The sequence below is a fragment of the Suricata suricatta genome, chromosome 5 (assembly GCF_006229205.1).
Source record: "Suricata suricatta isolate VVHF042 chromosome 5, meerkat_22Aug2017_6uvM2_HiC, whole genome shotgun sequence".
Taxonomy (NCBI): Eukaryota; Metazoa; Chordata; class Mammalia; order Carnivora; family Herpestidae; genus Suricata; species Suricata suricatta.
This window is the reverse complement of record NC_043704.1, coordinates 19,294,366-19,423,770: the sequence shown is the minus strand read 5'-3', so window position 1 is coordinate 19,423,770 and position 129,405 is coordinate 19,294,366. Positions and strand designations below refer to the sequence as shown.

At 38.6% G+C, this 129,405-nt stretch overlaps 1 protein-coding gene, 1 long non-coding RNA gene and 1 pseudogene across 2 annotated transcripts; 1 reads left to right on the top strand and 2 right to left on the bottom strand.

The window, feature by feature from the left end:
• Positions 1 to 13,028: 13,028 nt before the first annotated feature.
• On the bottom strand, positions 13,029 to 113,607 carry CYYR1 (cysteine and tyrosine rich 1). The gene is made up of 4 exons (XM_029939097.1): positions 113,304 to 113,607; positions 107,761 to 107,863; positions 25,719 to 25,876; positions 13,029 to 13,603 (listed from the first exon to the last, which is right to left on the bottom strand). The coding sequence occupies exons 1-4, from the start codon at positions 113,374 to 113,376 to the stop codon at positions 13,419 to 13,421; spliced, it is 519 nt and encodes a 172-aa protein (XP_029794957.1). The 5' UTR covers positions 113,377 to 113,607; the 3' UTR covers positions 13,029 to 13,418.
• On the top strand, positions 50,016 to 53,287 carry LOC115291583. Its single transcript, XR_003908542.1, has 2 exons — positions 50,016 to 50,148; positions 53,165 to 53,287. It is a non-coding gene; the product is annotated as an uncharacterized LOC115291583 (long non-coding RNA).
• On the bottom strand, positions 92,314 to 92,414 carry LOC115293033 (annotated as a pseudogene).
• Positions 113,608 to 129,405: the final 15,798 nt, after the last annotated feature.

The following is a 129,405-nucleotide window of genomic DNA, read 5'->3' as shown; positions in this document are numbered from 1 at the left end:
TAGGAACACCAAACCGTCTTAACAGTGGTCCTTAGCAGCATGGCAGGGCCAAGTGAACTTCTTGCAATCCTGTGGCTGGCATGTCTAGCCAATAACATCAGTAGAAGAGGAGGTGCGGAGAAAGAAACTGGAAGATGCAGCCTGATAACTGAGAGGTCTTAGAAATACTCTGTGGTGACCCCCAAATATAATCACAGGTTATGCTTTTCAGGAGTCTGGAAGTCCTACAGTAGCAAATGAGGCCAAGGATGGGGAAATACCATTTATTAGATTGCTGTGGCCTGGAGAAACGAGGTCTCATAAATATTTTAATTTGACATTCATTCATATATCGCTCTGTGCTGGGCAAAACTACTTTATTTCGGGATTACTGTAGAACTCTGCTGTTTATGCAGAATTATCTAGAAGACTATTATCGCCTTTTTCTTATTTAAACATTTTCCCTAACTATTCTAACAATATTACTATTGTCTAATTTAATATTTTATTACTTAAAGGTATTTTCCCTTTTAAAATTCTGCAGGGATCTTGAGCTTTTTGTTTTTCTTTTTGAATGTATAACAGAATGCCAATAACCAGTTCCATAGGAATATTGAGATACAGACAAAGTAGATGCCAATGTTTACAATTTTCATTCACGCTCTCAACATTCATGATTGTCCCTTCAAAGCAATGTCCCTTACATCACATTTAAGATAGCCTCTTCCTTTATCTCTCTCTCTTTATCTCTCTTTTAAAATAAATATTGACTCATTCATTTGTACTGGTCAAAGGGAATATAGAACAATCACAGAAAATTCAGAGTGTTTCTGTATTGGAGAAAGTCATGCCCTGAGAGATAATTGGGTGCAGGTGTGTGCTGGGACCAGGTGTTTTGTCAGAGATCAAAGGGTCCTTCCCCTCTCCATCACATCCACAGTGTACATAAAAGTGGGAACTGAAGAAGAGAAAGTGATGAATTGCAGCAGAAGGACGGAGGGAAGGATATGCGTCAGTTAAGATTGTTCAAACACGCATAATTGTCTGCTTAGAACTCAAGCCATGGAAAGGCAGCTTCTGTGATCAGTGATGGGCTCAGCACAGGTAGGTCTTACAAGTGAAGAGTAAATATGGATATATTTCTTTGCATCATGAGAAATTTATGCTCACCAAAAAGATTTTTTTTAGGAGTATGAAGTGATAGATTTACAGTTCCTAGATCTGCAAAATGAGGATGATAATAATACCTATACTGTGGGATTGGAAGAGTCAATGTAATTAAATTTAAATGTTTAGAACAGTGCCTGGCATCAAAAAATTATTATGATATAAGGTAATACATTTCTAAGGATCACTTCATTGAGAATCTTTTTACAATGGTATTACTGCTTTTTCGGAACTTGGATAAATGCACAAATGCTCTCTATACCTATCAAATAATAACAGCACAAAGGTTGGTAGCCATTTTATTACCTATTTCCAGCAGCTTTCTTTTATTTTCTTTCTTTCTTTTTTTTTTTTTGCTTCATTTCTGATTATTCAGTGCTTTTTTCCTTTTCTTTTTTTTTTTTAACATACCCTGAAGAAATGGTAATGGGAAAACGATGAAATCTCATTTTAGTAAAGATGCCTTTAGCAAATCCTTTGCACCCTGCTTGTGAAGTCTAAATTACATTGTAATCTGTTCTATGGAAAATGTGATTTATAAGACAATTCTTTTCTGATATTTGGTTGGCATTCTTTTTATCTAAAAAATGAGCCCAGATTTAATCTGAAGAGTTATAAGAGCACAGCTCCCAAACTGGTATGTTGTCTTGTTCCCACTAAATGAGTCATTCAGATGAGCATGTTCATCTACTTGAGTGGACGTGTATTAATACTGTACTTAATGACACGATCCAGCTATGTCTGGATTGACATGTAGCATCAATTAGAAACTCTGAGTCTGTAGCCTTTGATCCAGTTCTCTGACCCCTATCTTGGATTATGGACCCCCCCTGAGAATATGCTACTCAGTGTAAACTCTCTTCCCCTAATTTTTCAAAACCGACATTTAACAAATCTGTGACAAGTTTTACAAGGGGAGTACAAAATAGGTAGCAATAGGGGCAGAAGTGGGAATTTGTGAATGTTGACTGGAGAAATCATCACACCTCTCAGAGTATAAGCTATTTAGCTACATGTGGAAAGATGAGCAGGGGGTCCACAGAAGTGAGAAGGCTTTTGAAGAAGCAAGTTTGGGGGCGCCTGGGTGGCTCAGTGGGTTGGATGTCTGACTTTGGCTCAGGTCATGGTCTCATGGTCCATGAGTTCAAGCCACACATTGGGCTCCGTGCTGACAGCTCAGAGCCAGGGACTGCTTTGGATTCTGTGTCTTCCACCCTCTCTGTACCTCCCCTGCTCCTGCTCTGTCTCTGTCAGCCCAAAATAAATAAACATTAAAAATGTTTTAAAGAAGAAGCAAGTTTGTCTTGTGTGTTCAGGGGGTGGTAAGAGACCTGGGGAGAGGGTCTCCAAATGCATTTTCATGGACAGAGCAGAAGGAACTGGACTTAAACTACTTAATTCTTCTGAACTGCTTTCATATTCTTCCCAACCAAGAAAACAATACACAGGAACTGTGATAATGGAGACTTTAACTCACAATAAGATACAGAAATGGGAAAATCAGATCACTTGGTACTATCCATCCTCAGGTCATGGAGAGAATATGAAATCTCTTCTTCACTTATTGCCCATGATCGAATGTGATTCCAGAAGGGATTCCTCTGTCCTCTCTTCACACTAAGATGTGGCAGGCTGCCCACACCCGAAAGCTGCTCAAAGCCAGGTAGGAAAAGTGAAAGGGGAGCGGAAACAGGTTGAAATCAAAGGGTCTAACTGACCAATTTTAAACCATTTATTTCCTAATGCATCCAGAGAAGGCACAAGTACCAGCACGTGTTTCTGCAGTTGCAAACATTTCCTTAGATTTGTTTTCCATTTTTAGTGAAGGCATTCCAGATTAGCGTAGGTAGCAACTTGATCCACTGAACACTCCTTGGAAACTTGTCTTGGAATTCTTTTCTTAATGGAGAGTAAATATGTGGGAATGGAGTTGAAACAAAGGTGAGAACTGGGACCACGTTAAGACTTGTCCATAAGGTATGTGGTACGTGGTTTACTTCATTCCCTGCCAAAATGTCATGTGCTGTATTGCAGCTCATAAATGAAGTTCGGGAGAAACACAAACGTTGTGAGTCTCAGTTTAGTATTCCTTAGGAATGCAACATGCCTCCAGTTAGCATGGCTCTGTGATTGTTACAGCTTGGTTCTACCCTTGTAAGTTCACTGAAAGCAATTTGATCACAGCCAAGCTCGGCCCTGTGATTCTTTCAGCTGTTGAGCTGGTGCGATCCTGTTAGGAAAGATTGCCTAAACTCCACAGAATGGACTCACAGAGAATGAGACAAAATACGCCTGCTATGGTGGGCTGACTACTAAGGTAGCCAATGTCCTCGCCTCCTGATATTTGTGCCCTTGTGTAATCCCCTCTCTTTTGTGCGGACCTGACCTAGTGACCTGATTCTAAGGAACCAAATGTGGCAAAAGTGAGGGGATGTCAGTTCCAAGATTAGCTTTTAATTCTGTCACCACCCCCCCACCCCCACTCTTGCTGGCACTGTGTTTTGCTAGCGTGTTCTCTCACTTTATGGCTTTGTTGCTTGCTTGCATGGGGAAAGAAAGCTGACATATTTCAAGTTGCAAGTGGTCTCTGGCCAATAGCCAATGAGAAAATGAAGCCCTTAGTCGAAAAGCCTGCAAGGAATAGAAGCCTGTCAACAGAATCCTCCATGAAAGAGTTTGGAGCTCCTCAGCTGCACATGGAGGTGACCCGTGGGAGTCCCTGAGCCAGGGGACCCAGCTAAGCCACACCCAGGTTCCAGGCCTACAGAAACTGAGGTAATTGATGTTATTGTCTCAAGCCACTAAATTCTTAGGTAGTTTGTTACATAGCAGTGGATAACTATTATATCTGCTTATAGAAGTGGTAAGGCTCGGATGTAGAACAAAAATTGGAAAGAGAATTGGTAAATATATTTGTGTCTATCTGAGTCACCATCCCAGATAGAATCTTTATGACAGATATTTTCCCCATACTGTTTATAATTATGGCAACAACCTGGCAAAGGTGGTGTTATTCACTTATCTTGATAAAAACTGAGGTTGTGGAGACCAAGTTACTTGGCTCAGAACACATAGCTAGAAGGTGACAGAGATGAGAGAAAACACAATCACTCTTACTCTGAAGGCTTCCTCTGCCTTAACCATCATAAGTGGCAAGGGTGTGGCGGGGATTAGGGTGGAAATTGGAATCACCTGTAGATCTTTTTTTTAATGTTTATTTATTTTTGAGAGAGAGAGAGAGAGAGAAAGAGAGAACGAGCAGGGTTGGGGCAGAAGAGACAGAGGCACAGAAGCAGGCTTCAGGCTCCGAGATGTCAGCACAGAACCCAACGTGGGGCTCAAACCCATGAACCATGAGATCATGACCTGAACTAAAGTTGGATGCCCAATCGACTGAGCCACACAGGCACCCCTCACTAGGCGCCCTAGTTATGTTGCTTTCCTTTGGAGGTCCTGACACAGTTTGAAATGAGTCATACCACACAGTGGGGTTGTACTAGAAGAACACTGAACTTACAAGGTTAGCTATATCCCTTGCAACTTGGCCCTACAGTTAGAAAATTAAAAGTGCACATTTCAACCGCATTCGGATAGAGGATCTGGAAAGTGATTATGTGATCATGTGATTTTGGCATTGTAGTGTTAGGTTGTTTTAATTAAGTTAAAAATGAAGCAGTAGCACCCAGCTGTCCACTATTTGATGGGCTCAACATAGTCTGATGCATCCTGGCCTTTACCTCTTTTATAGTCAAAAGTTGGCAAAATGTGTTTGCCTAAACAAAGACAGACTGGAAATAGAATGGATGGTTGGTAAGCGCTGCTTTCAACTGGTGGTGGGAACAAGATTATGAGATAACAGAAGAGCACACCTCAGTGCCTCACCTTAGGAAGATACGCTTGGCCCTGGATTGTTCTATAATGGCTTCCATAGTGAAGCTGAGTAGAACTCAGTAGACTTTGAGAAGGACCTGTGACTCTGTCTCACCAGCTCCTGGGCCAGGTCCAGGGTCCCTGTTCTAGATTCTGCCCTTTAGCTCTTGCAAGAGCTCCCCCGCTTCTTTAAAAAAAATTTTTTTTAATGTTCATTCATTTTCGAGACATAGAACAGAGCGTGAGCTGGGGAGGGGCAGAGAGAGAGGGAGACAGAATCCAAAGCAGGCTCCAGGCTCTGAGCTGTGAGCACAGAGCCTGACATGGGGATGGAACCCACTGACCGTGAGATCATGACCTGAGCTGAAGTTGGACACTCAAGTGACTAGGCCATCCAGGTGCCCTGAGGCTATGCAGCATTTGAAATGTGTTAGTGAGACTGAAGCAGTGAATTTTTCACACACAAAAAAAGTGAATTCTTCATCTAACTTGAATTTGATTTATTTAAATTGAAAAAACCATATTTAACTGGGGTCTAATGTTGGACAGCATGATTCCAGAGGCTGTCATCCTAGTTATTTTTTGTTAACTTATTTTTGGTTAGTATTTATAGAACATTTTCTATGTGCCAGGCACTATACTTAGAATTTTGCGTGTATTTGTCCAGTTTTCACAAACCTGATGGGCCTCGTTATATTATTTACATTTTCCAGAGCAGAAAGTTAAATTCATAGAGATGAAGTGGCCTCTCACAAATAATACAGGGAGGGGACAGGATTCGAAATAAAGTCTATTTGGCTTCAGTCCTGTGTGTCTGTACAAAAGAATGAGGCTAAATCAGCAGAAACAGAGGGTGAAACAAAATGGACACAAGACAATTAAAATATAACCCTTGGTGTAATGAGTCATTTCACTTTATTGCTTTTTGTAAACACTAGCCACAGCACACACATTAGGTTTTGAACAACTGTAATTCAAAGCTTTCACATTATATCCTATATTCCTTCAAGATGTGTATCATCTATGAAAATATCAGTGAACTCCAAAAGTCTATACTGATAATGTTCACATTTATGCTTTTGTGACACTAACTACAAATAATAAAAATAGTCTTTGGTTGTAGGTCTTTGGGTCTGTGCTGAGCCTTAAGGGCAGCCATAAAACAACTCAAAGAAGAGATGGTGTGGACTGAAACGGCTCCTATGTGGGTAATGTTTGCTGAACATAGGAGGTATGCAATAAATGTTTATTGATGGCAAAGATGATGAGAATTCAATTTCCACCGGTCTTTTCCTCTCCATTTTTCTTAAGAAACTTACGGTTCATTTGCAACCAACATTGTGAACGTCACAGAGACCCCAGCACTGAGTTGCATAGCTGCAGCATAATTGGATGTGATGACACTTGCAGGAGAAATAAAGCATATGTATTGTTAAAACTGTGCTAAAATCTCAGTCACTAGAATAGGCTGGAGCTCTTGAATGCTTTGTGTCCTTATAAGGACACATGCTTTGTGTCCTTTGTGTGACTTATAAGCCAGAAAATCATCAGTGCCTAAAAATCAAGCAAGTTCATTCAAAACAAATCCAGCTTTTAGACCTCACTGACAGAGTGCATTTCAGTCAGATCAATGTATTTGAAAGAAAAATATGCTACATATATTAACTACTAAGTTTCCTAACTACAAGGACAGGAACTATAATTTTACACCTTAAGACACTTCTTTTGATTATTTTATTCAGCAAAATTCTTAGTCATTTTGGGATTTCACCGAATTATGATAATGACAGATTAAACTTTTAAATTTAATTGCCAAGTGATATAAAAATTTCATCATCTGCTCCCAAGTATTCTTTTAGATATGTTGTGCAGTGTTTAAGTAGACTTGTAATAAAGGTCTTTCTAACCAGCTACTAGCAAGTTATGATTATCACAGTGTTCTTTCAGTGAATAGAAGTGATACAGTTTTGTTGTTGTTCAGTTTTATTGAGAAATAACTCACATGCATCACTGTGTAAGTTTAAGGCACACAGCATGATGGTTTGATTTACATATATTATAAAATGATTACCACAGTAGGTTTAACTAACATCCATCTTCTCATATAGATACAATAAAATGAAAGTAATGAATAAAAGAAAAAATTGTTTTCTCATGATGACAACTCTTGGGATTTACTCTCTTAGCACCTTTCCTACATACCATACAGCAGTGTTAGCTCTAGTCATCATGTTGTACTTTACATCCCTAGTGCTTCTTTATCTTAAACTGGAAGTTTGAAGTTTGTAACTTTTGACCACCTTCCTCTTATCCCCCCTTCTCCCACCTCTGGAAACCACAAGTCTGAGCTCTCGATCTATAAGTTGTTACTATTTTCTTTAAGATTCCACATATATGTGAGATCATACAGGATTTGTCTATTTTTGTCGTATTTCACTTAGCATATTACTTTTAAGGTCCATCGTTGTTTTCCCAAATAGTAGGATTTCTTCGATTTTTAATGGCAGAATTACATTCCATTGTGTGCATACACACATGCACACACACACACACACCACACCTTTCTTATACATTCATCTTTTGATGGACACAAGTTGTTTACACATCACGACTATAGTAAATAATGCTGTTATGAACATGAGGGTACAAGATATCTTTTTGAGGTAGTGTTTTCATTATCTTTGGATATGTTCTTAGGAGTAGAATTGCTAGGTTATATGGTAGTTCTATTTTTAATTTTTAAAATATTCCTCCATATTATTTTCCATAGTGGCTGCACTAATTTACATTCTACCAGTCTCTTGTGTTCCTTTGAATTTCTATGGTAATAACTGTAATGTCTCTTTTTCTATTTCTAATTTTGTTGATTTGTGTTTTTTCTCTTATTTCCTTGGTTGTTCTGTCTAGGGTTTTGTTAATTCTGTCTTTTCAAAGGAGCACTTCTTAGTTTGATTTATTTTTTCTATTGTTTCTCTATTCTCTATTTCTGTGTTAATCTTATTTCCTTCCTTCTGCTAACTTTGGGCTCAGTTTGTTCTTTTTCTAGTTCCTTAAGGCATACAGTTAGGTTTATTTGGGAACTTTCTTACTTCTTAATGTAGGCATTTATTTATTGCTATGAACTTCTCTCTGAACTGGTTTTGCTACATCACGTAAGTTCTGGTATGTTGTGTTTCCATTTTCATTTATCTCAATAAACTTTTATTTCTCCTCCAATTTCTTCATTGGCCCACTGGTTGCTCAGGAAAGTGTTAATTTCTATGGGTTTGTGAATTTTCCAGTTTCCCTGTTACTGATTTCTAGTTTCACACTACTGGTATGAGTTCAGCCTTCCTGAATTTGCTGACCTGTTTTGTGTCCTAACATATGGTCTGTCCTAGGAAATGTTCTAGGTGATCTTGAGAAGAATGTGTATTCTGCTGTTGTTGGACAGGATGTTCTGTATACGTCTGCTAAGTCTATTTGTTCTATAGTGTTGTTCAAATCCATTGTTTCCTTATTGATTCCCTGCTTGGATGATCTATCTTGTTGAGAGTGGGGTATTAAAGTTCCCAACTATTATTGTATTACTGTTTATTTTACCTTTTAACTCTGTTAGTCTTTGCTTTTCTATCTTGGGCACCTAAATATTTACAATTGTTGTATTTTCTTAATGTATTGTTTCCTTTATTATCACATAATAACCTTCTTTGACTTTTTATTATTTTTAAATTTTATTTTGTCTGATACAAGTATAGCTATCCTGGCTTTTTAAAAAACTTCTATTTAAGACTAAATTGAGTCTTTTTTAGGCTGATGTTGAATTTTTTTTATCCAGACATTCTGTCTTTTGATTGAAGAATATAATCCATTTACATTTAATGTAATTATTTACAGGTAAGGGCTTACTATTGGGATTTTTCTAATTTTTTTCTCATTCTTTTGTAGATCCATTGTTTATTGTTTATTGCTGTCCTTTTTTGTGTGTGTATTTTGACTTTTTTTTGGTATCAATATGGTTTGACTTATTTATTGTATTCTTTTGTGTGATTACTACAAGATTTTCCCTTGTGGTTACCATGAGGCATGCATAATATATCTTAAACTTATAAAACCTTATTTTAAACCTATATTAAACCTATTAATAACTTAAATAGAATTTTTATACTTTACACTTTTATTTCTGCCCCTCATGTTTTAGATTATTGCTGTCACAATTTATGTTTTTTATATGGTGCAAGTAACAACAGATTATTGTATTTATGGTTATGTTTGCTACATTCTTTAAAAAATTTTTTAAACTAGAGTTGTGAATGATGTGTCACTATTACCATATTGCATAGTCCAATTATAACTATATATTTGCCATGGTCAGTGAGATTCATGTGACCTTTTTGTGATTTGATAATGTTAATTATAAATGGAGTTAAAAGAATTCCCTTTAGCATTTCTTGCAAGGCAAGTCTGGTTTAACGAACTCCCTCAGCTTTTGTTTGTTCAGGAAAATCTTTATCCTTCCTTCATTTTTGAAGGACAGCTTTTCTGGGTATAGAATTTTGGTTGACAGTTATTTTCTTTCAGTATTTTGTATGTCATCCCATTTTCTCCTGGACGGAAGAGTTTCTGTTCAGAAATTCATCAATAGCCTTATTGAGGAGAGGGGGTTTCCTTGCATGTAAGTTTCTTTTCCCTGGTGCTATTAAATATTTTTTTGTTTTTGTTTTTGTTTTTTTGTCTTTGACTCTGACAATATAATTATAATGTCTCTTAGAGTAGCTTATACCCTTAGGTTCAACCTATTTGGGATCCTTTGGGCCTGATAGATTTAGATATCCATTTATTACCCCAGGTTCAGTTAAATATTTACTATTATTCCTCTAAGTAAATTCTTTGCCACTTTTTCCTTTTTTTTTTCCTTTTGGCATTCTTATGATGCAAATATTACTGTGTTTCATTGTCCTTTAATTTCCATATGGTTTTCTTTGCTGTTTTAATTTTTTTTTCTCCTTTGGGTAATTTCCAATGTCCTATCCTTCGGGTTGTTGATTTGTTTTTCTGCATGTTTAACTCTACTTTTGAAACTCTCTATTGAATTCTTCAGTTCAGTTTTGTATCTTTTACCTGCAGGATTTCTGTTTTTGGTTTTTTTGATGGTTGCTATTTCCTTGTCAAACTACTTCTGTTCCTGAATTGTTTTCCTAATTTTGTTTAACTGTCTGTTTCTACTTTCTCATAGTTCACTAAACTTCCTTAAGGGAATTATTCTGATTTTTTGTCTGATAGTTTATAGATTTTCATTTTTTTAGGGTCAGTCATTGGGGCTTAATTAGTTTCCTTTGGTGGTGTCCTATTTACCTGATTTTTTCATGATCCTTGATTTCTTGCATAGGTATCTGAGCTTTGAGTATTTAAAAAAAATGAATATTAATTTTTGAGAGAGAGAGAGTGGGGGATGGGCAGAGAGAGAGGGAGACACAGAATCTGAAGCAGACTCAAGCACTGAGCTGTCAGCACAGAGCTTGGTGTGGGGCTTGAACCCATAAACTGCAAGATCATGACCTGAACTGAAGTTGGATGCTTAACTGCCTGAGCCACCCAGGCGCCCCTGAACAGTTGAGTAATTAACCTCCTCTTCCAGACTACAGGTTTGCTTTGGCACAGACAGTTCTTCAGTAGTCAGCTCATTTTGGGTCTCTGGGTGTGTCTGTTGGTATGCCTTTGGGCAGGTCAGCTTCTTTGGGCTATTATAGACTTCTTTGGGCAAAGCATCTATTCAAGCACTGAGGAGAGGGATGGTGTATGTTTTCCACTGGCTAAAATACTTGGATATAAATCCTGGCTTAGTTCCCTATCCAAATGAAGCTACAGGATGGGGTCAGTTGTCTTATTCTCTGCTTAGACTTAAGCAGAAACTCTGTTTGGGGCTGGGTCTATATTTGGTAGTAGATGGAGCTATGTTGCCTGTTCCTCTGCTCTGGCAGGATAGCAGCCAGGGCTCAGGGCACGTACAAATCGTTGTTTGGGGGCACAAATCATGCCTAAGGGTCCACTGGCTTCCCTGGTCAGGTGATGTTCTGCAGATGGAGGAAGCCAAGGGCTGTTGTGCTCTCCGTTCAAGTGCCATGGTATGTGGGGTTGTTAGATGGACTGTGCAGCTTCCTGTGTGCTCTGGTTAAGTTCCCTGCTCAGACAGGCCACAGGCTGTATTCAGCAATAAGCAAGCCTATGAATTAGATTCCCCACCTGGATGCAAGAAGAGGGGCAGCTCTAAAGCCGGGAAGGCTCTTTGTTGCCTTAACTCAAGCAGACCCACACCACAGGTTCCCTGGTCAAATGAGGCCACTGGCTCTGCAAACTATCACCTCTGTCTGCTCTTCTTTCAGCTCAAGTGCCACTGGGCCACACAGCTTCCAGGAGTTGTCTCTAGCCCTTCTGGTCAGATGGGGCTGAAGGCACTCTCCACAGTAGATGGAACTGTGACTCAGTACCCTTCCTGAGTTTAAGCAGACTGGGCTGTAGGGCGGGCAAACTTCTTGTTTGAGGATGTGAATAAGGCAGATCTACACCCCTATGAGTTCCCTGGTCAGAGTGTGCTCCCAACTTGGTTCTGCAGATGAGCAAAGCCACTGGTTGAGATTACGATTTGGGCACCGCCAGGATGAAGTTGGTCTGCCGACATCCATGTGCTGCTCATTATGCACTCCTCCCTCATTCTCTGTCACACTTATATTTCCAGTGGCTGAGCCCTGCAATTCCAGGAGTATGCGATCAGAGTAGGGGTTGCCACAAAGTGACCCACCATACTGGGGGTGGGTCCCCCATGGTTTCTCTTTTAGACTGGAGGAATTGGAGGCTCAAGAGACGCCTCTTCCCATGGTGCTGCAGTGTCCTGGGGGAGGGGCAATGCGGTCAACATGGAACCACTTGTCTTACCCCTCTAATACAGTCTGTCTTGGTCTCTGAAGTTCAGGGGCGTGCATCGGCCTCACTCCTGTGTTCTAGGACTCTCTCAGTGGTGTCTTGTTTTGGATAGTTGTTGGTTGTTCTTCTTGTGAGGGGGAGCAAATTCAGGAATGATGTATGTCACCATCTTGGGGACATCACTCACCCCCAGTATTTTGTCAATGTAAAATTTAAAAACATGAAAGGACCCACATAAAAATATATATTAAGGTCACTTGTAGCAAAAATATAGCACATTAGAATTATTTAGCACAAACTTTTATAATTGAAGGTAGGCACTTCATAACGTTTGGATTTTGGCAAAAGGCAACAATTTGATGTCACTATCTTAACCTTTCTATTAACTGTATAACTTTTTCAAGGGAATAGACTTTCAAAATATTACAAAAGAAAAGGGAAACCAATTTGTCTAAGTTATGTATTTCCACAGAACAGAATCCAAATTTTATTTTCCTCTCTTCGTTTTATAAACTGTTGTATATCTTTATGGTCAAGTTCTATAGTTTAACCCTTTGATGTAAAATCCCATGGGGATATTTGGCTTCTAATTTCTTACCCTGAAGTGAAGTATTTGTTGCTTGTGGAACTCAATATAGTTTCCCCTCCCCCCCAGTTAGAATAACCTTTGTCATAATAAAACACTACTTAAAGTCACATGATTTTTAGGTAACAGCAACTGGCACTTGGCTTCAAGCAGCTGTTGAGTCCCTTTGATCCTGTTTTAGCTGTCAAAGTAAATAGATAAGATTCAACGATTTCAGTTTGTTTCATTCTTGGAGGCGTAGAGACTTACTTCACACTTACCTAAAACATGAACAGAATGTTTGGGGCCCAGTGGATCCATCTATCATTTGATTTACTTGTCTTTTCTAGAGCATGTCTCTATTAGATAGACTCTGTCTGAAGTCTTGGTAACAGGGAACTTCAGAAAACAATCTAGTCAATAAGGAAGCTCCAACTCCTCTTTCTTAAACTGAAACCACAATTCCGTGTTCTTATCCAGAAACCAAAGTTCCTGTAGCTTCCATCCAGTGCTTCAAATAGTGGAAGGCACAGAGAGGACTCTCATGCACTTGAATAGTATTTATTGATGAATGAAAGAATGAATAATTCTAGTTCTGACTTTTAAGGCTATGCAGAATATAGTTGTTTCCTTATGTAGACCAGGCTGTTGTACTGTCTTTCCTAATTCTTCACTCTTCCAGGATCAGTATTGCAATTTCCTTAAGCAACATGAGTTTCAAATGCTTTGTCTAACTTGTTACTCTTCTCTGAATGTGCTTTCATTGACCAGTACATCTTTCAAATGTGATACCATCAAATATAACAGTACTCCAGAAGGGGTCAGCTCAGAGAAGGGTAAAAACTCAGTATTTCTTGGCCTGGACATTCCACTTGACATGATGTTTCACCCCAAAATTCCTTAGAGCAAGCCTTTCCTTTTCCTGAGTAGAGCCATTTTATTCTAAGCAGGATCTCTGATTGGCACGTATTCTGTTATGGGAAGAGGACTGTTTCCTTGAATTTCCAGGATAAGGAGGGGGTGGAGAACGCTGCGCTGAAGCCTGTGGGGTCGGAGAGTAGGGTGGTGGCAAGTCGGCACAGTATTCCATCTCATGGTCATAACTGTAGGGCGGTGGGGCCACTGAAAAAGAAAAGGTAAAGGGCATCAGACATTTGGCAAATATTTTGGCGTCTACTGTGTTTCAACCACTGGGCTGAGCACTTTGGGAGGAGACGTCATTTTTGTCTGAAACAAATCTTAGTTTTATCTGGTTGAAGACATGTATGTATGAAAGGGCAGGTCCTATAAAAAATGGTGCCATTGGCCAAAATGTTTAGAATTGGCTGCTTACGGAACTTTCTTGGGGTAGATAACAAAAAGACTAGGGGCTAATTCACAGATTGAGCAGAAACACAGAAGCAAGAAAGCACTTTTGGTGAAAGCAAAACGTACATGGAGTGTGGAAGTGAGAAAAAGTGTTGAGGAATCTTATTGTATCATCATCATGGAGGGCTTTGAATATCACATAAGGTGTGGGTGATGTGCATTTGCCAAATTTTTAAAAATATGCTAGTACATATGCCTTGGGAAGGTGATTGTCTCAGCCATATAGATTGAAGTGGGAGAGAAAGAAAGGAGAGATGATGTAGTAGCATATGTGAAGGATTATAAAGGACTCATGGCATTGAGCCGAAAAATCAGAAGAGACCTTGACAAGCTGAGTGCTTACGTGGTGACTGGGTAGGTGAAGAAAGAAGGGGAGAGTGAAGAAAGGTGTCCAGGTATTAGGCACCCTTTATTGGGCTCCGGCAACTCAAAGGGTCATGGAACCATTATAGGAATAAGAAAATAAGTAAGGGTAGGCAAGCACGTTTGTGAATGGAAATGAAGAATTTAGTTTTCTAAGAATTATTTGAAATTTTTTCTTAAATCATTTTTATTGTAATATACATCAGGGTGTTTTAAATCACATTTAATACACTTTATTATGATTCTGTATGGGTGTCTGTTTGGTAGCGCTGCCAATCCCATGTTGAGGGGCGGAGGAGAAGCACCCCCTGGGTGTTCCATGTCTTTGTGAAACAATCATTCTGCAACATCCGAGCAACCCCTATGATGATTTGGCAGTAGTCGAATTATCACCATGATCATGATTCTAATTGGAAATTGACACGCCTTAACTGCTTACCATGAATGTCCTCTAAATCACAGGACTGCTGTCATAGTAATGTAAAAAATGGCCAAACCTTTTAGACATTAGAATGGCAGAAGAGAACAAGCAACGTTTCAATAAACTAAAATATCTTGTAGGGACACCTGGCTGGCTCAGTTGGTGGAGCATGGGACTCTTGATCTTCAGATTGTGGGTTTGAGCCCCACGGTGGGTGCAGAGATTACTTAAAAATAAAATCTTAAAAAAATAAATGTCTTCTAAATTGTGCTCTTCCCAATAAGATTATGGTAGTGTTCTGATCAATATGCTTGCACGAAGAGAGGGCTCCACCCTGCATACAACACTAGCAGTGTTTAACTTGGCTCACTTTACCAAGAGCTTGACGACTTGAACCATTTACTGCTCTGCCTGTACTCAGGGATGTGAGGACACAGAATTGAGTCACCTGAGAAAAGAGGAAAATGGAGACACAGAACTGGGTGCAATGTCCTCTGAGGACTGCTCTATTGAGCAAAGGCTTGGCAAGTCTCCAGTGGGATCTACAGGCCAAGGGCTCATGGCAGAGGACACAGCTGTAGACAGCCTCTCTAAGCCTGCTTTAAAAACCATTTTTTAAATGTTTATTATGTATTTTGGAGACAGAGAGAAACAGACAGAGCATGAGCGGGGAAGGGCAGAGAGAGATGGAGACACAGAATCTGAAGCAGGCTCCAGACTCTGAGCTGTCAGCACAGAGCCCAACGAGGGACTCGAGCCCATGAACATGAGATCATGACCTGAGCTGAAAGACGGTTAGCAGACTGAGCCACCCAGGTGCCCCAAGGCTGGTTTAATTAAACACTTGGAGGCTGGGCTATCATAAGCTTTGTTTTCTATAACAAAATGGAACAGCTCCTATGGAGTCTAAATACACATTCCCTCTGTATTACACCTACTCCTTTGCTTCATTATATCTAGGAGGACTGAGTCAAAGAGATTTATATTATACTTCATCCAAGCCAATGCTCCATGTAAAAAAGGAAGTTACAGCGGACACCTATCTATGCTATTTTTATATTGAAGGTTTCCCTGTCTCCCACTGGAGGAGCCCATGTTGAATGAGTCTACGGATTGACTCTGCATCATTCCCTGTCATGAAGCCGTGGTGTCTATTTATGCTTCGGTAACAAAGTGTTTATGTTTCGGTATCTGCAGTAAAACTGCTAGAGGACATTTCAGTGAGATGCCCTGTGGTTTATACAGATGCATGTTGAACATGAAAATTTAGAATATGCTTAGATTCATATAGCCTTCTATTCATACAGCCTTTGAATTTTGATAAAGTGATAATAAAATGCATAAGAGCAATATTTTGAGGACCATCCATCATGAAAAAAACACGGCACATCTTTTATGGTAGCAGCTACTGGAAGACATTTTGAAATAAGACTTGTATAACTATGGACTGTGTTAAGCTTTTTTTCTTGCAATAATAAGGTTTCACTGGGAGGTAAACTTTTCAAGGTATCAATTCTAGAAATTTCCTGATTAACTCTAAGAGGTTTTGTTCCTTCTTAAAGGTCAAATCATCTTTCAAAGATGTATGGATGCAGTGGGACATATGGTGCCTTTGAAATGCTTTCATAATCAAGATTCCAATTCTCTGATTTAAGCAGGGAAAATATGCCATTTAGCCTTCCTTAAAATTTAAGTTAATTTATTTTATTTTGAGAGAGAGAGAGAGAGAGAGAGAGAGAGAGAGAGAGAGAAGCCACAGACAGAAGCAGGGGAGGGGCAGAGGCTTAGCACTGCCAGTATGGAGCCCTATGCAGGCCTGGACTCACTGAACGTGAGATCATGACTTCAATCAAAGTCAGATGTTTAATCAAATGAGCCACCCGGGTGCACCTATGCTCTTTATCCTTAATGTCATTTTAGTTTTCTACAATATTACAAAATTTACAGATGCTATGGAATTCATAGAAGAAATTTAATGCTTTTCACCCACTCAGGCCAACATCTCTAAAGCAAACATAAAGGGGAAGATGCATGGTGTTATCAAAATGTATACGACATTATTTTTAAAAATTTGGGAACAGGAAAATCATCCATAATGTTGTCATCATGATCTAACAAACATCTTTATATAAACTCTTCTAGTCATTTATGGTTTTTATATCCTTGTAGTCATGGAAAATGAGCATAGGCTTTTTGACTTTGTACTATAACATAGTCTTTATCATTCTGCTACATATTCTTCATAAACTTTATTGTTAGTGACTGGCTATTATTCCACTGACTGTTCACTTATTTTGAAATTAACAATTTTTTATTATTATAGATAATGGAGTGATGACTATCTTCACATAGATTTTTAAAATCATTTTGATTTAGTTTGTTAGAATAAAACTCCAAGAATCAATGAACTGGTTATCATTTAATACTTTGGTAATTTATTAGTAAAAACAATAGCTCCTTATTTTACATTTCTTTGATAGTAGCTAGATTTCACATTGTTCTACAACTTGTTTGCTGTCTGTTGTTTATATTGGGTGATTTTTAGTTTGTTTTAGGCTGCCAATTTAAAAAGTGGGATCTTAATTAGAATCAAGATCTAATTAATATAATACGATATGAACAAGCATACAAAAGTGTATCTTTTCTAGGTATTTTTCTAAAAATAACTGTCAAATTGATTATATTGTTTTTTACCTTATTGACATGCCACAATTGAAAACTTGTACTTAACAAAATAAATGCTTCTTCATCTTTTTGATCTCTTCTGTGTTGTTTCTAAACATAAACATTTATCTCCTCTTTCAGATATCTGATACATAACCAAATTATTTCTGAGTTTTTCCATTTAAATGTATGTATTTAAAGCTTCTATTATTTTATTTGGTGTATTTTTGCATCAAAGTTAATTTTTTCTAAATTTTAAATGTTTGATTAAGTCACATTATCTATGTGGCTTCTTAATCCTCATTTTCCACATTGCCTTGTTGTCTCTCCTTTAGTTTGTAAAATTTTAATGTACTTGTTCTGTTCCAATGAATAAGGTATATATTTTTGTACAAATACCCCATTTAATTATTACTGATTAAAATTTTTTTAACGTTTATTTATTTTTGAGAGAGAGAGAGAGAGAGAGAGAGAGAGAGAGAGAGAGAGAGGGAGATCATGAGCGGGGGAGGGGCAGAGAAAGACATAGACTCTGAAGCAGGATCCAGGCTCTGAGCTGTCAGCACAGAGCCTAACATGGGGCTCAAACCCATGACCGTGAGATCATAACCTGAGTTGAAGTCTGGTGCTTAACCGACTGAGCCACCCAGGTGCTCCTATTATTGATTTTAAATGGTTTTAATATCTGGTAGGCCAGGTGAATCTCATGACGTGTTTTAACATGTTTTAAAACATGTTAAAATTTTTTTTTTACTTGATATAATTGACCTATGGCAGCATCTAAGTTTAAGATGTACAACATGCTGAGTTGATAACTTTATACATTACAATATGATTACCACCTGTTAAGTTAATTAAACAAGGAGCCCCTTACACTGAGTGACTCTGTTGTGATGGTAAGCAAACCAAGATGTAAGCCTATAAATGCTTCAAAGTTACAAATCAAAACACTAAGGCAACCAATCACAAAAAGCCAACTAGGCTTTCAGCTGTAGCCCAGCATTACTTCGTTTCCACATTTTCTCTATATAAGACAGGGTACTCCTAACAACTTCCGGTTTGGTGCCGTCTGATTCAAGTCAATTTTTGCTGAGATAAACTCTGAAAAGTTTTAGTATGCCTCAACTTATCTTTTAATATACCTTAGTGTTAGCTCACAACTTACCATTAATTTTTTTAAATGCTTACTTATTGTTAGAGAGAGAGAGAGAGATTGAGAGAGAGAGAGAGAGAGAGAGAGAGAGAGAGAGAGAGAGAGAGAGAGAGAGAAGAGAGAATACGAAGCAGGCTCCAGGCTCTGAGCTGTTATCACAGAGCCCGACTCAGGGCTCAGACTCACCAATCATGAGATCCTGACCTGAGCTGAAGTTGGCTGCTTTGGGTGCCCCAGCTCACGACTTATTTTTAAAGACAGCTCTTAATATTACTGCTAGGAGGAAATCTTCTCCTCCACCCTCTCCCAAATCCCACTACTCACAATTTGCCTGACCTGTACTCAGAGCAGAAGCCCACAGAGCTCCCAGCAGGACCCCCACGGCTCCATGCCCACCACACAGAGCCAATCCTGCCCACTTTTTCTCTAAAGATGCACTTCCCAAAGACATATTATTAGAAGCTACCATTCCCCTTCCCTTCAGATAACACCAAGACCTAGTCCAGTCGTGTTACATTTCTCTGTTATCAGGACGACAAGTTCCTAGAACATCCTTCATTGTAGACGTCTAACCCTGGAAGGCTTCACATACAAATTTAATGAATTTTCTAAACTTTTGCCACCCCCTTTCGCGGTGCTCAGTAGACCACAGAGTCTGTTGTCAGAAAAGCCCTTTGTATCCTCCTCACCTTTTCATCCCTTTTCATGTTACTCTAGCTCAGAATATAAGGAAATCCTCTTCTAATTGTGCCTGTTTTCCAGAGAAATGTTTTAGAGAAAAAGGTAACTATCCAGGAGATCGTTACCTCAGGAAGTGAACTTTTTCATGAAAGTCAGATCTGTCCTGAGAGTGCAGCTTCGTCTGCAGCATCTGAGATCAGGGGTCTTCTTTTCCTCCCATATTCCACGCCCCAGAGGGCCAGCAGGAGCCCTGGGCATTCTCTGGGATCCTCACACCCAGTTTTCAAACCATGGCCTACATGCCTTCTTTAAAACCCTGAGTTATTTTGTAGCCCACACTATGAGCTCCTATTACTTTCTACTCCTCCTTGTTATCAATGGGGGGCTGCTCTGCTCTGGACTCTCGTCCATTGAAGATTTAACACCTGGCCCATTATCTTTCTTCACATCATGACTTCTGTTAGCATTGTTGATGATTTCAACTTTCACGTGTTGAAGTAAATTTCTAGCCCCAAGGTGGAGCTTACGTCTGCCCAGGGTGTCAGGGTGTCACAGCTGCAAACCAAACCTTAGGTAACCTTCATGTCCTTATAAAGCTCTACTTGACCTGAAACTTAGTACATCCAGTTAGCTAATCCCCAAACACCAAGCCAACTCTGTGCTCTATACTTACTTCCTGTTCCTTTTCACTCCAAACAAGGTTTATGTGGCCTCAGCCAATCAGATAGTTTCTATTTTTCTCTTCTTTGTTCTTTATTCTTTATCCTCTAAAAGCTCCCTTCCTTTCATCTATTTTGCAGTTTTCTGCATGAAGACTGTCCACTTCATGAAGTGTTAAACAGTTTGTATCACCTAAATTGTCTTCTTCAATCACTTTTTTAACACTTGGACTTTTTTTTTTCCCCACAAAAGTCTTTTTCCCACCCTTGCTGTAACCAGTAATGGAATAGTATGTATGTAAATCTGACCACTACTCTTTATCTTTCTAGAATACGTATGCCAACATATCTTGAACCTCACCTAGATTTCCAGTTTTATTGATGACTTTTAAAAAAGTTAATTTAAACTGAGGTCACTGCTTTTCTGTCTTTCTTTATTCAGCTTAGATTTATCATCCATCACTAAAATTCTTTCTGTGCATTTATCAACTTGCTTATCTCTTTTCCCCATTGCCTGATAAAACTCCAATCTTGATTAAATTCAACATTTTGGCTCTCCCAGGCTTGTGTCTAGGGGCTTAATGTGGTGAGAGAAAAATGACAATCATACCGAAAGATTTCACTTTCAAGGAGTGATTATATTCTTACGTGTGGAGACCCTTGGCATTGCTTGGAAATTATGCATTTCATTAGGTATTTCCCCACCCTCCATTCCTGAGATTCCTTAACCATAAACATCTCCTCATCCCACTTTCAGCAGGAGTCTTCTTTCTAATTTCTGTAAGATTATAGGCACAATCAGAAGAGACCATTCTCATGTCACCAAGTCCTCTGATGAGTATATGAAAGTCTTTGTATGCTCAGTACATATACTAATAAGGTTGCCCTCATTTGTGAATTCAGTGATGCAAATAGATTTTTAATTTCTTTTTTTTAATGTTTATTTATTTATTTTGAGAGAGAGGGAGAGAAAGTGCATGGGCATGGGAAGACAAAGAGAGAGGGAGAGAGAGCAGGTTCCATTCAGCATGGGACCTGACACAACGCTTCATCTCCTGAACTGTTAGATCACAACCTGAGCTGAAATCAAGAGTTGGCCACTTAGTGACCAGCTAAGTCACTCCAATGCCCATAGAGTTTTGACTTTTTAAAAATTCTTTAAAAGTTTTATTTGTTTATTTTGAGAGAGAGAGAACATGAGCAGGGGAGGGACAGAGAGAGGGAGAGAAAGGATCCCAAGTGATGCAGAGCTTAACTCACAAACTGTGAGATCATGACTGGAGCAGAAATCAAGAGTCAGATGCTTAACTGACTGAGCCCACCAGGCACCCCAGAGTTTTGATTTCTTAATGAAATATTTCCAAGAGATCCAAGAGATTTTAAAGACCACAAGTCAGTTATTTTATAGAATTCCTCTCAACTTGGGTTTGTCAGATTGTTTTTCTTGCTTATATTCAGGCTGTGAAATTTCAGCATAATTCCATATACATGAACTTGTGTCATCCCCAAAGTAACTATCACCCAAAGGTGCAAGATGTCCATCTGTCCTTCTTTGGTGATATTAATCTTTACTGCATGGTCAAGATGTTGTTTCATTTCTCTACTGTCTAGTTACTATTTTTCTCCTTTGTAAGTAGAAGCAAACCTAGGACAAGACACTTCCCAATGCAACCTCTCCCCCAGATTTAGCATCGTTAATGCCTCTTGTCCCAAACTTTTTTTAGATTTATTGTTTTTTTTTGTTTGTTTTTTTTTTTTTTTGAGAGAAAGAGGGAGAAGCATAGAGGGCCAGAGAGAGAGGGGAGAAGAGAGAGAATCCCAAGCAGGCTTCACACTGTCAGTCCAGAGCCAATATGGGGCTCAAACCCACAAACCATGAGACCATGACCTGAGCCAAAACCAAGAATTGGCTGCCTAACCTACAGAGCCACGCAAGCGCCCCCCTAAACTTTTCTTATGATGGTTTTTAAAATGATGATTTTTCCAATTCCACAATCCCTTTCTACATGTATCTTTTGTCATTTTTCTGTTTGCAAAGAACTTCCCCTCCTTTTCCACTGTTTACCTATCTGTCAATCACCAGCAGACTCAATAATGTACTTCAGGTCTCAAATTTCTTGATAGCATTGAAATCCCTTGTTTTCCTTTGGTTGTCATTTGATTTTTATATCTTCACAAAGCCTTCTGTTAGGGTCTTTCTGTATTGTTCTTTTTCAAGTGTGAATCACCCAAACCTATTTTTTAAAGAAAGGTTAGCATCATCCCTTCCTTTTGTTTACAGTGAAGTTCTGGAAAGTAGTGGACGTATAAGACTCGACAAATAATTGTAATTAAATGAGACACTGCTCATTCTACCCAGCATGGCAGGAATAAAAAACTATTTCAGAGGGTCACTCTCCAACAAAGTATCAGGGGTGGCAGATTACCTTTTCTTGGTAATCTCTTCCTGAGTGCACAGTAATCGTATTCACACCAGGTGGCCTCACGGAACACTTTCAGCAAGGAAAAAGGTGACCTTGACTAAATTATTTCTACTCATGCATGTGGCCCCCAGACTGGAGGACCATACAATAAATTAGTCGTTATCTCATTTATCACAAGGTTATTTAATTAATGTGGGTAAAAATATTTTATAAGACTACAGATGAAAGATTTTGAAAAGCATTCAATACTCCTCTGTGTTTTTTCCTATCTCTTAAGTAAAGGCTTAATTAGTGACTTTGCAAAGGCAATGAGAAGTAATCAAGCACATAATGTTTTTGAAGACCTAGCCTTTTTGCAGGAAAAATGCTTCCACCATAAGGTTTATTATGTTTCTCACAGTATTCAGTTCCCAGAACAATGCATTTACTGCAAACGCAACATGCCGCTGTGATCTGTGAGAATGCATGATGTCACTCAAAACATGTATCCAGGCATGAAATAGAAACTTCAAGCCTAAGAAAACTTAAGCCCTTACATTCAAATATTTTGTATCTTACATTCTATTTTTATAAAAAATATACTTTAATATTTAAAATGTTAATTGCTTAATTTTAACTAAGTTTTTTTTGATCAAGCAAGAAGAGTGTATCCGGGGGGCACCTGGGTGGCTCAGTCGGCTGAGCCTCCGACTTTGGCCCAGCCTATGATCTCGCAATTTGTGAGTTTGAGCCCCACACTGGGCTCTGTGCTGACACTCAGAGCCTGGAGCCTGCTTTGGATTCTGTGTCTCCCTCTCTCTCTGACCCTCCCCTTCTTGCATTCTCTCTCTCTCTCTCTCTCAAAACTAAATAAACATTTAAAAAGTTAAAAAAAAAAACCTTTTAAGTGTATCTCAAATGTAATCTACAGAAGCCCTCTCCTTGTCTTCCTTCCAGTTAACGTGTCTCTCTGACTCTCCTTTCTCCTCTTGAGTTATGAGTTGACCAGGTAAAAACAGGGAGATGTGAAGAATAAAAAACACCTCTCCCCTTTTCCCTTTTTCCCAGAGTTCTAACACCATTACACTAATCCCAATAATATGTTTAGTAAGTAGGAAAGAATCAAAATTGTGCATTGCTTTTGTAGTGAGTAAAAGCTACATTTTCCAGGGTGGAATTTAAAGTAATTTCTCTAGGTTTTTATTTTATTTTATTTTATTTTTTAATGTTTTATTTACTTTTGAGACAGAGAGAGACAGAGCATGAGCAGGGAGGGGCAGAGAGAGAGAGAGAGAGAGAGACACAGAATCAGAAGCACGCTCCAGGCTCTGAGCTGTCAGCACAGAGCCTGACGCAGGGCTCAAACTCATGAATGTGAGATCATGACCTGAGCCGAAGTTGGAGGCTTAACCGACTTAGCCACCCAGGTGCCCCTAGGTTTTTATATATAACTACACAAAATCTTGTTGTGAGCTACGTTCTTCACATGCCAACTATATCTGCTGAGTGGCACATAGTGGCCAGTCCTGGAATTATACTTGGGACTGAGCAGTGAATAGAACAGATAATGATTCCTGCTTTGTGGAGCTAATGTTCTAGAAGGAGGGGATGGACAATAATTAATAAATATAACAATGAGATATAAGACAGTATCTCAGGAGGACACAATGGGGAGGGACACAGTACATTCTTAGATAGAGTGGCCAGAGCGGGCTTCAGTCAGGAGGTGATCTTTGAGCAAAAAGTTGAATTGAGTGAGGGAGTCCATGTCCTAGGCAAAGCTCTAAGATGGGAGTGTGCCCTGTTGTGTGCACAGAGCACACAGACTTTGTTTCTGTGTTCAAGGAAGAATGTGATTGGAGCCAGAGTGGCAAGTGGGAGTAGAGAAGGGAATGAAGTCAGAGTAATAAAACAAGGAACCAGATCATTCATTGCCTTCTAGGCTCCAGTGAGGAATTTGCCTTTGACTTTGGCTAAAATGAGGAACTCCTGGCTTTGACTGTCCCTCTGGAGAAAATGGAAAGCCATTGGAAGATTCAGAAGAGAAGAGGGATATAATTTGACATCTACTCTAAGAGGTTTAATCTGGCTGTGTGTTTAGAGCAGACCCCTGGGGCCAACAGTGGATGCTGGAAGAACAGTTAGGACATTATCACAGCAATGGCGAGAGGGCGGAAGGTGGCTCTCAGCAGAGAGAGAGCAGTAGGGCCAGTGAGTAGTCAGATACTGAAGATGGAACTGGAAATTTTCCTCGTAGGTTGCATGTAGGTTTGAGGGAGGCAAGGAGTTAAGGATGCCACAGAGTTGTCTGGCCTGGCCACTGGAGGTCTAGAGATGCGATCAATTTAGATGATGAGTGGAGGAGGTTTGAGGGGATGCTCAGAAGCACAGTATTGGATGTGTTCAACTTGTGTAGCTATGAGACATGCAAGCCGAGATGTCCTGTGGACAGTGGGATCACATGGATCTGAAATTCGGGAAGGAGGTTTGGAACGGAGATTTATAGCTTTGGGAAGAGTTAGCATATAGTACCTAAAACCATGAGGCCAAATGATATGACCAAAGAAGTAAGTGTAGATACAGGAGAGAAAAAGACAGAAGACTGAGCCTCAAGGCACTCCAACATGCAGTTACCAGAGAGGAGGAAGAACTGACAAAAGAAGAACAGGAGAAACGATCATTCTCACATTCATCTGAAATTGGCTTCCTCAGGTTGAAGATGATAGGGGAAAAGTTAAGAGAGGAAGCTATTAGGGAATTTATACATAGGGCAGATTGCATATAGAAAGTACAGGGCACCCTCTATTCTAGAAGGGCCGAGAAAGGACATGACAGTGGGTAGGAAATTATCTTTTTAAGAATGTATTACATTTAAACTTGACTCCTTATTATATGTCAAGTTGTACATATACAGACTGACTTAGAAAACCCTACTGTGTAATCACCTAATGCAAAATGGAATATTTTGTTTATAGAGTCATATGTATTCAATATATTTATATGTAGAATTTCTAGCAGATTCTCAGCAAATACCTGACAAATTATTAATGCATTACCTTTGCTCTTTGTTGAGAATTTTCCTATTATGTTAAAAGGATTTTCTTTGCATAAAGATGACACATCAAAACTTTATTCAATACTTTTCCTTAAGACATACATACCTATTAAGTCGGATGCCAGTTTGTTAAGACATGTCACTTACACTTTCTCTAGAATTATTTGTCAGAACTCTGGCTGGTAGACACAGTGGGCATGAATTGTCTATTTCTCTTAACTCTGGCTGATTGCGAATTATAGTCAATGAGACAAGCATTAAAAATATGAATACCTTCAGATGCGAGGGAGATTTTATTCTTGGATCTAATTAATCTCCATTGAAAACTAGAGCTCCAATCTGCGTTAATTTAGAAATGCCCTACATTCTTGGAGATGATTGCAGTGAACACCTTCAGTGTTTTCTCTCTCCAAGGCATCGGGCATAACTAACAAATCTGACTCTTCAGAAGGAGTAAGCAGCTGTGCTTACCAGGGTAGGAGGAGATGGCATTGATGTGGGTGGTCCTGATGACACCCACCCGGGTCCCACGGTTGTTTTTCATGCACATGCAGATACATATGGCAATCCCAGCAATGACCCCCATGATGAATACAATTCCAAACACGATGCCAGCAATTGCTGTGCCCCTAAAAAAGAAAAACGAAAGTGCATTTAAGGAAAAGGCTCATAAGCCTTTCAAATACGGCTCCATGACTATATGACTAATGCTCCTTTACAAATCTTCTTAAGGATAATGTTAAAAAAAGATAATTCCCTGAATCAGTCAAGTAAGTAGTCTTGTGTATCAATAGATAAGAAAACATTATAAGCCTTCAGGGAATTCTCTTAGAGTACAGTAAACCTATCATTCAGATTCTGATGTTAGAAATCCATATTTTTATACAAAACCCAATTATCCAGATATGCTTTCTAAAATAATAATTAAAAAACCATTATCTGTGTACTTAAGCAGCAAAGAATTTACCTATTGTCTGAGTACACATTTACTGAAAACATTTGATAAATGCCAAAACATTAAAGAAAATTTAATGTTTATCTTTATTAAAACTCTTCACAAAGTAGAACTGGGATTTTTTTTTTCTCAACAAAATGGAGAAAACCAAACCAAACATATTTTTTTGAGTTTATTTATTTATTTTTGAGAGACAGCGAAAGGGAGCATGAGCTGGGGAAAGACAGAGAGAGAAAGAGAGAGGGAGACAAAGAATCAGAAGCAGGCTCCAGGCTCTGAGCTGTGAGCACAAGGCCAGATGTGGGGCTCAAACCTACAAACCGTGAGATCATGACCTGAGCTGAAGTTGGACACTCAACGGACTGAGCCCACCAGGTGCCCGAAAACCAAACATTAAAAAAATTTATTCAGAAAACAGTTATAACAAACAGTATTCTCATTAAATTCAGGAACAATGCAAGCAAAACCTCTATTCCATTAACAATATGTTTTTCTCCTGAAGGCTTTTATCTCTCACAACAAAATCATAGAAGGAAAAACTATTGCATGAGAATCACCATTACCATTATGTGTAGATAATATGATTTGTAAGAGTCTACATTTGTCCATATTTTGGAAAGTAATGGGGAGCTCTTTGTACAAAGGTTTATTTTCAACAGGCAGTATCATTTCTATCAGTGCTTTCTGAGGAAATGCAGTACATGTGGGCACAAATAGTGTAAAAAGGTTGTTTATCAATATGTTGTTGCTAATAACGAAATATCAGAAACACCCTAATATCCATAACAAGAAAATGACAGAAAGAAAAAAAATATGACACACCAGAGAACGAATCTTATATAGTGAATTTAAAAAGGTAAAATCTACATTGGCTCTGAGATGTCAGCGCAGAGCCCGATGAACCATGAGCTCATGACCTGAGCTGAAATTGAGTCAGACGCTTAACCAACTGAGTCACCCAGGCGCCCCTGTAGGGTGAGGGTATTAACACTCGTGGATTACATAGAGACCAAACAAAAAGCCCCAGGTTCCTTCACATCCAGTGTTCCAGTCTTGCCACCAACTCAGTTATATATAAAGCCTTTCACTTTCGAGAGTTTTTTGGGGTGTTTTTTTTTGGGTCGTTGTTTTGTTTTAAAGACTTCAGAATTGCACATCAGGAGTTGTGAACATGTATTTGCACTTTTCAGAAGAGATTTTCTTTTTATGACTTTTCCCACTCTTAAAAAAACAGAATGCCACTAATAATTCCAATTGACTCCAAAAGACTCCTTTAAAATATTCCTACATACCGAGGCATCTGTGTTGCTCAGTCAGTTAAGCTTCTGACTCTTGATTTCAGCTCAGGTCATGATCTCATGGTTTGTGGGATTGAGCCCAACATGGGGCTCCCTATTAGCAGTGTGGAGGCTGCTTGGGATTCTCTTCCCTACCTTGCTCACGCATGCACTCTCTCTCCCTCTCTCTCCAAATAAATAAATAAGCATTAAAAAAATAAAATAAAATATTCCTACGTGCATTTTAACTTTCTTAGTAAATTATGAAAGCAGAACGTGAGATGTATTTGGATGTGCTGTTATTACTACTTAAAGAATGGCAGTCTAGCAGTTTAATAAATAAGTCTTCAAAAAAGAAAAATTTATCAAAGGAAATTTGAAATAAGTAAACCAAAAGTCATCTGGAAACCTTTTTATTGTAATTTTGAAGTCCAAATAAGATTGATTTAATGGGCTTAATTTATGTTTCAGAAATAATCAATGGCCCAATTATTCAGGCATAGAGTTTCCATACTAAGTGTTATAGAAGCTGTTAAGATATCAAATTGGGACATATTTATATTCATTAATTCATTTTTTTAAACAGAGGGAAGTAGAAAATGAGTCACATTTTGTTTTGCTGTTAGGAGCTCCAGCGAAAGTGCCTGCCTGCGAGGTCAATAATGAGGTTGCCACTAACGTGTTAAATGAGGTTTCTGATTAAGTCATTATTTCAGCGTCCTTGATCTTTTGCTACCCATTAGCGATCGTAAGTTAGTTATTAAAGATATGGCAAGTAAAACATTTATAGCATTATTTACTCCATTATTAATGAAAAGAAACAATAAACAAACAGTAACCTTCTGCCACATAATTAATTTGGTTTCATCAACTATCGGAAAGAGAGAAGCTATTCATTTGAGAAATTTGGCATCAGAAAAATCTTGAAAAAAATGTAAGGAATGTACTTTTCTTTGATAGAATGGACCGCAAAGTGTACACATTTTGAAATATTTACAGGTTCCCAGAAAGTGGTAAAAATGGTACGGAGAGGTTCTTGCATACCCTCCGCCCAGTCTCCCCAATGGTGAGACCTTAGGCGGCTCTCGGATGTCAACATCAGGAAGTTGACATTCGTATAAAGTGCGTGCATCATTCTGTGTCATTTTAACACACACAGAATTCATGCAATCACTATGGCAAGCAAGATGAGATATTTTGCCCACAATTATTTCCCCCATGATGCTTCTTTACAGTTACACCCCTCTTCCTCCTCCCCGCTGTTAATAACTGCTGGAATCCTTAACCTGTTCTCCACTTTTATAATGTTGTCATTTCAAGAGTGTTACACAAATAGAACCCTGTAGTACGTCACCTTTTGAGCATAATGCCCTTGGAACCTATCTTCGCCTTTGTGTATACTAATGCATTTCTTATTATTATTAGGTACCATTTCATGTTATGGATAGAACACTGTTTGCTTGGTCATGACTTGTTGTAGGACATTTTGGTTATTTCCAGTTTTGGCTTTTGCAAATAAAACTGCTTTGGACAACGAAGTACAGGTTTTTGTGTGGACTTAAGTATTCATTTCTCTGGAAGAAATGCCCAAAAGTGGGATTTCTGGGTTATTTGAAAAGTATATGTTTAAGTTTTAAAGATATGGCCAAAGTATTTTCCTGAGTGGCTGTACTATTTAACATTCCTACCACCAGAGTATGAGACATCCAGTTTCTCTATATCCTTGCCAGCATTTAGTATTGTTATTGTTTTTTTATTTTAGCTTTTTTAAATAGGTGTGTAGTGATAGCTCATTGTGATCTTAACTTCCATTTCCCTAATGGCTGAGGGCAGGGGGGTGAACATCTTTTCATAGGCTTAGTTACCATTTTGTATTTTCCTTTTCTTTCTTTTTTAGTATTTATTTATTTTTGGAAGAATGCAAGCAGAGGAGGGGCAGAGAGAAGGAGACCATGGATCTGAAGCGAGCTGGGTTGACAGGCTGACAGCAGCGAGACTGACGTGGGGCTCGAACTCACAAATGGTGAGATTATGACCTGAGCTTAAGTCTGACACTCAACTGACTGAAACACCCAGGTGCCCCCGATTTGTGTGTTTTTCAGTGAAATATCTCTTCATGTCTTTTATTCATATTCTAATTGGATTGTTTTTACTATTGAACTTAAAATTTTTTTTTAATGTTTATTTATTTTTGAGAGAGAGAGAGAGAGAGACAAAGTGTGAGCAAGGGAGGGTCAGAGAGAGTGGGAGACACAGAATCTGAAGCAGGCTCCAGGCTCTGAGCTGTCAGCACAAAGCCTGACACGGGGCTCAAACCCACGATCCATGAGATCATGACCTGAGCTGAAGTTGGCTGCTTAACTGACTGAGCCACCCACCCAAGTGCCCCTACTATTGAACTTCTAAGAGGTCTTTACAAATTCCAGATAGAAGTGTTATGCCAAAGATTTCAATATTGTCCCCAAAAACCAGAGACCGCCAGGGAGCCCGAGTCACGCATGCAAAAGCAAAGGGCTTTATTATGGGCTTAGGCTGGCCGAGCCTCAACAGACTTCACCAGCGCAGTGGATCCATGCTGAGAGCCTCGAACAAAGGCGGGGCAGGGCCTTTATGGGCTTGGGAAGGGGGAGTTACAGGAAATTGCGACACAGGTACAGGGGTCCAATCATTATCGCATAACATCATTGGCAGTAACTTTAACCACACACATTGTCCAGAGTGTTTGTTACTTTTGGCGGGACCCAATCACAACATTTAGAGTGTTAACCAATTACAGGGTGGACCCAGGACTCAGGACCCAGGACCCTCATGTAGGGTGTAACTAGCCTTAAGCAATAAGTGATTACCTATAGCTTCTATCTCGAGGCCTGCCCTTAGAAATGTTAAGGGTGTTAGCTGGCCTTTCCTGATTGGGTGTTACAAGGGTGGTCCCTCCTGCCTTGCGCAATGTGTGTCCTTTTAATGTCTAATGATTCTGAGAAACTAACACTTAGGCCTCCAAGGTCAGAGGGAAACTTGAAGCCTGTCATGGAGTTGGTTTGATTCAGACCTGTGTTCTTACAGAAGCCCTTTATCAGATATATAGTTCGCAAATATTTTCTCAATCTGTAGTTTGCCTTTCCATCCTCTTGACAGTCTTTTGCAGAGAAAAAAATTTTAATTTTAATAGAGTTCAATTTTTCAATTTTTTTTTAATGGATTAAGCTTTTGGTGTCATGCCTATGAACTCTTCACCAAGCTCAAGGTTCTGAAGACTTCTCTTATGTTTCTTTCTAAAAGATGTATTAGTTTTACATTTGATATTTAAGCCTATGATCCATTTGGTTTAATTTTTGGATAAGGTGTCAGGTTGAAGTTGAGAGTGACTTTTTTGCCCAAGGGTATCCATCCAACTGCTCCAAAACCATTTATTAAAAACATGATCCTTCCCCCATTGCACTATTTTTGTGCCTTTGCAAAAAATTAGTTGGCCATGGGCATCTGGGTGGCTCAGCCAGTTAAGTGTCCAACTTCAGCTCAGGTCATGATATCAGGACTTGGGGATTGAAACCCCACGTCAAGCTCTGTGCTGACAGCTCAGAGCCTGGAGCCTGCTTCAGATTCTGTCTCCCTCTCTGCCTCTCCCTCACTCGGGCTCTGTCTCTCTCAAAAATAAACAACAAGCATTAAAAAAATTAGTTGGCCATGCTTATTTGGGGGCTATTTCTGGGTTTTGTTTATTTTTCTGTTGTTGAATAGGGTTTTTGATAAATGATTTGATTCGGCAGGTTGATGATTTTGTTCAGTCCTTCTGTATCCTTGTGGATTTTCTGTCTAGTTATTCTACTAATTAATGAGGGAGGGATGTTAAAGGCTCCAACTATAACAAAGGATTTGTCTGTTTCTCCCTTCATTCTTATCAGTTTTGCACCACGTATTTTGCAGCTCTTCTGTTCTGTTTGGGCTCTCCATTAGACCTTTACTGGTAGATGTTAGGGTAGGGCTGTATTTGTTTCCTTTGTTGTTTGTAGTCATATTGTTATTGTCTAAAAGATTTCTGTCTTGCTAGGCTGCCTCCTTTTTTTTTTTTTAATTTTTAAATGTTTTTATTTAGTTTTGAGAGGGAGAGACAGCATGACCAGGGGAGGGTCAGAGAGAGAGGGAGTCACGGAATCTAAAGCACAAAGCCTGACACGGGGCTCGAATCCACGAACTGTGAGATCATGACCTGAGCCGAAGTTGGACACTCAACCGACTGAGCCACCCAGGCGCCCCAGCTAGGCTACCTCTTTACTGGTGCTGCAGCTGGAAAAAATTAGGCTTTTGTTGGGACTTTTATTGTATGTATCCACTAGTGTTTCTGGGTTGCCAGTTACCTTCAAGTCTAGGATCAATGAGACAAAAAGAAAACACAGGGAATTCACTCGTGTGTTCTTCAAGCATGGGAATTTTAGCTGCTCTAACTTCTTCTCTCAACCTTTCAGACCTTTCTTGATGTTTTATATTTATCTAGGGTTTTCAAGTTGTACTTAGAGGGAAGAATGGGAAAAAGTAAGTCTACTGCAGGAATGTGGTTTTGAGAAATAAAATATTGCCAAAAAATTAATTATTTAAAATTATAAAGTGATTTTTAAAACAAAATATGAAACACCGTTTAGAAGAGATAAAAACTGTGATAAATATCTTTAAAGATACAACTGTTAATTTAGGTTTTCAGGACAAAAATAGTGTGTCATTGGCATACATATATGATTCCAAGCCTTTTCCTATGCATATTAAAGGTGCTCAAAAAATCTTTAATATCAGTGAATTAAGCTATCTCACATTTATTAAACTATTATGGAAATATCACCTATAAAACTCTTTCTCTGTAATGAAAGTATTTCTTTGTTTAGTTGAAACAAACAGTTAAGCGTTCGACTTCAGCTCAGGTCATATCTCACGGTTTGTGGGTTCGAGCCCTGTGTCAGGCTGTATGCTGACAGCTTAGAGCCTGGAGCCTGCTTCGGATTCTGTGTTTCTCTCTTTCTCTGATCTTCCCCTGCTCACGCTGTCTCTCTCTGTCTCTCAAAAGTAAATTAAAAAACATAAAAAATTTTAAAAAAAGAAACATAATTGACTTACAATGTGACAGTAGTTTCACGTGTACAACATAGTGATTAGATCACTCTGGTTTTGCTGTGCTCCCAAGAGTAGTGGTCACCGGTCCCCATACAATGCTATTGACTACATTCCCGATGCTGTACCTTCCACCCCCCTGACTACCCATTCCATAACTGGAAGCCTGTGTCTCTCCTCCTTCACTTATTTTGTCCATTCCCCCATTTTCTCAGGCAACCATCAGATAGTTCTCTGTATTTCTAGTTCCAATTCTGCTTTTTTTGTCTGCTGTTCATTTTTTTTTTAGAGTCTCCCTATGAGTAAGATCATATGGTATTTGTCTTTCTCTGACTTATTTCACTTAGCATAATATTCTCTAGGTCTATCCATGTTGTTGCAAATGACCAGATCTTATCTTTTCTTGTGGCTGAGTAATATTCCATTGTATGTATATGTATATTCATATATACATTAATACATAAAATACGTAATATTTATATATGTAATATCTAGCAATATAAAAAATTATATATTTTTTAAAGAATTTCATACTGTTTTCCACAATGGCCACACTAATAGTGCACACGGGTTCCTTTGCCTCTGCATTCTCACCAACACATTCATTTCTTGTCTTTTTGATACTGGTAGTTCTGACAGGTGTGGGGTGATAACTCACACGGCTCATTAGTGGATGGTTAGTGATGCTGAGCACCTCTGCACGTGTGTTGGCCATCTGTAAGATAATGCAACTACATATTGGCGCTTCTTTATTATTAAATTAAACCTGAAAGGACATTTTTCTTGGAAGTGAAAATTCTGTTAATTTTTTAAATTAAAAAAAATTTTGATGCAGTTAACTTTTTAAATTTTAACTGCCGATTTCTGGATTATAAAGCACAATTTGAGGGGCACCTGGGTGGCTCTGTTGGTTGAGCATCTGATCTCAGCTCGGGTCATGATCTTGTGGTTTGTGGGTTCGAGCCCCACATTGGACTGTGCTGACAGCTCAGAGCCCGTAGCCTGCTTTGGATTCTGTGTCTCCCTCTCTTTCTCTGCCCACTTTGCGACTTGTGGTCTGTCTCTCTCCCTCTCTCTCAAAAATAAAATAAACATTAAAAACATTAGAAACTAACTTTTATTAAACATTAATAATTAAATAATTATTCAAAAGTAAATAAATACTTAATCAAAAATAAAATTAAACATTTAAAAACTAGAAACTAATGTTTTCATTGTGCTGAAGTGAGCACAGTGTTTCCCTAAATGAATAAATCTACCTGATCTACTGACGCAATCCCCATGGTAGGTAGCCGCCCACTTCAGTATCTGTTCTCTATGTTTCCCTTAATAAAAGAGCTCTTGCTGGTTAACTCATCCCTACCTGGAATAAATGCTATTGCCTTCCTGATTCTTAAAGCTGGTCTTTTTTTTATCTTTAACTTTATCAAGTTCTAGAAAGTAAGTCCTGAGTAAAATATTTTGTGGCTTCTCTCAAGAAATCTCCTTTCTTAAAAGGTTGCTTGAATGGGCTTTTGGTCCCTCCATCCTACCCTCCATCTGTCCTGCTTTCTGAACTGAAGGCAGCCCTCCTCAGGATGGAGGAGGTTTGAAGGAGATGCTGTATCAGCCTCGAATTGTCTGTCTCTGGGTTTCATGAGAGAGAAACAAATACTTTTTTAATATAAATTTATTACAACCTTTGTTATTTCAGTGTGTGTGTGTGTGTGTGTGTGTGTGTGTGTGTGTGTGTACGTACATGTGACAGGATCCCTGAACCAAGCTTATATAATACAGATTAGCATACAGTATAAACAAAAAGAAAATTTGAACATAGAAAAGCAGTTTTTTTAATTAAAATTTTTTTAACGTTTATTTATTATTGACAGACAGAGACAGAGCATGAGCATGGGAAGGGCAGAGAAAAAGAGAGACACAGAATCTGAAGCAGGCTCCAGGCCCTAAGTTGTCAGCACAGAGCCCGATGCGGGCTCGAACTCCCAAACCACAAAATCACTACCTGAGCCAAAGTCGGACGCTTAACTGACTGAGCCACCCAGGTGCTCTTATAAGAGCATTTTTAAGGAGTATTCAGGTACTCTGAAATCTCCGTGAAAAAGTTCCAAAAAAGCATATCAAAACCAAGAAAACATGAGACCACATCCAACTTCTAATAAATTGGGATCGTTCAGTGAGAGACCTTCAAGAAATCTCTAAATTGCCTAGATGTCAGAGAGAATACAGAATGAGAATAACAAATGGCCTTAAATGTGTTATGACTGGTAGGGTGATCTACACAATAACATTTTATCACTGGAGTTCAGTGGTAAATCATTTGACTGATGAAAAAGGAAGAATAATTCAAACCAGAAGATACCCTTTGAGAATTGATTGTTTTTCAGTTATCTCTACTGACCGAATTTTCTGAACAAGTGCCCAATTCCTATATTAGGTTTATGAAATAAGTTCAATGAAGATCAAACACATATAATAAAATGATAGTAATATTAATAACAGTTATTTAAAAATATAGATGTATTTGATTTTCATTTAGGAAAACAGCAATCTGGTCAAAGATTCCCTGAACTATATCACGTGATATGTTCTATATACTGTGTGGATTCCAAATGTCATTATCTGATTAGGTGACACTACAGACTTGGGATAGTACAACATAACATACTGTCAGTCAAAGTCTAAATGCAGTACTTCATAGTGACAGAAGGTCCTAGAACCTTTTTCTTGCAAATATGTAAAATGTTTCATTTCATTGGTTATGAAGCAGAACAATTTCAAAAAGTAGTATTGATCTAGAATTAAATCAGCTTATTTTCCAGTCATGCCCTTGAGGTTCTAGCATTGTGCCTGCAATTCTAAATGGCTGCCACTAGAGAGCATCATTCATGATTTCACTCATGAAATATGTACTGAGCATCTGCCATGTGCTAGCCACTTTTCTGGGTGCTGAGATAAAATTTGAATAATACAAAAGCAATGTGAATGATATATGGTGCCTGCCTTCAAGAATTTTAGGCCCAATCTCTAGGCATATAAGACAAAAACAAGAAAATAATTAAGGAATTTGATCATACTCAGCAAAAGAGAACTGGTTTTTTTTTAGACCAAAGAGAGAAGTAATGATTTCTTAATACTTCTTAGCAGCATATAAAATTTTTTGATCCACAGGGTACTGTTGTGAAATAGAAACTGACCCGCTTGTTTTGTGGGTAAGAAAACCAAACCTGTGAGATATGAAAATAAAGATCTTCTAGCCAATTTCATAGTAAAGAATAGAGCTCAGTGGTTCTCATTCCCACCACAGAGCTGGTAATATTCCAGTGTGGATCGCCTGCTTTAATTCTGTCATCCATTCAGCAAAAGTTTATGGAGTCTCTTTACTAGTAAGCATGAGGCATATGAAGACGAACAGTCTTGAAGGAAAGCAGCGAAGGAGAGGAGAGAAAGGATTCCTGGAATGTGTGGGAAATGTAAGCTCTAAGTCCTGATGACTGATTGAATTGGAGAGGAAGCAAGAGGCCAGAGTGCAGAACGTCTTCCGTGTGGGTCATGACCCCTGCTGCATGATATGCAGGTCATAAAAATGTGTTGAAATTAAGACAATATGAGATATGCAATCATAAGCCAGATTTAAATAGATACACCACAGCACATAGGTTTTCTTATGTCCATATGAGTTTGTCTTTCAAAACGAAAAAATTTCCAATTGCTTCCAGATATAATACTCTCATTTATAATGCTTTGGCACAGTTCACCATTTTGAAGTAACCTTTGTTGAAAATTCATACTGAGGCAATTACCTTAACTTGCTTATGATAATTACTTTAGGCAGGACTATATTTTTCTTTCTGTACATTTTTAAAATCATATTTTGAGTGGGGGAAAATCACAAACCAGTTTTTTAACAGTGACTATAGGGATTTCTACTGAAAATTTATTTGTTGAGATTGAAGTCCTGAGAGGATGTAAGATGTAAAAGAGTGAATCTGAATACGAAAATTCAGAGCCCTCAGAGTAATCTGCCTTCCTTTTCATGGACTCCAGCATGGAGAGTTTCAAATAAATATGGAGACTCACACAGTTATGAACGTGGCAGAATAGCAGCTACCCTCCAGGTGTAGACTTTTTTTTAATGTTTATTTATTTTTGAGACAGAAAGAGACAGAGTGTGGGCAGGGGAGGGACAGAGAGAGAGGAACACACAGAAGCTGAAGGAGGCTCCAGGCTCTGAGCTGTCAGTACAGAGCCTGACGCAGGGCTCAAACCCACAAATTGCAAGATCATGACCTGAGCCGAAGTTGGACACTTAACCAACTGAGCCACCCAGGAGCCCCTGGCATAGACATTTAAAAATCTAATAAGCTTCCCACAGGACTTGTGTGGACTTTGGAGGTTGTAAACCTTTGCAAATTAACTGCTGAAGCTAGCAACAGACCTTGATAACATACTGGGTCCTTGGTAGCGAGCCCATGTGCTGCCTCACCTGGCTCGTGCTTTTTCCTTTCCTTTCCTCATGTGGTTTTACCAACACCTAGACTATACATTATACGTTGCCTTCCCACCCAAACAACTGTGATCTTCTTCCTGGACCTTAGCAAGTCCCCGTCTTCAGCTGAGCAAGCCTGCAATTGATCACTGTCTGCTGGGGCCATCTCCTACTTGAGGCCTGTCAATGATTTGCTCTGTTCTAACAGTATCTGCCAACAACTCTCAAGAGCCTGGAACTACCCAGACCCAAGAGCTGCTGTTGGATCGCACCTCTCTGAAGGTCTTACTCACAGCTTCAGCTGTGCCAGCCTGATGTGGTTGATTGGAAGTGTTACGCTGTGGCTTCTTTGTAGGATCTAGCCTCGTGCCCATTTTAATGACTGTTAAAGTCATTCACATGCAGTCATCCTTATCATAGCATCAATATCATTCTTTTTCACCATAGGTGGTTGTCTCTACATAACTTCAAATAATTTCTGAGTTTTATGGCTTATAATTACCCATTGAGAAAAAAACTGATTTCAATGATGTGTCATTCCAGTAGTTACACTTCGCGTGAAGGAATGAAATTAGCCTAGCTGGAATTGGGGACCCACCTCTAGATCCATCCACTTGCCCAAAGCCAGGAATATCACAGATGGCCCCGCTTGGGTCAGATGCTCATATATAACCAACGATGAAAGATATGGGGGAAATAGATTTGGCCAGAGAACAGAGGAAAGGGTTTTGGCATACAATGACACAGACTATCACACACACTATAACTTTGTGTAGTTGACATTATTAGGATTTCAGGTCCAAGTTTGAATTTATGAGTATGAGTTACAATTATAAAAAATGAAAGAGACAAATGTTCTCAAATCCTGGTTTTGTCTATTCTTCATAAAAATATATAAGAAGTGTTACCAAGTCAAAAAGATAACTTCAGGTAGGTGGGCAGGTGTAGAACTATGAGGATTTCTAGTGGCCATCTAGTCTAGCTGACCTTATTTTTAAAAAGTCATTAAATCTCAAGGTTGGATAGAACCACAAATTATGCAATGTCAAACACTTTTTGTATTTTTTCTAGCTTAGGTATGATGTTGAAGGTTCAAGAAACACAAAGACTGAAAAAGACACAAACACACATGCATGTAGTTATGCATGGCATTAAGTGCAAATGGGGAAGCCTAGTCCAGGTTCTAGGAGAGCAGTGCCTATTCCCAATCTGTTAGTGTATGTGCTGGCATGTGTGGGTAGAGACTGGGTAAATTTTAGAGTGTGAGTGAAAGAGAGTGCAGTGTATAAGTGTTTGGGGGTGCTTGAGGATGGATTACTGAAGGAAGTAAACCCCTTCTGAATATTAAAGGAAGGTTAGGACTTAATCAAAGGGAATTAGGAAATTAGAGCAGAAGCACATTCAAGATCAAAAGAATAACATATAAATGCCATAAGAATGTAATGCATTATGATATGTTTAAGGGATTATGAGGTCAAGGGCTGCTGAAATATAAAAGGGGCAAATCTCTTAAAGAGTAAGCCAGGGTTTAGGGAGCAGATTGGGAGGATCTTCAACAACACTGTCAAGGTCTTGGGGTTTTTTGTATTGGAATTTATGGAAAACAAGTGAAAAGCTGTAAACACAGCTCAGTCTACGAGTAATTTTGAGTGGAGTTGATGAGTACCAGGTTGTCTCCAAACAGTCCTGTTACAAGATCTTTGTAATTATCTGGGCCAAAGATGTCAAGAGACTGAACATGGATGTCAAGAGACTGAACCATGGTAGTGGGATAGGAAGGAAGGTAGAGAGGAGGAGTTCAAGAACAGCATAGAAGGTAAAATTAGCCGTGCCTTCAAGTCATCAAGTACAAACTCCAAAAGGATTATCATAATTCTGTCTTATCCACCAGTCACCCAAAGCTGTAGGACATTTCCAGGACTTAAAAGTCATTGAATCTGGAGGCACCTTATTTCACTGTGGAACAATACCCTGTAGGTGTGTGACACTTAGTGGGATTTAGTTCACCAGGAATCTTATCTCTCCCAAAGAAGACACCTGTCACAAGGAAGAAGGGAAGGGTCTGGCCCAGAAGGTGCCATGCCAAGGGCAGGAGATAAATTCTCCTTACCCTTGTTGACTACTGATCTGACTTTAACCAAGTGCATTTTCCAAAAATGAATATGTTTATAAAAGGCATATCTACTCCATAATATTGTATTACATAAATTTTTGGCATGATGAGAATGCATGGATAGAAAGTTTCTTTATTTGTATAATCAATGAGCTCTTCATCAGCCTTCTCTGAAACAACTGTCTTTAAACCTCTATAAAATGTATATTAAAAATAATAGGCTTTGCAGTTTTCTTAGATTGCTTCATGAAGTCCAATCTTCATGTGCAGTTAGAATCTAATTGGATCAGATGATGTCAGAGGTCCCCTCCAGCTCCCTACTACCACAACCAATTAGCAGAAATTCCACTTTAATCATACAGCTGCTGCAAATCAAGAAAAGGAAAGCAAACCACAGGTGGAAATCTCAGCCTAATGAACATTGAGAAAAGATTAGAAGAGGGTTAAATTTCAGTGTGATAGTTAATTACAGTCCAAGAAGAACAGAATTTTATGAATGTTGGCTAATTGTAATTTAAGCTACATTTATTCACACAAACCTCTTCCCCAGTTCTTAGGTGGCAAGAGAATACTCTTGTCAGTACTTCTTGTCTCATTTATTGTTACTGTAAGCAACAATCTCAAGTCTGTGGATGTGTTATTAATTATCAAGGTAGTATTACATATTTTACATAAGTAATTATAACTGCATGTACTCATTCATATTATCTAGTCAGCTCTTAATTAATTATTTTACTTTGGATAGAGTTTTGTCTTCAGGATCTTGACAAAAAATGGTGACTCCATGACACACTAGAATACAAGATATCTTACATGATATTTTTTTTATAAAGAGAATACAAGATTCAAAATTTTGGTGGATTCTATGATTTTTAGGAGTAGCCATTATAATGTGCTTGAACATTTCACTGTATTTTTTGAAATTCCAATAGGCCAAGGGGCTAGTCATTCTTAGAGCCTTGCGTCCTACAGGGAAGGAATTATGCCTGGTTTGAACCATCAGAGTGAACCATTTTTTGCATGTCTCAGAAGCCAGGCAAACTTCATCCTGTCCCATCTATTAGGAGAGACTAAAGGGAGGAGGAGTCGCCTGAGAAATAACAATTCTCCTACCAGGAAGAAGAAAATTAGCCAATACAAACTTTGTAGCCTGGCCAAAAAAAACTATACTTATTCAAGTAACTTATATTGCCTGTATGGACAGGCAGAATAGCAAATTACAGTGTAAATCATTACTATAGATTAACGATTCTTCTGACAAATTAATGCTGATTGGGCAGAAAGAAGCAGATTCAATAAGGAGCAACACAGCCACAGGGGATTAAGTAATAATCTTTCGTTCTGCAGAGGCACCTAAGGCTGGCAGTTGTGGGCGGCAGGGTCGCTGCAGAAATATTAACAGCCTTGTACTCCTCTACATTTCTCATCTTCTCCTGCATTTTGGAGGGGAGGGACTGTATAAATAATTCTTCCCCACAGAATGTTAAAGGAAATGATGCATCACTTCCTATCAAGGTTAGTAAAGATTTGGTGTTTCTTCCTCACCTTCTTCTACCCCAGCCTATGTGACTGGAAGCAAAGGATTCTGGGATGATAAGCCCACCATATGGAAGGAGGCTGAGTCACTGAGTCATGGCTTGAGACAGCCACACAGGTGAGCTGCCGATGTGATCAAGAAACAAAATGGCCAAGTCATTGAGATTTCAGTGTTTATCAGTTTCTGCATAATTATCCTGATTAATGCATTGGTGTGATTCAGAGTACAGGATATGAAATCGGTATACCAGTTTTTAAAACCATTTTCCATTACTAATGAGCTCTGTGACTTGACCTTTCTGAGATTCAGTTTTGGGGGACAAGAATCTTGATAATAGAAAGAGACATCATTAGGAGTTTCAACTCAGGAAACAAAATGAAGCCCATTGGTGGGCCCTGGAAAGACTGCATTCCAAGAGAGATGAAACGTCCAAGGACCCAGATGTGGTTATCAGGCTCCAGAATTATAGAGCTGAATTGGCCCCACAGGGCACCTGGTTTGGTAGAGAATATGAAAGCCAATCTCATTTTGTCTTGGAACGAAGGCTACAATCAACCCTGGACTCACATTAGATTTCAGTTAAATCACAAAAATACTGATGCCTAAGCCTGAACCCAAATCAATTAAATTGGAATCCCTGGGGATGAGATCCAGCTAAGTGTTATATTTTTAAAGTTACCCTTGCGGTGCTAATATGCGTCAAAGTTGGTAATCAATGACGAAATGTAACAAAGAAGGTTTGGAGCTGCTTAAGGACTTTCTGTCTCAGTTGAAATTGGTTCAGAAGGTGAAGGATGGAGCCCAAGGGAAAAGTCAGGTGGACTCAGTTATGCGGAACTGAGGACAAAAGGTGATTTTAGCAGCAATTTCTCAGCAAAAAGGAGATAGCAGTTTAAGTCAAAACATTTCCATTTCCAGAAATTAAATGGATAGAATCCTGTTAAGAGCACTTTTATTATTTTCTTTTCAGTCCTCCTATTTCAGATTCTCAAATCTAAATGCACTTAAAGTGTGGAAGGAAATTACAAAATTAATATTCAATATAAAAAAGTATTTCTGGTGGCTTATATAGAAAATTAGTAAAACATTAACAAAGTTGTTCACACAGAAAGTGAACAACTCTTGCAAACTTTTCTCTTCATGTATAGCCATAATAAGAGATGTTTGACTATGAAAATAGGAAGATCGGTGTTTCCCAGATGATAAAAAACTTAGCCCAGCAACCTAGAAATTGCCAAACTGATTCAATCCCATTGTTTACTCAATGTTCTGTTCTATGTATGATCTAACCCACATTTAGCAAGGAAGATCAATTCCCTACCAGATGTGAAGGAATCTTAATGGGAAGGTGACCCTTAATTTCCTATAGTCATTTATAACTGTTACTGTAATTTCTCCTGGTTTTGGACTGCTAAGGTTCAGTGAGATGACAAACTTGAAAATATCTGTGGGTAATGAGAGGTATTGCTTGGACAATAACACATTCATTATTTGCTTTTGATGGTTGCTAAAGAATACTCGTTTATGTAACTAAGTTGCATTGGCACTAAAGCTTTCTATTGTATTTTTTCTTTTTTACTTAACATCAAAATCAGCAGTCTTAATAATTTTGAATGGTCCTTAAAATATTCAGACATCTGCTCAGATTTAATTTAAAAATGATCCTTCCTCACCAATGTACCCTCATTAGGAAATAAAAATCATAAAAAGTTTTAGGGAACACCACCAATAACTGATGTAATGTAAACAGTTTGGGATTATGCCAATCAATTCACCCTTTCATGATTTCAAAGATTGTTTTATCAATTTTCTATTACTCAAGTCACAGAACATAAAATAAATCATTACCAAGAATTTGGATTTTATTCTATGAGACAGACAAGGTCATTTTTAAAAAGCAAATCAGCTAGCAGGAGTGCTGTGAGAAGAAGCATGCCTACAAAGGAAAATAGTCCTAAAGGCTTTCGGCTCCATTCCATAAATCTTGACCTCTTTTTTTCCCTTTTGCTACTAGAGGATAGTTTCCTTCTCATATCATTCCCTAAGGGAAGTTCTTGCACCACATGAGGCTAACAAATATAATTTGGTCTTTTACTATTTTAAGTTCAAGTTATTAAAATGCCATGGACTCAGTGAAGTGTGGCTCATGTCATATGGCCAACCTGAGAAGGAGTCATTCATACTGCCCCTGACAACAATATTATGACAATGTGAAACTAATAATTGCTTTTTGGGGGATCAATCTACTTAAGATCAAGGTGCCTAAATGTTGTGTTTCAAAACATAAGAAATACACATTCTTTTCTACACTGAAAGACAAGCAAAACATGGTTTCTTTAGAGAGACCCAGGTGTAAATATTGACTTTATGCTCTCCTTTGAATTAGAAAGTCTGAGTTGAATCTCACATTGACTTTTTTATTTTACTGGTGTCATATTTTCATTTGGTTTGAAATTTCAAGCAGCTAAATTTGTCATCAGCTTTACAAGATTTCTATCTTTTACACTTGATAAGTTGTTGGAAAAGTGTGAGGGAAATATCTCTTCATGTATTCATCATCTATGGATGAACTACCTCTTCAGGTATGTGTCTAGGAGCAGTGACATGGAAGGTGTCTGGCCTCTCTACCAGAGAAGAAAGACAACTAAACAAAAAGATAGTAAAAATATTAAAGAAGGAGTAATTAAATTGAGATTTGAAAGTGAAAGGTGAGTTAGCCAAGGATCAAAAGAAAGTACTCAGGAAGAAAAAACAAACTGCGAAAAAGCAAGAGAGAGAAGAGGGCATATTTTAAGAGAAAAAAGTTCAGTACTGCAAGCACTGTATACAAGTTTGATGGCAGGAAGATACCGGACTAGTGGTTGCACATGAGTTTGGTGAGCTACACTGGAATGAGATCATGAAGGGCTTTGAAAGCCATTGTGAAGGGGAAACTATAAAGCAGAGGGTTGGTGGAATAGAGCTCTGTTTCAGGAATATGTCAGAGAATACTGAGTAGATCACAAGAGGCAAAAATGGAGAAAGGAATGCTAATTGGAAGGTTGCAAAAGACATGAAGGGAAATAATGGGCAAGTAGAGTGGGTGGAATGGTGGTCCCGAAAACATTATGTCCATGTTCTAATTCCCAGAACCTGTGAACATTACCTTATTTGGAAAGAGTCTTTGCAGATGTAATTAAGGATTTTGAGATCAAGAGATCACCCTGGATTACCTAGATGGATTCTAAATCCAATGACAAGTATCCTTATAAGAGACACATAGGGGAGATTTGGCAGAAGGAAGAAGAGAAGACAATGTGACCATCGAGGCAGAAGTTTGAGCATGAGCCCAAGGAATGTTGACAGCCATGAGAAACCGGAAGAGGCAAGGAAGAATTCTACTGTACAGCCTCCAGAGGAAGCATGGCCCTTCAAACACCTTGAATTTAGATTTCTGCCCCCAGAAATATGAGAACAAATTTTGGTTGTTGTAAGCAACCGTTTTTGTAATTTATTATAGCATCCACAAGTAACTAATACAACAAGGCAAGAAAAAGACAAATGAGGCAGGAAAAGAATACAGTGCATTTGGGACATTGAAAAAAGCCAGTAGAGCAGAATCCAAGGTCATTCGTGAGTGAGAGGCCAGAAATGAGGTTGGATGGCGTAGCAAGAGGTTATATTAGTGAAAAGCTTCTGGGTCTGAATATACATGAGATGCCAAAATATCAGTGACTGGGTCAGAATGGCTGAAGAAGAATCATGGTCTTTAGGAATAGAAAGAGAAATTGAAAAGGGAGAAAAAGGGAACAAGATGCAATACTTTTTGGCAGAAAAAAAGGTCTGTGGCAGTGCAGACAGGGAGGGGGAAAGGGTTGGGTATGGGGAATTTGCACCCTAGCAAATAAAGAGCAGTGCCTTAGTCAATTCAGGCTACAATAAAAATACCATAGACTATGTGACTTAAACCACAGACATTTCTCAACAGACCTTTCTGGACTCTAGAAAGTTGAATTCCAAGGTGCTGGCAGGTATTTTTGGTGAGGGATGCCCTACTACCTTGTTTCTGTCTTCCCTCCCACTGTATCCTCACACAGCAGGGAGAGGAAGCTCTAGTGTCTCTTCCTCTTCTTAGAAGGGCATGAATCTCATCATGGGGGCTTCACCCTCATGAGCTCATCTAAACTTAATCACCTGCTAAAGGCTCCACCACCTAATATCATTTCACTGAGGTTAGGACTTCAACATAGGAATTGTGTGTGTGTGTGTGTGTGTGTGTGTGTGTGTGTGTGTGTGTGTGTTGGGGGCAGGGCACAAACATCCAGTCCACAGCAGTTAAGGAACTGACTATCTGTGGACCGCATGTGGGCCATGTTGGATAGAGTCAGCTGGGAGCTGTTCTAGGTCCTGAGACAGAACCATGCAGTGGGCAACAGGGCTGCACCAGAAAAGGCTGCTGAGTCGGTGTCTGAAGTGGATGTTGGAAGACCAAGAGGTGGTGCAGAGAGGCAGGGACTGTGGCCACCTGCATTAGATGCCAGCAAGGCTACCAAGCCAGCAAAGGAGTAGCTCTAACTCCTTTAATAAATTTTGTTAATGTTTATTTATTTTTGAGAGAGAGAGAGAGAGAGAGCAAGCACACAAGTAGGGGAGGGGCAGAGATAGAGGGAGACACAGAATCTGAAGCAGGTTCCAGGCTTCAAGCTATCAGCACAGAGCCTGATGAGGGGCTTGAACTCAGGAACAGTGAGATCATGATCTGAAGCCAAAATCGGATGCTTAACTGACTGAGCCACCCAGGTGTCCCAAGAAGTGTTAAGTCCTGAAGACTGCTGTCTTCAGCACATGGTAAGAAGCTGGCTAAGCATTAGGAACTGAGCCAGAACTTTCCTGTGCTCTTCTTTTCATTCTTCTCTCCTGTAGCTTTCACACCCCTGGGGTATGCACTGGGAGGAGGGGACCTGCTGGGTGGGAAACAGGTGGGAAAAGAGAGCAATTGGCCACGTTTCTCCTTCTGAATGGCAGCAACCTACCAAATACTGTCCTCAGCTAGAAGGTGGGGAGAAGCCTGAGCTGAAGTATGAAGTGTTTGCACCTTAAATTAGACATTTAAACTTCCCAAAAGGAGTGTTTTGAACTTAGAAGACTTAAGGACTAAGAGTGAACAGGAAAGTCACAGATCTGCCAAATTTTCATCCATTGCAGGGGGAAAGCTTCCTGTAAAAAGGTAGGGGGATAGAATTAAATTTTGCTTATCTATGAAACATTATGCTTCTTCAATAGAGTTTAGATATTTAAAGAAGAAGACATTTCCACTAAGAAATCCCAGTAGTCAATGTATTTCCTCAGAATACAATCAATAAGGTGGTAAAGGACCACTCTAATTAGATGCTTCCAGTTCTCTAGTGCTAAATTTAGGATACACAAATCATGATGTGATTATTAAGCAATGTTTTTCTTTAATTTTGCCACATCTTATAATTCTCAGAGAAATTTTTGTACAGAATGCATCGCATACAGGTTCCACTTGTTTTGCCTAGACAAAGGAAAGGTCTGTAACCAGCTAAATACAAAAGACCTAGGATTGAACCATAGAACTGAAAAAGCTTTTCCATTCCATTCACACAGACTCTCTTTTCCTCCTTGGTTCACCACTTAATCTTTTGATCTCATTTCCTTCATCTGTACAGTGGTGGTAAGGGGTCTCAATTTCATTTTGCTTTCTCAATGCATGGATTCCCACAGTTAGACCAAATACAAATCTGACTGGTAATGCCTACCTCCTTGAAGTGTTGTGAGAATCAATGACGGTCTGCAAAATGTACTGAGGATGAAGAGCACAGGGCAAGAGAGTTGTTAAGTATTATCTGAAAGTGTCAATGGGTAAGGATATTTAACAAATGTGGAAAACTCATATAGCAAAGGATCTTGGCTTGCTTGCCATAATACCTCAATGAGTTAGGGTGGAAAGGAAAAGGCATATTATCCGAGTAGAAAAATAAAGCAAACCAAAATAAAGCAAAAACAAAACGTGACGATCCAAGACCATAAACACATGAATAGAGAGAGATTCTTTGCATCTTAAAATATCTGGCTCAATTTTTAAAATAAAGCCCTGGTATATACACTCAGGGTGTAATGTATGCCTTGAAATTTTAGAATAGTCTGCACAGGAAGGCAAGGGACTAAAGACAGTGATGTTCAGAAATAAAACTAAGGCAAAGAGGTCAAAGATACTTTCCTCCCCAGTTCAAAATGCAGCATGGGCAGAATTCATTTGCTATGTATATTTTTGATATGTGCTTTTTTTTGTTGTTGGTCTTGCAAAAAGAGATGAAGTGGAGATGTGAATATTGCTTGCTTTGGAGGGCAGTCAGGGAGCAGATGAAAACGCATAGCAAGTTTGACAGGAGTAAGTTATATTTATAGAGCAATAAGAGAAGAATAGGTTATTTATGAATTTGAGCATTTCAAAAGAAAGTTAAAGTCGCTGTTTCTTTCCTGAACACTAATTATTCCAGGCTGCAAAACCCTCCAGCAGATTGCAAATAGTTAAAGTATTTTGGCCCTTACAAATTCTCTTGGTCTTTGCACCGATAAGCATTAGCTACTGCAGTGTCTGTCTTTTCATTGAGAGGGCTACAGTTCCTTGTATACATAAAAGTGATGTCCTTTGTCCATTAATAATATATTTAATGACAAATTCATTTTCTTTCCCATTTACTTTCTCATTTTGTCTTTATGTTGTAACACACCAGTGGGCAGAAGCTAATTTTAAAGCTAAGACATTTAGTTTAAATCCTAAAAAAAAAAAAAAAAGAGAGAGAGAGAGAGAGAGAGAGAGAGCTACCCTATGACACAGCAATTGTACTACTAGGTATTTATCCAAAGGATACAAAAATTCTGGTTCGAGGGGCACATGGGTGGCTCAGTCGGTTAAGTGGCCAACGTTGGCCCAGGTCATGATCTCACAGTTTGTGAGTTTGAGCCCCATATCAAGCTCTGTGCTGACAGCTCAGAGCCTGGAGCCTGATTCAGATTCTGTGTCTCCCTCTGTCTCTGTTCCTCCCCTGCTTGCACTCTGTCTCTCTCTCTCTCAAAAGTAAATAAACATAAAAAAATTTTTTTAATGCTGATTCAAAGGGACACTGCATCCCAGGGTTTATAGCAGCACTATCAACAATAGCCAAATTATGGAAAGAGCCCAAATGTCCACCGACTGACGAATGGAGAAAAATATGTGGCATATATATACAATGGAATATGACTTGGTGATCAAAAGAATGAAATCTGACCACTTGCAGCAGGGATGGAACTAGAGTGTTATGATAAGTGAAATAAGTTACTCAGAGAATGACAGATATCATATATTTCACTTATATGTGGAATTTAAGAAACAAAACAAGTTAACATAGGGAAAAGGAAGCAAAAATAAGATTAAAACAAGAGGGAGGCAAACCACAAGAGACTCTTAAATACAGATTACAAACTGAGGAGTGCTGGAGGGGTGTTGGATAGGGGGATGAGGCAATGGGTGATGGGCATGAAGGAGGGCACTTGTTGGGATGTGCACTGGGTGTTACATGTAAGTGATGAATCACTAAATTCTACTGAAAAAAATAAAATAAAGGGTCATAGGTTCTCTGATCTTTAATACCATGTGGAACAGGCGGTGCTGTGCTCCTATAGATTAATATTTTTGTGATAATCTTTTTTTCTTCTTATTCTTTATTCACACATGCTAGTTTTTTCTCCAAATATTTGTATTTTTCCTTACGAACACAGTCTCAGTGTATGTGCAGTAGTTAGAAGTATCTATTTGATACTCGATTCTGGGGATAAGTGAACAGTGAAAATAAAAGCAGGTGGATCCTAATTTCAGTAGGGTAATTTTATCACCACCAAAAGCACTTGGAGATACAATTATAATGGAAAGAATATTCGGGGACCTCATTTATTTTGAATACTAGTGAGATCATTTGGAGTCTGTCTTTTGCAGTGGGACCACTTTCAAATATTCAAGTCCCACCTTTCTAAACTGCTTATTTGAGTCTTTAAAAAGAATAAAGGTCACTTGAGTATTTGATCAAATAGAATCAAAATGATGTTTTCATAGTATTTTGCACTACATTTTATTGATAAAAATGTAAATGTCATTAAAGAAACCCTGAATAAATAACTAAAAATGCCATCCTCTATCTTAAGAAATAAATTCTAGATTAAAAATTTTTCTTTTAACATCTATCTCCAAGATACTAGGATGTTCTGATATATATCTATATATATCTCAAATACATCCACATTTCTGCTGAATTCTTCCTTTCTTCAAACTAACCATCTCATCTCATTTCTGTTCACTTTTGTGTCCTCTGCAGGCACTGCCAGGAATCCCGTTGCCTGGAGACCACACTTGAACAGCCATTGCCGTGGCCTCTTGGAGATTTAAGACATCTAATAAGGAGCTGACAGAAATCATCGGCTTGCTCCCGAGAAAGTAGCATTTTTTACAAATCACAATAGAGCACTTGTCTGAATATTACCTCTTTCAGGTAATTGTAACAACTAAAGCATAGGATACAAAGGAGGAACAAAAGTACCTTTGGAAAATTCTAAATTCTACTATGCAAAAAGGAGGTGGGACAGAAAAACAAATGTGCACTTTTTTAAAAAATAGAAGAAGCTTTCAACTCACTCTAATTTTTCAAAGTAATTTTTCAAACTATTCCAAAAGGCTCTATTATCTGTATTTTTGCCTGTATTATTTTTCTATTAACATTCTCTTTAGCCGAAAGGAGTTTTGAAGCAGAAAATTCAATAAAATTACATACGGTCAACTGTGAAAAAAGTCAGCAAAGGAGAAAAAAATAGCTATAAAAACTCCATATTGCAAAATCAACAAAATGAAATAGCCTACAGAATGGGAGAACATATTTGCAAATCATACATCTGATAACAGGTTAATATCCAAAATATATAAAGACTTCATACAACTTAATAGCAAACAAAGAAAATAATCCAAATAAAAATGGGCAAAGGACCTGAACAGGCGTTTTTCCAAAGAGGTCATTCATATGGCCAACAGGTACATGAAAAGTTGCTCAACACGACTGATCATTAGGGAAATGCAAATCAAAACCATTCCGAGATATCACCTTATGCATATTAGAATGGTCATCATCAACATGACCAGAGCTAAATCCTGGTGTGGATAAGGAGAAAAGGGAACCTTCTCTGGGTGCACTGCTGGTGGAAACGTAAATTGGCACAGCCACTATGGAAAACAGTATGGAGGTTCCTCATAAAATTAGCAGTAGAACTATCATATGATCCAGCACTTCTGCTACTGACTACATACACAAAGGAAATGAAATAACTATAATTAAGGCTGTCTGGTGTCTTTGAAAGCTGCTCACAGAGTAAATCCTAAAAATCTCATTACAAGGGGAAAAAAAACCTTTTGGTAAGTATATGAGGTAACAGATTTAAATTAAGAATGATAATGTAATTATAATTTTGGAATAATAAAGTAATACAGATAAACCGTGAAGAAAACCCAGAAGCACCCCATATCACCTTGGGGCATTATGAATAGGATCTAAGAGGGCAACACCTGTTAGTGGTGTCCAAGAATCAAGAACAGATTAACATTTGGTGGAAGGTGTGCCCTGTTTATGAAGTTAGGATGTATCTGAGTAATGTTTTGCAGTTTTGGAAGATAGTTAAACCATTTTTTAAATGTTCATACTCAAAGGAAAAAGCTTCTGTAAATGAGAAATTTAATGTAAATGAAAACATAGCTCAGAGATGAAATTAGTAAGAAAACAATGGTCCTTCTTTGCTAAATGTTTGACTTTGATGCTATGAATTATACTTTATTCTTTATACAGTGCCCCATGGTTGCCAAGGTATAGTAAATTACTTAGAATTAATATTTCCTCCAAATTTTTTTATCTCCAAGCAAGTAAAAAGTCATACAAGCCTGAACTGTAATTAAGATGTGCTTCTCCATGAGCATTTGCAGGCTGCTGGGAGGTGGTACATTCCAGAGAGCTTAAGATGGTGCTTTTGATAACAGACAGAACTAAATTTCTGCTACATTTCACCATGTGACCATGCGTTGCCTGTTCAATCTCACGAAAATGCACATATTTATTGTATAGAACTCCTAAGGTTGTTACGAGAATCGAATAGGTAGGTGTGTAACTAGGTCTCTAGAACATTATAGGTGCTTAATAAACAGGAGCGATTATCATAATCATTCATATTAGGTTATATTAAGCCAATCTGACCATAAAGTTCTGAGTCTGAGTTTGGGGACAATGGCAGAAAAACATAGCTAATTGTGAGCTGCTATTTAAGGAAATAAAAGGAAGCTATTGTCTACATGGCACCAAAGAGTACACTCTGAAGAAACTAGGTTAAGATAAAAAAATATTTTTAATGCTTTTCAGAGATGTGAGAGAAGAAATGGAGGTAATGCTGCATTAGGAATTATTTATTCTTGAGAGAAGTATAAAATCAAGGTCCTGCACAATTCTACCCCATCTCTATTTTGTTCATTTCTGTGTGTGTGTGTGTGTAGGTATAATTTACATAAGTAAAGTATATAAATATTAAAAATACTGCTTGATGAATGAATGATTTTGTGCATATGTCACGTAAAACCCCTACTCATCAACATATAGATCTTATCCACCATCTCAATAAGCCCCTGTGCACCCACTCACAGTCAAAACACCACCCAGTCCCCAAAGGCAATCACTCTGCTGGTGATAGGAGGCTTCAGATTCCCTTCCTAATCTAGAAAAGGGGCTTATGAGAAATTCAAAGCCTTCATTCTATACCCTATCTAGACTGGACTCCTATGTCACCTTGCCTCTAAACAGCAGTCACCTTGTCATCAACATGTCCTTAATCTAATTAATCTGTACTTTGTTAAGTATTCTTTAGACATGAACATCTTATGAACTGTGACATTCTTCTGATATTAGGGGACTTTCCCTCCACTACTATATTAATGATGTTCCATGGTATTTTTGATTCACAAATTCTATAATGATTATTTTCTCAACCATCATTGCATTGTATTTTCCAAAGCATCCTGGGCCAATGCTAAGTAAGGAGACAGGGAAAATAAGCTTTAAAAAACCTGAAGGTGAACTGCACAGGCAGCTACATTTTTCTTCTTAACGTTAATTTATTTTATATGTGTGTGTGTGTGTGTGTGTGTGTGTGTGTGTGTGTGTGTGAGAGAGAGAGAGAGAGGAGAGAGAGAGAGAGAGAGAGAGAGAGAGAGAGCGAGAGCGAGAGAGAGTGAGGGACAGGCAGAGAGCTAGGGAGAGAGAATCCCAAGCCAGTTGCATGCTGTCAGCACAGAGCCTGACATAGGACTTGAACCCACAAACCATGAGATCATGACCTGAGTGGAAACCAACAGTCAGTTGCTTAACAGACTTAGGCACTCAGGCGCCCCCGAGCAGCTACATTTTCAAACTCAAGTTCCCACAAGAAGATTTTTCTGGTTCTAGTAAATCATGATGCAACAGGAGAATGAGCTTGATGTTCTTGGTCTGAAGCAGCTCTCTACATGTTTCTATTATCAGTGTGTTCTGTCCTCTGAATCTTACCTTGGATACCTGACCCAGGTGCCCATCCTGGAATCCTTCCATTTTAGGGAAGAGAAACAGGCTCAAAAGGTGCATTGGCCTTCATAGGCTCCCTACCTGATCCAGGTGGGTGTCTACTTGCTAAAATGACACTAGCCCCTTATTTTAAGCACTTAGCCACTGATGACTGTATAAGAAAATGAAGCCCATGATGAGCAAAGGATCACTGTTTTATAGACGATCACAGAGAAACTCGAGTCATTTCTAATATCATCCTTTTCATAACAGTGCTAGTGAGTTCCGAGCTTGGATTTTTCCACTTACTGCATGAAAATACAAGAACCATAATAATAAAACTGGATAAAAAATCAAATAGTAGCTACAAAAACCCTCAGCCTTCAGGTTGCTGTGATTTTCACTTTTTTTGCTCAAGGGTTCATTTTACGTTCAGCTTTAAAATCCACACTCAATTTTGACACGAGATGTATGACTCAGTTCTTTACAGTACCAGTTCTGTGAAAACAGATGACTTGGCCACCAGATCTAAGAACAGATTATTGCAGTATTCATCCAAACATGCCTTATGCTGACTAGCAAGGGCTTTCAAGTTAATGAGGCAAAACCAGCCCTGTCCCAATAGAACGTACGCTATCCTGTAATAAGAAAGAAAAAAAGAACCAAATATAAACACTAAACAACATGGAATCATTAAAATGTAATCCCTTAAAAAATCAGGCCTCTTTACTTTTTTCCCATTGTTTGCATATTAATTTTAGAGGAGCTGCTCTCTTAAAAAGTCTATTTTTACACAATTTCAGAATTTAGATCCCCATATGAACCAAGAAACTGGATGCTGATTTTTCTCAACAGGTTTCCCCCTTCATAGCCAAAGCGTCCACTGCAAAAGAATATGAGGTCAGCCCTAAGAAGCCCTAACATCGGCTGCAAACCAAAGAAGAATTACAAAAATAAGTCAATCTGAAGCAATAAAAAGCCAAAAAAAAAAAAACCCCCAAAAAACAAAAACCCAGAAGCCTGAGTAAAAACAAGTTCAAAATTAGAGTGTTGTTTTTTTTATCCACTTACCCAATAAACTGCTTAAAGAAATTACTATGTTTCCCCCCAAGAAAAATGTGACAACACAATGCCATTTTCTACCCACCGAGCAGCATTGGATGCATGTCAACATACAGATGTGACATCCTCTTAAATTATGTTAGCACCAGGCAATAGAGTCGGAATGGTATTTAGAGTTATTAATTCATTCAATGTGGACTAATCACCTACTACATGTCTCCTTTTCCTCTGTCTCAGGGGCTTGGCATACAAAGGGCTGTGTGGTGTGGGCGCTAGGTGTGAGTTTCAAGGCACCGCTGAAATAAAGTTACATCTGAAGGACCCTGGAGGTGGGGTGGGGGTAGGCTTCACAGATAGTATGACCTATAAGGAAAGGCTGAAAGCAGTAGTAGGATCTTGCTTTTCACGAAGTGAAACAATATTCCAGCAGAGGGCATGTGCAGAGTAATGGATGTGTGAAGTAGCTTCAGATGTTTGGAAAACAAGCTGTCTTGTGTAGTTGCTGCAAAAACTGTAGTCTAGAAGTGACAAGAGACATGGCTAAAAATGCACACAGGAACTTAATGGTACAAGGTCTTTAAGTCCAAACAGTTTAGTTCATCCTTGCAAAGAGGGGAGTGACACAATCAGATTCGTGTTTTAGAAAGATACTTTGTGTAGTTGTGTGCAGTCAAAGAATGAGACATAAGAGATCCATTACGGACCCTTCTAGTGATTTGCATGAGAGGGAGTGAGGGCTGGATTCGAGGTCACAATGGAGAAAGAGAGGGGAACGGGTTGAACTGTGTAGGACAAAGGACTTTTTAGAAACGGTCACCAACCTCTGTGGTTTCTGACTTGAGATACTGGAGTCAGGAGGGTTTTCTGAACAGAGACCAGGAATCCAATGGCCTAAGTTCAGAGTGGGCTGATGTGGGTGGGGAATGGTTCTATTTTTTGAAGACACTGAGCCAAAAGGTGTCTTTGGAGTATCCAGATGGAAATGACAAAGCAAAGATTTTGAAAGATTAATGTATTCATTCTGTTATTACCTAGGACACTTCAAGTGCTGGTCTCAATGCTTCCAAGTGCTGGTTTGAAATTATATGCAACTAGTTTGGATGATTTACAGTGGAGGTTAAGGAGAATAAAGACTCTTGCAAGGATTTCTTTGATAGCTTTATGGCAAGTGTTTCAAATAAGGGCACTGCAGCCTAGGGTGTCACTGGGAACCTTGATAGAGGTCTGATTGTCATCAATATAATTTACAGTATGAGTTAACACCACCAGCATTGGTTTGATGCAAATTCATCATGTATCCAAACCGCACATCCCAAAGTCAAGGTTGAATCACAACAACATCATCCATTGTAAATAACTGTTTAGTGTCACAAATAGGCTTTTAGCAAACAATCCTTTAAAAATATAAATTAAACTGCGTCACTACACTTCCAGGGGCCTCTGTATTCCCTCAGAGTAAGGGCCAAAGTCCTTATAACAGCCCACAAAGCCATCCATGATGCAGCTCTTTCTTCTTAACCCGCTGACTCCATTTCTCATTACTGTCCTCCCCTCATCACTGTATTCCAACTACATCGGCTTCTGCTACTCCTCAAATGTCAGAAATTTGACAATTCTCTTTTGCTGAGAATGTGTTTCCTACAGATTTATCTGCATGGTTTTGACTTATTGGTCAAATGTTATCTTTTAAGTGAGTCTTTCCTTGACCATTGATTTTAGGTTGTGGCAACTAGATTTTTACCAATCCCTATTACCTTCTTTTTTTTTTTTTAAAGAAATGTTTATTTATTTTTGAGAGAGAGGGAGAGAGAGCATGAATGAAGGAAGGGCAGAGAGAGAGGGAGACACAGAATCCGAAGCAGGTTCTAGGCTCCATGCTGTCAGCACAGAGCCTGACCCAGGGCTTGAATGCACGAACTGTGAGATCATGACCTGAGCTGAAGTCAGATGCTTCAATGACTGAGCCACCCAGGCACCCTGTTATTACCTTCTGCTTTATTTTCTCAATAACCCCAAAGAGTCATTTTTTTACTTCCTCCCAACATCATAGCGTGAGATAATGGTCAAGTGTTGATAGCATTTATGGGAAGGATCTAGATGGGTTTTATTAGAATAGGCTGAGCTTGCACTGCCTTGACTCACAAGCCCAAAACTCGGTGGCTTAACTGAGAAAGCTTATTTCTTCCTCATGTCTGCTTAAGTCAGGTGACTACCCATGATGGCTCTCCTCCATACAGTGACTTGGTGAACCAGGCTCTTTGCATCTTTTGGCCCCAATCTCTCAACATATGACCTCCATGCTTGCCCCCAAAGGGAAAGAGATTATGTTGAAAGGTCCCACAGAGTCTTTTACCTTAACTCAGGCCAGAAGTGATATACATCACATCTGCTCATGGTCAAATGGTCAGCTAGTCCCATGGTCCCTCTCAACTATAAGAGGGCTGGCTGGGAAGTGTAGTCTTCTAAGGGCCCTTCAAGGAAAGGAACCCTGGACATTAGGAGCACTTGTCAGGTTTCAGACAACTGCCAGCTTTGGAATGGCTTCTTGAAGATGGAGAGAGCATGGGAGCAGGATCCAGCAGAGCTGAGCAGAGATCTTGTTGAACCAATCATTACCCACACTGTCTTGAGTATATCAGTTATTACCTCTGGGTCTCGGTTTTCAAATCCACCAAACGGGGAAAATAATACATACCCTGCTTGTATCCGAGAAATTTTTTAGTTTCAACTACAAAAGTTTGTGAGCAGAATTGCCATTTTTAGGCTACTCTTCAAATGCAAGCACATAAATAATGCAGCATGAAACCTAGAAAGCCTGTCTGGATGAGATATAATGAACTATATGCTATTTTGCATCAACACTGTTAGAGCCATAGACAATGGTACCGTTTCCAGTCTTGTTTGCTTAATACCTGTGACGCCTAAGCAGTGAAGTAAGGAGCTGTTTATGTATCAGCACTGGTGTATTTTCTATGTATAGAGTATGAAGAGAGTGCAAAGGAAATTACGGCATATTATAAACATTAAAGGTTACCCAAAACACCAGTTTGCAGACTATGAAGACACTTGGATGTATGTTATCACTGCCTTCAAGAGTGAATGAATTGGCAGCTCCTGGGGTATCTTATGCTCTGTTGCTAGAGGGCATCTACCTGGATCAGCTACCAGGGAACAAAGCCAACCCTATGTTCCAAGGATTGATGTGTAGTTAGGACAAGGTATCATACTAATCAATGATCAGCTATTTGAAAATTTTCAGTAGCATGTATTTGAAGCTATATCAAAGTCTTTTTCTTAAATATTTATTTATTTTTGAGATAGAGGGAGACAGAGCTTGAGGCGAAGAGGGGCAGAGAGAGAAGGAGACACAGAATCTGAAACAGGCTCCAGGCTCTGAGCTGTCAGCACAGAATCTGATGTGAACTCGAACCCACAAACCATGAGATCATGACCTGAGCTGAAGTCGGACCTCTAACCGACTGAGCCATCCAGGTGCCCCTCAAAGTCTTTTAAAAACATTAATTTTTACAGATTTGGGTAATCAATGAGTATATTTGTTTTCAGACTTCAAAAGATACCGAATTTATATGTAATTATTTTGTAAGTCACCTCAAGGTTGTTGGTGATGGTAAAATATTAATGGTAATAATGATATCCTATTTATTATTTTTTATATGAAAGAATATTACCAATAGCAGGCCTAATATTATGAATATATGCCATTCAAAATACTCAAATGTGTGATTTCTACTATTAAATATGCTTTGGGTTCTCTGAGAAACTCAGTGGAATCTATAGCATTAGGATAGAAAGAGTCCAAAGTCACCGGTTTTAAATGAACAAACTGTCCCTCTAGAGAACTGCCATTTATTTTCTGAGAAAGCTCATTCAGCTTGAATGTATCTATATCTGAGAGATGAGTATTTCCTGTATTAAACAGATTCGCCTCTGTAGAACCTCCATCCATTATTCTAGTTCAGAAAATCTTTCTTGCTGCTACTAATAATACTGTACACACATGAAACATTAGGAACAGTTTTATGGTCATTTAAAGGTCACAGATTAATTACAGCCTCAAATATTAGAGTCCAGAAACCAGTCAGTTCTATGGTAAGCAACACACAAAAATCCATATGAGAGTCTTCTAATTGAACTTTGTCATGGAATTTTTCTGCCTAGTCATTGGCCCACATAACTCTACTGTGGCGAACAAAAGAAATGGATCCAATAAAGCCAGCAGCAAATAGATACCCACAGCCACGTGCTGGCATGCAGACAGCATATCAACAATGAGATAAAGCTTTCTGAAGCAGAAGGTCACTGAACCAAAATTTCTGACACATGTCCAAGTGCTGGCTTTTAAAACAGAGAGTAACAGAAGCACAGTGAATTTTATAGGATGTTCTATGTGATGTTTTGATAAAATAGGGCCAGGTTATTGCAAAGTGAATGCTGCTTTGTTTCCTTTTGTTAACAACTTATATGTACTCTTCTTGCCTTGACTCAAGGGTGTGGGTTACTTCCCACCCCTTACAGAGATTACAACTTTGAGAATGATTGTTTTTCTTCTTTTCTTCTCTTTAAACACTTCTGCTGCTTTCGTTTCTATAAGACATTCGCAGATCTGGTCACAATTCCAAGTTGATAATCACACATTGTGTGGACGTTTTGGAATAGAGAGTGTAGAAAAATAAATAGTCCAGATCAGAAGTAACGTTCTACATGGCAGTTAAAAACTATGTCAAAAATAGCGCACGAACCCACACAAACACAGATACACACAGCTGAACTATGGTCTCTTATCTCACATCTCTCTTCTTGCTAATCTATTTCTTATTCAGACTTGACAGTATCATGCTTGTCTTTAATAAACACCATCAATGGTTTTCAATCATGACCTGTGTCTTAATACCAGGAGTATCATTCACATGGAGTCTAGACTGGGGTCGGCACACAATGACCTGTGGGCCAGATCTGGTCTGCGGCCTATTTCGTGTGCTTATTAGCTAAACACATTTTTTTATCTTAAAAAATGTTTGTTAATTATGAAAGAGAGAGCATGAATGGGGGAGGGGCAGAGTGAGAGGTGGACAGAGGATCCAAAGTGGGCTCTGCACTGACAGCAGCAAGCAAGATGCAGGGTTTCACCTCACAAACCGTGAGATCATGACCTGAGCTGAAGTCGGACGCTCAACCGACGTAGCCACCCAGGTGCCTACCCCATCTTTTTAAAAAATTTTAAATGGTTGAAAACAATCAAATTAATAATATGTTGTGAAACTCAAATTTCAGTGTCCATAAATAAGGTCTTATTGGGACACATCTGTACTCATTTGTTTATTTACTGCCTGTCAGCTTCCTTTTGAGCTCCAAACGCAGATTTGAGTAGTTGGAACATCAACCACATGTCCTGCAAAGTCTCAAATAATGACTATCTCCCCAAATAAAACAGAAGTTTGCCAAACCCCAGTGTATGCAAATGGAGCCCCCTGGGGCTGACTAGTACATAGCCTGGGTGGTTTATACTAAACCTGATCTCTAATCCTCATCCTTCTCCCTGCTTTCTCTCCAGCCAGGCATTTAAGATTTTCCACAAACCAGGCCCAGACCAGATTCTCTCCAGCCTTCCCACCCACTACTACTCTTCCCTCGGAACCCTGTGTCTTTCTATGTTGCTTCCATGTTCTAGCTGTGTGTCGAGATCTGTGTAGCTTCATCTGTCTGCTGACAGCCAACACCAAAAGCCCAGCTCAGATGTCACTTTGAACCTGGCCGCTCAGAAATGTGTCTACCTGACTCCTTGCTTCTAAGAATTCACAATGTTTTGATCTTCTCTGACACTTACCATATCTTGCCTTGCACTGTACTGAGTCATACACTTGTGATTTCTCCTACTTTGTCATGCAATCTTTGAGTGTAAAGACTTGCCTTAGGTTCCCTTTGTACCTTTCAGAATGGTGTGGGTGTGGACAGGCCTGGTACATACAGATCCCTGTAGACAGAGGGACGAGTGCCAGGATCCATCCATACCAGGCCTCTGCATACACCCAATCACAGATTTCCTGAGTTGCAGTGTTCAAGGAAATTCCAGTGGCATGGCAAAAGACCCAAGTTAGTGCTCTAACAAAGCTGCTCTGGGGAGGGCCAGCTCAGCTCCATAACAACAAACAAAATCTTTAAAGGACACAAGCCCAAGACCCAATCCAGAAGCAGGCAAATGCACCGAAGAGCAGTCAGCCCCTAAACAGCGGCATTCAATGTAAGTAGTAAGATTCCATTCACCAGACCGGGGTCCAGGGCAACAGAGCCAATAGCAAAGGGGATAAAGTGAGGCTGTGGCCTTTGGCCAGGAGAAACTAGAAGCCGGGTCTTAGAAAGACCGGAGTTCTAAGAGGTGACTGGGCAAAAGTCCAAAGACAAAACAACACTCAAGGTCAGAGCTAAACTACCACCAAGACAATGACCAGGGCTGAGTCCCAAATATTGTGTAAGGACTCCTTGAATTATTCTTCACAGAAGAATCAAGGTTGAGATTTAATTCTAAGTTTTATAGAGCAGAGAAATATATAAGAAAGGCTTATTTGGCTCTAGCAGTGGGGGAAGACAAGCAACACAGAGGGAGGGGCAGAGCAAAGCCTGGAAAAGGCCCGAGGGAGACAGAATTAAATGAGCACTAGCCACAGGTCAGGCCCGTGGTACAGCTTTTTACTTACAACAACTCATCTCACAGGCATAGGAGCTCTCCAAGGAAGCAGCAATCCCCATTTTACAGAAAAGCAAATTGTGGCTTAGAGAGATTATAAATAATTAGTGGAGCTGAGGTGAAAAGGCAGCCATAAATGAAGCCACACTAATTTCGCCTGCTACCGACCACTCCACATCACACTTTTTCAATAAATATCTATTGAGTGAATAATGCAGGTTGAGCAATGATAAAACACAGTCTTTTTACAGTTGAACATGGCAAATGTGAGAGCATAGATATTGTTGTCTCTTTTATTACTGGCCCGTTGAACTCAGACTCACAACTCACCCATGAGTACTCTGAGTCTCACGTGCCCAACTACACATGAGAAAAATCTAGGAACATATTGGTTGCTCTGGTCAGAAGCTTTGGATTTCTGGCCTTCCAAGTCATTTTCACAAACTTGTCCAAATTCCATTTCCAGACTTATTTTAGTTTGCTCAGTCCCCTTGGGTTACTGTCTTCCAATTAACCCTTGTGCACGTCCTTCCCTGCATGTTAAATGCTACCTCCTCAATAAAACCCCCCTTGATCTCTTTATTCAGAAATGCTCTTTTCTTTTCTCCACTCTGATAGACATTTCTTTCTAGATCATTTATGTGGCTCTATCCTTGACCTGAACTAATACCTGCATATAAACTCCAGGAGCTTTGTGTCCACCCCTCTCCCTGCTCCCCCCACATCAATAGTGCCTTAGAATGACATTCATACAAAAAGTGTTTAAAGATATACATATTAAAGAACAATGTACACATAAAATTTCACTTTCTTAGGCCCCTCAATGTGGGCTTTTTTTCCCTTGGAGATTTGTTCCCACACTCAGCTTACTTTTGACTTGGTCCTTTTCAATTAATATAGTTCTTTCTGGAGTTCTTTATTTTTTTTTTAAACGTTTTTTATGTCTTTATTTTATTTTGAGAGAGAGAGAGACAGAGAGTGAGCAGAGGAGGGGCAGAAAGAAAGGGAGACACAGAATGTGAAGCAGGCTCCAGGCTCTAAGCTGTCAGCACAGAGCCTGACGTGGGGCTTGAACCCACAGACTGTGAGATCATGACCTGAGCCGAAGTCAGATGCTTAAACCGACTGAGCCACCCAGGTGCCCTCACTGGACTTCTTCAGAATAAAGCAGTTTCATGAAATGGAAGAAGATGGCATATTGAAGGTAACTGTGGCTCTTTGTTTTACACCAGTTGCAAAGCCAATGTGAGGATCTGAGTCTAAACATACTTTTCACTACCAGTAGGATGTACAGGCTTATTGGCATACAATCTGTTTTTCAAAGTCTCTAACAAAAATACTGATTTTCATCCTCTGATCTCATATTCTTCCAAGATGTGCTATTTAAATAACTGTATAATTTCTTTTATTATATCATTTACATCAGCGTGACAGTCTCATAGTTCACAGGGCCCTTTTAAAACCTCATTGAAAGACTTATATTTAGGACACTTTAAAAGCAATTAAAAAAATTTTTTTTCTCATTTGATAAATATCAATGCATGTATTGATGGACAACCATTTAGGGTCCTAAACTATGAAAAAGTAATCTTGAGTGTTGCAGTGATTATAAGAAATTAACTATTACTAAAGCTGAAAATATAAAATATATCCTTCTGGAAATTGAGCCTTAAAATTATTAGTGATAGAATATCTAACTGATGGTTTTTGCTGGATAAATTCTTCATTTGATAGAGGCTTCCCAATATGTAATCATTTTAAAATTACCTGCATAAGTAGAGAATAGTAGTCATGTATATTATGTACAAAATGGTGAAACATAAAGCCAGTTATATTGACCTCTAGAATGTGTTAAAAATTTTAAGGATATTGCTTTAAAATTCTTTGCTTAACTTAATATCAAGATTATTCTACAAGCTAGCAAGTAACGAAAGGATTCAATGGAATAATAAAAGAAATATTTAGCCAGGATTTAAGAATTCACTAGGATAATCTATCCAATTATAATTTTGACTATGATTAAGGCTAAACATAATGTACCTATCAATAAAATGAATTATAAGAAAGAAATAGAACACCCTGTATAGGATTATCTGAGCTGATTCTTTCTAGAATCCATTTTTTACTTTTCATGTTATATGCAGTTTTAATATGGTATTACTTCTAATCTTTCAAGCACCATGGTCAGATAAACCTAATTATTTCCTAGAAGTGTCTTGCTACTAAAAGAAAAATGCAGCAGAAAATGTACTCACCCATCTAGACATATTAAGTTTATGTTAAAATATTCCCTTCTTTATTTTTTCTCTAAAAGAAGACTCAAGTGGACAAGGAATCAGACATATTGGCAAAATTAAGAATGAGAGTGGGTAGAGGAGGGGTGATGAATCCCAGAATTTGAGACAGACCAGACAGTTCTTCATTAAATCTCTAGGAGACCCCGGCAAATTTCTACATGGGGACATACAGATATTTCTTGGGAACTATTATGAACTGAGTATTTGTGTTCCCTCAAGATTCATATGTTGAAGGCCTAATCTCAGTGCAATATATCTGAAGGTGGAGCCTTTGAGAAGCAATTACATTAAGATGGGGTGAAGAAGGTAGAGCCTCCATGAAGGGATTAGTCCATGTATAAAAAGAGTTTGGTCTCTCTCCACCCTGTGGAGAAAGAAAACACCTGTCTCTAAATCAGAAAGAGGGGCCTGACCATGCACTCAACCATGCTAACTGACCTTACACTTCCCAGTTCCTGGAGCTAGATGAAATAAATGTTGATTGTCTAAGCTACTCAGTATGGTATTCTGTTACAGTAAACTGGACAGACCATAAGGATGTCAGTGTTCCTCTTAGGTGGCCCTGAGGTCTTGGCCAACAACATTGTGAATCTTCATGTCACAGTACCTATGCTGACTGCACACAGCTTGATGAAGACATTGGATCTTTAATTCTGTGGATGGTGCCACTCTCCGAGCATTTGGGAAGGGCAACACTGAGACGCGTCTGGTCTTATATCTGCAATCATCTGAGATCCAGACTTAGACACCCAACATGGCTGTCTAGGACACTAATTTATGAAACTGTTGTTTTAATCTCATTTGTGAAAAAAATAAATTATGCTACTTTACTCTTTTTACCTCCATGCTCTCTGATGCTCCCAGACCTTTATCCTCCTAACGTTCAGCCTGCTGACATTCCAGCAAATGGTAGGATTTAGTTTTTCACAAATTGATTTACCTTAAGGATGGGAAAGGGCTCAGGATCATGTGACACTCTGAGTTCAAAAATTAGGCAGTAATTTGCATTCTTAAAGTATTGAAATCCTTGCAACAGATGCCTTTTTCCCCCAAAATTGAATAGATTTGGTAGAACCATCCCTGTTCCTTTACTCAGGGCTGTCTGTGATCAGTGGCAAACATTTTAATATAGATCCTAATCTTAGAGGCAACATCAGTTAGTTTTTGTACAGGATCCTGTCTTCTTAATCATTGTTGTATCCTCAGAATAAATTAATATGTAAATCTTAGGCTGTACAGTCAATCAATTCATTCATTTGATTCAGCAAATATTTGTCGAGAGCCTACCATGTGCCAAGTACTATTTCAGATGTTTGGAATACATTATTAAGACACTTGTCCTTGAGGAGATTATATTTCGGAAGAAGTAGAGGAACAGGCAATAAACATAATAAAGTATAAATATTGTCAGAAGATATTAAATTCTACAAAGAATAAAATAATAAGTCAGCAGGATAAGGAGGATCAGAGGAAGAGATGCAAGTGAGTTGAGAAACAACGACTTGAAGGTAATGAAGGAGTTGGCCAATCGGACACCTGGAAAAGGGCATTCCAGGCAGGTGGCACAGCCGTGAGAGCAGGAGACTAAATTGGATTCATGTAGTCAGGCAAGGAAGTCAATGTAGTGGAAAGAGAGTGCCTCAGGGGGAACATGGTAGGAGGTGAGGTCAGAGGTTAAGAAGTCAGGTCTTGAGAGGGACTCATACAGCAATTAAGAACATTGGCTGTCACCCCGCATGGGCTTAGGGTGCTGCTAAAGGGTTCCGACCAGAGCAACGACATGATCCAAAATTGGGTTTTGGAAGGAATCCTTCTGGTTGCTGCGCTGAGGAGAGGCTGTCACCAGTGAGGGTAACCTGAGAAGGAGAACTTGGAGGCAATTGCAGTAATCCGGTGATTGGTATTTTTAAGAGATGAAATCAGCAACCTTGGTTCTCCATGAATTAACCTATCAATGCTATCTAGCCCAGACTGAAATGGCATTATATGTACACTAAAGAAATCTATTTAAATAGATACAGTTCTGCCAATACATTTCCCCTCAGGAAATTCTCATGGTTTTTTTTTTTTTTTAATTCTTACATTTTGTAAGCAGGTGGTACACTGAATGGGCACTAACTTCAAACAAACTTCAGTAAGAACCATCAGGGCTAACTTATCTGAAAGGAACATTCAAATTCACATCAATCAATAATAGTTAATAATGGCCTCCTTTAATTTCTTCTAATTTTGACCAAGTTATAATATTGCCATCTATTTTTTTTTAAAGAATCCTTGATGGACTGCTACTTCTGTTGAACTCTTGAGTATATCTCATTCCAAAGAGAATGATCAACAGAATCAGTCCTGGATACATGCTATACATTCTGATATACCTACTTGTAGCTCATCTATGACACAGCTTCTGAATTAGAAGCAAAGAAAAAAAAACAGAAAGAGGTAGAATAAAGGATTTGCTTACATTTGGGAAGAATTCGACTCATTTCTTTAGTTGATTAAGGTAGGATTTATACTCTCTCTCTCTCTCTGGAGCTCCTTGTTAGCTGTTTTGTCCTTCAGGAAAGGATTTTTGGTGATATGGATTGAAAAGGTTACACTGTCAGCATGTGCAAATGAATTCTATCTGGAATGAAAATCTACATAATTTTACATTGATGTTGCAATGTTCTATGTGGTATTTTGTCAAGACTATATGCTGTTCCACAACAAATATTTCACCGTTATTTATTAACACATTGACACACTATGACAACAGTAACAATTGGCAATGTGGGCAATATTCCAACTATAGAGAAGATTTACCTTATTATTATTTTTTAAAGCTTACAGAAGATACTTTAACCTAGTCTTGATCTGCTCCATGAGGAGATTTTAGTGGGCTTGCAAGCCTCCAAAATTATTTGCAAGGTTGTGCGTTCATATGAATTTGTGAAATGATCCAAGAGTTTTTATCACAATCTTAAAGGAACCTGTAACATCACCCTTCTTTGGAGGAAAAAGAAGAACTTAAAAAAACACTGACATGGAAAAATGCACAGGTGGTACGTTTTAAGGGTTATTTATATATCAGAAGAATACTCTCTCAACTTATGAACAGTTTGATTGCTCACAAAATTTAGTTTTTTTTGATCAAAATGGACTTTTCCTTCACATCTTGATTTTCTCGAGAAAATATATTAACTGTTACTATTTTTTATAATGAGATAGACCTTAATTTATTTCAATCAGCACTGATGAGCACCTACCATACACTGAGAGATACAATGATGAGAAGATAAAAAAGACCAGGTTCTTGCCCTTGAAAATTTCACAGTCTATTGGGAGAGATGGAGACACAGCTATTGATCATAAATTGTGAAAAACATTATTAGGGAAATGAACTCAAGGGTGGTTTTATCCTTGGGATAACTGATTTCCTGGAAAAGATTTGGGTTACCGGTAATGTAAAGATGAATATGTTTTTCCAGGCCAGGAAGAAAGCTAGAGTGTCTGGGCACAGAGAACAATCGGTATGAAAGAGTGACCATTCAGTTTTGTGAGAACACAGGCTTAGGGGACAGGAGTGGGGAGCTTGGATGAGAGGAAGTCTGGAAAGAGGAGGCCAGACTGCAAAAAGCCTTGGGACCATCCTAAGAGTGTGGAGTTGTATATGAAGTTGAGGAAGAAGTATTGAAGGTGTCAGATAGAGGAGAGAGAGAATCTAATTATTCTAGAAATCTAACTCTGGTGGATAAGATGAGGCCAGATGGAAAATACCAAGAAGCTACTGAACAAAATATGCTTTTATTGGTAATAGAATATAGATATTCTTGCCTCTATTTTGTTGTTTTTTTATTTATACTTTTTTTATTGTAGCCTATAAAAGGTTCACAATCATCTTTCAAAACAATTCCATGGTCTAGAGAAAGGCTGAGAAGTAGCAGAACAGAAAAAATTCACTTCACTGTAGCCCTCCAATGGTTATTTCAGATTAAGATACATTCACCTTCATTGTAGAAGTCTAGAATACCTCTAATCTAAAATTTCCATTCCCTAACTTCAGCCATCTAATCTATCAACAATTACTATTGTTTCTACCTCCAAAACATATTTTTAATCTAATTTGTCTTCTTTCCTGGTCATTAGCTGAGGAAAAGCCTCTGTCCTCTCTTCTGCTCTCCAAATTGCTCTGAAGTGGAGTCTCTGCTTTCTCTTTTGCCCCTTATAATCTGGATTCCACATGAAAGTGAGTGTTTAAAATAAAATACAAATCAAATCTTTCTCCAGAAGCCTCAGCCCTCATTAACATCCTGGCTAGCATCTGTATATTTCTATTACTTTTTTGCCCACAGACACACCAGTCTTCTTTTGGAGTCCTACTACAACAACTCTGTATTAGCTAAGTGACTGTAGGAGCCCTGTGGGAAGCCCTTCACCTCTCTGACTCCTGGTTTTGTTTGTTTTCATCTTTAAAGTGGTGTCGTAACTCTTGCCCTACTTTAGGGTTCTAGATATCAAAGGAGATAGGAAGATGAAGGTATTTTAAGATTCAGGAACCTCATCTAGGGAACAAATCACATGTCCTCCGAACACTGTGGCCCCGTTAATCCTCAAAAATCTGAGCAAAGGCACAACATAAGCCAAGAGTTCAAGTCATTCACGCATAATGAATTAGCCAGTAAATAAGCTGACTCCTTCATTGAAGAAGGTCTGGACTCTTCTATTTTTTACTTCTTGCAGATATTGTGTTTATGACATGAATGATCAGAAGTAGAGGAAAGGCTGCTCTCACATAATTTTATTCTGTCCAGGAAACATGGGAAAGAGCATTTGGACTTCTGAAGCAAATGAAAGCCAGAGCAAAGGCCAAAAGCACTGCCAGCTTCCTACTTTTCCTTGTTCAGAGGCCAAAATATTACCAACACAAGTATTTCCTGTCAACAAACTGGGGCTTGGAATTTGAAATTAGCAAGCACAATTTCTAAACTATCATAGTTTTTTTGTTTTGATTTTTTAAGGTATGAAGTTGAGTGAGCTCACTATATTTTAATTATGTAAAATAATCCAGGATGTATAACCAAGGAAAGTCAAACTACTTTATCTTTCTCAAGGAATGCTGTATAAACCTTGAAGGTTAGAAAGTTAACCAAAAAAAGAATATCTAAGAGTAGCTCTTTATATTATCCAGAAATCTAGAAATCTTTCCCTTTTATGGATAGTTACTTGATTGTTTCTTAAAATTTTTTTTATGTTTATTTTTGAGAGAGAGAAACAGAGCATGATTGGGGGAGGGGCAGACACACACACACACACACACACACACACACACACACACACACACAATCTGAAGCAGGCTCCAGGCTCTGAGATGTCAGCACAGAGCCCCACACAGAGCTTGAACCCATGAACCATGAGATCATGGCTTGAGCTAAAGTCAGATGCTTAACCAACTGAGCCACCCAGGTGCCCCAGTTAATTGATTGTTGAATGGTTCCACTTTCATCAAGTAAACCTGGCCTATGCCAGGTTGAGTATATTTCATTTCATTACTTCTTCTGTATGTTTCTTTTAGTTTGTATGAATATGGCCAGATCAATCATACATAAAGAAAGCTCAGCTCCTCCAGACTACTGCTATTTCCCTAAGGGCTCTGCTGCCAAATTCAAAGCTAAATTCAGGTTTTAGGTATCAGAATCTTACATAAGTCCCCGGAGAATATTTTGTTCAAATAATGTAACAACTTGGCAATCAGAGGTTCTGTGCACCTGTTGTGCCTTTAGGAATATGATATTTTAAAAAGTCTGAGGTAATGAAAGTTGAGGCATTATTATTACTTGTAAAAAAAAGCTCAGACAAATATAGAGAGACAGAGGAGTGAACTGTTTTATGAACACATCATATAGAAGTGTCAAAAATACACTCTAGCTTTTCTATAAAGAAAGGGTAAAGGAAAAACTTAAAAATCCTGAAAAGTTCCAGTAGAAATCTAGTTAACTATCCAGTAGAAATCTAGTTAATTAGCAATCAAAAAGAAGCAGACCATTTTGGCAGAAGAGAAATAGAAATATTAATTTTGAGCCCAAAGGATATCATTTTGTTAGTAATTGAATTTCTGCTTTTAGTTCAAAAGGTTTACTATTAAAACCCTTTGGTTTCTTTTTAGAAATTCCTGTTAAATATTATTTGACAGAAATTTGTTGGAAAGACCTTACAATGGGGAAAAGTGTGAAAATAAACTCTAAGATTCAGTTCAATCTACTGAGATGGTATCATTATTTATATAATCAGAAGAAATTTCCAAATTGGAAGTCAATTTGACTTGTTATTGAGGAGCTTGGTTACTGAGTGTCTGTGGCCATCAGACACGGAAGTGTGTAAGAGAAGGAAGAACATTCAGATGAATCTCTCATGAGCCTTAACAAATGTTTTCTGGGACAGGCAAGCTAAACCACAGTTTTGTTGTTTTTGGTATCTATTTCACACACACCTACTCCACTGTTAACAGCAAACAAAGGGGTATAATGAAATTAAAATATTGAGTCATTGCTCTCTACATTTTACAAAGATACTTTACATATTTTACTTATTTCTCACAACAATCCAGTAGTTGTGTATTATCATTGCTCCTTACCAGACAAAGAAAGCAAGGCTCAGAGGGGTTTAGTAAGTTGTCTGAGGTCATCTGGTTAGTAAGTGGCAAATGTGGCAATCCAAATAGAAGTCTGCTTAGTTCAAGCCCATTCTGTGTCTATTACATCAGATTTTGTCACATATGTTTCTTTTGCATAGGTTTAGAAAAGTAGAAAAGTTTTATGAAAAAAATGAACTGGATACAAATAAACAAGCTGGATACAAATGAAATTTTATAGACTGGGTCATATATTAATATGTAACACACATATATAATTCATATATTGAATTAATGAGTGTTATACATTACATTTGTAAAGCATAACATGGATGAAATAAACAGGTAACCACAATTTTGAATTAAATCTCAGAATACAAATGATCACTCTTGGCTTTGCTTCAAGCGGGTAAACTGTGTATAGAACATGGTTTTGCTGGAGCCAGCAGCATGGATTGGGAATAGTGCATGCTATATAGACCCGGAGGCTGGCTGGACCAGGAGCGTGGCACATACAGACACAAGGTCCTGAAGGCACAGGGGGACATAGCTTGCAACCTTCAGGGACAATACCATCAGTCTCTATTTTACTTAATTTAAAATTATCAGCTGCAGGTAATGCTGTTTTTGACAGAGGTCACTGTGGTTCAATGCTATTGGATTTTATGTTATTAAGCACTTAAGCTGTTTGCTAGAATGATTGAGGAGCAGAGGTATATTTGGAGGCCTTTAGAGGGAGTTTAGACCTTTGGTAATAATGGGTCTTCAAAATAAGGAAGCAAACAACCTTTGGAAGCTCCTTTCCTTTTTTAAAATTAATTTTTTATTGAAGTATAGTACTGACACATAATGTTACAGGAGTTTCAGGTGTACAACATAGAGATTCAACTTCTCTATCCTGTGTGTTACTCTCACCACCAGTGTTGCTCCCATCTGTCACCATGCAATGACGTTACAAAATCTCTGTCACCGTGCAGTGATGTCACAAAACCACTCACTATATTCCCTGTGCTGCAGCGTTCATCTTTTTGACTTATTCATTCCACAACTTTCCACTCCCCTTCACCCATTTTGTCCCCTCCCCAACTGCCCCTCTGACAACATCAGTTTATTGTCTGTATTTATGGGCCTATTTTTGCTTTTTATTTGTTTGTTCATTTGTTTTTGTAGAGTCCACATATGAGTGAAATCTCATGGTATTTGCTCTTCTCTGTCTGACTTATTCCACTAAGCACAATACCATAGGTCCGTCCATGTTGTTGCAAATGGGAACATTCTTTTTTATTGCTGAGTAACATTCTATATTCTATATCTATCTGTCTGTCTATCTATCTATCTATCTATCTATCTATCTATCTATCTATCTATCTCTTTACATGTATCTTTACCCATTCATCCATCTCTGGACACTTTGGCTGATTCCATATCTTGGCTATTGTAAATAATGTTGCAATAAACATAGGGGTGAATGTATCTTTTCGAGTTGGTGTTTTCATTTTCTTTGGGTAAATACCCATGAAGGCTCCTTTCTTGACAATTCTATGCTATTGCACCCATCCCATCTTTTCAAGTGACAATGATGAATGATGGAGCAATTCTGGAATCCTGACATGTTAAGTATTTGTAAGCAGCTCTACTATGGTGATAAGTAAATGAACAGCTCTTTCACTGAAGACTAACAAACCCACACTATATCATTGGAGGTGCACTGCGAAGCTTCGGTCTGTCCATCAATCTGCCTGTATTTGTGTGTTATAAAATCATCGGAGCTGAGGAACACTCATGGAATTCAAGCTGTTCACAATCAGCCTGCATGATTGTTTTTTGCCATAATAAAGTTATGTTTTGTTAATGGAGAAATTTTACTGGTATCTAGAAGTTGAGTATCCTGTCACTTTGGCAACACGACATGCAGCACATTCAAGAACTGGTCATGACAAAACCTCAGCTAGGCTGTTGCTGTTGACATTGGTGGTGGTACCAGGGTGTGTGTGTACATGGGTCTGTGTGTGTGTATTTTCTGTGTAAAGCTTGGTATTGGGTCTGAGAGTGAAGCAATTGCAAAAGTGAATGGTAGCAAACACTGGTTAAGTAACGTAACCGGCGAAGCCACTTACTCTTTCATGGCAAAAGGTCTAGAAGGTTTTAAGAATTTAAAACTCAAATGTATTTGCTCTGAGACTGATTCAAATAATATAAAATTCAGTATCAAATTCTAAGTACAAGGAGCTTCAAGCACACATGTCATGCTACCCACCAGTATTTCTGGCACCCTGTCAGCATTTGGCTCAAATCCGTTTAAGGAATTTGTCAACCAGAATCTCAAAATAATGACCCTGCAAAATACTTTGTCAATATTTCACTAATACGACTATGATGTATTGTCATTGGCTTATTTATTTGTCTGATCGCCCCGTTACAACTCTGTGTAGGCAGTAATCATGCTTTATTTCTTTGTATGCTCAGGCACTAGCAGTTCTTTTACAGGATCGGGTGAATAAAGGGCTAATGTTAAATAAGTGAATCAATGAATATGAGTTACTGCTTTCTCACTTCACACTCAGCTTCAAAGTTGGTGGCCATGCATTCCATCTCTACCGTGTGTTCATATACTGGATATTTTCTTACCCTTCTTGAATCACCTTTCACCCCTCTCCATCTTGCTCAGTAATCAGGAAGGCTGACCTATAACAACTTCATCAATAGATCAACTTGCCTTCTGACTTCTGCTTGGGTTTGGCCAATGGAAACCAGATACAGGGGACTAGAACTGAAAGGAACATGAGAAGGGTGCGCTGGCTTTCCCTCCAGTCAGATGGCTACCTTCCAGGTATAGCCATAGCTCTAGGGGGAGGTCCTTTTAACAAGCTACTCTGTCTGGACTTGGGTAACTACTCTCTTTCCTGGTGCCTCTCGTCTTAGGGATTGGTAAGGACTCTCAGCTGTTGATATCTGTTGTTGGTTTCTCCAGTCCCTATCTGCACCTTTACGAAAGATCCTTTTATTAAACCCTCTCCAGTCCCTTTTTTGAGTGTGCTCTTTCCTGCGGGGAACTTGACAGTTACCATGATGGCTGCTTGCATAACTCTTAAACAATTAATTTTACACATGCAAGGAAAATAGGACGGCTCCCATTTTAAAGAATGGCTGCGACAGAAATACACCCTACCCAGAATGTTTATTATTTCCATTCACTCATTCATTCATTGTTCATTTTGTTTCCCATAAGTCTCCGAACATTTGTCTATGGACACTGCAGGTGCTAGGTGTAATTCCTGTTAACACAGAGTGAAATAGAGACAGCCTGGTTCAAAGCGAGTATCTCTTTTGGATAAAAGAGTAAACTAGCTTAAGGGAGCTTTTTGCTGATTGAGGGCAAAGAGCGGGAGGGGGAAAGTTATAAAAGGAGGAATGAAGGAGGCTCAGCTCAAAATACTTAAGACTATTAGTAAAGAAAACAGTACTGGGGCACATGGGTGGCTCAGTCAATTAAGCATCTGACTGCAGCTCCGGTCATAATCTCAGTTTGTAAGTTCGAGCCCTGTGGTGTGCTCTGGGCTGACAGTTCGGAGTCTGGAGCCTGCTTCTGTGTCTCCCTCTCTCTGCCCCTCAGCCTTCTCACTCCCCAAAATAAATAAAACATTAGAAAAAGAAAGAACAGTGCTGGTGAAGTTTTGCTCACTCTATTCATTTGGGTGCAGAGGCAGGCTTATGAGACCTTTACTATGCCTGTGGAGGGAAGTCAGTGAGCTTTAAATCAGGTTTTCTTAACAGCACCCTTTAAAATTTAAAAGGCACTCTAATTTCATTCGTTATATACACCTTGTCAGCATTCTGAGGGTTCTGCAGAGGGCCACAGGAGGTCAGCGGCCTCTCTCAGAGCACACCCTCCAAGGGCTGCTTCAGGTTCAAGAGCTGAGTGAACTCTGAAGTACTTCCACTTGAAGATATTTGTAACTTGGCTCTCCAGTAGACCACCAGTGAGTGTGTCTCCTTACAGAAGGCTACTTAAGACTTAAACTTTCCAGAGAAGCATGCAAGAGAAGGGAGACACAACATATTATTGATAGCCACACAGACATTAAGCTCTGCTTTTCTGTGAGATGCTTTATTATGCTTTTAACAAACGGGCATGTGTCTGATCTATATGAATTAAGAAACAGTGCACATTACCACAGGAAGGCAATATCAAATCACAGCATTTCAAAAGCAGGTATGGCAGGAACTTAGCATTTTTTTCCGAAGGTGTAAGTCACCTTACTTCGTACATTTTAAACACCATTGCCTCCATACTTCAGAAGCTTTCGTTTTAGAAAAGCATGGCAGGAGTCACTCTAATGTGATTATAAAGGGCCTGAAGGTTTGCTTTTAAAATTCAATACTTAGGTAGAAAGAAAATGGTAACTTTTCCCCTTTGGTTTTCAGCCACTATTTTTATAACACAAGCAGCCCTGAGACACTGGAACAGGAACATACCTGCTTCCTGATGTTACTTGACCACCTCAAAACCAGCCCTTCACCTGGCTCTCTGCATCTGTGCCTTGATCATTATTTCTGCATACTCCCTCCTCGTGCATCATTTCTATATTCTCCAGACTTACTCTCAGCTTTCTTGATGCTACGTGCACTTGTTCCTTCATTCAATAAATATTTATTGAGCACCTACTGGGTACCAGCCCCAGCCAAAGATCCTGCACTCAAAGAGTAAAGCAAAAGACCCAAGAATTTGTCATTGTAAACACTGTGAAGGAAAAGTACAAGTTGTAGAAACATATAGCAGGGGAAACTTAAATAGTGTGTGGATTCAGAGAAACTGCCTTAGGGGAATTACTGGAAAGGATTGTGATGGATGAGCATGTTAGTTCATTATGTGAAGAGTACAGGAGAAGGCCTGGGGACAGTTCATCAGATAGAAAGAATGGTATATGCAGGGAATCAGAGACCGTGTGGAGCTAGATCAGGTATGGATATATGCAGTGTTTGACTTAATACCACTGGGCTCCAGGTAACTTCTGCATAAGATCAAGGCTCAGATATCAGAGGGTCCAAGCTGGCTTCCTTTATGCTGCTCTTCTGTGTGGCATGGATCCCCCTTTGGTTCACAGGTCAGAACACATTAAGACCAGATGCAGGGAGGTAGACAGTAAAGATTCTAGTTCATATTGCCATACAAATGACCTCAAGCTGTCAGCGCTTGGTTCAAACAAGGTTTATCGAAGTGCTCAATCTTCAAATCCGACTTGGGTTGGAAGGAAAGTGGGTTTTTTTTTTTTTTTTTGTCCTGTATCTGCCCTCGGTGATCCAGGCTGGGACAGGTTTCATCGCAGCAGAGAGAAGCAGAGGAGCGTGTGACAAGTGGCGAACCAGCTCTGAAAGCTTTCCAGAACCGTTGCACAATTCACTGACCAAACTAAGCCACAGGGTAATGCTTAAACTCAAACTATGGGAGAGGGAGCAGCCTACTGCCACGAGGCTGGTTGGCAGACAGCTAGAAATATCAGGTAAGAACAGTAGTGATCTTGGAGACAAACCCACGGAAAGAGCGGGTTACTGGTGCCCTGCCTGAAATCAACCCTTTTTCTGCCCCTTCATTTTCAGCCAGCTGCCCCTGTACAGGTGAGTAGGTGTGGGTGGGGCCATTGTAGTGGAGTGACAGGGTGCAGAAGTGGAGCTCAGAGGTGTTCACTAACCACCACGATTTGTAAATGGAGACTAAGTAGAGCAAATAAAATGCCATTTTCATTTTGTTGACTCTCCCCCCCTCCCCACTTCCTGGAAGAAAGAAAAGAATAATGTTGGCCTTGATGTTATTTTCCACATATCTGTTGAATTTTTTATTGAAGCTATCTATTTCTTTTTTTTAGAGGGGGAGAGGGAGAGAGAAAGAATCTTTATTTTTTTAAATGTTTACTTATTTTGAGAGAGAGAGAAAGCACACAAGTGAATGAGGGGTGGGGAGAGACAGAGAGAGAGGAGAGAGAATACCAAGCAGGCTCTGAGCTATCATTTCAGAGACCAACGTCGGGCTTGATCTCATGAACTGTGAGCCAAAGTCAGGAGTCACACATTCAACAGACTAAGTCCCTCCGGCACCCCTATTGAAGCTATCTTCAAATTTCAAGAAGTCCTTTGGGTTCTTTGTTCCTTTTTATGTGTATTTGTCTAGTCTTATTATATAGATGCAATATAGTCTCTTAGTTCTCTTTGGATATTAACTATGATTTTTTTTTCATGAGTCTATTTTCTTACCACTTTGTTCCTCTCCCTTGTTTCTCCCTTTTGTTTTTGTTTTTGTTTTTGTTTTTCCTCTGGCTCTACCTTTCAGCGTAGAGGCTATCCTCTACTATCTGGTCTTCCTTAGCTGTCAAATCATGTTTAAAAGTGAGGTCCAAATGAACTAGACTAGGAAGCATGAGTTTAGCTTTGTGGTCTGCGCGTCTCACTATGGGATCATTTGTTTGGGTGGAGGAAATTGCCAAATGCCTGGATCTGCATTTTAGAGGTTCTTAACTTATTTTGTGCCATGGCAGTTGGGTGAAGCCTGCAGACCCTATTTCAGAATATATTTAAGTGCATGGAACCAATTATAGGAAAGTATTAAAACTAAATTTGTAATACAATATATATGCTTTTTATTAATGCATCATATAATAAGCTTTAGAGTTTGATCTTATAACTGTTGAAGTAATGATGAATGCAAATACTATTTCAAGATATAAGCAACGAATAATGTGATAAAAAAATTACCATGACTCCTACTGGTGACAAAGCGACAGGGACTGCTAATATTCCAATGGTTTGTTACCTACATTAAAAAATGACAGAGATGCAAATTTTAAGGCTAGTGGAAACAAAAATGAATTGTTGTTCTCATAGACCCTGTGGTTAAAAATCCTAATGTAAGTCTATACTTTTGAGGGGATTCATGTTCTTCCAGAAGGCAGTTCACCAATCTCCAACCTCAAGTATGTAAGCCTGGCTACTGGCCTTTCTGGAGCCATGCAGGGTACAAATCTCTCTTCAGTAGGAAGATTTTCCTATAATCCATCTCTCTGATTTCAGCACGGTAACTCACCCTCCAGCCTCAACCATTCTTGCTGTCTCCAAATCCAGAGGCTATCTGATAAAACCTCTCCAAAAACAGACCCTAGCTTCTCTCTTGATGGACCCAGGGTGGAGAGGGATGATGGGAAGTCTAATTTCTCTTTTAAATATGTTCAGTTCAGGGGCACCTGGGTGGCTCAGTCGGTTGAGCATCGATTTTGACTGAGGTCATAATCTCACAGTTTGGGAGTTCAAGCCCTGCATCAGGATTGCTGCTGTCAGTGCAGAGCCCGATTCGGATCTTCTGTCCCCCTCTCCCCCTCCCCCACCCCCCTGTCCCTTCCCTGCTTGTGCTATTTCAAAAATAAATCCTTTTTTTTAAAGTTCAGTTCACACTCCAGTTTTCAGCCCCATTTTTTGCACACCTGCCTTCTAAGCACCAGTTGTCTGAGCATTTTCCTAGTTTTGTGTGAACATGCCTGGCTTTCTGGCTCACTGCCTCAACAGACTCAGATCACTGCATTCTCTAGTCTAAAGCAGTCACCAGTGGTTAAACTATTTCCCTGATTTCAAAATGTTACTTTTGTTGTCTGCTGTCTTCTTTTTGTTCTTGTAATTTTTTTCCCTCCTAATTCCTTTACTGTCATTGCTTTGTGAAGCTTCAGGAGGAAGTAGAGATAGACATTTGCATTCAGCCTCTGCTATTTCACCAGCACTTTGATGCATTCATAAATCCATAAGTAGCATTTTATTGTGTCTGGGATTCACATCTTTTTTCCTGCTCATAATAGCATATCTCCTCTCTTATTTAATATAAAAGTAAGTGAGACAATATGGTTGATATGCAATGCCACTTTAAGAAAGACATCTATTTTGTGTTTTAAGGAAATCATTTCTTAAAGGAACTTTTCTCAGGCTCTCCTTAACTGCTTTTAGTGTCTCTGCTTAGGACGCTAGGCTGAGTTTCTCACAGTCAACAGCCAGGGATGTGGGCAGAGTTTTTTTCTGGTACAATGGTAAAAGTGGAGACGCTCTTATGGGTACAAGCCTACCACAGGTAACAACTGAGTTATTGATCAATACAAAACTCATCTCCCCAAGGTCACTGGAGAGAAATGAAAAGCAGGTGTAAGTTGGAAGAGAGTCAAAACTTGGAAGAAGAAAGTAGAAACTGGTGAACGTCCTGTTGATCAGGGTTTTTGCTAAAGGGCAAGAATTTTTGCTAAAAAGCCCATAAGATTAAACAGATACACACTAAATCTTGGATAGAAATCTTAGCAGTGTACCTTTTTAAAGAATTAGATGTCAGAATTTAGGACTGTCAAAAGTAGACAGAAAATGAAGGTGGAATCAGAGAAAGGAGAAACTCTGGGGAAAAGGCGATGGGGAATATCAAACTGCGTGCATAAATCCGGGGGAAAAACCAGGATGGCACCTGAACTACGCATGCATAAACCGTGAGCAGCCCTGAGGCTGAAAGCACTGAACCGAGACTTTAGCAGCTACCCACTGTAGAGGTGACAAACACTGGGACTTGCGTCCTGCCATACTAACAGGAACAAACAAACAAATGAATACTCAGGGGAATAACAGAATTCAATCTCTATCATGTACTTTTCACAACATCCAGGATACACCTCAAATTACTAGATACAAAATCAAGAAGAAAGGCGCTTGCTCCTGAGATGTCCCAGACACCAGCATCAGAGCACAGCAATTTTAATTAGCTCTCCTAAGTATGCTCAAGGATATAAAGGAAAACAATATATTTGTGAGTAATGGATAAACACTCTACAGGGAGACAGTAACTATAAGAAGAGAATCAAATGGAAATTCTAGAAGTGAAAAATACAGTATCTGGGACAAAAGTGTCATTGGATAGGCTAAACAACCATGCTGGAAATAAAAGGAGAGTCAGTGACTGAAGATCACTCCATTGAAATTATGCAGTGTTGGTGGGAATGTAAACTGGTGCAGCCACTCTGAAAAACAGTGTGGAGGTTCCTCAAAAAACTACCAGTGAACTCCTTTATGACCCAGCAATAGCACTGCTAGGGATTTACCCAAGGGATACAGAGTGCTGATGCATAGGGGCATATGTACCCCAACGTTCATAGCAACAATGTCAACAATAGCCAAAACATGAAAGGAGCCTAAATGTCCATCACCTGATGAGTGGATCAAGAAGATGTGGTATTTATATACAATGGAGTATTACATGACAATGAGAAAGAATGAACTCTGGCCATTTGTAGGAAAGTGGATGGACCTTGAGGGTGTCATGCTAAGTGAAATAAGTCAGGCGGAGAAGGACAGATACCATATGTTTGCACTCATAGGTCTAACAGGAAAACAGGAGAAACCTAATGGAGGACCATGCGGAGGGGAAGAGGGAAAGAGAGTGGGGGAGAGAGAGGGATGCAAAACTTGAGAGACTATTGAATACTGAAAAACGAACTGAGGGTTGAAGGGGAAGAGGGGAAAAGAGGTGGTGGTGATGGAGGAGGGCACTTGTGGGGAAGAGCACTGGGTATTGTATGGAAACCAATTTGACAATAAACTATTTAAAAAAAAAAGAAATTACACAATGTGGAGAACAAGGAGAAAAACAATGATCTGAAGAAAACCCAGAAGCTCAGTGATTAGTGCATTATATCAAAAGAACAAATACATGTGGAGTTTTAGAAGAAGTTGAGAGACAGAACTGGGTAACCCAACATTTGAAGAAAGAATGGACAGAAGTTTCCAAAATTTTATAGATTTAAAAAACTCAGGGAACCCTATGCGGTATAAATAGAAAAAAAGCAAGCAAACAAACAAACACAAAAGTTGGAAAGGTGACAGTTACTAAACTAATGAAAACAAAAAATAAAGAAAATCTTAAAAGTTTCCAGAGTTTGATAAAGGGGCACATTACAGATACTGGACAAAAATGCAAGTTACCAATGACTTCTCAGCAGAAACATTGGAGGCCAAAATATAGTCGAATGACATCTTTAAAGTGTCACATGAAAACAACAAATTCTCAACCCAGCATTCTCCATGGAGCAGAAATAACTTTCAGTAATGAAGGTGAAATAAAGGCATTTTCAGATGAACAAAAACAAAGATAATTCTCCCCCAGACATTCTGTTCAAGAGAAGCTAAGGAAAGTTCTTTAAGCCCATGAGAAATGATTTCAGATAAAAAGTCAGGTCTTAATTAAAAAAATATTTATGACCATTTAAAGTGAAAATACTAACATGTAGAGCTTGTGTAATACAGTGAAAACTGTATCATAAATTATAGGGTGTAAAAAAAACCTATAAGACTGCACTAAAAAATTCCCCCAAAGATTGAAAGTTATTATAATTTATGTTGTTAACTTTCAACAGACTAAAAATTAAGACTGTTTATTGTACTCTATAGAGCATCACTAAAATAATTATATAAAGAGGTAAGCAAAAAAAGCCACTTGATAATAATTAAAATGAAATTGTAAAAGCAATTTCAATGGACTCAGAATGATAGGAGAGGAGGGACAGAGGAACACAAAACAAATGGGACCAACAGAACAAATAGTAACCACTAGATCTAATCCAGCCATATCAACAGTTACATTAATTGCAAATTAAATACTCCAATGAAAAGGCAGGAATTGTTAGAATTGGTTGGTTAAAAGGTAGGCACTATCTGCTATCTACCTGAAAGTCTGGAAGTTACTTTAAATATAAAAATTCAGTTAGATGTACTCTGAATTCAAAGACACACTTAGACATCCAACTCTTGATTTGAGTTCAGGTCATGGTCTCATGGTTCTTGAATTCAAGCCTCACATTAGACTACCCAATGACAGTGGGGAACCTGCTTGGAATGCTCGCTCTCTCTCTCTCTCTCTCTCTCTCTCTCTCTCTCATAAATAAATAAGTAAATAAACTTGAAAAAAAGGCTCACTTAAAGACAGGGAAGAAAATATATAAATACATAAACATTTTCATAATGCTAAAATAAAATTCAACAGAAGACTTAATATTCAGAAATGCATTTGCAGTTAGAAATGAAAAGTTTCAGGGACACCTGCATGGCTCAGTTAAACATCTGACTTCTGCTAAGGTCATGATCTCAAGTTTGTGAGTTCGAGCTCCACATTGGGCTCTGTGCTGACAGCTCAGAGCCCAAGGCCTGCTTCAGATTTTGTGTCTTCCTTTCTTTCTGCTCCACCCGTGCTTACACTGTCTCGTCTATTTCTCTCTCTCAAAAAAAAAAAAAACCATTAAAAAAGAAAGAAACAAAAAGTTTCAAAATCCACAAGGCAAAAATTGGTAGAATTAAAGGGAGGAATAGAAAAATTCCCAATTTTGATTGGAATTTTAACAACTCTTCTCAGTAATTAATAGAACAACTATATAAGAAGTCAGAAAGGAGTCAGATCACCTGAACAGCACTATCAACTGCCTTGAGTAATTGACATTTACAGAACACTATGCTTAACAAGTATAGTATACAGCTTCTTTTTTTCTTTTTTAATGTTATATTTATTGTTGAGAGAGAGAGACAGTGTGAGCAGTCGAGGGTCAGAGAGAGAGAGGGACACAGAATCCAAAGACAGGCTCCAGGCTCTGAGCTAGCTGTCAACACAGAGCCTGATGCGGGGTTCAAACCCACGAATGGCGAGATCATGACTTGAGCTAAAGCCACATGCTTAAATGACTGAGCCACCCAGGTGCCCCTACAGCTTCTTTTCAAGTGCACATGGACCATTCACCAAACAGGCCACATGCTGAGCCAGACACACATCTTAAGAAAGTTCAAAATTTGAAATATTCCAGAGTATGTTCTCCAACCAAAACAGAACTAAATTAGAAATCAATGATAAAATGATATTAAGAAAACTTGCAAATATCTGGAATTCAAGAAACATATTTCCAAGTAACTGATGAGTCAAAAAAAAGGAGTCGTAAAGAAAACTAGCATAGAATTTCATGCCAATGATTATGAAAGTTCATCATAACACTTATGGGATATAACTCTACAATGATTAGAGGGAAACTAATATATTTAAATGGCTATATTAGAAAAGTAGTACGTTATAACATCAGTGATCTAGCTTCCAACTTAAGAAGCTAGGAGAAAGAAGAACAGTGCAAACATAAAATAAATAGGAAGAAATAACTAAGACCAGAAATGAGTAAGTGAGAAGACAACAGAGAACATTAACGAAGCTCAAAGGCAAAAACAGGGCTACGTGGATTCTGGGCAAGGAGACTTAAGTCCTCCTTAGTCAAGAGGGCATGACTGAGAGCCAGGCCACTGTTCCTCACATCCGTGGGCTGCCTTGCCCAAGAAAAGGAAGCTGCAATTTGCTGTCTCCACTGCCTGAGGTCCCCAACCCAAGCCTTTCTACAGGGCTCCTACCAGAATCTAAACCCACTAGGTAGGGACGGTGTGGATCCCAGGACCTGACAGATGTGGCTGCTAAAAAATATTTGTTGAAAGATCCCCCTTGCAAACCCATCTTCAAAACCAATATTTTCTTTGAAAATATCAGTAAAATTGAAAAACTCCTATATCAGATAGACCGATTTTAAAAAGAAAGAGAACAAGAATACAAATTAGCAACACTTAGAATAAAAGAAGGTTTGTCACTGAAAATCCTACAGATGGTAAAGGATAATAAGGGAATATTATGAACTTAATAAAATTAAATTTGAAGACTTAGAGGAAATGAATTTTTAAAATATATAAGTGGAAACAAAATTTTAATAGTCTCATGAATATTAAAAATTAAAATTAAAGTCATTATTAAAAATATTCCCCCAAATAGAACTTGAGATGCAGAGGGTTTCACTGATAAACTCCATCCAGCCTTTAAAGAAGAAATACATCAGCCTCACAAAATTCTGTCAGCAAACAGAGATGGTAAGAAGACAACCTCGGCCATTACATGAGGTTGGCACAGCCCTGAGTGCAAAACAAAACTTTACAAGACCATAAAATTACAGACCAATTTGCCTAATGAGCATACATGCAAAAATCCATAACAACATCTTTGCCAAATTAAAGTCAGAAACACAAATGGATTAAAAAAACATGACGAAGTAGGAATTCTCCCAGGAATGTAACGGTCATTTAAAACTTGAAAATCAATCTAATTCACATTATAGGAAAGCTAAACATACAATCATTTCAGTAGAGGCAAAAAAGAATTTGATGAAATTCAACCCACAATCATGAGGCACAGAAGAGAATTTCCTCAATCTGACAAAGAAGATCAATGAAAAAAAATTCAGTTGTCCTACTAAATGCATGTTGCTTCTTCCAAGGTTTTGGAGCAAGGTAAAGATGTAATAACTTTTTTCGATATTTCTCGGGCAATGAGGTAAGATAAAAAAGCATACACATCATAAAAGAAGAAGTATAACTCTGAAGATAATTTTTTACATAGAAAATCCAACCTACTGTACAAAGTAATTACTAGAGGTACTAGGTGAATTTAGTAAGGTCATATATAGGATTTATATGCAAACACTAATTATATTTTTATATTCTGCCAGCAAACAGAAAGCAAATTTAAAAACAATTCTATGTATTCAAGTGTTAAGAAACAAGTTACTAGTTAAGAATAAATTTAACAAAGGCAACAATTGAATCATGTTTACCTGTATTTCCACAGCGATTAGCGGAGTTCCTGGCAAACAGTACTTTTTAATTAAATGTATAATACAAAAATAACACATTTAATAAATCAATATATAAAATTAATATTTACTAAATGTGTGATATAATAGAGATTTAAATTAATGTCTTAGATTACTAGAAATTGTTTCCTCCCTCATCTAAGTGTCATGGAGTAAGTGTGCCAGACAACAAAAGCTAACATCATATGGGAGCCTACACTCCTTCCCTTCCCCACTTGGACCTGAACCGCTTTTGCATTCCAGCCAGGGCAGACGTACTGAAACTGTGCTTATCCCCTCTGCCCATGTATCATTGGCTGTAAGTTAGTCACATGCTCACACCCAGCTGCAAGGAAGACTGGGAAATGCAGTGTTTATCCTGGGCAGATATTGTGCTCTACAAAAATTACATTACTAGAAAAAGAGAGACTGGGGGCGCCAGGGTGGCTCAGTCGGTTAAGCTTCTGGCTTTGGCTCAGGTCATGATCTCAAGGTTCGTGGGTTTGAGTCCCGCGTCAAGATCTGTGCTGGCAGCTCAGAGCCTGGAGCCTGCTTCAGATTCTGTGTCTCCCTCTCTCTCTGACCCTCCCCTGCTTGCACTGTCTCTTTTTTTATGTTAAAAAACATAAAAAAAAAAAAGAAAAAGAGAGACTGGATATTTGAAGACCTAACCTGGCAGGTACAGTCAACAATGATTTTAATTATCATATTTTATTGTTCTTCCAGCTACAATACTTTGAGATCATCACTGAGTTTAGAGCTCATTTCTATAAACTCACTCCCTAGAATACAGAGCAAGTTCTATTCAGGTGCTGTATTTGTTTAACTAAATTATGTGCAAATTATCACTTTTAATCATTAACACCCTAAAATATGTAGTTAGGAGATCCACTGGTAAATGCAGAACACTTAGAAAACTGAAACCTACACTGACCAGGATTTATGAATTATAGGCTAAAACAGAAGTCACAGAATAAGATTTATGCTTGATCAAATCATAGATTTTAGCATACTGGCTCATACATCAGTCCCTTGAGTCTCAAGGGCAATGAAAGGGTTTATAAATCAAAACTTATTTGGGATTTATTAGCTGAATGTTTATCATAAGAATGCAGTGTTTATAAATCTTGTCTGACCTACACAACGAAATTTATAAGCTCATAGTCAGGGTCTGTTTCTGATGACCCGTTTCAGGGGTACTGTTGTGATATACAGGTGATACTCAGGATATGTTGATTAATGGCAGGGTCAGAAGGAAAGATGATTTTATTAAAATTGCTTAACATTTAAATGGTTTTTAAAAGTTAACTTTGGAATTAAAACATAGCATATACTTATATATTTTTACTATTATAGAAAGATGGGTTTCAATATTTAGAGAATAAAATAAATTACAATTTGAGTATAAAATGACATGAAAAGAATAATTTAGCTAAATGGCAAAACCATTTCAGAATAGATTAAGTGTTCTAGAAAACATTAATACAACACTTCTGTACTATAAATTCTGGTCTGTGTTGGAAAATAATTCTATGTTAAAATTATATATTTTATTACAAATACAAGATATGTGTACTATTCAAAATAGTTTACTTTTAAAGTTCTGTTTTCTTATTTATCACATTATTTTAGGGTCTCCAGATCTACCTTCTACCTGGTGAAACGGTAGCTGACTTCCTGATTTGGCTTTATTTCTCTGCTCTAATATCACATCGTCAGAGCCCACCACATTGTTCTCAAGTTAGGCTTGCTTATTTATTTATTTATTTATTTATTTATTTAAATATTTATATATTTATAAATTATAAATATATTTATTTATTGAAAGATCCTAAGAAGCAACTGGAAGTTTAATTCCCAAAGTTAGTGACTGATAGCACATGCAAACAGTTCCATGGTCAAGTTCCTATCTTCTGATTAACTCAGTACTCCTAACAAAGTTAAAGATGGTTCACCTTATTCACTTTATAATAATGAAAGCTTAAACAGATACTTTAAAGAAATTTAAACAAGCGTGGACATTAGGTGTTTTCTTGAATGGACATGGGATGGACCTTGCTACCTTTAGATATTACAGATTTCTAACACAAAATAAAGCAGAAAGAAATTGTAACTATTAAAACAAAATGCAATTTCAGTCAATATATCAAGAAAGCCATGATCAGCTTAGTCTTTTTTTTAATGTTTATTTATTTTTAGAGAAAGAGAGACAGAGTGTGTGTAGGGAGAGGCAGCGAGAGAGATACAGAATCTGAAGCAGGCTTTGAGCTGTCAGCACAGTTCCTGATGAGGGGCTAGAACTCATGAACCACGAGATCATGACCTGAGCCAAAGTTGGTTGCCTAACTGACTGAACCATCCAGGTGCCTGTGCTTAGTTTTTAATTCTAGAAAAAGTTAGTATAATATTTCTATGGGCTTTAATTCTCTTGATTTTTCTTAAAATGTAGTTTTAAAAATACAGTATAAAAATTTTAAATAAAACATAAAATACTAACTGACTTTAAGAAGAAATCACTTCCTGTTATTGAACAGATTTGGTTCAATATATCCCCCTCCCCTCATCCCAAGGTCCAATAATTGCATTGATAGTAACAATAATTAATAATAATAATAATAATATAAGAACAACTGATGTTTCTGCTGTAACATGATGCATATATTCCCGGGGGATGAAAAGTTCTAGAATATCATGAATTAAAAATTAAAAGTAATCGGATTACAGAGTACAGACAGACCAGTTAATCAAAAACCAGTGGTAGATCAGTGTTTCCTGGAGTCTGAAGCTTGCAAAATTTTGAGAACCTTTTTTAAAGAAGATACATTTTGGGGCACCTGGGTAGCTCAGTCGGTTAAGCATCCGACTTCGGCCTGGGTCCTGATCTTGCAGTTCATGGGTTCAAGCCCCGCGTCGGGCTCTGTGCTGACAGCTAGCTCAGAGCCTGGAGCCTGCTTCAGATTCTGTAACTCCTTCTGCCCGTGACCTTCCCCTGCTCACGCTGCCTCACTCTCTCTCTCAAAAATAAATAAAACATTTAAAAAATTTAATAAAAAAATAAAGAAGATACATTTGATTAACTGCCTGATACAACTCAGCAGAATAAATTCCTACATGTTTTACTATATTCAGTGGCTGCAAATTCTTTGAGCTCCTCTTCATGTGACAATAACTTTGCAGTGTCTTTTTCTAGACAGAGAAGAGAAAGAAAATGCAGTGTTTCCTCTAACATGATGGATGGGGCGTTTGATCATTTCAGGGGAGGCATTCCTATACAGAAAGAGCTAACAGTAACAATCATATATGGAAGTGACTATAAACCACATAAATATATACTAAACTTAAATATATCCTACAATTTCACTTACCCTCCAGCTGGTCCCTAACATGGTGCAGCCATTCCAAAGCCCCCAAGGGAGAAGTAATTGAAGTGGAAAGATTTTGGTCTTAAACAGTCAAAATATCCTACTTTGCAAGTGTTACAAAAATGCACCCACTTATCTGCAGTGAAGGGCCCATGCAATTAAAAAGAAAGCTTCATTAGGGCCACCATAGATTCGAGTGGGCTCTGAGTATTTCAGCAGCAATAATGGCTGCTCAGGAAATAACTTGCCAGCTCAGGGAAGAAGCTCACGGTGGCAGGAGGCTACCTCAGAGGATGTTAAAAAGCCACAAAAACAATTGGGTGGAAATGCCAGCTTTCCAGCAATGAGGCAATGCAGAGAGAAGTGCAATCTGCTAAAAGTCAAGAGCTGAGCAAGGCTGAGGGTACATTTTTCTGGTTAGGGGGCCCCAGGTGCAGAGACTCATTTTTATTTTTCTTAAAATAGAGCAAGAAAGGGTCCACCATGTGCAGCATTTATGCTAAGGGTTTTACCCTTTCCCGGTGAGGACTGTATTTATATTCCCACTTTTTTGATTCTCCGGGCCAAGGAAAAATGTTTGAACCAACAGTTTCCCTGTTATACTAATACCATTACCTGCTTTGCCCGATGAATATTAGATAACTGATAATAATGGAGAAGAATAGATGGTAGCCGAGAATTACAGAGCCCTAGCTCTTGTTCGAAGTGACCCGTAAGTTAATACTAATTTATTCTTTGCAATCACCCATGGGACAAATTCAATATTATCACCATTTTACAACCCTACTGTTGGTAATGGTAAAAGTTTTCTAAATCTGACTGCTGTGGGCTTACCAAGAACTCACTGGTCACCTCTTCTATTCAATTACTTTGCACAAGCATAAATAAATCCTTATAGCCTTTTATTTTCAATGAAAGTACTCCAGAAAATCCTTACCATAGTTTTTTGAACTATCTTTATTAAGTCTTTATAAAGGTAAAGAAGTTATGGTTCATCATATGACAACTTGATTATATTTTTTAATTTGATAACTAAACAGGATAATAGGAGTCCAAAATGAAATGATTTCAGCATAGTCAGTTTTATTAGACCAGTTAATAAAAATAAAGGTTTCTGGATCCCATTTTCGACCTACTGAACCTGAATTTTTCTGGGAAAATGTAGTTTTAACAAGCACTCACAGATGATTGTCATGCAAACTGAAGTTTAGGAACTTCTAAACTAATGTAGAGGTGCCTGGGTGGCTCAGTTGGTTAAGGGTCCGATTTCAGCTCAGGTCATGATCTCACAGTTCGTGGGTTCAAGCCCTGCATTGGGTTCTGTGCTGACAGCTCAGAGACTGGAGCCTGCTTCCGATTCTGTGTCTCCCTCTCTCTCTGCCCCTCCCCTTGTCAGGCTCTGTCTCTCTCTGTCTCTCATAAACAAAGAAACATTAAAAAATTAAAAATAAGTAAACCAATGTAAAAGCTGTGAAATCTCTACCTTCCTATGAACAGACATAATTAATGTCTGGTATTTACAACTGCAAGACATTTAAAAGCTTGGTTGTGATTTAAAAAATAGATAAATACATTTTTGTTTCTTGTATGCTAACATAGGCTTAAAAGCTTTATTTGAAATAAATGATGCAGAACAGGAAAAAAACCCTACAAAGTTGTGCAGATCTTTAAATCATACCATGGATTAATTGAAATACCTGGGGGTTACTCTTCCTAACAGCATAATCTGAAAAGCAGAACAGATTTTACTGGTTTTGGATAAATCATTTCAGGATAAGCTCTTTTCCCTCATGAACTACTTTGTTCTTACACCAGGAAAGGAATGAATTTTGGGGTCTTGCAGTTCTTGGTGAGCTCTCCTTTCTCATAAATATTTAGATTAGGAGACAAAAGCCAAGATCATTTTTTAAATACTTTAATGAATTTTTTAAAATGTATGAACACAGTTGGGAATGCCTGTCCCTGATTATATTATTGGTTTTAATATTATATTCTTTTCCCTTCCAAAATTCTCTTCTACATTTCATTAAGTAATATATTTCTCTTAATAAGCCTAAGTTTAAACTAATTGTTACAGTCACTTTTACTACAAAATTTAATTATCGATACTCTTTTTTTTTTTTCTGTTGCTTATGTCTTTACCTTCTTCCCACATCACCTACATGGCACACGCTCTGTATGGTGCATTGTTTTTTCTTTCTTCTTTTAATGTTCATTTTTGAGACACACACACACACACACACACACACACACATGCACACACACACACAGAGCATGAGCTGGGGAGGGGCAGAGAGACAGGGAGACACAGAATCCGAAGCACACTCCAGGCTCTGAGCTGTCAGCACAGAGCCCGATGTGGGGTTTGAACTCACGAACCATGAGATCATGACCTGAGCTGAAGTCTTACGCTTAACTGACTGAGCCACCCAGGTGTCCCTGCATCCAGTACCGTTAAATTAGCATGTTTACCATCACAGCAACTGGTTTTTGGTGTACTGCATGTGTTGGCCACCTCCTTAAATATCTCATTTCCTAGTTGGAGTGTTTACACATAAAAATGCCAGGAATTGCCAAGTTAAAAAAATTTTTTAATGTTTATTTTTGAGACAGAGAGTGAGTGGGGTAGGGTCAGAGAGAGAGGGAGGCACAGAATCCAAAGCAGGCTCCAGGCTCCCAGCTGTCATCACAGAGCCCAATTCGGACTCGAACACACAGACCATGTGATCATGACCTGGGCTGAAGTCGGATGCCTAACCGACTGGGCCACCCAGGTGCCCCAAGAATTGCCAACTTTTGGATTGGTTTAGAATTAGAATACAGTAAATCTAAGTTTCCATGGTATTATCTGCAATTTGCCAATATGACTATTAATTAAAAAAAGAAAAACAAAGAGAAAATGCAAATAATTTCATCTAACCCTGTATGTAAGTTAAGAGACACATATTGTGCTCTCTAACTAAGATGTGCTTCAACAACAAAAAATTAGTTTATTTGCTGTTTATAGAAACCAAACACCAACAGTTTGACTTTCTCTTTTTGATTGTTGTGTCTTCTGGACTGATCGACCCTTTCCTCACTATGAGATATCGTTTTTAATCTCTGCCAATACTTCCTGCTCTGGACTTTACTGTATTTTATACTAATGTAGCCACACGAGCTTTCTTTTGGTTAATGTTTGCACGGTATATATTTTTCTATCCTTTCACTTTTTTTTTCTTTTCATGACTTGATAGCTCATTTTTCCCCTCCTCAGCTTTATTGAAGTATAATTAATTTTAAAATTGTGTATATTTATGTCGTAACCCGACCTCAGGGTCGCGTTGCTTCACTGAGCCCCGCGTTGAGGCACCAATTGTCGTAACCCATACCAGTACCGGCAGGGCGGAGAGTCGTCGCGGGTCCTTCTCCTGAGGGAGGGAGAGAAAAAGGGGGCAGGAGAGGGAGACGCAGAGAGTAAAGACAGAACTCACGGTTCTCCGATCAGGCGAAAGAGAGCCTTTATTCAAAGAACTGTTCTTTATATAGTCTTCAGGGGGGGAAGACAAGGCAAGCTGACCTAGGCAGGTTACAGAGTCGAATGCATATCAAAGAAGCGCCCCAATTTTGCCTCAGCAATCTTGGGGGATGGAGAACTAACACTGAATACGGTTTTGATCTTTTGTGCGCCTTGGCCACTCACATCTAGCTCAGCAAGACAGTCGCCAGTTATTTTGACCAGGAAATGGCAATCTCCAGCCTCCAGATGCAAATCTTGTTTACTGGCTCGCTCAACGGAGTGATAATCCTTGCCTGAGGCAGACAGAAAACTTGGCGGCCCCGACATATTTAAGGTATATAACTTAATTATTCAATATTTTCATATGTTGTAAAATAATCATAATAATCAAGGTAATAACATAACCTTTTCCAGTTACCTTTTTCTTGTGTGTGTGTGTGTGTTGAGAAAAATGTAAGATCTATGCCTTTAGCACATTTCAATTACACAACAGAGTATTGCTAACTATAGTCACATTGTTACAGATCTCCAGGACTTGATTCATCTTGCATAACAAACTTTGTACCCCTTGACCAACATCTCCCCATTTTTCCCTCCTCCCATTCTTCTGTCCTACCTTTCTCCCTCTAGTTGACATATCCTGCACACAGGATAAATTTCTGTCAGTTAAAAAAAAATCCATTCTCTGTCCTTCAGTTGATGTGTTTTGACCACTAATGTAATTATTGATACACTGGGTTTATCATTTATGTTCTATTTGTTTTTTTGTTTTTTTTTTTATTCCAATTCCCCTTTTCTCTGCCTTCTTTTAACTATATTGCACTATGGGTTTGGGGTTTGTTCTTTTATTTTAGTTTATTTATTTTTTCATTAAAATTTTTTTTATTAGTGGATGCTCTCAGGATTCTAAAACATATTTTTCATTATTACTGAGAATCACTTTTATACTTTAGTTGGAAGATAGAACCTCACTGTCTTAATCTCTCTGCTTTATGCTATGGGTATGTTGTGTATGGCCTCTCCCTCCACTGAAAACACTGACTTACAATTTATATGCTTCTACATCCAACAGTCTAACATATTGTTAAGAACTCAAAGGGGGAAAATTACACTATGATATTTACCCAAATATATGCCAATTTTATACTCTCCTTTTTGATATTGCAGGTTTCCTTCTGGCATCATTTGCCTTCTTTCTGAAGAACTTCATTAGCAATCCTTTTGCGTCAGGTCTGCTTGCTAAATATTTTTTTAGTTTTTCTAAATCTGAAAATGTCTTGGGGCACCTGGGTGGCTCAGTTGGTTAAGTGTTGAACTTCAGCTCATATGATCTCGTGGTTCGTGGATTCTTACCCCGCATCAGGCTCTGAGCCTGGAGCCTGTTTCAAACTCTGTGTCTCTTTTTCTCTCTGCTCCTCCCTGCCTCCCCCACCTCTCTCTCTCTCAAAATAAATAAATAGACTTTAAAAAATCTGAAAATAGCTTTATTTCACTTTTATTCCTGAAGGATATTTTTGCTAGTTATGGAAGTGTGGAATCATCATTTGTTCTTCTGTAAAATAAATCATGCACCACCTCTCTATCCTCCGTGGTTTCTAATGCAAATGTGGACTTGTTCAAATCATAGCTCCTCCGGAGGTCATAGGTCATTTGTTGCTTATTTTTTAGCTGCTTTCAAGATTTTTTCTTTAGTTCTCAGTAGTTTGATAAGGTTGTGTCTGGCATGGATTTCTTTAAATTTATCCTCTTGGGAGTTCACTGAATTTCTTCAGTATGTAGTTTCTTTCTTTCACCAAACTTGGCAAGTTTAAGCATTCTAGTCCACTTTTCTCCGACTCTGTGACATCAATACTAGACTTTTCCCTGAGACTCTGTTCTTTCCTCTTCCTTCTCTTCCTTCATCTAATATTTTTTCTCTATGTTGTTCAGATTAATTTTTACTGCTCTGTCCCCAAGTTCACTCATTCCTTATTCTGCTACTGAGCCCATCCAGTTTTTTAAACCTTAGCTACTAAATTTTTTTGTTCTGAAATTACCATTTTATTTTTCATATTTCCTTCTTTTTTCTGTTTGGTCTTCTTGTGAATTTCAGGTAGTGTTTGCCCTTATTTTTTGGGTCATTTTCATAACAGCTGCTTTAGAAGTTGACAGATAATTCCAACATCTCTGTTGCTTGACTGTTCTGTTTGCCTTTTGAATTAAGATTCTTTGTTTTTGGGGTGCCTGAGTGGCTCAGTAAGTTAAGCATCCGACTTCAGCTCAGGTCATGATCTCATGGTTGTGGGTTTGAGCCCCACGTTGGGCTCTGTACTGACAGCTTGGAGCCTGCTCCAGATTCTGTGTCCCCCTTTCTTTCTCTGCCCCTCCCCTGCTCACACTGTCTCTCTCTCAAAAATAAATAATTAAAAAAAAAAAGATTTCTTGTTTTTTTTTTTTTTTTGTATGCTGGGTGCTTTTGCATTGTATCCTGGACTTTGAGTACTACATCATGAGGTTTTGGGTGTTGTTTAAGTGTATGGAGAATTCTGAGATTTTTGTTTCAGCAGCCGACCATTCAGGTTCAATTTAAACCACAAGCTTCAGTCAGACCGCTGGCTGTGGTTTTAACGTGAGTTGCATTTCCAGAGCCTTCGCAGTCAGGTTTGGATCTGAGCCATGGGCACCCCCCACCCCCACCCCCAGTTGCCAATCTGGGAATGGAATAGCTGCCTAGCCTGTGTTCAGCTCTCAAGTTCTGTGTATACCGTTTAGGTTTGGATCCATGCATTTAACAAATATATATGGACTGCTTCACAAATTTGCATGTCATCCTATGCAGGACCTTGCTAATCTTCTCTGTATAGTTCCAGTTCTAGTATATGTGCAGCCAAAGCAAGCATAAAGATCTCTCACTGGTATTTTCTGGTTCCCTGGGGCAACACTTGGAGTTCCCTGGTCAGAAAATGGGCTTTATTTACTTTGTCCTTTTTGTGCTTCTACAAATGGGCTCATAGCCAGGGTGGACCCCATGGAGGACAAAGACAGAAGAAAAGCAGTGGGGATTCACTCCATCCTCCTGGTATCCCATCACTCTGATCAGAAAGGAAGACTCCCCATTCTCAGAATGTTAGGCTCCTGCCATGTCCTGAGGCTGCTGTTAACCCCCCACTGCTGCAGGCACCAAGAGGTCACTTGGGAGCAACACCAGAGATCAGAGAAGAGAAAAAAACACCAGGGTATTTTTCCCACTGTCTTTAAGCATGTAGAGCCCTTGCTTTCTTAGCTGGAGAGATCTCTGTCTGTCCATGTAGGCTACTTATGTGTTTTGGGCTGTGTTTAGTCTAGAGGGAGGTAAACAGAGGGGAAACAACCTGGTAAACTCATGGCTAGTAAGGTAGTACTTTGAATTACGGTCTTGTCCCCCAATCCGCTTGCTACTATTTACTCTCCGTATACCTGAAATGGCTCTTCAGGCATCCCACCCAGATTCTAGAGCTGCATTCAGTGGGAGGCAGAGAGTGGAGCATACTTTATCTCCCCCAGAACCGGAGCCGATCTTTGCAATGAAAGGTAATGAGACAAGAATGATTTTATCACAAACACGCAGCAAAATGCATAGCAAGTGCAAGACGCGGGCTGCGTAAAGCCAAGACACTGAGTAAACGGGAGTTCATTTCCGAGCTGACAGACCTCAGCTGATCCTTGCTCCTTGTGATCAATGACTTTGTATTCAGCCTGCCATCTGTGTTTATTCGCTACCACTGAAAATATTTTCGATCTGGCGATGTGGCAAATGTAGCTTGTGTACAGTATCATCAGAGGCAAGTCATCGCCTTTTTAATTTTTGTCTTTTAGGCACTAACTTACATTAAGAAAACTGCTGATTAAGACATTTTTTAAATGCCTAATCAGGGCATTTCTAAACTTTTACATGCAAAGTCACACTCGAAAGGGTACTGTGATCACTCTGTTGAAAGGTCAGCAGTTAATGCTTATTTCTTTTTGCTATTTTGTTAAAAGACTAATCACAGCATTTCTAAACTTACATGGAAAAGCATACTCAAATCTATAGAGTACTGTGGTCACTCTCTTGGTCAGCAGTTAATGTTTATTTATTTTTGACAGAGAAAGAGCGAGAGAGACAGAGAAAGAGCGAGCACAAGCAGGGGAGGGGCAAAGAGAGACACAGAGAATCTGAAGCAGGCTCAAGTTTCTGAGCCATCAGCACAGAGCCTGATGTGGGGCTCGAACCCACAAACCGTGAAATCATGACCTGAGCCAAAGTAGGATGCTCAACCGACTGAGCCACTCAGGTGCCCCTATATGGCCAGCAGTTAGAACATGGTTTTGTGTATTAATCACTAACATATCATCAATGGAGATGAACCAGCCTTAGGTACAATATACATTTCTGGAAAGTTGTGAGTAAAATCAGTTTTGAAAGGAGAATTAACTGGAACTTTATAATGAATCATTTAGTAAAGCAAATCATTACCCCCCTCCCTGATATGTGCTATTACATGTGTGATTTTTTAATAAATCTGGTTTATAGATTTTTTTACTTAGACTTCCTTACCACATTTTTGAGTTGGCTTCTCTGATTCAAAAGTCAGTCTAGGGCAACATGGAGGGTTTGTCTATTTTATGCACATGACTTTCTGGGCTGCATTATGCTTTTAGCAATTACTAGGTGGCGGAACACCATATCTAGTGAGCAGATTTTGCAGTTATTAGGTGGTAATCTCTTTTGATTAAAAAGGTCGTATATTTCATTCAAGGCTGAGGGTGCCCCCCTAAGGAGAGAAGCCCACGTATTGGCCTGGAGGACAAGGGAGGGTCTTACACCCAAAGTGGGGCTTACTCTGCGGATCAGTCATGGGTTTCTCTGAGTGACCCTGGAGTAGTCACTTCACTTCCCATTTGTTTCCTGTCTTCTAAACTCCAGAGATTTGCAAAGCCCAAAGTTTTCATTAATGACAGGAAAATGTGCAAAGTTCTTCTAATGCTTTTTTTTAAGTTTATTTATTTAGTTTGAGAGAGAGAGAGAGAGAGCAAGTGGGGGAGGGGCAGAGAGAGAGAGGACAGAGGATCTGAAGCAGGCTCCATGCTGACAGCAGAGAGTCTGATGCGGGGATTCAACTCACAAACCACGCGATCATGACCTGAGCCCAAGTCCGACGCTCAACTGACTAAGCTACCCAGGTGCCCCTTTCTAAATGCTTTTAATGAACAAATACATCCGTTAGCCAAATTCTGAGAGGTAGACAAATTGTTACTACTGTTCCATTTTTGCAAATTAATAAACTGAGGCTCAGTGACATTAGGAGAATAAAGCTTACACACCATAAGACAGAGAAAAATTCAAATTCATTTTTTATGAATCCAAACATTCTTGGTCTTTCTTCTACAACTTCCTATTACTAAGACTACTATTAGTTCATAAGAGAATCACAAAGAATTGTTTTCTGTTGAATTCCACCTGGCAAGGGCAAAGAGATCTATTTACTTAATGTAAGGATGGGTATTGCTTAGAATTGCAATTGTCAAGTAGAGTTTTTACCATTCACTTGATAAATTTAAATTCAAGTATTTCTCTATGTGTAATATTTTGGAAGTTGATCTTATATTACTTCTGGTGTTTGCAGAGAAAGAACGTTGCGTCAACGTTCTGCAGGTGATTACTTGTTTTTGCAAAATGCAACTCAGGGAGATATGGCTCTGCCCACCATTTTAACAGCGTGAATTCATACAGAATATATTTAATGTCATTTGTCATGTTTTTTTCTAATTTTGGCAGATTGGTGCAGGGGCATAAAAAAAGCATTCTTTTTTTTTAAATTCTTTTTTATGTGATTTATTTATTTTTGAGAGACAGAGAGAGATAGCGCGAGCAGGGGAGGGTCAGAGAGAGAGGGAGACACAGAATCTGAGGCAGGCTCCAGGCTCTGAGCAGTCAGCACAGAGCCCAGTGCGGGGCTCGAACCCACAGACTGTGAGATCATGACCTGAGCTGAAGCCGGATGCTTAACCGACTGAGCCACCCAGGCGCCGCCCCCCCCCACCAAAAAAAGCATTCTTGTTACCTGTCAGATGTTTCTTCTTCTTTCCTTAAAAATGAATATGGGGGCACCTGAGAGGCTCAGTCAATTGAGCATCTGACTTTGGCTCAGGTCATAATCTCATGGTTCATGGGTTCTAGTCCCGCGTTGGGGTCTGTGCTGACAGCTCAGAGCCTGGAGCCTGCTTTGGATTCGTGTCTCCCTCTCTCTCTGCTCCTCTACCACCCTGCTCTGTCTCTCTCTCTCAAAAATAAATAAACATTAAAAATTTTTTAATTAAAAAATTTAAAAAATTGATACCAACTCCACAAATTCCCTTTGTTTCTGAGTTGCTATGGGTTACACAGCTTAGGCTTTCACCCGTGGCACTTTCAGATGGAATCCTATTACACTTTATGAAGTTATCACTGCCCTCTGAAATCTCCATTAGTGATAGGCGTGTTCCTCCTAACATTCTGTAGTTGGGAGACAGCTGAAAGACATGGGTTCTGACCCAGAGCTGCCTACCATGATTCTCCCAGTATAATCCTGTAAAAAGCACTGAATGTGCCTAATCCTTCCCTCAAACTTTTCAGCAAATATTTTATCTCCCCAAATTATGCAAGTGAATAGAATTGCAAGGAGGCGGTTCCCTTAGTAATCACGGGCTGGTTTACTGGAAGGAGCACATTCACTCCGGAGACGTGACGAGCTGTTCAATCCTCATAATCAAATCAGTCTTCAAAGTCTGATCCCTACCATCTGATTAAAATTTATCCTAAACAGTGTGACTAGAAACTGAGGAGTGGCTACACAGAGACTATGACATGAATGACCCCCAATTACTGTAAAATTCTCAGGAAAATTAATTCTCTGGAATCAATGGCATCTTCACATTTGTTTTGTTTAAGCAAACATGTATCCAGGTGACGCATATTAATGTACAACCCACAATGTATCCGGTTCTTCATGAGCACATGGAGGACTGACCTGCATTTAAACAGTCCATTATGGGGGTGCCTGGGTGGCTTGGTCAGTTAGACAGCAGACTCTTGCTTTCAACTCAGGTCATGATCTCACGGTTCTTGGGTTTGAGCCCCATGTCGGGTTCCTTCCTGTCAGCATGGAGCCTGCTTGGGATTCTCTCTTTCTCACACAGGTGCGCTTACTCTTGCTCCCTCTCTCTGCCTCTGCCCCACTTTCTCTGTCTCTCTCTCAAAAATAAATAAAAACTTAAAAAAAAAACCAGTCCATTATGGACCATTCAGTTGCTTCCGCCCTCTAACTTCAATAGTAAATTGTCACATTGGCTTCTTTCCCTCTCAGGGTCTAGATTATGTAAGGACAGAAAGAAAATTTAGGGACCTGAGCAAAGTGATAAATAATAATAGAGTAGGGAAAGGATAATGTTATGGCACCATAAAGGAGGGGATTTAATCCAGATGTTAGAAGTATAAAAGGGCTCCCCCCAAAATATGGTGTTTGGGTTTTCATAAGGTCTTCCAACAATGAATAGTTTCTAATCATCCTCTTTGGAATCTTCAGATTTTCAGGAGCCAGCGGTGAGTGGCAGAAAGAGGTCAAACAATACACAGTTTTGAGTGCCAGCTCATTACATGGGAGCTGTATAAAATTAGACCAATTACCTAGCTCTGAGCCTTAACTTTCTCATCTGTACAGACAAAAATAATACTACGTAGGTCATGAGGGCTCTTCTGAAGATTAAGAAACTATTATATTTTTAAGCATGTGGAACAGAGAACACATTTGGAGCAGAGAGCACATTAAAATAAATGGTAATTCCTTTCATTCTAATAATGCTTGCCACCATCAATCACAGTTTCTTATACTACCAAACTCGGATTTCTGTCTAATTAAGGTAGCCATTAAAACCTGGGACATATGACCACATTGAGTGGATTTGGTTTGGGCAGGATCCTAGTAGATACAGATGGGTTGTCACATAAATTGCTTTGTTATGGCAACATTTTTCAATGCAGAATAAACTGAAATACCATGAGTCCTACCTTTTAGGTGATAAAACACAAAAAGCACAGAGAAGAAAATAAAGGCATTCACTGTCCCCACCACAGGAGGTATATTCAGGCTGATTAGTGAAGAGCAGATTGATTTTCACAGAGGTGAAGAAATACTGAAGGGACAGAAAAGACTTCAAGGGAGGCTAAAATAGATGAAGAACACTTTCCTAAAGACTGATTAAATACAGAAAGGGAAGAAATCACAGTGTATTTCCGAATCTCCTTGGGGCTGTATGGTTGGCTTGCTGTTCTCTTTCAGGCACATCTCTCTACACCTTTTCAAACAGCACCTCTAGGCTTGGTCCTCTCAATTCTATCTGTGAATGCTCCAGGCTTCCCACTGAGTTCAGATTAGTACGTTTCACCATTTGAAGGCCCACTGAATTCAGCCTATAGGCTATAAAACATATTACCACTGGTCCCCTACTCCTCCGTCACTCAACATATTAAAAATGGAATTAATCCCTCTCTGTGATCCTTCTTGAATATTTCCTATTAGTTACAGCACACCATCTATCCAATCATCCAAAGCGAAAGCTCCATAATTAAATTTGGACTTGTTCTTTCTTTTAGCCCCAATCACTAGCCCAGCATTCCAACGGTCCTCCAGTACTAATCTCTTACCATTTCATTCATTTCATTCCATAGGATAAGAAGTTGTCAAATTGCACCAGCCTCCTCTACCCAAGTGTGCTTAGAGGATGGACTGTGTTGACCTTCCCTGGGAGGTTTAGTCAAAATTGCAGAATTTCAGGGCTTACCCCACACCTACCAATCCAGAATCTGCATGATAACAAGGTGCTGTTGAGACTTATAATAAGGAGATATATTTGGTCCTCATTCTATTTCTAGCACAGAGCACCTAAAATCCTTGAAATTTCCTAAAGATGTCTTTTGTTACATTAATGAGGTGACTTCTGGAGAGCACCTGAGGATGGGGGCTGGTTGCCAGGGCAACCAACCAGGTGATAAGAGATTTAGAAATTTCAGTCCCATCCACCAACCTCTGGGGAGAAGAGTGGGGCTGCAGACTGAGTTCAATCATGCCTATGGAATGAAGCGTCTATAAAACCCCCAAAGGGCAGAGTTTGAAAAGCTTCCTGGTTGGTGAACACACAGAGATTTGGGGAGAATAGATTGCTAGGGGGCCAGACCTTGCCCTGTGCATCACTTCCATTGCGCTGTTCCTGAGTTAGATCTTTTTATAATCCAGTAGAATGTTTCTCTGGGTTCTGTGAGCCACTCCAACAAATTCATCAAATCCAAGGAGGGGGTTGTGAGGACCCCCAACCTGGTTGGTCAGAAACACAGGAGACCGATTGTATTTGCCATTGATGGCTGAAGTGGAAAGGGGTCTTGTAGGATGGAAGCCTTCCCTTGTGGGATCCGATGCTCTCTCCACATAGTATCAGAAGTGAGTTAATTGCTCAGTGGTGTTGGAAAATCCACACGACGGAACAGGTCTCAGAATCAGAGGCATGCAGATGATTCCATTAAAGCCATTATCAGACTTCCACTCCTTCCTTTTTTAATTAAATATTTTCAAATATACAAAAATTATGGGTAATCACATAAAGCACTGGCACACTCCCCATGTTAATTTACATTTGCTTCAGTTGTTTAATATTTTTAGTAATAAAATAGCTAGAGTTGAAGGCTCCCTTCCGTGTTCTTCTCCTTAGGTGACCAACTTGTCCCAGTTTGCCAAGGACTGTCCCCGTTGTGGGACTGAAAATTCTGCATTCTGGGAAACCCTTCAGTCCTGGGAAATCCTCAAATCCATGTACACCCTTCGCTCCCTCAGACATTCACACATTTACCTCATGCCCATGTTTCCTAAGTGATGTACAGAATTATTTTATGTGTTTAACTTGACACAAATAGTATCATGTTTTGCACAGTCTGTTTCTGTTAGATCTTTTTCACAGAGCATTACGAGTTTTGAGATTTAGTATAATGACACATTAACATGCACAGATTTTTTAAAAGTTTATTTATTTATTTTTGAAAGAGACAGAGACAGCATGTGCGGGGGAGAGGCAGAGAGAGAGAGAAAGAGGGAGACAGAGAATGCCAAGAAGGCTTGCACAGAGCTCCACACAGAGCTCAAACTCATGAAACTCTTAGATCATGACCTAAGCCTAAACCAAGAGTCAGACGTTTAACCTAGTGAACCACCCAGGTGCCGCAACATGCACGGATTTAGTGTAATTTCTGTATCCCGTTCCATTGTATAAATATACTCTATCCATTTTCTTCTGATGGAAATTTGGGTTGCTTCCGATGTTTGGTAGTTTAACATGTCTGCCAATATTATAAATATCACCTGTTGCATATTTGGGAAATTTGTAGGGAATATACGTGGGAGGGAAATTGCTAAACCCCAAAGTATGCTCATTTTTGTTTTTACTGCACTTGGTCAAATTGCTCCCGGAGTGCTGGTAACAGGTGATGTCTTTCACCAACGATGTGAGCTCCATTCACCTTGACCCTCATGGCTCAGTACTGTCACACTGCAGAGCGCTGCCAGCCTGAGGGCTGTGAGATGCTATTTCATTTCCCAGCATCTTCCCAAAGTTTAGTGCCCTTCCTCTTCTCTGCTCTCTTACTGGATTTGTGCACAAACATTGCCCGTGTGGTTTAAGGGTTAAGATTAAGAGGCACAAACTGCCTGTTACAAAATAAGTAAGTCATGGAGATGAAAATCTTTCTTAACGAGTATAGGGTTCATTGGTTTTTAGTTTTGGTAGTTTTATTTGCATTTTTTATCTTTTATTTTAAAAATCTTTCCTATCCCGATGCCATACTGTCATTCTCTCCCTTTTTTAAAAGCTGTAAATGTTTGCTTCTTGCACTTATATAATTCATCCAATAGAAATAGATTTTGGAGTGTGGTGTGACGGAGAGATCGAGCTTAATATTTACCCATATGGATAGTGAATGCACCATTTATTAAATAACCTGCCCACCTCCACTGGTCTGTAAGGTTGTTATCTGTCAAATTATATATAATATACATATATAATATATATATATATATATATATGTTTGTAAGTTCTATAGTCTATCAGTGTATCTGTGAACCAGTATCACACAATGTGTTTACTATAATTTTATAATAAATCTTGATTTCTGCAAGGGATGTCTCCTCACTTTGTTCTTTTTCGTATCTTTTTTACTACACCCTTTGCTGTCCCATGTAAATGTTACACCTAGTCTGTCAAACTCAAAATAAAAAGAACGGTCTTGTGGGTTTTGATTAGAATTCCACTGAATTTACATATTGCTTAGGAAGAAAGGCATGTGCCAATATTGATATCCTGACAATATCCCCATCTAAAATTGATAGATCTCTTCATTTCTGTAGGTCTCTCTTTCTTCTGTCAAAGTTTTTATATATTTATATTACTTGCTAAATGCCATCCATATGTTATTACTGGATCTCTTACTAGGTATTTCATCATTTTTGATGCTATAAATGAGATTTGCATACACACATACATATTACATTGTCCGAAAGTTACTGATATATAAGGATGCTCAAATGTTTGCACTCTGAGCTTACATACTGCAGTCTTGGTGAGTTCTCATTCATCCTGATAGTCTGGGAAGTACAAGCAATCACACCATTTATAAATACCAATTTAGCTCTCTTTTCTCCAATTCTTATCACCTCTTTTTAACTTGCCTTGTTAGTCACAATGACCAGGATGCTAAGTAGAAGCCTGAGATACCAGTTTGCCTTACAGTTGCCTTTATGGGAAAGGTTATATATAACATTGTACCACTGAGTCAGGTGTTTGATGTAGGGGATTTTTTGTTTTTTGAAGGTTTTTTTGGGAGGGGATATTTATAAAGTGAAGAGATTTTCCTTTGTGTTCTTAGTTTGTTAAATCTTTTCTTTAACTCCAAGTAAGCAATGAATTTTATCAACTGCTTTTTTTCAAGGTAAATCTTAGAATTACTCCACTTCAAGAAGCTTTCCTAGAACCCTAGAATTGGACTAGAAGCTTCTCCTCCTTAATTCCACTGCATTTTGCACTTTACCCAGTAGATGAAACTATCTCTTTATAGGTCTATGCTCCCCAGTAACTTATAAACAATTCAAAGGCAAGAACCATGTTTGATTCGAGGCTGTATCCCCCAGAACCTGATATAGAATACAGAATATCTGTACACATATTTATAGATACAAATTCCCGAGAACATGTTCTAGAAACCATTTCTTTCTAGAAACAAATTATGTTTCTGACATCTAAGCTCCATTTACAAAGGCAATTATGATGAACTAGAATATAAGATTTGTCTGAGAAGAATTTTAGATTTCTAGATGTTTATTGCATAAACATTTTTATAAAATAAGCCATAAAATAGAACTGTCTTCTGAGAAACACTGACTTTATTCTTATGTCAAACATAATTTGTGACTACATTTGAAATCAAATTCATATTTGTTTTAACATTACATTAATTATTTTTCTTTGTGTCATTATCAAAAGTAAGACCCCCCCACCAACTTTGATTTGCTCAGTAAGCACCTTTCAGAGTTGTTTTTTCATATCTAAGTACCAAGAATATTTTATTTTAATTAATTTAAATGATGTTCCCAATACCAAAGGACCTTTCAAAATGCTTTATGTCGCAGTCAGTATTTGAAGAGCCCACGTATTTTATTCAGAACATTCTGCTATTTAATGAGCATACACTTCAAATGCCATTTGAAAATATGAAACCTTTATCTTTTAACTCAGTTTTGCTTTCATGCATAACATGGTTCTAAAATCACAGTGGTGATATTTATTAGCTGTCTTTGCAAAAACTGTGGGCAATACATCTTTCACATTTCATTGAGGAGAAAAGAAACTTAATCCCGCCAGGATCTCCATTATTAGTTCTTCCTCTTGATTTATTTTCCCCATGGGAATTTTTTGTTGGCTGGATGTGCTCTGAGGAATCTCTCCACTGAGTTGTATTTTACAGAGGCACACTGGAAAAGCCAAAATCTGGGGTGCCTGGGTGGCTCAATAGGTTAAGCTTCTGACTTCAGCTCAGGTCATGATCTGACGGTTTGTGAGCTCAAGCCCCGCATCGGGCTTTGTGCTGACAGCCTGGAGCCTGCTTCATATTCTGTGTCTTCCTTTCTCTCTGCCCCTTCCTTGTTCATGCTCTGTCTGTCTGTCTGTCTGTCTCTCTCAAAATAAACATTAAAAAAATTTAAAAAAAGAAAAGCCAAAATCTATTTCTGAATAAAAGGATTAAATTTTAGATCTCATTATCAGGCTCACTAAGTCCAACCTAGGCATTACTGGGTTCATATTCAATATTGAACAATTCTTTTTTTACTCACATAATTTCCTTTCATTTCCAGCAAAGTTTTTACTTTGTTTCATTACTAACAGTAATTAGCCACTCAAGTGCAGCCTCTATCCCCTTGAATTCTTCTAATGCTAAAGAGTACTCCACAAACCACATTTTTATGCTGAGTCCTTTCCCTCAGGGATGTCAATTAAACTTCATCAGCAGCAAAAATTGAAATACCCCTTTTCCATATTCATCACAGATGCTTAATTTTCATGGGCAAGAGTGGCTGAATGAAATGTTTGAGAATCATTTTGATGAGAAATTGTCTACTTCTTGAGTTGACCCAATTCTCATTTTCAAGCACAGTGACACTCTTAATCTTCAGGTAGTTACCCTCGTGATGAAAAAAAAATCTCAAAAAGGGAGAAATAATTCCAAGGTCACATATTCTATCATAAGTTGCTCTAAATAGTGTGTCTCAAAGTGTTTATTCCAAATCCTTTCTTTATGGAATAAATAAAATCATGTCCGTTGTCACCTTTCTCACCTGTGTCCTTTGTCATCATGGTATCTAAGAATATGTCATTTCTATATAAAACTAGCTATCTTATTTCCAGAAAAAATAATTATTTTGTTTCAGTTTGGTTAAGCATGACCAATAAAAGTATGAGAAAGTAAGGGCCTATCTTTTGTCCTTTCTTCTTATTTACATGTTCTCTTTAAAGTTTAACCTTCCTTCTTCAGCAACATTGAATAACACGGGTTTTCACAAACCAACTATTTCCATTCTTATACCTTTGCCTTTGTAAATGAGTCTCTTTCTCTCTGGAATGCACCTCCTTTTCTCGACTGTCCATTTATGTAAATATCCTTCAATACGCTGATCCAATTTTATGTTTATGAGACTTTCCCTAAACACTTCTTGCTAAACACACACACACACACACACACACAGAGTTAGCTATTTTTCTCCTCCTGGCCCCCCAATAACACTTCATAGATTAATTCGTTGAAGTAGAGTTAAATTTTCTACACTTTCTTCTCTTGTGAGATTGTGAGATCCTAGAAGTCAAGGTATATCATTTATCTTTGGATCCCAGAACCTAGCTCAGTACCGCCATGGTAATTAATGGGCACTCAACATGTATTTGTAAATAACTGATTACATAGTATAGGCTGTCTTCTATGAAATCATTCTTAAATTCCAGAAAATGGTACTATTTTTCTATATTGAACTTAGTATGTGTGACCATAATGATCAAAAATAAAAATGCTATTTAAAATAGGCTTATTGTGGTGATCCTTTTGCAATATATACAAATCACGAATCAGTATGTTGCACACCTGAAACTAATATAATGTTATATGCCAACTATACTTCAATTAAAAAGTAGATATGCTATTGTAAAGGTTGAATTTTTAAAATTTTTCATGAGACACATGTACAATTAAAAATTCCTGACTGAAGGGGTGCCTGAGTGGCTCAGTCAGTAAAGCGTCCAACTCTTGGTTTCAGCTCAGGTCACGATCTCATAGTTTGTGAGTTTGAGCCCTGTCAGGCTGTTTGCTGACAGTGCAACTTGTTTGGAATTCTCTCCTTCTCTCTCTGCCCCTACCCCACTCATGCTCTCACTATCTCCCTCTCATTCTCTCTCTCTCCCAAAATACATAAATAAACTTTAAAAAATTCCTAACTGAAAAAAGAAAAAAAATGTGGGGGTGTAGAATCTGAATTTATTTGTAAAATTAACTCATATTTAGAATATAAAATGTCTAAAAATGAGGGACCTGAGTAAGGTAAGTAAGACTTTTCAACTAAAAGGTAAACTGAAAGTTAGCCATTGTGATCTCTTTAAAAATGAGTCTTAGTGGATTATTGGTAAAACAGAAAGGAGAGTTGAAGTAAACAGAGTTAAGGCTAAACACCTCTTTCTGATTATTTTAGAGGGGCCTCAGCAGCGAGGATTGAGTGTACCTTACTTTACCAATTTGTGAACAGCTTAGAATGACCCAGATTGTACTTTGCACTCTTTTTAGTTCATTTCAAGCTGAGCCAAGATAGCTTCTATTTTAAAAACAAACAAAAATAGAAACCAAGTTATAACCAATTTATAAAATTAGTCATTTAAGATACATAACATTCCATTGTGTTTACGGCTTTCTTCCTTATTACTTTTCTAATAACAACAAAGATTTAACTTTCTGTTAAGATGATTAAAATGATTTTAGCAAGAATGTTGCCCAGATTGGAAGAGAGGAAGGTAGCTTATGAGTTCCAAAATAGCAATATTTGAAAACATGTGCATGAAAGAACTTTTGTAAGCATTCTTGGAATGATTTGTTTTCTATCTCCTCTCCCTCCACCACCTCCCAACTTAAAAAAAAAAAAAAGAAAAAGAAAAAGCCTTGGGTGGAGTTAAGAACTCTTTTCAAATCTTAAACAATTACTGGAAATCCTGAAAATGTATTCTCCTTTATACAGTGGGGGAAAACATTTTAAAGTTTCTCTCTTTTTTTTTCTCCTGAGAATTGTTTACCAAAGGATTTACTTAATGGCTTCTATTTTGAACAGAGAATTCAGTTATAACTGCCTGAAATATAATGCCATCTGTGTTGATTCTCCCCCAACTCAAAACACAATTCTTTTCTTGAGGCATGACAAGTACAGATAGATAAGTTCCACTAATTCTTCACTTTAGCCAAGGGTAAGCTATGTACCATAAAAATGTCAATCTGAATGCAAATAGAAAATGTACAAAGCACATCTGTAAATTTAAAATTTTTAAGTTCTGATTTTAGTAATTTTTTCTTCTCTCTATATTTATCAGGGTGGAGGTAACTGTGAGGTCAGAAGTAAAGATGCAACAGGCACAGTCATGGACACTGGGGGATGGACCCGGCGCCAGGGGACCAAAAGAATCACAGAATCACTCTGAAGCCAGTTTCCTCGAATCTATACCACTGTCTGGACCCACCTACACCTCCGCCTGAAACACCAACAGCTGGCATGTGAAATCCACTGGAAAATGAAATTGGAGTTTAGTAATAATGTATTTTAAATTACTTTAAATTAAGAAAAAAATTTGAGCGTCTATTTATTTTTATAGAGAGAGAGAGACCGAGCGTGACAGAGAGAGAGGAATACACAGAATCCCAAGCAGGCTCCAGGCTCTGAGCTGTCAGCACAGAGCCTTATGCAGGGTTCAAACTCACAAACGGTGAGACCATGACCTGAACCAGAGTTGGAGGCACAACTGACTGAGCCACTCAGGTGCCCTTACTTTAAATTACTTCAAACTGAGAAGTGATATACATATGGGAAACACTTATTAATTCCTGTAAGTATCAGTCTGACTGATCTCTAATGTAAAAAGGAGACTTACTCCCTTTTTCAGCAAGACTTCCATGAGAAAATTACAAACATTTTATTTAGTGTTTATTTTGCATTTCAAGAATGCTTAAATTCCGTTCATCAATATCTTTATTACAGCCTGACATTTCTTATAGCCACAATAGACTTCAAAAGTATGCTGAAGTATGATTACTTTTGGCCTTATTCAGTTATGATCTCTGTTATCAGCCGCAACTCTGATTTTAGAAAGTGTATGTGGTGCCAGCTTTTCTATCCTCAAGAATGGAGGATGAGTTATAATCCATGTCAATGGACAGATCCCTAAAATAGCCAGGCACATTTCCCCTCATGCCTAATCTTTCCTGTTGCTACCAAAGCCTTCACAGGACAGGAGTTAAGCCACAACAGAACAGCTCCCAAATCATCCTGATAGTCACTTGAAAAATAAAACTGAGGAGCTAACCTAAAAGACTAGATCCTTGCTGTTATTTGAAAGCCCCATGTGATTCTTGATGGCAAAAGGTCTTAACATTTCTCATCGTCCAATTTCTTGACTTTAAGATCCATGTAGAAGAACAGAGATTTGCAAACCTTTCAGACACACAACCCCAAAGGCAGTTCCCGCTTCTCCATTTCCCTTTGCCCAGGGGCATCTCCAAAATCAATTCTCAGTTTGTGATGGATGGACGTTAAACACATTCTACATGTGTTTGTTTCTCTGGTGCTTGTGCTTGGTTACCACTTTCCAGGGCTGATGCCTAGACTTTCTCGGGGTCTAAGCTTATTTTCTGAGGTTGTCTGATTTACGTTATGTAGAAAATTGACATGTCACATCTCAACTGTTATTGATTCATAATGTCTCTTTTCCCTGAGATTTACTGAATGAGATAGACAAATACATGGCAAAATAAGCTAGCCATAATTAAATGACAGATTCTAACTTACAAATCCTTCAACACAGCAGACAAAACCATATAATTGACAATGTTAAAAAATGATCAGTAATATGCATGTCATCGACGAAAAACATTGTTATTATAGAACACAAATTAAGAAGTAAAAGGATACTTAACTGCCTTCTAATAAAAGCAGCTTATTTGCATATCACTTTGCATATTTTGTTAAATAATATAACCCCTTAGAGAGTGATGAGTGTTTAATATCGCCAGTGAAGGCTTTAGGTCAACAACCACTCTTTGGACACCTGTGTGGCTCTGTTAGTTGATTTCAGATTGGGTCACGTCTAGCATTTCATGTGATCTAGCGTTACGACAATGTGATTTCTGCTCAGGTCACATGTAGCATCTCATGGGACAGCACGGAGCCTGCTTGGGATTCTCTCTCTCCCTCTCTCCCTCTCTCTCTGCTCCTCTCCCCATCTCAAAATAAATAAACTTAAAAAAATTACCACTCTTAAAATGTCTTGCCCCTACCTATACACCTTGGTACCTAGTGAGAGCATATTGAGGAATGCGAAGAGCATCAGTACGGCCAAACTTGACCAGTACTCACGAGAGGATATTCCCAATATAGGCGTAGTAGGAGCAACAGTAGGGCGTGGTCCCATCGCAGCAGTAAGATCTGCAGTCTTTGCCGCACTGAGCGAGGCAGTCCTCTGCAAAACAACACCGCACATGTCTCTTACAGCTCTGACATCAGCTTCACGGAGAGTACCCTATGCTACATCTCAGTCGGTCAACGGCCACACCTCAGTGCATTTCAATATTCATTTTATGTCTTCAGAATTCTAAAACATGAATAAGCATCCAAACTAGTCTTCCTTCCCCATTGGACATAAATCTAGAAGCGGCAAAGATCATTCTTTATGGAATTTCCTTCATCAAACATCGTAATTGGTAGTTAGCATTGTTGAATGAGATAGCAAAAGGAGAAATGAATGAATGATCCGACAAATCAGTCATTCAATTTATCAACAGACTTCTTCTAACAAGTTTGGAATGAGAAAATCTTGACTTGAGGGTACTACTTTCAATTAACATTAATTTATTGAATGTGTTATTGACATGTATAAAGTCAACTGGAGGTAGTTTTTAAACAATGTATATTTTTACGTCAATGGATTATATGTTACTCTTTCTGTACATTTTGTTTTACTTTTATAATGACAGTCTGCATACATGTGGTTAACACCAATGAGTCTGCCAATTCTGTCAATCCACTGGGTTGGAAGATAATGAGTTAGTTGTAGGAAGACGTTCCCATAGATAGCTATCTTGTGAATAATTAAGAATTTATTTATTGTCAGATTTAACAATCAACAAGTTATGAAACAGCACTGTGTAAAGGGGGTAAGGTGCCTTGTGAGTAGAAAAGACATGTTGGAACTTATAAAACCAAATTATTGTCTTTTTTTTCCCCATTGTTTTTGGCAAGGAAAATTATACCCCAAATGTTGAATCAAAATTGCCCTAGCTTTTACAGATTCTTTGTACCACTTAAGTGATTTATGTTTAACAAGTTAAGATTATTATTAAATTATAATCAGTGATATAAATTATAATGGATATGTGAATTTGAGGTACATGATTAGAAACACATTAAGTACAGTGTGATAATTTAAGTCTCATGTTCAAGAGTCACAAAGGAAGTCCTTTCCAACCAAATCCCTAACAGTAATATCAACTATTATCTAAATTATATAACTCTTTTGCTTTCCTGTCAAATCATAACCAAAAACTATAAGATGTTACATGATGTCTGCATCCGGGTGATGGATTTGTCTAGAAAGGGAAATTTAGATTTTAAAATGTTTTTTTTAATGTTTATTTTTGAAAGGGAGAGAGACAAAGCATGAGCAAAAAGAGACAAAGAGAGAGAGGGAGGAGACACAGACTCTGAAGCAGGCTCTAGGCTCTGAGCTGTCAGCACAGAGTCTGAAGAGGGGCTCGAACTCACACACCGTGATATCATGATGCTTAACCAACTGAGCCACCCAGGCACCCCTAGATTTTTTTTAATGTTTTATTTATTTTTGATACAGAGAGAGACAGAGCATGAGAGGGGGAGGGTCAGAGAGAGAAGGAGACACAGAACCGGAAGCAGGCTCCAGGCTCTGAGCTAGCTGTCAGCACAGAGCCTGACGCGGGGCTCGAACCCAGGAATGTGAGATCTGACCTGGGCCAAAGTCGTAGGCTTAACCGACTGAGCCACCCAGGTGCCCCCTTAGATTTTGTTTTTAAATGACCTCCCTGCCAGGATGAATCGTGATGAACAAATGTCATCCCAAAGTAGCAAAGTTCATTCACTTTTTTCAATAATGCATGGTCTTTGTGGAACACGTGAAAACGCTCATCTATTTTCCCCTCGAATTTACTTCTACCTCATAAATTAACCACCTTAATGTTTTCTTCTGAGGTGTGGTAAGGAGAAAAGAGAGGAAGAAATAATTACCTTTGTAAGATTCCATAACTCTCCTGAAAACCACTGTTACACTTTGAAGACAGAAACACAGTCTAATGATCTATTGACAGGATATGCTCTTTGCAGAGTCCATCACACTTTTTTAAGGCTATTTATTTTATCATTTTCTCAGTGAATTTCTATAGCTCTCACTTTTAGTGCTGCTTAGTTAATTCAAACATTTAGATTGGTTGTCTCAGGAGGCTTAACAGGGATGTTTTGCTTCATGTTCTTTAAAGCTATTCGGATAGTGGGAGAGCTGATGTCCCCAGTTTTTCTGTCTGAGCAGGGTGACCCATATGTAAGTAGCTTCATGGAGTGCCTTGTGAAGGATGCCCTTGATAGTGACATCTTATTAAACTCTCCATGAATATCAAAGGTTCAATTACTATTATTGTATTGCAGTTACTACTATTATAAGCACAGGGTGTTATCAAAATATTTTGTACCAATGTTACAGGAAACCAAGCCCAATGTCTTGTAGCCAAGAAGCTGGATTATACCTGCAGCAAACATCAAGACTGTGTCACAAATTGTTCATTATTTTTATGGCATTTTCCAGCACCCCTGTCTACTTCCCAGAATCAAACAACTGAAAAGGGCAAGTATAACAGTATGGCAAACAGATTCACAGTCACAACATTCTCACACTGAGGTTTTAACCACACCTCGAATCTTCTATGTTACTTGCTTTCTCCAGTTTATTGGAGAGCAATTCTGTGAAAATCAGATTTGGAAGATACCAGAGCATTTTCTCACTTGTAAAGAATGGAACATTCCAGTTTCAGAAGATCATTGACACTACTTTTAATATTCGAATTCATATTCTTGAAAATTCTAGTCCAAACTTTCTTCAGTGACTTTAATCAAAGGCATGATCTGGAAGCAAGTTCTCCAACCCTCGCCCCACCTTAAGGAATGTGTAGTACAGGAAAAGCATCTGGCTGCAAGCACATGCTCAGAAATGGCTCTTGTAAGCTACAGCTGAGGATACGAGAGGAAGGAAAGGGAGGGGACAGAAGTCACTGGCTGAGCCTGGGAAGGTAAAACCTTGGCCAAATCCTGTCTTTGTTGCCTACAGTGGGAGTCAGAAAATGGCATAAATTTCATTGCGTCTCTTTCCAAAGCAAAACATGATGCTTTAGGCATAGAAACTTTGCTCATACCTCCTCATCTAATGGAGCAAGAATTTCATATATTTGCTGTGGGGGGAAAATAATTCAGGGTATGGGCGGTGCATCTACGTAGGTTTTGGTCCCATTAAAGCTGACGATTCATTGAACGCCATGCCTCAACTATTTTATCTGCATTGTTTCCTCATCTTACCCCAGTCCTCGCTTCCAGCCACATCTCTTAGTTCCAACCAAAATGAATTCTGTATCTTTGCAAATATATACCTCATGGTTTTTGCCTTTGTCACATTATACCCTCCTCCATTTCCGTATGTCCAAGGCTTCCCTACCAAAAGTCTAGTTCCTAAAATTCCTCCTTAATTCAATGTCTCTGAGCAAATGTTTATTGGGCTCCTCTTATGGGCCACGTATTTTGCCAGTCTCTGAATATTATGCCAAACAAAACGGACATCATCGTCATGGGCTTAGACTCCTGAGCCAGCAGTGAGGTTCCCTCCTGCAAACACTTCTGGCACATGACTGTAATGCACTTATGACACAGCCTTTTATACACTATAGTAGACCTGCCTTATCTCCCAGATGAGACTCAGAGCATGGCCTCTGTCCTATATATCACTCGAAATACCTCACTCAGTAAATACTGGGTAAATAAATATGGCAAGCATAGAAGGACTTCTGAAGCAAAGAGTTCATGAGCTAACACCAAAGAACACATTAGCTAAACATTTCTTATCAAAGACAGTAAGTTACTTTAGTATTATTGGCTTGTGGTTACTTTCTAGCTTACAAGGGAGGTATGCCTAAGGAGAGAAGAAATGAATGCAGAAAAACTTTCTAAACTAACCAAACTTGTTGCCAGCCAGCTTTGCAGATGTCTTGAACCTTAGGGATTGTGCACCTAGCACAGGGTAGGGGTTGGGGAGGAACAAGAAAAAAGGAAGGAAAAGTGCACACATTAGAAGCTTACAGTGTACCACAGGGGATAAAACAGATAAAAGAATAAGTTGTTGCTCTACAGTGTGCTTAAGTAAAGATGAGTTAGGTTGTGTTCTATTTTCTTATTTTTGTTTTCTTTGGATAAACAGAGGAGGTGGAAAGAATTATTGCTTCTAATGAACTAATAAGATTTTAATATAAATCTAATAACTTGTTTCTTTTAGCCTCACAAATTCTAAAATATACTTTAAGTATAAGAAATAAGCAAACAGATTAGAATGCAGTTTCTCCTCATTAAATAAGTTCTTTTCCCACTTTTATAAAATTTTGCATTTGAAAGTCAGCATTTTCTTTGCAATAAAATATCTTTTAAATAACTTATAAACAGCTGCTAATTTACATCTCAATGTATGAATTGAAAATTTCTATATAAGTTTGGGGAGTCATTTCTGACAAGGTTGAATGAGAAGTTCAATTCTCTTGATGTTCAAGTTCAACAATGTTGAAGAGCCTCTTCATTTTAGTTGGAATCTTTGTTAAGTATCAAAAAATAAATCCCAGTGCTACATAAATTTACGATACCAGGGTCACAGGTAAGCCTGTGATTTTTTTTTTCCCTAGGAAGTGAGAGACATGAACACATTTTACAAAGAACTTTGCTTTGAGCTTGTTTTGTGAATAGGAAGTAGATGAAAAACCACATGTGTAATTAACTTTATACATGAATAACCAATGAAAAGCCATTTTGAGCTCCATATCAATCACGAACCAAGAAAATCTCTCTGCTCTGTCAAGTATTAGCAATTCTTGGGAAGAATAATTAGGTGGAGGGAAATTCCATTCACCTACAAACAGGGCTTCATGAAATCGATGAAAACAGGATTAGACTCTGGGTGAATTTACGCCTCTCGAAAAACCTTGTATTTGAACTCAAAGCATCCAATTATCCAGACTACCACGCTTGAGAATCATCTTCTAAAGCAGAAAAAAACAAAAACAAAAACCAAAACAAAAAAAACCCAGAACAAAACAAAACCAAAAACCCGGTGGTCTAAGGCTTTTTATTTCAAAATATTCAGAATGTGTGGGTAGCATGGAGAGTAGATAGACTGTCTTGAAATGGAAAAGTCACCACATTCATTTATTTTAAAACTTCAGCAAATACCTCTAAATCTCAGGTACTTTTAAAAAATGCTTTCCTCCTACCCCTCAGTCTCTGCCCTCAACCGCCAAATTCCTGAGTCGTGCACAGCATAAATTATACGCTACCCAGAGAGTGAAATCCCCTAATTGGGGAATTGGGATTTTTAAATTGGGCTGGGATTTTTAAATTGCTTGCAGAGTGAGAAGGGAGGAAAGGAGAAAGGGAAAGTTCAAGAAACAGGACAAAACGGCGTGAGGGTCGCGCCGAGGGTCCCAGAGCGCCGGCGTCGGTGGCGGCCCGGCGGGGACCACGCCGTCTCGGCTCGCCCACAAAGGTCCCGTGCGTCGTGCGGAGCCGGAGTGCGACCCCAGCGCAGTCCCCAGGGTCGTTCCCCTCTCCCGCAGCCCCGCCGTGCCACTGACCTGCGTAGACAAAGAGCAGGACCAACTTCGGAAGCGAGATCCCTGGACCCCCGGGCAACCTCAGCGCGTCCATCCAAGCCGGTGGCCGGAGGTGGCGCGCCAGGACGGACGGACAGACGCACCGACTGGAGAGAGGGCCGGGAGCGCAGGGAGGGCCCGGGTCGCGGACGAGCGGGAGCGTGGTCAGAGGGAGAGGGCAGCGCAGCCGAGCGCGGGAACCCGCGGGGACCCGGCCATTACCGTGGGAGTCTTCGAGGGGAGCCCGGGCTGCGCTGGGGCCGAGGTCTCTTTGTCTCTGCCCGCGGCGCTCAGGCGGCAGCCGCTCCAGCGTCCTGGGCCACCCGGGCTCACGTTTCATCTCCGCGGGTGGCACCGACGTGGGGCCGGGGGCGGGAGTGGCCTCGACTCCTCCCCACCCTCCGGTTCTTGCATCTGTGCCGTGAGTCCTGGAGCCAGAGGGGACTTCTAACCCTGCGCTGCTTGTCAATTGCTGTGCAGTTTAGCAAGCTCTTTTTTTTTTTTTTTTTTAGTTCCAGCCCTCCACTCCCATTTTTCCTTTAGGAGCAAATAGGTGAAGAAGAGTTTCACTTTTTATCTTTAAACAAATGTAGGGAATTTTTAGGGTTGCAGGTTCTGGGCAAAGAATGCCAATGAAAAAAGCTCAGGAGAACTGGAGAGTCAGAAACGGTGTATAGTATCTCTGCCAAAAGCTAATAAAATATTTATTTGTTGAACACCTAAAGCATTGTCAGTAAAGTCGTGGGAAACAAAACAAGAATTCACTGTGGTCGCTATTATTTGATACTGTTCTGGAGTTACTGACCTATGCAATTAGACAAGACAAAGAAAAGCAGTTATAAAAACTGGAAGCAACATTTTCATTTGCAAATGATGGGCTTGTGTATGTGGAAAATCAGAATCAATGATACAGCTCTTACATAGGGTTATGTGACTAGAGAATCAATCATTTTCTTTCATGCAAATTAAAATTGATTAGAAAATTCTAAGTTTTATGCCTGAAGATAAAAACATAAGTAAGTGAATAAAGATCATTCTCTTTATTTATTAAAGAAAATTCAAAAAAATCAATGAATGGAAAAAGCCTCCACAGAAAATAACTACATTATAACATCACAATAATTGAAACAGTTTTCACTAACACTAGAATAGATAGGCTCAAGGGAACAGAATGGAGAATGCAAAATTAGAAACAAAAATAATAGAAATTTAATTTATAGTTTTGAAAAAAGATATATTTAAAGCAGAAGAGAAAATAATGGGTTGTCCAGTGAATTGTGTTGGGGCCTTAAGTAAACATCTGTGGATTCTTATCTCCTTTCATCAAAGCAATATCATATAAATTAAGTATTTAAACCTGAAGATGCAATTATAAAAGAAATGGATAAAAAATGGGAGGATGACATGTAAATAATTATGGAAAGCTTTTCTAAGTATTATCAGATCTCAGAAGTCATAAAAGGAACAAATTGACCAATTAGACTCCATGAGAGATAAAACTTTCTGTATATGACAAGCCACACATTTAAATGGGAAAAAAATTTTACAATATATAGGATAGACAAATTCCTGATCTCCTTAATAAGTAAAGAGCTTAAAATTTCAATAAGGAAAAGAAAATCAATAGAAAACTGAGCACAAATATTAACAGATGGGTCTATCAATCGATCTATCTATCTTTGTCCTTCTAGTCTTCTAGGCATCCTAACTCCCCAAAAAGAAAAAAAGTAAAAATCGAATGGACAGTGAGACATCATTTTTTCATAGATCAGATCAACCAACAAAATGAAACAAAGCAAAAAACAACCCACCTTTTAAAGAGAACAATGTGGCACTATGTATCAAAGTTCAAATACACATGCAGTTTAATGTAGTTTGTTCTCCTCTAGGAGTTTCGTCCTATAAATATTTTGCTGTTGGGTGTAAGAGGATGGGAGGAAAAACCACTTTCAAAATAAATTTAGCCTGAGACCCCCAGTATGCTGTGTGCTTCAGCGAAGGCTTACCCGTCCACCTGTCCATTAAGAAGCACGGCCAATGGCTCCTCTCTCTCAGCTCCAACAGCTGAGCTATCACAAAGTTTTACTGATTTGGCGCCCAAACAACAGTCAAATATATTTGGATTTTACCTTCTATCTCTGCTTTAATATAGGCTCTTAGAATCTCCATTACCACCAGTCTCCCTGTCTCCAAAGACATTCTCCAGACCGAAGCTAGAATATTTCTTCTTAAATTACAGATTTTATCACATTCACTCACAAGTTTAAAACCCAGTGCATTCCTTCTGTTCTTGTCTTAAAATCTAGACATTTAATCCATGGTTTTTGAGAAACTTTATCAGTAGGTTCTGTTGCTCTTCACCTGAAATCATTCTGCAGGGGAACACAATTTCTAAATAACTGTGAGAATTTCTACATAGCTGGAAGAATAACTGGAGGAATTCTTGGATATACAAGATTTTGAGTCCTGAAAGAAGATGCAGATGTAAGTGTTTGCAAAGCTGGAGAATGAGAAGGCTTTGGGAATGGAAACGTGCTTCCCTCTGCAGATGAGACTGGATGCAGAACCTAGAACTAGGGTGGGGGGAACAGGCATCTGGAGATGACAGGCAGGACCACTGCTGCTCAGTTGTTGCACAGAGCTCTGGGACAGGCGGCTTGTGGCCAATGATGCCAGTAGCCAATGGGAGTGTTGATCAGAGTAGCCTCTCTTAGCCTACTTTTGAGAACAGAGCCTTCTCCGCACTTCAGCGGGAAGACCAAGCAAGCTTGCCTGCTGGTTCACTATTGCAAAACACAGTCCACCTTAAAGTACTCAGGTGCTTTACATACAAAATATGTATGTATTATATGTATGTAAATGTATGCGCAAATATATATGAAACGAAAAACCTTAAAATACAGTATTAGAGGGAAGAAAAGAGTTTCTTGAAATTAAAATAAAATAATTTGAAGTTAAACTTTTTAAAAATATTTATTTAATTTTGAGAGACAGAGAGAGACAGATCATGAACAGGGGAGGGGCAGAGAGAGAGGAGGACCCAGAATCCGAAGCAGGCTCCAGGCGCTGAGCTGTCAGCACAGAGCTCAACACGGGGCTCGAACTCGCAAACCGTGAGATCATGACCTGAGCTGAAGTTGGATGCTTAACTGACTGAGCCACTCAGTTGCCCCTGATTTGGAATTTTAAAAATATCACAGAAAAAGTATAAAATTGTCACAGAAAAAAAAAACTTAGGCTGTTAGATCAAATTGAGGGTATATTTTATAACAGAAAAATATGCAAAGAAATACAAACCATGAATGAAAATATTTACAAGTGTTAAAGTATATAGAAGAGACCAGATATGAAAATAATATGCAAGCTAGATGAAATTTTAAGAGAAAAAAAGTGAAGAAATGAATATTGAAAAGATTATTTTTTTAAACTCTAAGCTATAATAAAATTTGAATTTTCAAATTTAAAATGGTGAGTAAGTTCCAGGAAAACCTTTTAAAAAAGAAGAATGCATATATACATACTCTAGAGACCTATTTGAATTAGTATAACTTTAAAATCGCATAAGTTTTTCTATATAATAAAAAACATTTGCTTAGAAAGATAATCTGACATCAGACTTCTCATTTGCAACCTTGGAATTTAAGAGAGTGAAAGCATTTCTGTGCCTTTGAAATATAAAGACTCTAGCCCAAGAATCCTATTTCCGAATCAGAGTCCATTAATATTTGAGCTCATTAATATGTTTATAACAGAATGTACAATTTTAAAACATGATAAAGAGCTTACATGTCCAGTTAAGCAAATTAGGATGCATACATATTATGGATTAATATTCAATACTCTAAAATAATGGGGAAAGTCCTTAAGATATATAGTTAAGAGGAAAACTGGGAAAGGAAACTATCCAAGAGAAACAATCCATGGATAAACATGTTGTGCTATATATCCATACAGTGAAACACAACTTGGCAGTAAAAACAAGCTTGAAGAATATGCAACAGTATGGCTAAAGCTCTGGAAGAATATGTTGAGCAAAGTAGCCAGACACAAGCAAATGGCTGTATAATATTGTTTACATGATATTCTAGAAAAGGCAAAATTAATCTGTAATGACAGAAAGCAGCTTAGTGGTTCCCTGGGAATGGGGGCAGGAATATAAGTTTGATTGTAGACTGTCATGAAGGTGACAGCAATGTCCTGTGCCTTAATGGTGGCCATCACCCGGCTGCACACATGTGCTGAAGTCACATTATGCACATTAATAATACACTTAAAATATGTATGTTCTAGACTATGTAAATTATGCCTCAAGGAGGTTGATTTTCTAAGTTATTGCTAACACATATATGGGAGATAAGAGTAGATACAAATTTGTAAAGTTAGCTATTTTTTTGACTGCCGGAATTCTACTTAATTGTTATTTAATAATTTCTCCAAATTTTCACTATAGCTATACATAACTCTTCACATATAATAAGTGCTAACTTTAAAAAATAGTATCTAGAGGCACCTGGAGGATTCAGTCGGTTAAGTGTCTGACTCTTGGTTTTGGCTCAGGTCATGATCTCATGTTTCATGCGTTCAAGGCTTGCAACCAGCTCCATGCTGACAGTGCAGAGCCTGCTTTGGATTCTCTCTTTCCCTCTCTCAACTCCTCTCCCGCTTGTGTGCAAGCTCTCTCTCTCTCTCTCTCTCCTTCTCTCTCCAAAAAATAAATAAACGTAAAAAATGATGGCATCCATCTTTTGCAGTGTTATTACATCATTAAACTCATGTATATAGAGAATATTTAATAATACAGAAAAATGTTCATAGTCTCTCTAAAGTAAAGAAGCAAAATTTCATTTCCTTTCAGATCCTAACTTAGTGAACACATAGATAGTACTCCTTTATTCTTGCTTATGTGTTTTCCATGTATATTACAATAAACATGTACTCTTTTATAGTGAGAAAAATGGGTTTTTAAATAAAATATTTCAGTCCGATCATGTCAATTAGGGTGGATATTTCTTAATGATTAATATGAAAGCTTTTAAATACTATTGTATTTTGAAAATTGAATGGTTTTATCACTGAAGATATTTTAATTCCTGCCATAGTTCTGAAACCTTAAGATACATATTCATCAATAAGCATTTATTAGTATGTCATGTGTAACTTGGTGTTGGATTTATATCATAGTTCTGCCTTTGGATGATGCATAAACCAACATTTTAAATGTCTGAAGATGTTTAAAAGCTATAGGTGACTTATGAGAGGTGAGTAATGTTAACCTATAGTATTATTTAGAACCAGAGAGTTAGAACAGAACAGGATTTCACAGATTGTGCAGGTCAGTTTCCTTATTTCATAAATGAGAAACCGAAGAGCAAATTACCGAGTCAGAGGCCCAGCAGTTTCCATGGGGAAAGGTCGCATGTCAGATTTGGGTGTGATATGATAGCGTATGTCTGAGTTTTACACTGATTCCTTTTAAAGTCTTCTGACACATACTTTATTTCTTCAAATAATTTATTTCAACATAGAGTCAGATCAGTACAACTCCCTGCAATTAATTACTCATTAATAAAGAGAAAAATGTGTACATTTAAGGCTCCTACTTGTGGCTGGTCTTTATCTTCATTAGAAGATGTGTGGATGCCTGGGTGGCTGGGTGGCTCAGTCCGTTGAGCATCCCACTTCAGCTCAGGTCATGATCTATCTCATGGTTCATGGGTTCGAGCCCCATGTCAGGCTCTGCACTGACAGCCCAGAGCCTGGAGCCTACTTCATATTCTGTTATCTCCCTCTATCTTTGCCCCTCTGCCACTCGTGGAGAAATAAATAAACGTTAAAAAAAAAAAAAGAAAAAGAAGATGTGTGGATACCAAGAAAAGCAAGACTCATACAAAGACCAAAAATCTGGAAGAAAGCAAGTGGGGGGCGGGGAGGAACAAAGGAGAAAAAGGGAGTTGACCTAAAATATGGCATTCAGGGCATAAGAAGAATATTGAATGGTTACTTTCTATCAGAACCATTTCTAAGTTCTTTAAAATTTTACTTAATATTTTTTCAACATCTTAATGAACTGGATATGATTGTTTTCACTCCTGCTGCATGAGCAGAGTCATTGAGACCCAGCAAGAATAAATAACTTTGCCCAAGGTCACACAGCAATGAGTGGCGCCCTGAAAATGTAACTTCAGAGCAGAGCTCCTACCTTTTCCCACAGAAGCTACACCGTCTTTCAAAACTAATAGCTTGTTTGGTTTGGGGGAAGTTTAAGATTCTCTGTTTGGCCATGTTAAAGACAAGAGACAAAGTATTTCCCAATGAGCTTTCTCAATAGCAATTATTTAGTTAGCTTCAATAACTAGGTCTCATTTAATCAACCCAACAATCCTAAAATAAATTGTGTAACTATTATTATGTTATAGTTTAGAAGTATAGTTCCAAAAGCTTAGTGGGCTTCAGAAATACCTGCGGGGTCTGTTAAAACACAGATATTTAAATCTATCCCTGATTCACACTAGGTTTAGGCAAATTACCCTTTAGAAGTCCTCATTTGTATGTCTCCTAAGGATATGTGATGGGCATCTCATAATTAAAAGTGGGTTTTGAGTTTGTGGGGGCCCTCACTCAATATGGCTATACCAGCTTTTCAAAGGAAATTTGGGAGAGGGTTCGTGTAATAACCATATGCTTTGAAATATTAATTAAGTTTAAAAAGTCTGTCTACAGATAATGCTGCAATAAATAGCCTTGAAAATATTCATTATTGCTGTATTTTGGGGGGAAATTCACAGAAGTAGAATTGCTGGGTTGACGGACAAATGCATATGTACTTTTGTTAAATATTGCTAAATGCCCTCATTGAGAGAATGTATCATTTTTCCATTTCTACCAGAATTGTATATGAGTGCCTGTTTCTCCCCAACTCTGCCAATATAATGCATTGTTGAGTTTTTGATTTTTTTTTTCTGTTGGGTCAATTTGATGGGAAAGGTGGAATCTCTTGCGTTTCTGCTATTATGAATGAACACAAACATCTTTCCATAGGCTATTTTCAATTATTTTTTGAATTATATATTCAAGTCTTTGGTTATTTTTCTATAGGAGTTTGGTGAGGTTTTCCGCCCTCAGTTAAGAAATTATTATATGTTTGATCTTTTAAGGTGATACGTTTTGCAATTTTTTTCTGCCAGTTTTTCTTTGTCCTTTGGTTTTATCATTTGGTGCTTATGCCATGCAAATTATTTTAATTTTTAAGAGGTCAATTTTTTTTAATTTTAATTTTATTTTTTGGTATCTGCTTTTTGAAGTCATGGTTAGAGAGCCTTTTCCAACTCCCAGGTTATAAAGAAATGCACTTCCAAAAATAGTCCTTGGATACTTTCATTTTATACATTTTGCTCTCTTTGTTGTTAGTAATTGAAGAACTAGGAATTCTTCAAGTGGATATCTTCTTTGTGGGATGGTGCAGAGAGTGATGGAGAAAAACTAGAGTCTCGGTCATAAAACATGAACTGGAACTCACTCTGGAGGGTTAAACACAACTGCAGATGTGACTCATATTATCAACAATTGTATCATCAACAATTTTATCTTCTGGGCTGATAAAAATATCTAACCTCACTAAGAAGGTAGGCAAGAGAACTCTTTCAATGAACTGAAGAAAGTTTCCCAATTTATGTTGCTCTAAAGTAATAGCAAGTAAAGGTATTTTTTGGAAAAGACAAAGTATCATCCAACTTCCTACTATTTTTTTCTTCTTTGATGTAGGTGGGGTACATTCTTATTTAGTCTTTGTATGCATAATGTCTGCTCAATTTTATAGTCTGTGTTTGTGTCAGTTAATATTGAATTCTAAACATTTTCAGTTTTTGCAGTCTTCTTAATCATTACTGTCAGTAGCTGCTTAGAATTCCATTGGGTTGTTATAGTATATTTTACTTATCTCTCCCTTTATTGCCGCAATAGCCTTCTTAATGCTCAGCCCATACCCACTTGGCTCATATTCAATCTATTTTCCAGGTATAAGCATGAGCAGTCTTTTAGAAATGTTATCAGATCCCCATATTCCACTGATTGAAATTCTTTCATGTGTTTCCTTTGTGCTTTGAATAAAATTCAGATTCCTTACCAAGACCGACAGAGCCATGCACAATTTGACTCCCATCGGCCTTTCTGATTTCTTACCACATTTTCACTCTTCTGCATGGCACTCTGGCCACGAGAGCCTCTTGGAGCTTCTCAGAAGTACTGTTCTTTCTCTTGCCTCTGACCTCACTTCGTGCTCTTCCTTCTCTTTGTAGCTGGCCTCTTCCCAAATCTTCACCTTCAGCCCTCACCTGAAAGGTCATTTCTTCAGATTCCCTGCTTGATCTCCTTCTGCCATTTTCAGTGAAAACACTGTATTAGTTTATCATGCCTTCCAGGTAATTCTGATGCATATTAAAATTTGAGAACCATTGGTCTAAGAAATTGCTGCCTAATAAAAACATAAGCCACATACGTAATTAAAAGTTTTCCACAGCCATGTTACAAAAGTGAAATGAAAGAGTTGAAATTAACTTAAAGCTATATTTTCTTTACCTTGATCAATCCAAAATATTATTATAACACATCATCAATGTATAGTATTAAGGTATAAGTAATTAATAATTATAATATTAATGAGATATTTTACATTATAAGAAGTCTTGAAAATGCTTTGTGTATTTGGGGCACCTGGATGGCTCAAGTGGTTAAGCATCTGACTTCAACTTAGGTAATGATCTCATGGTTCGTGGGTTCGAGCCCTGCATTGGGCTCTGGACTGACAGTGAAGGTCTTGCCTGGGGTTCTCTCTCTCTCCTTCCCTCAGCCCCTCCCCGACTCTTTCTCAAGTTTAAGTAGTAACTTAAAAAAAAAATAAAACGAAATCCTTTGTGTATTTTATCCTTAACAGCTTATCTCAATTTGAATACTAAATTTCCATCAGACAATCTGGTCTGGATTTTGGCTTCATAAAATGTACAGTTGAAAAAGTAGATACACATAACAAAAGTTGTTCCAAATACTGTATACTTAAATGTTTTCCAATAACCAAATGAAGCAGCTGTTTTAAAATACTAATTTGTTTTTGGGAGGGAGGGGCACCTGGGTCGATCAGTCAGTTAAGCATCTGACTCATGATTTCAGCTGATGTCATGATCTCACGGTTCATGAGTGCAAGCCCTGCAATGGCCTCTGTGAGAGGAGCCTGCTTAGGATTCTCTCTCTCCTCTCTGCTGGTTCTCTGTCTGTGTCTCTCAAAATAATTTTTTAATTAATTTATTTATATTTAGAGAGAGGGGATGCACACACAAATGGGGGAGGGGCAGAGAGAGAGAGAGAGAGAGAAAGAGAGAATCTCAAACAGACCTTGCACTGTCAGCCCAATGTGAGGCTTGAACCCACGGACTGTGAGATTGTGACCTGAACCAAAGTCAAGAATAGAATGCTTAACTGACTGAGCCACCCAGGCACCCCTCAAATACTAATTTAAATTAATTTTAAATTTAGTTCATCAGTTATATGAACCACATTTTGAAAGGTCAATAGATGCATAGAGTTATTAGCTACCGTACTAGCTAGCACAAATCTAGGAAACTTGAAATTATACCATAAGCTTGCCTAACTGGGGACTCCACATCTTGAGCACCAAATACTAATGTAAGAATCCCTATAAGTTATTTCTCTCTGGCCTGGATGACTTTGCAAAGCCATGCCACACTCAAACACACAAAAAAGATTCTATTTATGCCTTCATCTTCATGGTACCTTCTTCTATATTTTACATCTTAACAATGCATGTGACCAGAAGGGCACAGTCATATGCCTGTGTTTTGGTTGCAAGAGAGGCTGAGATGTTGAGTTTTTAGCATCTTCCTTGAGCCGAACCAGCTCATGTGGAAATTTGAAAAACACTGGAAGGGCACTCAGAGTTTTGGGCTGTCACAGAGGTGTCATAAATAGCCACTGCATGTCTCCATCACAATGTAAAGGTAGGAATTGCATCTCTTTGGATTGAAAGATATATTTTGGATTGATCCAGAGCTTTAAATGTAATTTGGCTCAAATGACTGTGCAACAATTTTTGATTCAGTCCTTGAGTTTATAATTCACACCAGAGAATGTGAACTAAGAAATACAAAATATATGTTCATTTCAGTGTCCACAAAGGTCAGTTTCAATCTTACACTGTTGTGAGAGAGATATATACTTATCTATTTGCCTTTAACCTCTGCGCCAGCCAGGATAATTCTTCCGATACCTTCCAGGGATTTCTCTGGATGATAAATTAAAAATGGAACATGACTGATAGCAGAGCTGACAGGCAGAGTGACCTTGAGTACACAGTAAAGGGTGATTCAGCTGGTGATTTCAAGAAGTATGTCAGTCAGGAAGCTCCCTTACCCACAGGCTCTTTAAAAAGAAACTGACTTGACTGCACTCCGACCTACGGAAACTTCAGGCAGGTAATCTGGTGCTAATTGATCTCTTTTTGTCACAGACTTGATGACACTAGGAAAGGGTATCTGATGGACTGGCAAGCAGTTTATGGCATTACTTGGAACAAAAAGATAAATTCAGCCCATGAGGTGATTTCAAATTGGGAAATACCACAAAACTTAGGCAGGTAATAGTGGGAGCTGAGGTGGAGGAGGTGGTGCTAGGAGAGAGCAAGTAACTCTCAAGACCTATGTCAATGCAGAGGGGCTACTACGAAAAAACAGAATGAGGAAGTAAACAAGTTAACATAAATAAATATGTGTGGTGTGTGTGTGTGCGCACACACACACACACGCATACTGTCTTCATCTGTTCTGCTACTGGAAAAAAATATCTATATAAACCATAGACTGGGTGAATATAAACAGTAAAGATTTAGTTTTCATGGTTCTAGAGGCCAGGAAGTCCAAGACAGAGATGCTGGCAGATTCGGTGTCTAGTGAGAACCTGCCACCTCGTTTAGTGTCTCTTCACTGTGTCCTCACATGGAAGGAGCTCAGGAGCTCTGTGGGGTCTCTTTTGTAAGGACAGTAATCCCATTCCTGAAGGTTCCACCCTCCTGGCTCAATCACCGCCCAACGTCCCCTTCCCCTAGAACTATCTCCTTTGAGGGTTAGGATTTTAACAAATGAATAGTAGGGGGACACAAACATTTAGATCATGGTGCACATGCCCACACGTATATACACACATACACACCCACATACACTTGGCACTGGCTCTTTACTTCTAGATTTCTCTTTCTAAGTCTTCATATGGGAAACCTTTAATTGTGTCCTGCAATTGTCTTTTGTGTTTTGACTGAGGGGTCTCCTCTTTAGTGAGGCTTCCCCAATTTCCCAGTCTGATCTTGCCCTCTCTGCTTCTTCCACCACCGCGATTCATTTCTAACAGATTACGCCCCCTTATTTTCTATGTAGCATTAATCTCCACCAAGTTAATTTGTTTACTGAGAAGTTTACTATTTACTATCAGTTGCATTAATGTAAGCACCATGAAGGTAGGGTCCCTGAATATCACATACAACTACCCTGTGTGCGGTACCCTCAGTGGTCACTGACATAGTGAGGGGGAATATTCATTAAAAGAATATGTGGTAAATATAAAATCATATATGACATACATTGGAAGGTTGGTGACAGAAAATAAATACTCTGCACTGCAGAGATGCTGAATGTTGCAAATAGTGAAACATTTGTGTGCAGCTGGAAGGCTCCTACTGCTGGGTTCCTCAGAGCCACCTTGGTGCTTTCCATTTCCTGCTTCTCCTGGGGTCGAATTTCCTTTTCCTGAGATCCTATGATCATGTAGAGTCAAAAGAATTTTTTTTTTTACTGAGGTATAATCGACTTACAACTTTATATTAGTTTCAGGTCTATGAGACAATAATTTCATTTTGCGGACATTGCAAAGTGATCACCCCAGTAAATCTGGTGACATCCAACATCACACATAGTTACAAAAAATCTTTTTCTTGTGATGAGAACTTTTAAGATCTACTCTTTTACCAACTTTCAAATATACAGCACAATATTATTAACTATAGTCACCATGCTATACAATAATGCACCCCTGTGACTTATTTGTTTTATCACTGGAGGTTGGTCTCCTTTTGCTGGTGTGGAAAGCATGAGGATATATCTTGCTGCAAGGTTTTCTAAGTCATATTTTCATTTATTAGAATAAGGAAGTGAGGATCTTTCTTGTGTTTGTCACCCTCTCTTCCTTGTTCTTGTACCAGTTTTCCCATATTTTTCTCTAAATCAGGGGTTTCAATCAGGGGAAATCTCTCCCATCAGCCCCTCCAGGAGAAATCTAATAATATCTGACTGCATTTTGTGTACTATATCTGGGAACGTGTGTAGTGACCAGAGATGTGGCTAAATATCCTACAATGCACAGGGCAGCTCCTCACAACAGAGGTATTTGGCCCCAAATGTCAATAGTGCTGAGGTGGAGAAATGCTGCTCTAGCCTATCCCCCATTCATCATTCTTATACACATCACATCCTAGTCATTTTGCTACAATTCCAGGGCTTTTCTGCCACTTATAATGGAAGAGTTGGAATAGAAAAATCAAATAAATGGTAAGGATACTTCCTAGAAATCAGGCAGATTGATTACGCTCATGTACCTACTCTCACTCCCAAACTTCACTAAGGACAAATTAAGAATTAAAAGTGTATCCATTCATAAGGCCAAACAGAATAGCAGAGAAGATATGTGTGGAAGAGATTGCTTCCATTACAGGAGAAGCACTTGACCTAGCAGGGAGAAAAGACACCTCAGCTGAAGAATCTGCAGAAGGTAACCCAACTGCAATGCTGGAACTTGGAGGTATCAGGTAAACTGGAAAGCAGCAGTAAGAAGCAGCAGCAAAACAAGAAGGATTAGGCGAAAGTGCATATATAAAAGTGGGTGCACTCTACATCTCCTTGCAACCATGAAATGCCTGTCGTTATGCTTCCCTTCTCTCCCTGCTCTACCACTCCTCTCCTCCTTGCTCTCAGGAGGCTCTCAGATTTGGACTCTGGACAATTTGAATAAGAGAGTTTCTACAATCGTGACTCCAAGCATGGCTGGGCTAAGATAAGTGGAGGGATGGTGATATGAGATGGTATGTTGGACTCAAGCCTCATTAGTTCTGTTAGACCACGGTGAGAAGTTCAAAATTCATCCTAAATATGGCAGGAGAACTTTGAGAATTTCAAGAAGAGGAATGTTGTGATTTGATTTATCTTTTTAAAAAAATGACAGATTGACACATGGAGAATGGATTGTAGAGTATGATGATATAAGCAAAGAGATCATTTTGGAGGCTATTTTTCTGTGAGTTCCATGGTGACTTGGACCTGTATGGTGGCAGAATTGATGAGAGAAATGAATTATTCCTCTCCCATCATGGACGTCAAAGAATAAGAAAAATCTATTAAATGGATATATGTAGGAGGTGAGGGTAAGGGAGAAACAACAGACGACTTGTGAATTTTGAAATTGAATAGTGAGGCAGATGTTAGCCCCATACAATAAGATGAAGAAGACTTGAGGAGTTGGAACGATTGATAAGTTTTGCACATGTTGAAATGACTATTTAGGTATCCAAGTGGAGATGCCTTGTAAGCAATTGGGAAGTTTCTCAGGATCAATATAAAGATATAAATTTGGGAATCATGAGTGTATGGATTTTATTATGGATTGAATTGTGCCCTCTAAAAGGATATGTTCAAGTCCTAAACCCTAGTGCGTTAGAATATAAACTTTTTTTTTGAAATGTGGTCATTGCAGATGTAGTTAGTCAAGGAAATATGAGTAGGGTGGCCCCTAAATCTAATATGATTGGTGGGTGTTTCTATGGGAAGGGAATGGAGAAGCAACAATGAAATACAGATATTTGGGGGGGGTAGCATGTGTTGATGGAGGTAGAGATGGGAGGGATGGAGCTGTAAACCAAGGAAAGCCACGGATTGCCAACAAACCACCGGAAGCTAGGAAGAGGTAAGAATGGATTCTCCACTACAGGGAAAAAGGAAACTTGGACCTGTTGAAGCCGTGGTTTTGGATCTCTAGCCACACATTTTTGTGAGACCACACATTTTTGTGGTTTTAAGAAACCCAGTTTGTGGTATCCCCCTCAGCTATCCCCTAAGGGACAAGGATCCAGGGCAAGGACCTGGATCAAAACATTCAGTGACAGAATATATATAGACTGTAGGTAGAGAATAGATACAAGAATTGAGCCCTGAGGCACTTCATCTGGCAAATTCTATGGTGTTGCCTCAGTTTCTGTTTTCTGACCCCAGTGGTCTCTAAGCACTTCCCCCTACATAGACAACTTATATTATCCTACTTACACTCTCCCAACATTTTTATCATTCTGTTCCCTGATGTTGTCCTTTCCCTTCTGTCTTTTACAGTGACTCAAAGTAGTGCTGCCTCACTAAGATGAGAAAGAAAATCTGGCAAACCTGTGAGGTACCATTTTTATTGCCATCTTGTTAAAGGGGGTTATAGACATGTCTAGCTCACAGGTAATAAACAATGGAAACATAATATTAAGGTAACAGAACTACAAACTCATTCTCTTTCCACCATAATTCTGAGAGCAATCCGCCTTTCCAACATGATGAATGTGGTGCTATTTGGGAATCTCCTTTACTACACCTGATCCAACTCACATTCCATGTCATAGCCTTAATGATTAACTACCTTCAATATAAGATATTCATACCAAGGAGGAGAGACTCTTGCCTTTCCTGCTTCAATTAGTGCCTCTGCTCTCATTATCCCACAATTATGCAAGGTGACTTGTACATATTGCTCTTGATAGTAGATACAATATTATATACTTGAATGCGGATTTGCCATCTTCTATTTCTCTATGGCCATACATTTGCTATTTCTGTATTCTAACAGGACACATAAGCAGGGCTGCAGTGATACTTCTCTTTTATGAAGTTAATTCAAACTCAGGAAAGTGAAGAGGCTTATTTACTAACCACCCAGGAGTTAACTGTGGAATTGAAATAAATCTGATATTGTATCCTATCTATTCACCGATCATACTAGAGGTTTCTGTCTTAGTTTGGAGTCTTTTCCAAGACCTCTACTCCCAAACCTTAACCAGCTTTACCTTCTTCCCAAGTTTATTGTCCCCACTCGTTTTCCAACTTCCATCTCATTCTATTCCCTAATTATAGTCCTCTTAAGAGATCTTTTTATCTGCATGTATCTCTTATTCTGCATTTTAGCATCTCCTTCCTCTCTGGCTCTTTTCCACAGTATGTAAACATGACTGCAGATGTTATAAACTGAGAAACTATGTAGTCTCTCTGGTAATTCTAACTGCTGTGCATAAGTTTTTGGCAAAGCTGTGTCTCTACAGATTTTGTTGCTTCTTTGAGGATGGGTTTCTGCTCTATGAATATATTTATAATGTAGGCTGCTTGTATACTATAATTTATTCTTTGGGATTACATGTATTCTTGCTTGAGCAGCTGTTTTATGGAATGAGAATCTCAGATGGAGAGGACTTTAGGAAAGAGATACAGACATAATTTTAAACTTGCCCTGGAAAGAAACCAGGAAAGGAGAGACATTGGTTTTTGAGTGTGAACATTTTTGTGGACCTTTGATTTCTTAGCAACAAGGTTGTCTACGAGCTGAATGACCTGGATGCCAAGAAATGACTTCATGCAGGGCTACTATGTTCAGGTACAATTGTCTTGTTAGGGCCAGAGGAAAAGGCTACATCTCCATGAGGGGTGTGGGTAGGGTCAGGGTCTCTTCTTGAGTTGATCAACTAGGAAAACTAGTTTTCAGTTAATCAACTAGGAAAAATTGAGAGTTGTGACAAGAAGGCAAAGCTCACAGTAAGGTGAAAGTGAGAATATTCTTTCAGTTGGGGTCTTGGGACAGGAGAGACTATCCTCAGAGGTATGATGATAAGATGCTTTATTAGTGTTGTGAACTGGCACCACCATGCTGACTGCGGCCAGCAGTTAGGTATGCTCTATGACTCTGAGAATGGCCATGAACCCAGGGGCTCTGAGGCCATGTATTTACAGCAGAT

What these genes read in the sequence shown, in the direction of transcription:
- CYYR1 (XM_029939097.1), bottom strand. Translation starts at nt 113,376, where the DNA reads ATGGACGCGCTGAGGTTGCCCGGGGGTCCAGGGATCTCGCTTCCGAAG. An exon ending in CCTGCTCTTTGTCTACGCAG is followed by an intron (nt 107,864 to 113,303) that starts GTCAGTGGCACG and finishes GTTGTTTTGCAG; the next exon opens with AGGACTGCCTCGCTCAGTGC. An exon ending in TGCCATCTCCTCCTACCCTG is followed by an intron (nt 13,604 to 25,718) that starts GTAAGCACAGCT and finishes TTTCTTTTTCAG; the next exon opens with TGGCCCCACCGCCCTACAGT.